This window comes from Mobula birostris, chromosome 13 (assembly GCF_030028105.1).
Source record: "Mobula birostris isolate sMobBir1 chromosome 13, sMobBir1.hap1, whole genome shotgun sequence".
NCBI classification, from domain to species: Eukaryota; Metazoa; Chordata; class Chondrichthyes; order Myliobatiformes; family Myliobatidae; genus Mobula; species Mobula birostris.
The window spans coordinates 8,746,820-8,868,715 of record NC_092382.1 but is presented as its reverse complement, the minus strand read 5'-3'; the positions used below and the strand labels follow the sequence as shown (position 1 = coordinate 8,868,715).

The following is a 121,896-nucleotide window of genomic DNA, read 5'->3' as shown; positions in this document are numbered from 1 at the left end:
TTTCGTTGCTGACGAGGTTTTGCTGATGGGCCGAGAGAACTCCTCGGTGATATTCATCCCCAAAAACTTGAACCTCTGAACGCTCCCCATTACTTCACCATGCAGGGATAGGGGGCTTTCGACACTTCTTGTAATTTTGAAGTCGATTACCATTTCTATTGTCTTCTTAGTGCTGGTCGAATATTGAGGTTCACCCTCTCTATATGCAGATTCATCAGTGTTTGTGATGAGGCCAATCACTGTTGTGACCTCTGCCACTATGATGACTGAGTTTGTAGCAGGAGCGGGAGTGCAGTCATGGGCGAAAAGAGAGAGTAGAGACGTGTCTCTGTACACGCCACTGCGGGACGCCTGTGCTGGAGTTTTGGGGGTTTGATGCGCACTTGCTTAGTTTCCCCGTTTGGGTACGATGACTGAGGAAGTCTAAGTTCCAATTACAGGCTGATGTGCCGAGACTTGTGGAGCTCCTGAACGTCATCTCCAGAAATTTTCGGCAAATTTGCCCGTCTCTGAAGTAAGAGTAATTGGTCTATCATTCCCAGGGTTAATCCAGGTACCTTTCTTGAACACAATAATGATATTTGTCAGAACCTCCCACCGTCTGATGCTTCGCACCTATTCCTGTGGCCACTGAGGACGCACATGTCATCACCAAAGCCGAGGAAATCTCTTCCCACGCATCCATTAGTATCATGTGCGATATTCCTTTCGGTCTCAGGGTCTTATCTATCCTCATGCTCTTCAAATTCTCCAATGCATCTTCCTTCGAAACCTTGACATATTCCAGCATATCAGGCTGTTCACGCTGCCCCCACATTCATCAAGTTCCCTCTGGGATTCCTACTCTGTGGTCTACGGAGTCCTGGCTGAATAGTGCTGGTCCGCAGCATCTGATCTGTCGGGAAGCTCTGCACTGGTGAATACTGAAGCAAAGCGTTCATTACCGACCTCCACTACCGCCCCCGACTCCAGGTGCATGTTTCGTTCCTCTTGTATCCTTCATCGCTTCTACCCTCTCATCCTCCTGTTCTCCTCCTCGCCAATGCACACTCCTAACACTTATGTCCACAGTTTGGCTCCTTCTTGGCGACCTCGTAACTCTCCAGAACCCTCTCTGATGATCTCTGCTTCTTAAGCCTTAAGCATGCTTCTTTCTTCCTCGGGAATGGATGCTCCACATCTCGTCACAGCCGTGACCCCTTCGAGTTAGCGTCCTTTCCCCACCTCAGCGGGACAAACCTGCCCAGAACGCCAAGCAAGGGCACCCGGAACAAGCTGCACATTTCTGTTGGGCATTTCCCTGAACACATCCGTTCCTGGTTTACATCCCCAGGTTCCTGCCTCATAGCGTCATGATGGGTACTCCCGCAAATTAAACACGTCCCAATACTTTCTGCTCATATCCTTGTCCATGGCTCTGTAAAAGTTCAGGGAGTTGTCGTCAGTATCACCAAAATACTCGCTAAGCCTCGCATATCTTAGTTGAGCTTATTCTCTTCAAGCATCGGCTTTCTAAATTATTTCTAAACTTTTCTAAATTAAACAATACTACGTCACTGTTTGCATTCTTTTAGCGCTGCCTCTCTTGTTTATTTATTTATTGTTTATTTCGGTGCTTTTGGACGTATTGCACTGTACACACATTTCACGACATTTACTGGAGACAGTAAACGTGATGCTGGTTGCGATTCTGATGATGGAAATGAGGAGCCAGTGGTGATCCATAATATGCGCCGCCATTTACTGAGACCTTATTCGGAGCCGGAAAAGCCGATGCACATTCGGTATCGGGAATATTGGTCACAGATGTGATTATAGAGATTTTTAACCTTCAATGTCAAAAAGCAGGGACTACTTAAATACATTTCGTGTTGCCCTTGTCAATCATGCCCGCACAACGGGCTGCTGAGTTCACTGTGAGTGAAGAGGAATGGACAAATTTGGAGTAAGGTGATGGAATCCGTGTGGTCTACAATGACATTGGGCAAATAACGCAGACTGTGCAGGCCCGCTGTAATGTTCATATAATGTGGGGTTGGTTTCAGGATAAATTGTGAGATCGCTCAGAGCTAACATTTGCTTTGAGAGCTATGGAGCGAGATATCATACAATTAATATCAAATAAAATGAATGTGAAGGCAACAATAGAAGTAGATACGAGAAAATCTGCAGATGCTGGAAATTCAAGCAACATACATAAAATGCTGGTGGAACGCAGCGTTTTGTGTGTGTTAATATAAGCAGGTGATAGGTCATGACTGGCATTTCAATCTGGAGTGCGTGGAACAGCTTTAAAAACTTTCTGATTGTCTACTTTACTAGACGGTGTTATGGACTGAGCTTTAAGTATTCCCCGCGGTGCCGAGAGAAACGGCGCCTTGTTTGTTAACTGACTGTAACTAACTCGAGTTATTGTGCAGCCTCTGTGTTTTATTCACCGGGGTATAGATTAATGTATAAAAGGGCAGCGAGGTCAGAACGCAGGCGAGTGGCTCTCAGTGCGAGCAGTGCGGTGCATTTTGTACAACACCCGAAAATGGCTCTACCAACAATCCGGCATGTGAGGATTGTATTTTACCCTATTCTCGCAGCTTTCGGTGTTCCGGGTAAGTCGACACATCCTCTGTCTGAAATGTTAGGGTCGGACTTCTGTTAACAGTCATTTCACTGGGTGTTGTTTCCCGGCGAAACCGACCCAGCGCACAGACACGGCAGACTACCGCTGCTGAACGGTTCGTCTCCGCTCCACACGCTGATGCAGGGTCAAGTTCACTGTCACCCCGACACCCCATCCCGCCCCCAGAGTTCATCGTAGACGATGCTGCTGAAATTCAGACAGATCAATCCTCTCCGCTGTTCACCACTGTCAGCGTAAATCTGATACCGGGATTGTTGCAGATTGAAATGTATTTTGTGACCTAACTTTTGGTGAAGGAGCAGTAGAACAGGACGATTTGTGGGAGCGTTGCGGATTGTACCAACTGCCACCGTAGCTGAATTTTCTCTCTCTCTCTCTCTCTCATCTCTCTCTCTCTCCCTCTCGCACAATCTCTCTTGTTCTGTCTCTCTGTGTCTCTCTCTTTCTCTCTTCCTCTCTCTCGCTCTCTCCTCTCTCTCTCTCTCTCTCTCTCGCTCGCTCACTCACTCTCTCCCTCTCCTTCCCTCCCCGCTTTGTGGATTTCCGATCAAACCTTTCATTAGATGTCTTACCCGAACCAGTTGGGAATTATAGTAAATATAGCTAGCACAAGAATGGGGTGCCCACCTGGAGATTTGAATTAATTTCTCCCTATCGCACCTTTAAGATGATAACGAATGTGATCAAAAATGGCGGATATATCCAAGTGGAAGAACTTATTTATTGATAGACGTTTCTGAAATTATTCGAGTTTAAGCTAGATTGCGTACAAGCGACACTAAACGAGTCAGTGAAGTCCAATTCTGTTCACCGGGCCCTGCGCTCATTCATTGACTAAACGGAGGGAACGAGTGCATCGGTTTCACCCTGGGGCTGATGACCGACAGCGGGCACGGCCCCACTTACTCCGGGCCAGGACCGGCTCAATAATAACGAGAGTTCCGTTGAGTGGAATCTGTCGACTGCACATCAGCCGATCCTCCTACAGCCACCGTGTTCAGCTCTATCACGGCTCTCATTCACTACGGCTGGTGTCTGAATGGGGCTTCGAGGGTAAGAGCCATTGAAATGACGATCCCACGGGTAGGGAGTGTAGGGCGCAAGGGAGGTATGGGAGAAGATGGTGATCTCCCCCATTTTTCTGGGTTGAGATGGCGAATGAGCAGCAGTGCTGCCCCCTCTCGGTTACATCGCCAAGGTGACATCGAGAGCACGTCACCAGCAACTTAACCGGGAGCAGTGCTGCCCCCTCTCGGTTACATCGCCAAGGTGACATCGAGAGCACGTCACCAGCAACTTAACCAGGAGCAGTGCTGCCCCCTCTCGGTTACATCGCCAAGGTGACATCGAGAGCACGTCACCAGCAACTTAACCAGGAGCACTGCTGCCCCCTGTCGGTTACATCGCCAAGGTGACATCGAGAGCACGTCACCAGCAACTTAACCGGGAGCAAATGCGCAGTTCGAATGCAAACTGTTTTAGTTCACTGAATGAGGAGTTTTTATTCTCTCTTGGAACATATTTACCCGGTAATTTTGCCGATCACAGTCGGATTAGTATTTTCACTTTCGATTCCGAGAACGTTTCTCCTCGCCCTGTTTGTAACTCACAATTTGTGACTCTTTCCCTAGCGAACCTATTGACAATGGTGGTCCTCTTCCGAGGGAATTGTGGCCTTTCCAAATGTATATCGCTCTACATGGCTTTCATGGCAATGGCAGATTTCCTGGTGATGATCGTCTCTGTAATTGTGTATCATATCGTCACGTACCAGTTTCCATTCTCCTTCCTGTCCTACACATCCGCCTGTAAGGTCGTCCTGTACTTCAATTCGACCTGCCTGCAAACCTCGGTCTGGTACACTGTCCTGTTCACAGCCGATCGGTTTGTAGCGATCTGTTGTCAGAAGCTTAAAACGAAATATTGCACGGCGAGGACAGCTGTTGCTGGCATTATAACCGTGCCGCTCCTGATGTATTTACAGAACGTCCCATATCTATTTGAGTATAAACCTGTGCGTGTAATTAACGGTATTCAATGGGGCTGTCAGCCGAGCTCATGGTTCATTACGTCTCTTGTGGGCGTCGCATTCTCCTTTCTGCAGACTATTTTAACGGTTATATTACCTTTTGCTCTGATAACCCTGTTTAACTGTCTGACGGTAAGGCGCATTTTATTAGCCAGTAAAGTGCGCCGCGGACTGCGCGGTCAAGGCAGTCAAACACAGAAGGATCCGGAGATGGAAGGCCGCCGGAAATCCATCATTTTACTCTTTAGTGTGTCCGGCAGTTTCATTCTGTTGTGGCTGTCGGTCACTGTGATCTTTCAGATCACCCGACTCACAGGAACCGCGCATTACGACGGCGATTACACCGACTCTGCCTATGTCGCCACTGAAGCCGGCTACATGATCATGTATCTGAGTTCCTGCACGAACGCCTGTATTTATACAGCGTCCCAGGCTAAGTTTAGAGAGGAAATGCGGCTGGTGTTAAAATACCCTTGGACTTTGTTTTTAATACTAGTTAAAAAACACAGGTAAAGCAAAGCACATGTTCCTAAAGTTCGAAAGTTCATTACCCACTAATTCTGCGCATCGGAAATCTGTCATTGGGTCGCGATGTACATCTGCGTTTTATGTGTTTAACTATAATGTGTCTCGCTATTAAATTGACTTGGAATCAAATATAAATCCATTTCTTTGCAGAAGCGTCCTTGATAGCCGTGACGGCATCAACAATCCTGGTATCCGATCGCTCAGTTGATTTCATTCACTCGTTGCGTTTGACAGCTGCGTTGACACTCAGGGCTCATTTGGCCGCTGGGTAACTCGGGTAAAGGTGGAGTCATCGGAATGACTTTTACACTGGCAGTGCAGATTCGCTGCGGTCAGCGCTGTGACAGAGCTACCTTCTTGTAGATTGCAGTGCGGAATCAATATTGCATAGATGCTGCCCCAGCTCGACTATGGCGACCTATGCCAATCCCCAGAGCCATAATGCAGCCCGTATCCCTCTCCACCTTTGTTAACCAAGGGTTCTCCAGACACGTTTCCATTATTTTATTATCACCTGCATTCAGCACGTCTGCTGCAGACATAACCACGCCGCACTGGGCGAGAAAAACAATGTCTTCAGATCTGTGTATGGACGTGCCACTGCTGACATAGGAGAAGACAAAGTTGTTGGCTATCTGTACAATATACACCTCCTCATAATTGTATAAACTTTTACAAGGACCATTCATTTTATTTTTTATTTCAGACAATCAAACTTTTCCTTATAGTTTATCCCCTTCCCCACAGTCCAGGAAACAATCTGGTGAATTTTGATCTACCATAGCTCAGTTCTTACAACATCCTTCCCATGGCGTGGCAATCAGAATTGCACCCATTGCTCTCAGTCTGTTATCACCAGTGCTCCGTATAGCTGTAAGACCGAGTCGGAATTCTTCCACTCAAAGCCTCGGTGAACAATGCAAGATTAACACAATCCACTTCTGCTGTACTGTCCTCCTCCATTCAGAAAGGTATGGCCTGGCATTGCAAGGTTACAACTAAAAACGACCCTCCAAAGGTCTATATTGTCTCCCAGATTTTTATTTCACAACGTGGATCAAGTCATATTTTGTTTCACATACTCTTTTACAAACAACAAAGGATACATCAGCAAATCTACAGCTCGCCGCTTATTGCCGGCGTCCGGGAGGAGAGACAAGCTGGCACATGACCATTCACATCCATTTACCAAGCTAATCCTGTGACTAGTTTGCCAATTCATCTCCGCATCCCTGTATCTGCCATGGGTGCTTTGTTAGGAACATTACTGAAGGACATCCAAACTCTATCTACCTTCCTGCTTCATTAAATCGTATCCTGCTGTTTTGATATTACCATACATTTGTTTTATTTTACAGTTGGTGGTTAGACCAAAATCTGCACTTGTTTGTACTACTTTGTTTAGGAGGATGCGTAGGTCTTCTGCAGCACTTGCTATTAGGGTGATATCGTCTGCATATCTTATATTGTTGATGTTAACACCTCCAATTTTTATCCCATCTAGGTCTTCTATTTCTCTGAGAATCATTTCACTATAGATATTAAATAATTCCAGTGAGGCAACGCATCCTTGTCTAACTCCTCTTTGAATTTTAGTCCAACTGCTTATTTTATCATACTTTTTTTAACTGTCGCTGTTTGATTCCAATATAAATTTTGAAGCAGTTGTTGGCCCCTTCCGTCAGTGTTTAGTTCAGCTAGAGTTGAAAGAATTTTTCATGTTTCACTTTGTCGAATGCTTTAGTGAAATCAATAAAACATAAAAAGACATCACTTTGATATTCAATGGCCTTTTCTGAAAGCATTCATAGTATGAAAAGTACGTTCCTAGTTCGTCTATCGTCAATAAACATATATTGCAGTTTAGAAGTTGCTAGACTTAACTTGTTTTTAATTCGACTCAGAACAAGTCTCAACAAAATCTTTATTATGTGATTCACCAGACTGATTGTTGTATAATTTTCGCAGTCAATAGTTTCAGGAATTTTTGGCAGAGTTATAAATACTGACTTCAAGAGATCGTCAGAGCATACACCAGACTCATATATGACATTAAACAGTTCAAAAAGAATATCTATGCCCAGATCCTCCAGGACTTGTATCATGTCCACTGAAATTTCATCAGGTCCAGTGGCTTTACCATGTTTTATGCTTTTCATTGCTTTAGTTATTTCTTCTTTGGTAATAGGTGGGCCAGGATTAGGGTGTTTAATATCTGGGAGTTCCCCTCTATTATCTTCAAAAAGCTGATCTATATACTGAATCCACCTCTCACATGCTTTATTTGGGTCTGTTAGCATGCATCTGTCTGCTGATCTTATGCATCCTGTAGAGGAGGTTTTGTTAATTAGATTAGATTATGAGGACACGCAGTCCTCTTTTTTGTCATTTAGTAATGCATGCATGAAGAAATGATACAATATCCCTCCGGCGTGATATCACAGAAACATAGGACAGACCAAGACTTAAAAATTAACAAAAAACACATAATTATAATATATAGTTACAACAGTGCAACAATACCATAACTTGATGAAGAACAGGCCATGAGCACAGTAAAAAAATTCAAAGTCTCTCGAAAGTCCCACATCTCACGCAGACGGGAGAAGGAAGAAAACTCTCCCTGCCATGCCCGACCACAATCCAACTTTCAGTCGTCCAAAAACTTCGAGCTCCGATCAGCCATCCGACGCCGAGTACCGAGCGCCATCTCTGCCGAATGCTTCGACCTCAGCCTCGGTCACCAGTGGCAGGCAAAGCCGGGGATTTTGGGGCCTTCCCTCCAGAGATTCTTGATACCACAGTAGCAGCGGCAGCGAACCGGGTATTTCAGAAATTTCCAGATGTTCCTCTGTGCCTTCTCACGTCTGTCTCCATCAAATCAGAATTGTGCACGGTACCCGATTTAACAAATATGATATCATTTCACTGGAGAGCTGTGCGCGCTGCATCACGTCGCCATCTTCTCCTTCTGCCTGAAATTAATTCCTCCCGAAATTAATTACAGTAATTTCCTTAATTTTCTTGTGCATTTCTTTGCTGTTGTTAATATGGCTTTCTACTTCATTGCATTTTTGAATCAGCCATTCATCCTTTGCAATATTGCACAATTGTCTGGTCTATCTGTCTCGCTCTCTGTGTTCCACTTCCTTATTCTTCACTAACCTCCTTTGTTCCATCAGATCCAGAATTTCTTGAGGTATCCTCCCCTTGTTGGTGTGTTGGATTTCTTGTACTGGGATTATCTCCTCTGCTGATTGCTGTATAGCATATTTAATTCCATCCCAAACTGTTTTGAATTGTTGCTTAGCTATGCTACCATTTTTAAGTTCTTCCAACATATACTTCTTTCTCTTTTTTCCAAGTTTGAGTTTCTTTAATTTTGTTTTAATGGTAGTTACTACTGGATGGTGATCTGAACTACAGTCTACTCCTGGGTAGGTTTTAGAATATGTGATATTATTTCTAAAGCCTTCATAAAACCTGTCGACATCTTCTTCATCTGCATCATTTGTTGGCACATTGGCTTGGATTATGCTAATATTAAAAGGGTTACCGCTAAATTTAACTAAAAGCAGCCCAATATCCCATAACACATTCTGATACTTGTTTGTTTAAAATAATTCCAACTCCATACATACGCTGTTGACCTCCAGAGTACATGATCAGAGAACTATTCTCAGTGAATTTGCCACTATTGGTCCACCTAATTTCTGACACGCCTAAGATATCAACTTCCAACCTTTACATTTCAGTTAAAGTGTTGTCCAACTTCCTTTCTGGTAAAGTATACGGATGTTCCATGTTGCTACCCTTAGCCTTTCCCTATTGCTTACAGTCTCTGGATGACGGTCTGGTGTCACCTGCAGCACGTGACTACCCCGGCCGAGCGAGGTGTTGTTCTGTTCATTAGCTTCAACCCCATTCACGCTGTTGTCCGGTTTCCTTCTTTTGTTTCTTTTCATGACTGAAGAGGCAGAAATTTCAACAGTGGGTTGCCGTTGCCTTCTCTTGCCGCAGTGCTCATCTAACTAGAGCATTTGACCTCTACTGGTGTTCCCGATTGGGAATCATACACTAGGCGTCGCCCTACCTTTGCTGTTGTTGTACAAAGACAATCCTCCACCACAGCTTGAAATCAATCGCCCTGCTGCCGAAGACTTCAGTGATTTTAGGTGACACCACCAGCGTCGGTCTGGTTATTTTTCTGGCGCTAAACACTCGCCATAGACAGAGCTCCTTCAGCGAGACAGGCTGCACCCGGACCTGAGCCCGACGTGAAGGCGGAGTTGTCTTGGGCGGCAGAAGCTATATAATCGCTATTGCAATTTCCTGATATTTAGTCAGGACCCAACCACCCCATACACTCCCATTGCTTAACAGGATAAAACTCAGAAGAAATACTGGCATGGATAGAGGAATGTCTGGCAGCCAAGAGGCAGTGAGTGAGAATAAAAAGAGCCTTTTCTGGCTGGCTAACAGTGACTCATGGTCTTCAGGGGTCAGTATTCGGTCCGCTATTTTTCACATTATTTGTCGATGATTTGGATAAAGGAATTGATGGCTTTGTGGGAAGGTTTGCGGATGATACAAGGATAGGTGGAGGTGTTTGTAGTGCTGAGGAAGCAATGCTGTTGCAGCAGGACACAGACAAATTTGGAGAATGGGCAACAAAGTGGCAGATGGAATACAATATTGTGAAATGTACGATAATGCATTTTGGCAAAAACAACATTAGTGAACTATTATCTGATTGGGCAAACGGTTCAAACAACAGAAGGAAATACAAGTAACACACATCAAAGTTGCTGGTGAACGCAGCAGGCCGGTCAGCATCTCTAGGAAAAGGAACAGTCAACGTTTCGGGCCGAGACCCTTCGTCAGGACGAACTGAAGGAAGAGCTAGTAAGAGATCTGAAAGTGGGAAGGGGAGGGGGAGATCCAAAATGATAGGAGAAGACAGGAGGGGGAGGAATGGAGCCAAGAGCTGGACAGTTGATTGACAAAAGGGATATGAGAGGATCATGGGACAGGAGGCTCAGGGAGAAAGAAAAGGGGGAGGGGGGAAAACCCAGAGGATGGGCAAGGAGTATATTGAGAGGGACCGAGGAAGAAAAAGGAGAGAGAGAAAAAAAGAATGTGTGTATATACATAAATATCAGATGGGGTACGAGAGGGAGGTGGGGCATTAGCGGAAGTTTGAGAAGTCAATGTTCATGCCATCAGGTTGGAGGCCACCCAGATGGAATAAGGTGTTGTTCCTCCAACCTGAGTGTGGCTTCATCTTTACAGTAGAGGAGGCCGTGGATAGACATATCAGAATGGGAATGGGATGTGGAATTAAAATGTGTGGCCACTGGGAGATCCTGCTTTCTCTGGCAGACAGAGCGTAGGTGTTCAGCGAAACAATCTCCCAGTCTGCGTCGGGTCTCGCCAATATATAGAAGGCCGCATCGGGAGCACCGGACACAGTATATCACCCCAGCCGACTCACAGGTGAAGTGTCGCCTCACCTGGAAGGACTGTCTGGGGCCCTGAATGGTGGTGAGGGAGGAAGTGTAAAGGCACGTGTAGCACTTGTTCTGCTTACAAGGATAAGTGCCAGGAGGGAGATCAGTGGGGAGGGATGGGATCGACGAATGGACAAGGGAGTTGCGTAGGGAGCGATCCCTGCGGAAAGCAGAGGGGGGAGAGAACGATGTGCTTATTGGTGGGATCCCGTTGGAGGTGGCGGAAGTTACGGAGAATAATATGTTGGACCCAGAGGGTGGTGGGGTGGTAGGTGAGGACCAGGGGAACCCTATTCCTAGTGGGGTGGTGGGAGGATGGAGTGAGAGCAGATGTGCGTGAAATGGGGGAGATGCGTTTGAGAGCCAAGTTGGTGGTGGAGGAAGGGAAGCCCCTTTCTTAAAAAAGGAGGACATCTCCCTTGTCCTGGAATGAAAAGCCTCATCCTGAGAGCAGATGCGGCGGAGATGGAGGCATTGCGAGAAGGGGATGGCATTTTTGCAAGAGACAGGGTGAGAAGAGGAACAGTCCAAATAGCTGTGAGAGGCAGTAAGCTTATAGTAAACTTCTGAGTCCTCGGAAATATGGAATATGAGTCCTCGGGCAAGACTCCCAGAAGGTTAATTTACAGGTTGGGTTTGTGGTAAAGGAGGCAAATGCAACGCTGGCATTTATTTAAAGTGAAGTAGCATATATAAGCAAGGAGATAATGCTGGTACTTTCTAAACTCTACTTAAGAGTATTTGGGACCCATATCTCAGAAAAGGTGTGTTGTCATTGGGGAGAGTCCAGAGGATGTTCAAGATGATTCCGGGAATGAAGGGGTTAAGATATGAGGAGTGTTTGCCAGCCTTGGTCCTGTACTCCTGCACTGACCTATGTTTAATAAACGCGGGTGGGGAGGGGGTGTTAAATCTCACTGAAACCCACCGAATGTGGAAAGGCCTCGATGGGGTGGATGAGGAGAGGACTTTTCGTATGGTGGGGGTAGCCATAACAGAGGGCACAGCCTCAAAACTGAGCAGCGACCTTTTAGAATAGTTAAGGAGGATTTTATTTAGTCAGAGAGCAGTGAATCCATGGAATTCACTGACACAGACGGCGGTGGGGGCCAACTCTGTGGGTAAATTTCAGGCAGAAGCTAATAGTTTGCCGATCAGTCAGGGCATTACAGGACATGTCGAGGAGGCAGGTGTATGGGGCTGAGTGAGAACCGGGATCAGCCATGATAGAATGGCGGAGCAGACTTGATGGGGCTGAATGGCCTAATTCTACTCCTATGTCTTATGGTCTTTTACTGCTAGTGTCTTACACAGTGAAGATTGACACAAAATACTTACTACATTCCACCACTATTTCTTTGCTCTGTTACTAACTCGCAGCATCATCTTCCAGCGGTACAATATCAACTCTTGCCTCTCTTTTACTCTTTATATATCTGAAAAACTTTTGATACTTGATATTATTGGCTCACTTACCTTAATGTTTCATCTTGTCTCTCCTGTGTTTTTTTTTTCAGTTGTCTCCTGTTGGTTATGTACGTTTGTAAAAGCTTTCCAATCCTCTCATTCCCACTGTTTTCTTGCTATATTATATGACCCTGCTTTTGCTTTTATCAAAAACAGGAGAAACTCTGTGGATGCTGGAAATCCAACTAACACATAGACAAAATGCTGGAGGAACCTAGGAGGCCAGGCAGCGTATATGGGAAATAGTAAACAGTCGACGTTTTGGGCCGAGACCCTTCATCAGAACTGGGGGAAAAAAGATGACACGTCAGAGTCTGGGGGTGAATTGGGTGGAAGAAGTGGTAGGTGATAGGTGAAACTGGGAGAGGGGGAGTAGTGAAGGAAAAAACTTCTTCAGACATAATTTCCTTAACAATTCTCGAAAGATCATTGCTAATGCATCCACATCTCTTCAGTCACCATTTCAGATCTCTGGGGTGTACACCATCTGGTCCAGGTGATCTATTTACCTCCAGACCATCTCTGTTTCCCAAGACCCTTCTCCCGATTAAGGTAACTTTACACATTCTGACCAGTGACATCTGCGAATTCCATATTCCTGCCAGTGTCTTTGAAAGATAAGAGTGATGTACAATACTTATTCAGTTCATCTGCCATCACCTTGCACCCCCACCCCATTACTACCTCTCCAGCATCATTTTCCAGTGGTTTGATATCCACTTCCGCCTCTCTTTTACACTATATGTAACTGAAGAAAAAAATTGGTATCCTCTTTAATATTACTGGCAAGCTCACCTATGTATTCCATCTTTTCCTTCTCAATTATTTTAGTTACATTCTGTTGGGTTTTAAAAGCTTCCCAGTCCTCTAACTTCCTAGTAATTTTTGCTCTGTGCCCTCTCTTATCAGCCATGGGTTTACCACCTTACTATTAGAATACTGCTTACTCTTTCTGATGTATATATCCTGTGCCTTCTGAATTGCTTCCAGAAATTACAGCCATTGCAAATGTTTTCATCGCTACCTGTGTTCTTTTCAAATCAATATTGACCAATTTTTCTCTCATGCCTCTCTAATTCTCTTTACTCCACATCTGACTTTAGCTTCTCCTTCTCCAATGTCAGGGTGAATCTGATCACATTAAGATGACTTGCCCCTGAGAGTTATTTGAACTAAAGTAACCATATTAATTCCGGTTCATTACAACACCCAATCCAGAATAGCTGAACCCAAAGTGGGATCAACCATGAGCTGCTCTAAAAAAGCATCTTGTAGGCATTCTAGGAATTCCTCCTCTTGACACCAACACCATCCTAATTTTCCTAATCACCTGCATGATAATCCTCCATGACTATTGTAACATTGCCCTTTTGGCAGGCATTTTCTATCTCCCATTGTCATTTGCGGACCACATACTACTGTTTGGGGTCTCTATACAATTCCCATCAGGGATTTTTTTTAAACATTTGCTGTTCCTTAATTCTACCCACAGATTCTACGCCTTACAACACTTGCCACGTCTAATGATTTTATTTAATATTTTACCATAAGCTACACAACCCCACTACCAGCTTGTTCTTTCAAGAAACATATAAGTATCTGGGAAACAAGAGGACCTGCCGATGCTCGAAATCTAGAGAAATACACACAACGTGCTGGAGGAGCTCAGCATGACGGGCAGCATCTATGGATGGGAATCAACATTTCGGGCCAAGACGCTTCATCGGGACTCTTGATACCCACGTATCTGGAATATCAACAAGCAAAGACAATAGAAAGTAGTGTGAAATAGGGAAAACCTTTGACAAAATTTAGTTCAAGGCAAAAAAAAACCCTGCCAAACAGAGCTCAATTGTTAACAAATACAACAACGGCAATAATCAATTTCATCAATACCGACATTGACTTTTTTTAAATAAAAAATATCACGGTCCGATTTCAATCAGTAAAATTTACAAAGATAAATAAGAACTTTAGAAAACTTTCGAAAAGACTATTTATACTCAAACCCACTTAGATTAACACTACCTTGGACAGAAGGAGGAAGAGAAATAACACACACGAAAGAGAAATCACACAACAGTCAGCTAAAACTTCTAAGTATATATTTTCATCAAAACTGAACAGGGTTCAGCACTCCATGTGTGTATAAGCAATCGTGATAAGAAATACAGACCAGAAAACTTAAATGAGTGGCCAACTCAGAAAAATGAATCGTCACTATGAAAATTTTACTGATTGAAATGGGACCAAGATATTTTTATTAAAAAAGTCAATGTCAGTATTAACCAGTGGAATGAGAATGATCCTCCATGGGAGACATCTCAACGATCTGAGTAGACTAGATGTTGACAAAGAAGCATCGAGCACCTGACTGAGAGTTGGAGAGCTCGTCCCAGAAACAGAGGGGTTTCTTGAAGAAATACAGGACAAGGTGGGTGACAAAAGGAAATAAAAAAAATGAAAATATATGAAATACAAACCAACAAGGCAGTAAGTGCAGAAAATGCCAAGAGAAACCAGACACAATCCAACACATTCCAGGATCCTGCAGCAGTTTAACTCAATCTGATTGCTTACACAGGTACAATCAAGTGGCAAATATCATTCACCAAAATCTTGCTTTGAAATACAAACTCATGAATGACCACCATCACTTCATTAAGGCACCATAAATTCAAGCCTGTTCCAGTTAGGGACAGAATCTCACAATTTATATGATAATCAATACATTATTACAGATAGGATAATCTAAAATAACCATCCAGATATAATATTACAGGATAAACAACAGGAACAACTCCCTCAGTAGACAAACCATTCTCAACACACACTTTTCTCGACCAGTGGAGCACCTCACCACAGGTATTGTTTGTGTCAGACAAAAGATTTTATCTGTCAATCAGCTTCCAAAGTTTCCACTCTGTCATTCGTTGCCACACCCCGCTGCTGATTCCCTTCTCATCATACGTTTTTAATCCGACCATCGTCCAGAGCCCCTAACACCGCCCTGTGCAAACCCGCCTCTGGTTTCTGACCCTACTCTGTTGAACATCCAACTAATGGTTTCCCATTCTGCTTTCAGTCTTCAGAGGACAGTGGTGTTTTCTAACAACCCTTTAGAAGCAGGGAAAATGACCCATAATGTGGAAATGAGCCCTGAATAAGGAGGTTAACTCCCAATGTCATTCTTCCTCAGCCCAGAGATTTGAGGGGCAAAGAACATCTCAGACAGAACTGCAGTCAGCTCGACTTCTTCAGTCTGCAGAGAATTCAAGGGAAACCTCTTCACCCACAGAGTGGTGACTGTTTGGAACCCATCACCACAGGGACAGCGAGAGGAGAACAACAGGGGAGGATTTAAAAGGACTGTTGTGGAACTGAATCACTGGCAGGGTCCAGCAGGCCTGAGTTGACTCTCTACTGTACACTAGGTGTGTTATAAATTCACTAAGTACCACAGACAGAGTTTAAAATAGAACTGATTTATTTGTCTCAGATCCAGAATATTAAACTCCAGTCCCATTAGAGGTGAATGTGCCACAGAAAAAACTCCTCCCATGCCCAGTGACCAGGGTGCAGATCTGGGTGTGGTGAGCAGCAGCAATAATTGCAGAGTTCAGCACCAACAGTTACTCTCAAAATTGCATTCAGCAACGATGATGGACAAATATCCAGCATTCAGCTTATTGAAAGTTTCTCACAGTGTGAACCCGGCAGTGTGTCACAAGGTTAGATGACTGAGTGAATCCCTTCCCACATTCACAGCAGGTGAATGGCTTCTCCCCAGTGTGAACTCTCTGGTGACTCTGTAGGTGGGATGACTGAGTGAATGTTTTCCCACAGACTGAGCAGGTGAACGGCTTATCCCCAGTGTGAACTCGCTGATGTCTCTGTAGGTTGGATGACTGAGTGAACGTTTTCCCACAGTCTGAGCAGGTGAACGGCTTCTCCCCAGTGTGAACTCGCTGATGACTCTGTAGGTCGGATGACTGAGTGAATGTCTTCCCACAGTCCGAGCAGGTGAACGGCCTCTCTCCAGTGTGAACTCGCTGGTGACTCCGTAGGTGATATAATAAAGTGAACATTTTCCCACAGACTGAGCAAGTGAACGGCTTCTTCCCAGTGTGAAATCGCTGGTGTCTGTGAAGGTCAGATGATCCATGGAATCCCTTCCCACAGTCTGAACAGGTGAATGGTCTCTCCCCTGTGTGAACTCGTTGGTGTGCCAGCAGATCGGATGACCGAGTGAATCCCTTCCCACAGTCTGAGCAGGTGAATGGTCTCTCCTCTGTGTGAACTCGCTGGTGTGCCAGTAGTCCGGATGACTGAGTGAATCCTTTCCCACATTCTGAGCAGGTAAATGGCTTCTCCCCAGTGTGAACTCGTTGGTGACTCTGTAGGTTGGATGACTGAGTGAATCCCTTCCCACAGACTGAGCAGGTGAACGGCTTCTCCCCAGTGTGAACTCGCTGGTGTCTCTGTAGGTGGGATGACTGAGTGAATTCCTTCCCGCATTCTGAGCAGGTGAACAGCTTCTCCCCACTGTGAACTCGCTGGTGTCTCTGTAGGGTGGAAGAGTGAGGGAATCTCTTCCCACAAGCTGAGCAGGTGAAATCCCTCTCTGCAGTGTGAACTGACTGATGTAACAGTAGGTGAGATGATTTAGTGAATCCCTTCCTACACACTGAGCATGTGAATGGCCTCTCCCCAGTGTGAACTGATTGGTGTGCCAATAAGGAGGATGACAGAGTGAATCCCTTCCCACAGTCTGAGCAGATGAATGGCTTCTCCCCTGTGTGAACTGACTGATGTCTCTGTAGGTGGGATGACTGAGTGAATGTCTTCCCACAGTCTAAGCAGGTGAATGGCCTCTCCCCAGTGTGAACTCGTTGGTGACTCTGTAGGTTGGATGACTGAGTGAATGTCTTTCCACAGATTGAGCAAGTGAATGGCTTCTCCCCAGTGTGAACTGACTGGTGTCTCTGTAGGTGAGATGATCTAGTGAATCCCTTCCCACAGTCCAAGCAGGTGAACGGCCTCTCCCCAGTGTGAACTTGCTGATGTACCTTCAGTTTAGATGAGAAAGTGAATCCCTTCCCACAGTCTGAGCAGGTGAACGGCCTCTCCCCAGTGTGAACTCGCTGGTGAGCCATTAGGTCAGATGACCATGTGAATCCTTCCCCACAAACTCAGCAGATGACCAGCCTTTGCCCTGTGAGAACTAACTGGTGTGTCCACAGGTGGGAAGTCTGAGTGAATCCCTTCTCACACACAGAACAGGTGAATGGCCTTGTCCCAGTGTGAACTTGCTGATGTACCTTCAGTTGAGATGACTGAGTGAATCCATTCCCACTGTCTGAGCAGGTGAACTGCCTTTCCCCTGTGTAAAATGACGGGCGTGCCAGTCGGCAAGATGATCAAGTGAATCCCTCCCCACAGTCTGAGCAGGAAGGATGGTTGACTGAATCCTTTGCTCCACTTCTTAAATATCTGGATAGAGACAGTGAAACTGGTATGTTGTGCTCGAGATTCCCAGAGACCAATTCCTTCTCATTTTTAACCTGTAAAAAGATTTACAAAATCCATCAATGGGGGTAGGACAACATTTCAGATGAGATCGGTTCAGTTGCCAAGGTGTGATCTGGCATCATACTGTTACAGTGAGATTCAACCCAAGTTGGAGAGAGAAATCATTTTCTAACCGGGCACAGTGCTGGTATCTGGAAATACCATCAAATTCTCTGATGCTCTTCCTGTCTTGATAAGAATGGGATATTTCTGCCATCTCCAATCTGTGACCTGGCTCAGGTTGACTCTCTCCATTAGTATTATTCCCTGTTCCCACTGAGCTGCATGGGTCCTGGCCCCACAGTAACTGAAACACTCTCAAGCAAATAGCCTTAGTTAACGTGCAGCTGGGATTTTCTTGTATGTACTGTTAGTTCAAAGTGCCACAGTTTTAACGCCATGTAAATATCTCCTACTCAGATGTATGGTTGGTCTGCACAGCTGTTAAAAGGAAGTAGAGTGAATATTAGTATTATTTCAGGTTCTTGTCACAGTCTTAGGCTATGTCCACACTACGCCAGATAATTTTAAAAATGCCAGTTTCGAGTAAAAACGATAGGCATCCACACCAAGCATATTTCAAAATATCTCTGTCCACATTAGAACGGATATTTGGGCGAATCTCCTCCCACTGGGTATGCGCAGGACACACAGAAAACAAGCGAAGAGGAAACAGTATACTTGGTGTGTGTTTGTCCAGTTACAGAGTAGAAAACTTTAAAAGGAATTGCTCTTGGCTCTTGCGCAGGAGGACTTAAAACTGAAATCAAGTACTGGAGCGTATGGAGGCAATGGACGGGGAGTTCATGGACAGCATGACCCGGCTGACGACAAACATCGAAAAACTGACTAACTCTGTTGCATTAATAAGGCACCTTGTTAAATGTATAAAACATATCTGCATCAGTGTTATCTTGTATTTCAATACAACGTTACATTAAGCTGTTACACATCTATTTGTCAGAGAAGTACTTGCATAAATAGGTAAACCACCTTCATACAAGCAAGGACAGAGAACAGGGCAAAGTGAGTATACTTATTTATTCAGTAAGCTATGGGTCAAGGTATTTGGTGAGTACATTTCTAACTCTTCTGGCTTCAGCCTCGTTGCCGTCTGTTCTGAAATTGTTAGGTTGGTGGGGGGTTGTGTTCAAGAAAACAACAAAATGCGGTGCTGCGGCGATCTGTTCCGGCACGTCATGACAGCATTTTTAAATAGTCAAAAAAGCTCACTTTACAATTTAACTCTCACGCTGTTCACACCGACTGCCCGTTATAACAGCCGTCCGGCAGTGCTTGCGCAGTACCAAGCAGCAGCAGAAAAAGCATTGTTGTTGTGGTGTTGTCATGACAGCGTTTTTAAATCTCTCCATTTACCCCGTACACACTACGATGGATATTAGGCGTTTTCAGATTTATTCACTCTGGAGACAGTTTCTGAAAATCTCCTTTTTCGGGGGATGAAAATGCCACTTTAGTGTGGACGGAGGGTCAAAACAAAGAGTAAAAGGTTTGTTTTCAAAATTATCCGGTGTAGTGTGGACGTAGAAAAGTACAACGCAGAAACAGGCCCTTTGGGCCATCTGGTTTGTGCTGAACTATTTAAACTGCCCACTCCCATACCCCTACCATCCAGGTACCTATGCAAACCTCTTAAATGTTGAAATTGAGCTCGCATGCACCACTTGTGCTGGCTGCTCATTCCACACCCGGATGACCATCTGTGTGAAGAAGTTTCCCCTCATGTTCCCCTTAACGTTTCACTTTTCACCCTTAACCCATGGCCTCTGGTTGTCGTCCCACCCAATCCCAGTGGAGAAAGCCAGCTTGCATTTACCGTATCTATAAACCCTCATAATAGTGGTATACCTCCATCAAACCTTCCCTCAATCTTCTACATTCCAAGGAATAAAGTCCTGACCTGTTCATTCTTTCCTTATAACCCAAGTCCTCCAGACCTGGCAACATCTTTGTGAATTTTCTCTAAACTCTTTCAACCTCTTTTACATCTTTCCTGCATGTTGGTGAGCAAAACTGCACACAACACTCCAAGTTAGGCCTCACCATTGTCTTGTATAATGTCAACATAACATCCGTCTCCTGTACTCAGTACTTTGGTTTACGAAGGCCAATTTGCCAAAATCATTCTTTTTGTCCCCCTCGAGCTGTGACACCACTTCCAGTGAAATATAGACCTGAATTCCCAGATCCTTTTCTTCTACAGCAATCCTCGTGCTACCTAGGTCCTATCAAAATGGAACACCTCACACTCATCTGCGTTAAATTCCATTTTCCGTTTCTCAAACCATTTTCCCAGCTGGTCCAGATCACACTGCAAGCCATGATAGTCTTCCTCGCTGACCACTACACCATCAATCTTGGTGTCAGCCACAAATTTGCTGATCCAGCTAACCATGTTATCATCCAGATTATTAACATAGATGACAAACAATAACAGATCCAGCACTGATCCCTGTGGCACACCACTAGTCACAGACCTCCAGTCAGAGAGGCAACCATCTGCTACCACACTCTGGCTTCTCACAAAGCCAGTGTCTCATCCAATTTACTATCTCATCTTGAATGCTGAGTGACTGAACCTTCTTGACCAACCTCCCATATGAGACTTTGTCAAGTGCCTTGCTAAAGTCCATGTCGACAACATCCACTGCCTTGCCTTCATCCACTTTCCTGATAACTTCCTCGAGAGGCTCTGTAAGATTGGTGAGACATGACCTACCGTGCACAAAGCCATGCTGTCTATCCTTAATCAGTCCACATCTATCCAAGTACTTACAGTATATATCCAGTTCCTGCACACACGTTCCAATAGCTTTCCCACTACTGATGTCAAGCTCACCAATGTACAATCTCTTAGTTTATTTTTAGAGCCTTTCTTGAACAGCGGAACAACATTGGTTGTCCTCCAATCCTCCAGTTCCTCACCTGTCACTAAGGGTGATTTAAATATCTGTGCTTGGGCCCCGACAATTTCTGCACTTGTCTGCCGCAGGGTCCCAGGGAACAACTTGTCAGGCCCTGGGGATTGATCCACGCTAATTTGCCTTGAAGACAGCAAGCACCTCCACCTCTGTAATCTGTACAGGGTCCATGAAGTTGATGCTGCTTTGCCTCACTTCTATAGACTCTGTGACCATCTCCTGTGTAAATACGGATGCAAAAAAAATCTCCCACATCTATTTTGTCTCCTCATATGGATTACCATTCTGATCTTGCAGAGGATTAATTTTTTCCCTTGCAATCTTTTCACTCATAATATATCTGCAGAATCCCTGAGGATTCTCCTTCACTTTGTCTGCTGGGGCAACCTCATGCCTTCTTTTATTTCTTTCATAAGTGTTCACTTGAATTTCCTGTACTTCATAAGTACCCCAATTGTTCCAATCTGCCTGTACCTGGTATGCACCTCCTTTTTATGAATCTGGGGGAGGAAAGCCAAAGGGGTGATAGAGCTGTACGGTGGGAGGTAGGGGTAAGGGGGGGGGGGCTAAGCTAAAGTTACAGGGGGATTGGGGGCCTGAATAACAGAACAGATAGTGGAGAGGTTGTGGAGACAGATGTTGTTCAGTCCTCAGACAAAGTCAGGAATGAAAAACATTGAGCATGGTGCAGTGAATATGCTGAGCCCTGTATATTTCAATACAAGGAGCAGCGTAGGAAAGGCAGATGTGTTCAGGGCATGGATCAACACCTGGAATTATGACACTAGGATCTGGCCACTGTGGCGTGGGACAGGCTGCCTTATGGCAAAGGTAAGCTTGGTAAATTGAGGACTTCAAAGCAAAATTTTGTAAGAACAAACTGGGCATGTGCTTGTCAGAATAAAAGGTAAAGATAGAAACTGTATCTCTTGGTTTTCAAGTGATATTGAGAACCTGGTGAAGCACAAAATGGAGTTGCATAACAGGGATAGGCAGGTAGGTTCTTATGGAGTATAAGAAATGCAAGAGGACACATAAGAAATAATTCAGGACGGTTGAAAGAAAGCATGAGATTCCCCTCACAGAAGAGATAAAGGATAATCCTCAGGGATTCTGGAGATAGATTAAAAGCAAAAGAATTGCAAGGCACAAAATTGGTCCTCTGGAAGACTGGAGTGGCAATCCACGTGTGGAACCAAAGCAGATGGGGGAGATCTTAAATATTTTTTCCATCTCATTTACTCAGGAGATGGACACAATGTCAATGAGAGTGTGGAAAAGTGGCATTAAAATTATGGACCCTGTACAGATTAAAGAAGAGGAAATGTTTGCTATCCTGAGGCAGATTAGGGTGGATAAATCTTCAGGGCATGATAAGGTGCTCCCTTGGACCCCATGGGAGGCAAGTGCAGAAATTGTTGGGGCCCCAGCAGAGATAATTAAATCATCCTTAGTGACAGGGGAGTTATCAGAGGATTGTAGGATAGCCAAAGTCATTTCGCTCTTCAACATAGAGCATAGAAATCTACAGCATATTCCAGGCCATTCAGCCCACAATGTTGTGCCAATCATGTAACTTACTCTAGAAGCTGCCTGGAATTTCCCTAGCACATAGACCTCTATGTTTCTAAGCTCCATGTACCTATCTAGGAGGCTGTTAAAAGACCCTATTGTATCTGCCTCGACCACCACCGCAGGCAGTGCATTCCACACACCCACCACTCTGTGTAAAAAACTTACCCCTGACATCCCCTCGGTATCTATTTCCAAGCAGCTTAAAGCTACGCCCCTCATGTTGGCCATTTCAGCCCTGGGAAAAGCCTCTGGCTATCCAAATGATCAATGCCCCTCATCATCCTATACACCTAAAAAAGGCTCTAAGCATAAACAAGGAAATCATACATTGCTTTGAGGATTTGTTGGAAGTGTACAAAAGTATGAGGGTATAGATAGGGTAAATGCAAGCAGCTTTTTCCACTGATGTTGGGTGGGACGACAACCAGAGGTCATGGGTAAGTGACTTCCCCATTTATACAGCACAACACAGGCCCTTCGGCCCACAATGCTGTGCTGAACATTATTTACTTCAGAAATTCCCTAGAGTTCCCCATAGCCCTGTATTTTTCTACATGCTGTGTACCTATCCAGGAGCCTCTTAAAAGACCCTGTTGTATCCGGCTTCATCACAGTTACCGGCAGCCCATTCCACGCACTCACCACCCTGTGTAAAAAAACTCACCTCTTGTGGTGATATCACGTGTCAGGACGTGACTGGACAGAGTTCTGAGCATGAGTAGAAATGAAGAATGATCTAGAAGCATGGCAGTGTAAACCGTGGTTTTGCTGCTGTTAAATACAAGTTCAATTCTGCAGAATATGGTTTGTTATCAGTAACCCACGGTACGTATAAAGAACACAACACCCCGACATCTCCTTCGTACCTACTTCCAAGCACCTTAAAACTGTGCCCTCTCTGCAGATTTTCTCTTGTTTGTGACTGGAGGCAGAACAAAGGTGATTTTCACAACAGCTGATGTAAAAGATTTTGTTCCCTTTCTCCGAGTTCCCGATCCTTGCATTTAGACAGCTGGAGCTCAGCTCTGTCTGAGAGACCCATCGGTTCCCATTCCCTCATCAGCCGGAAGCTCCCCGGGGCCCGTGTACGGATGGTGGGGCTGAGAGAGAGGGAAGAGAGCAGGACTGTCCCGGGATTTCGGGCCACGGTGTCCGGAATTAACAGCAATTGTCCCGGAGGCTCCCTCTTACCTGCAGCAGATCTACTTAGGCCCACTGTACTGCGCGCATGCGTGATATTCGACAACGTCACAACCTTTACGCCTGCGCATTTGATCGGTGCTTCGGCGAAATTTCTAATGCAGGGATTTATGGGTAATCACGGCGCCATTACAAGTTTCTGTAAGCACCTGTTCCATGTCCATACCTAAGTTTTTTTTGTTCAGCAGCTGTTTTAACGAAGAAAGCGGCTCCCATAAACAATATACTCAATATCAACGTGTATCAAATGCCAAAGTAAAATCCTCTTACAAACGTAGATATAAAACACAACAGATTCTGCAGTTGCTGGAAGTACAGAGACGGAAACACACAAAATGCAGGAGGAACTCTGCAGTTCAGGTAGCGACTAAGCAGAGGAGTACATAGTCTAGGCATGCTGAAAGGGTTCGGCCTGAATGTTATCTACTTATTCCTCTCCACATTTGTTGCCAGATCTGCTGATTTCTTCCAGTATTTTGCAGAAATTAACCAACATTTTTTTTTCAATCAATCAGTTTCCAAATGTTTCATTTGTAGACACAAATTGCTGGTCTGATTCCTCCTCCTCCTCATAAACTCTAGACCACATCTCTCTCTGGAGCCTCAAAGCCCTGACTCAGGCCGGCATCTCATTGGTTTCTGACTCTGCTCCATCAAAGAATCATTCGCTAGTCTGCTGTCAGACTTTAGAGGCGCTTTGCAACAGCCCAGCTGTCTGAGGCACAGTCCTTTGAAATTAGTGAAAATGACCAAAAACGTTGAAAAGATCAGCGAAGAAGGAGTTTAGCTAAATTACTTCTTAGCACTGAAGAACTTCAAATACACAGGGAGCTCATCGTCTTATTCAGCCTGGGGAAAATCATGCAGGAAATTCATGCAGGTGTATAAGTTGATGAGAGATATTGGTCGTGTGGATAGCCAGAGGCTTTTTCCCAGGGCTGAAATGCCTAACACAAGGGGCATAGTTTTAAGGTGCTTGGAAGCAGGCACACAGGAGATGTCAAAGAGTGGTGGGTGTGTGGAATGCACAGCCAGAGACATTGGTAGATGTGGATACAGTAGGGTCTTTTAAGACACTCTTAGACAATCGACAATAGGTGCAGGAGTAGGCCATTCAGCCCTTTGAGTCAGAACCACCATTCACTGTGATCATGGCTGATCATCCACAATCAGTATCCAGTTCCTGCCTTCTCCCCATATCCCTTCACTCCACTATCTTTAAGAGCTCTATCTAACTCTTTTTTGAAAGAATCCAGAGAATTGGTCTCCACTGCCTTCTGAGGCAGAGCATTCCACAGAACCACAACCCTCTGGGTGAAAAAGTTTTTCCTCAACTCCATTCTAAATTGTCCACCCCTTATTCTTAAACTGTGGCCTCTGGTTCTGGACTCCCCAAACATCGGGAACATGTTTCCTGCCTCCAGTGTGTCCAATCCCTTAACAACCTTATACATTTCAATCAGATCCCCTCTCATCCTTCTAAATTCCAGTGTATATAACCCCAGTTGCTCCAATCTTTCAACATATGACAGTCCCACCATCCCGGGAATTAACCTTGTGAAACTATGCTACACTCCCTCAATAGCTGGAATGTCCTTCCTCAAATTTGGAGACCAAAACTGTACACAATATTCCAGGTGTGGTCTCACCAGGGCCCTGTACAACTGCAGAAGGACCTCTTTGCTCTTATACTCAATTCCCCTTGTTATGAAGGCCAGCATGCCATTAGCTTCCTTCACTGCCTGCTGTACCTGCATGCTCACTTTCAGTGACTGATGAACAAGAGCACCGAGATCTCGTTGTACTTCCCCTTTTCCTAACTTAACACCATTTAGAAAGTAATCTGCCTTCCTGTTCTTGCCACCAAAGTGGATAACCTCACATTTATTCACATTAAACTGCATCTGCCCACTCATCCAACCTGTCCAAGTCACCCTGCATTCTCATAACGTCCTGCTCACATTTCACACTGCCACCCAGCTTTGTGTCATCTGCAAATTTGCTAATGTTACTTTTAATCCCTTCATCTAAATCATTAATGTATATTGTAAATAGCTGTGTTCCCAGCACCGAGCCTTGCGGTACCCCACTAGTCACTGCCTGAAAAGGACACATTAATCCCTACTCTTTGTTTCCTGTCTGCCAACCAATTTTCTATCCATGTCAGTACCCTACCCCCAATACCATTTGCTCTAATTTTGCACACTAACCTCCTATGTGGGACCTTATCAAAGGCTTTCCGAAAGTCCAGGTACACTACATCCACTGGCTTTCCCATGTCCATTTTCATAGTTACATTCTCAAAAAATTCCAGAAGATCAGTCAAGCATGATTTCCCCTATGTAAATCCATGCTGACTGGGACCTATCCTGCCACTGCTATCCAAATGTGCCACTATTACATCTTTTACAATTGATTCCAGCATCTTCCCCACCACTGATGTCAGACTAACTGGTCCATAATTGCCTGTTTTCTCTCTCCCTCCTTTCTTCAAAAGTGGGATAACATTAGCTACCCTCCAATCTGCAGGAACTGATCCTGAATCTATAGAACATTGGAAAATGATTACCAATAGACAGGTACATGGAGCTTAGGAAAATAGAGGGCAATGCGGTCGGGAAATTCCAGGCAGTTTCTGGAGTAGGTTACATGATTGGCACAACATTGTGAGCTGAGGGGCCTGTAATCTGCTCTAGATTTCTGATTCTATGAAGTTCAAGGGAAATCTCTTCTCCTGCAGAGTAGTGACGAGTTGCAACCTGTCATCATGGGGAGAGTGAGAGGTGAAGTGAACAACAGGGCTAGACTGTAAAATACTGATATGGAACAGAAACATGAGCAGGGACCAGACGGACTGAGTGGCCTCTCTAGTGTACAGAGTGAGTGTGGTAGAGACAGTAAGTATCTGTGACATGAGATTTGAAACAGAACTGATTTATCTTTTACAGATCCACAATATTAAACACCAGTCTAGTTTAAGGCTAACATCAGAAGAACGTTGGATTTGATAAGGTACACCATGCAAGGCTTATTGAGAAAGTAAGGAGGCCTGGGATCCAAGGGGAGATTGCTTTGTGGATCAAGAGCTGGCTTGCCCACAGAAGGCAAAGAGTGGTTGTAGACAGGTCATATTCTGCATGGAGGTCGGTGACCAGTGGTGTGCCTCAGGGATCTGTTCTGGGACCCTTACTCTTCGTGATTTTTATAAATGACCTGGATGAGGAGGTGGACAGATGGGTTAGTAAATTTGCTGATGACACAAAGGTTGGAGGTGTTGTGGATAGTGTGGAGGGCTGTCAGAGATTACAGCAGACATTGATAGGATGCAAAACTGGGCTGAGAAGTAGAAGATGGAATTCAACACAGACAAGTGTGAGGTGGTTCACTTTGGTAGGTCAAATATGATGGCAGAATATAGTATTAATGGTAAGACTCTTGGCAGTGTGGAGGATCAGAGGGATCTTGTGGTCCGAGTCCATAAGTCACTCAAAGCTGCTACGCAGGTTGACTCTGTGGTTAAGAAGGCGTACGGTGCATTGGCCTTAATCAACCCTCAGATTGAGTTTAGGAGCTGAGAGGTAGCGTTACAGCTAAATAGGACCCTGGTCAACCCCACTTGGAGTACGGTGCTCAGTTCTGTTCACATCACGACAGGAAGGACGTGGAAACCATAGAAAGAGTGCAGAAGAGATTTACAAGGATGTTGCCTGGATTGGGAGCATGCTTTATGAGAATAGGTTGAGTGAACATGGCCTTTTCTCCTTGGGGCGACAGAGGATGAGCGGTGACCTGATAGAGGTGTATAAGATGATGAGAGGCATTGATCTTGTGGATAGTCAGAGGCTTTTTCCCAGGGCTGAAATGGTTGCCACAAGAGGACACAGGTTTAAGGTGCTGGGGAGTAGGTGCAGAGGAGATGTCAGGGGTAAGTTAAGTTTTTTTTTGCACAGAGAGTGGTGAGTGTCTGGAATGGGCTGCTGGCGATGGAGGTGGAGGTGGATATGATAGGGTCTTTGAAGAGACTCCTGGACATGGAAGTTAGAAAAATAGGGGGCTATGGGTAACCCGAGGTAATTTCTGAGGTAAGGATATATATGAGGTAAGGCACAGCATTGTGGCTGAGGGGCCTATGTTCTGCTGTAGTTTTTCGATGTTTCTAATTTCTATTCACATTCCTCCAGCCTCACTGGACAGGAACACTGAAACATCAAGTGAGAAACAGCAGGAGGTGGCCATTCGGCCCCTCTAACCATCAAGAAGATGACAGCTGCTCTCCCATCTCAGCCACATGTTTCTGCCCAATCCTCATTTCCTCGATCCCTTCGGTCTCCACACATCTGCTGGCCTCTGTTTTATGTGAGGATGATCACTGAGTCTTCACTGGCCTCTGTGGTGGGGATTTACAAACATTCACCACCCTCAGAATGGAGACATTTCCCCTCATCTCAGTCCCAGACAGTCCACCCCCTTTTTCAGAGACTGGGATCCCTGGTTCAGCCGGTAATGATGTTGTGCATTTCAATGTGTTCACCTCTCAGTCCTCGATTCTCTAAATGAAAGGGTTATCGCATTTGATCTTTCTTCATATGATGACCCCACCACTCCAGGGATCAGTCTGGTGAATCTTCATTGCACTCTCTATAACAAATACTCTCTAACCTCTTTGTTAATCCTCTATGGAATTAATTTCCATCTTCTGCAGCCCCGTGTTGCCCCAACCACTCACCTCCCACCCCCGTCACTATTTCCACCTTCCCACCTCCCCCTCACCTGGACCCACCTCTCACTCCCCAGCTCTTGCCCCATCCCCACCCCTCACCTCTTTTCTCGGACTATTTCCCGTCCACTCTCAGTCCAGAGGGAGGGTCTCGGCCCGAAATGTTGACGGTCCATTTCCCTCCACAGATGCTGCCCGACCCACTGAGTTCCTCCGGCAGTTTGTTCTTTGGTCTGTGTGACCCGTGTTAGTGTGGGGAGCGGGATTTTACACCATATTCCCGGTACAGTCTCAACAAAACACAAATAATTGTCACTTTGCCCGGACCATTGGCCCCGCTTGCAGGGCAACAGTCTGCCGGTGTTTGCCCCCCAATGTGGTGAATCGCCACCACCGTGGGCTCAGACATTTCCACAGATGAGCCCCTCCTGTCCCCACCGGGACAAACATCCTGTCCGCCCCCTCTCTCCCCGTCTTCATCCTCTCCCTCCCCGGGGAACCGGCATCAAACCGACGGGCCGAGCGGTCTCCTCCTACCTCTCAGCGACACATCAGACTCCGGCCGCAGGAGACGCTTCACAAACGCCCCAACTTCCCTCGGAGGGAAATGGAAATAAATCAGAAAGCGGACATTTACTTTGACGGTTGTCCCGCCGTGACGGAAAGTTCGGGAGACGGTGTCGGCGGAGGTAACGCCCTCTCGGTTGGTCCACCTCCGCTATTGGCTGGAAGCAGTGATTGACATCGCTTCGCACCAATGAGAATAGAGCAGCGCATGAATGCTCTGTTGACAGCGGTGGGGGAGGGGCTGGTCACGTGATCAGTAGCCCAGCCGTTAAACCGACCAAGCTCGAGCTCACCAGCGCGCGGGGCACAAAAGGCCCCGGATGATCGGTTGAGGTGAGAAGGGATCTCCGGGTTGGGGGTCTCACCGGGCGGCGTTTTCAACACCGACTTCGGGTAGTTGCTGTGACTCCGGACTCCGTGACCCGCAATCCCGGGACAGTCCTGCTCTCTTCCCTCTCTCTCAGCCCCACCATCCGTACACGGGCCCCGGGGAGCTTCCGGCTGATGAGGGAATGGGAACCGATGGGTCTCTCAGACAGAGCTGAGCTCCAGCTGTCTAAATGCAAGGATCGGGAACTCGGAGAAAGGGAACAAAATCTTTTACATCAGCTGTTGTGAAAATCACCTTTGTTCTGCCTCCAGTCACAAACAAGAGAAAATCTGCAGATGCTGGAAATCCGAGCAACACACACAAATTGCTGGAGGAACTCAGCATTAGTACTCTTTTCCATAGATGCTGCCTGGCCTGCTGAGTTCCCCCAGCATTTTGTGTCTGTTGCTTGTTCCACCTCCTCTTGTTCTGGACTTTTCTACCCGTGAGAACATGTTTTGTCCCACTCTCTCTGGGTACATAATGATATCAAACACCTTTGTCCTGGGCAACAAGTAGCTTTCACATCACAAATGTGCCAGACTCCAATGAGACAGACTACTGCCCTTCCCTTCATATTCATTGGCATTGCCATCACTGAGTTCACCACCGTCAGTCACCTCGGGGAGGGTTCAGGGGAAATATTTATGTACAATACAGAAACTGGTGTTACCTGTGTGTATTGTGGTGATGCAAAAGTTGCTAGAGAATTTGAAAGTGGTAAGAAGTGGAGTGATAGTTTGAATCTGACTTTTTAAAGCGTCATTTAGCAAGCAAATCAGATATGGACAATGTGCAAAAGCTCTGGCGAGAAATTCCTACATTACCCGTTACAGGCCTGCGACATTGGTTGTGTGAGAGTGCAGATGAACTCCATCAAACCCAGAGGAGATCAAAGTTCTTATTAACAGTGATTTGCTAGCTGTTAAAATGAATAGCTCAAAATTTTAGTGCCCACACGTTGTCACTGGGCAAAAAATTGCACAGCACAAGATTTTTCCGCACACTGGTCATTACAAATTACAGGGGAGACCTCCAGTGTCCCCGATGCCCTCACCTACAAGATGTGCATCCAGCTGCAGCTTGTAACCCTGCACTTTAAGGAGTTGAAATGGATGAATTCTGGATCATCCAGGAGATGGAGGCGGTGATTGATATGACATGAAGAGAGGTGAGTTACACCCAAGGTTCAGGACATAAGAAACTGGGTGAGAGTCAGGAAGGGGAATGAGGTTAAATAGCCATCGCAGAGTACTCTTGTGTCCATCCCACACAACAACAGGTGGACCACTTTAGAAACTGTTGAGGGGATTACTGACAGAGGAAAATCAAAGGGGTGAGAGGGGATTCGTTAGTTAGAGGAACAGAACAAGAGGGGACTAATATCCCAGTGGTGAGGCTCGCTAGTGCTAGTGTGGGTGGAGGGGTGATGTGGTTAAAATAAGTTGTAGGGGATTTGGGAGATAGAATGACAGAACAGATAGTGGGGAGGGTGAATTCAATTGAATTGACTTTATTACATATATCCTTCCTATACATGAGGAGTAGAAATCTTTACATTACATCTCCGTCTGAATGTGCAATATATAATTTATGGTCATTTATAATAAATAGTTTGTACATACAGCAGTCAATATAACATGGAAATGCACTTGTATCAGCATGAATTAATCAGTCTGATGGCCTGGTAGAAGATGATGTCCCGGAGCCTGTTGGTCCTTTTGCTGTGGTACCATTTCCTGGATGGTAGCAGCAGGAACAGGTTGTGGTGAGTTGGGTCGCCAATATGCTTTGGGCCCTTTCTCACACAGAGGGTTGTGGTTCTGTGGAATGCTCTGCCTCAGAAGGCAGCGGAGGCCAATTCTCTGGATTCTTTCAAAAATGAGTTAGATAGAGCTCTTAAAGATAACGGAGTGAAGGGATATGGGGAGAAGGCAGGAAAAGGGTACTGATTGTGGATGATCAGCCATAATCACAGTGAATGGTGGTGCTGGCTCGAAGGGCTGAATGGCCTACTCCTGTACCTATTGTCTATTGTCTACACACCTGTCTCTGTAAATGTCCTGAATAGTGGGAAGTTCACATCTACAGATGTGCTGGGCTGTCTGCACCACTCTCTGCAGGTTCCTGCGATTAAGGGAAGTACAGTTCCCATACCAGGCAGTGATGCAGCCAGTCAGGATGCTCTCAATTGTGTCCCTGTAGAAAGTTCTTAGGATTTGGGGCCCATCCCGAACTTCTTCAGCCGTCTGAGGTGAAAGAGGTGCTGGTGTGCTTTTTTCACAACACAGCCGGTATGTACAGATCATGTGAGATCCTCGGTGATGTTTATGCCAAGGACTTAAAGCTGTTCACCCTCTCAACCCCAGATCCATTGATGTCAATCGGGATTAGCCTGTCTCCATTCCTCCTGCCGTCCACAATTTGTTTTTTTTAGATCAGATTGGATTCAACTTTATTGTCATTGTGCCAAGTACAGATACAAAGCCAATGAAATGCAGTTAGCATCTGACCAGAAATGCAAAGAATAGTGTTATTTACAAAATAACTGAGAGTAAAAAGTAAGTACTACAGCACACAAATATAAAAGTACTGAGACAGTAATACTGTCCCGAGTAGTACTGAGACGGGTGCAATACTGCTTAGCGCTGTGATGAGAGGTTCAGCAGGGTCACAGCCTCAGGGAAGAAGCTCTTCCTGTGCCTGCTGGTGTGGGAGCGGAGGCTCCTGTAGCACCTACCAGATGGGAGGAGAGTAAAAAGTCCATGGTTAGGGTGAGATGCATCCTTGATAATGCTTTTCGCCCTGCCCAGGCAGCATTTATGGTAGATGTTCTCAATGGTGGACAATTAGGTGCCGATAATCCGCTGGGCAGTTTTCACCACATGCTGGAGTGCTTTGCAGTCCGATACAGGACAATTGCCATACCACACTGAGATGCAGTTGGTGAGTATGCTCTCAATGGTACAGCGGTAAAAGTCCGTCATATCCTGGGACAGAGGAGAGCTTTATTGATGCTCCGCAGGAAGTAAAGGCGCTGTTGCACCTTTTTGATCAGGATGGAGGAGTTCAGGGACCAGGTGAGATCATCGAAAATGTGGACACCAAGGAGTTTGAAGCTTGATACACGCTCCATTACAGATCCGTTGATGTAGATGGGGACGTGAGTGTGGCTCCTAGCATGCCTGAAGTCCACAATGATCTCCTTGGTCTTCTGGGTGTTAAGAGGCAGATTGTTATCAGCACACTACACAGCCAGGTGCTGGACCTCATCCCTGTAGGCCATTTCGTCATCCCCTCTGATCAAGCCAACCACCATGGTGTCATCTGCGAACTTGATTATGGAGTTAGAACCATGTACAGGAACACAGTCATAGGTGAAAAGGGAGTACAGAAGAGGGTTCAGCCCACAGCCTTGAAGCACGCCGGTGTTCAGGGTGAGAGTGGAGGAGGAGAGGTTGTCTAACTTAACTGATTGGGGTCTGTTTGTCAGAAAGTCCAAGGTCCAATTGCAGAGGGATGAGCTGATACCAAGCTGGCCAAGTTTGGTGATCAGCTTGAAGGGGCTTACAGAATTGAATGCTGAACTAAAGTCAATGAACAGCATTCTGACGTAAGAGTTGGGGCTGTCCAGGTGGGTCAGGGCAGAGTGAAGTGCCGTGGAGATGGTGTCCTCTGTTGACCTGTTGGTGTGATAGGCAAATTGATGGGGGTCCAGGATAGTGGGCAGACAGGATTTCAGATGTGACAGAACCAGTCTCTCAAAGCACTTTGCAATGATGGGGGTGAGTGCAACTGGGCGGAAATCATTCAGGCTCGTGGCAGTGGAATGCTTCGGCACTGGCACGATGGTGGTGATCTTGAAGCTTATGGGGACAAATCCCTGGGCCAGTGACAAATTAAAAATGTCCATGAAGACCCCGGTCAACTGCCCTGCACAGAGTCTCACCACACGGCCAGGTATTGCATCCAGACCAGCTGCCTTCCGTACATTCACCCTGCTCAGGGTGACACAAACATCGGAGGTGGAAAGTGAGAGAGACAGTTCACCAGGTGGGAGATCCGCTTTGAGGGTGACCTCCTTGTTCCCTCGATCAGAGCGAACGTAGAAGTAATTGAGCTCATCAGGGAGGGTAGCAGAGCTGGAAGGGGGCACAGTACTAGGAGGTTTGAAGTCTGTAATGACCTGTATGCCATGTGCATGGACCGGGGGTCTGAGGAGTTGAAATGCTCCTCGATTCTCTGTTTGTATATGTGTTTAGCCTGAGAGATTCCCCTCCTCAGGTTGGCCCTGGCTGAGCTGTGAACCTCCCAGTCTCCAGACCTGAAGGCTGAATCTCTGGCTTTGAGCAGGAGGTGAACCTCTCTGTTCATCCATGGTTTCTGATTGGGGAAAACTCTTATTTGTTTTAGTAATGTCTCTCTATCTACACACTTGTTGATGTGCTCAAGGACAGAGTTGGTGTATAAATCAATGTTAATCTGAGAGTCTGTGGTGGTATGGGCAGCAAACGTGCTCCAGTCTGTGTGCTGGAATTGGTGCTGAAGAGCAGAGTCAGCCCCCTCCAGCCAGATCTTAATAGTCTTCATTGTGGGTTTCACACGTTTAGTGACCGGGCTATACTTGGGAAGCAGAAACAATGAAAGATGGTCGGACTGTCCCAGATGGGGGAGGGTAGTTAGTTTGTGAGTGTCAGCCACATTTGTGTACACATGATCTGAGATTTTATTACACCTGGTGGTGCATAATACATTTTGGTAAAATCTTGGAAGCACGGTACGTAGGTTACAATGATTAAAGTCTCCAGCGACAGTCAAAGCTCCGTCTGGATGCAATGTCTGCAGCTTGCTAATAGCAGCACTGAGGTCTTTCATGGCTACTTTAGCATTAGCATCCAGTGGAACATAAACTGCGACAGCAATGATGCATGTTTTGTGACAATGAGGGAGAGGTTGTTTTCTTTACACCAGTCGGATGTTGTTCAGACCTCAGGTACAGTCAGCAATCAAATGGTTGAGCATGGAGCGATGAATGTGCTGAGCTGTGTATATCACAATGCAAGAAGCATTGTAGGAAAACCAGATGAGCTCAGGACAGGGAATTCTGATATTGTAGCCATTATTGGGGACTTGGTTGCACCCAACAATCCGAGGGATTTAGAGGAACAAATTTGTAGAGAGATCGCAGACCATGCCAAGAAACAAAGGTTGATTCAGTAAGTGATTTTAACTTTCAATGTATTGACTGGGACTCCCATACTGTAAGAGGACTAGATGGGGTATAGTTTGTCAAATGTGCCCTTAATCAGTACATAGAATTCCTGATGTAAAAGTGTGCAATAGGTTGATAATCCAGGGCTGGTGACCGAAATTAGTGACCATAATGCCATGAGATTCAAAGTAAATATGGAAAAAAGAGAGGTCTGGACCGTGGGTTGAGATTCTAAATTGGAGAAAGGTCAGAAAGGATCTGACAAGTGTGGTTTGGGACAGGCTGTTTTCTGGCAAAGGAATACTTGGTAAGTGGGGGGCCTTCAGAAGTGAAATTTTGAAGGTGTAGAGTTTGTATGTGCCTGCATAATAAAAGTTGAAAGTTAACTGGTGCAGGGAACCTTGGTTTTCAAGAGATATTGAGGCCCCGGATATTTTGTTCCTCTAAATGCCTCAGACTGTTGAGCGCTACCAAGACTCACTAATGACTACAATATCATAATTCCACGCCCTGAGCTCTGACTTTTTTTTTAGTCGTCTTCTGTTGGTTTCTAAAAGCTTCCCAATCGTTTTCACTCTTTTGTTTACCCTCTCTTTGGCTTTTATGTTGGCTTTGGCTTCTCATTTCAACCACGGTTGTGTCCTCCTGCCTTTCCAATGTTTCCACATCTTTCGGATGTATCGATCACTGAGCTCCCAAATTGCTCCCAGAAACTCCAGCCATCGCTGCTCCGTTGTCACTCCCAACTTTTCCCTTCCAAACAAGTTTGGCCAGCTTCTGTGTCATAGAAACATGGAGAAGTTCCGTATGGAAACAGGCTATTTAGCCCATCTGGTCAATGCTGAAAAAACATTTAAGCTGTCTAATGCAAGGGTCCCCAACCTTTTTTGCACTGCGGACCGGTTTAATATTGACAATATTCTTGTGGACCGGCCAACCCGGTGGGGTGGGGGGGGGTGTTGGTGGGTAGGGTTGCCAACGGACAAGAGTAGCAGTCAAATATGTTGCGTTTACCCAGAGAAAGACTAGAATGACCATGAACCCTTGCGCGGGCACCAGTGCGCATGCGCGTTGTGGCCTACCGATTTTTCCTGCAAATCCTTTTTCGTGATTCTGTTTGGAGTGGCGAAGGGGGGGGGGGGCGGTGTTAATCACGACTGGAATATAGGTGATAAATGGCTAATACACCCAATTTCGTTTCTAAAAGTGTTTATCTAACGACTTTAATATTAAACACACAGCACATATTTTCCTTGCATGAATATAGTGATAAGTCAATTATTAGAGGAGCTTGAAGTAAGTGATGAATGAACTTCCAGTAGAAGTGGCAGAAGCAGGTTCGATATTATCATTTAAAGAAAAATTGGATAGGTATATGGACAGGAAAGGAATGGAGGGTTATGGGCTGAGTGCAGGTCGGTGGGACTAGGTGAGGGTAGCGTTCAGCACGGACTAGAAGGGCAGAGATGGCCTGTTTCCGTGCTGTAATTGTTATATGGTTATATAAGTAAGTCAATAGCATCATGACATTTTAAGTAACATTTGGATTTTAAACACACAGCACATATTTTCCCCGTATGAATATATAAGATCATTGGAACACACCAATATCGCTGAATCAGTGGGAGCCCTGGGCTTGTTTCCCTCCAACAACACGGTCTTATCGAGGGATAATGGGAGACAGCGATACTCGAAGTGAGTTCCTGTCCAGTCTATTCCGCAATTTAGTTTTCATTGCATTCATTCCGCTTCGCAGAAAAATGTTGGAAATGGAAGCAACGTTTTCAGTGCTTTCGTGGCTATCTCAGGATATTTAGCCTTGACTTTGATCCAGAATGCCGACAGGGATGTTATGTCAAACATACTTCTCAGCCCGCCGTCATTTGCAAGCTCGAGGAGTTGATCTCCTTCCCGCGCTGACACAGATGACGCGCGGGTCATGACCTCACATGTGTAATAGCTGATCAGTGGCCGTGACGGGGAATGAGAAAAGGTGCAGCTGACTCATATCGCCAAATCATATCGTTTCCTCGCGGCCCGGGAGCACATGCTTTGCGACCCGGTGGTTGGAGACCCCTGGTCTAATGCAACTACCTGCACCGAGACCATCGCCCTCCATACCCCTATCATCCAGGCTCCCATCCAAACTTCTTTGAAATGGTGAAACCGAGTTCATATTCACCACCTGTGCTGACATCTCAATCCACACTCTCACAACCACTGCAGGAAAGAGCTTTTCCAAATATTCCCATTAAATTTTCACCTTCCCCACTTACCCATGACCTCTGGTTGTCATCCCACCCAACCTCAGTGAAAAAAGCTGCTTGCATTTACCCTATCTATACCCTCATAATTTTATATACTTCTAACAAATCCTCAAAGCAATGTATAATTTCCTTGTTTATGTTTGGAGCCTTTTTTAGATGTATAAGATGATGAGGGGCATTAATCGTGTGGATAGCCAGAGGTTTTTTTCCCAGGGCTGAAATGGCTAACACGAGGGACATAGTTTTAAGGTGCTTTGAAATAGATACTGAGGGGATGTCAGGGGTAAGTTTTTTACACAGAGAGTGGTGGGTGCGTGGAATGCACTGCCGGCTATTTGTGTGAGAGTGTTTCAGTTCCTGTGGGGACAGGAGCCCATGCAGCTCAGTGGGAACATGGAATAATATCAATGGACAGAGTCAAACTGAGCCAGGTCACAGATTGGAGATGGCAGAAATGCCCCATTCTAAGAGAAACAGGAAGAGCATCAGAGAATTTAATGGTCATTCCAGATACCAGCACTGTGCCCAGTTAGAAGATGATTTCTCTCTCCAACTTGGGTTGAACCTCACTGTAACAGTGTGATGCCAGATCACACCTTGGCAACTCAAGTGATCTCATCTGAAATGTTGTCCGTCACTCATTGATCGATTTTGTAAATCTTTTTACAGATTAAAAATGACAAGGAATTTGTCTACGGGAATCTCGAACACAACACGCCAGTTTTGCTGTCTTTGTCCAGATATTTAAGAAGTGGAGCAAGGGATTCACTCAATTCTCCTTCCTGCTCAGACTGTGGGGAGAGATTCATTTGATCATCTGACCGACTGGCGCGCCTGTCATCTTACACAGGGGAGAGGCCGTTCACCTGCTCAGACAGTAGGAGTGGATTCACTCCGTCATCTCAACTGAAGGTACATCAGCAAGTTTACACTGAGACAAGGCCATTCACCTGTTCTATGTGTGAGACAGGATTCAGTCGGTCTTCCCACCTGGACACACAGGTCAGTTCACTTCGAACAGAGGCTGGTCATCTGCTGAATTTTTGGGGAAGGATTCACGCGGTCATTCGACCTAATGGCTCACCAGCGAGTTCACACCAGGGAGCGGCCGTTCACCTGCTCAGACTGCGGGAAGGGATTCACTCAGTCATCTAACCTGAAGGTACATCAGAGAGTTCACACTGGGGAGAGGCCATTCACCTGCTCAGACTGTGGGAAGGGATTCACACAGTTAGCTAACCTACAAGCACATCAGCGAGTTCACACTGGGGAGAGGCCGTTCACCTGCACAGACTGTGGGAAGGGATTTGCTCGATCATCTGATCTACAGATACATCAGCGAGTTCACACTGGGGAGAGGCCGTTCACCTGCTCAGACTGTGGGAAGGGATTCACTTCGTCATCTCAACTGAAGGAACATCAGAGAGTTCACACTGGGGAGAGGCCGTTCACCTGCTCAGACTGTGGGAAGGGATTCACTCGATCACCTGATCTGCAGATGCATCAGCGAGTTCACACTGGGGAGAGGCCATTCACCTGCTCAGTCTGTAGGAAGGGATTCACTCAGTCATCTCATCTGCAGATACATCAGCGAGTTCACACAGGGCAGAGGCCGTTCACCTGCTCAGACTGTGGGAAGGGATTCACACAGTCAACTCACCTACAAGAACACCAGTCAGTTCACACTGGGGAGTGGCCATTCACCTGCTCAGACTGTGGGAAGGGATTCACTTGCTCATCTACACTGGGGAGAGGCCATTCACTTGCTCAGTCTGTGGGAAGGGATTTAATTTATCATCTCATCTGAAGGTACATCAGCGAGTTCACACTGGAGAGAGGCCGTTCACATGTACAGACTGTGGGAAGGGATTCACTCAGTCATCCGACCTACTGAAACACCAGCGATTTCACACTGGGGAGAGGCCGTTCACCTGCTCAGTCTGTGGGAAGGGATTCACTCGATCACCTGATCTACAGAGACACCAGCAAGTTCACACTGGGGAGAGGCCGTTCACCTGCTCAGACTGTGGGAAGGGATTCACTCAGTCATCCCAACTGAAGGTGCATCAGAGAGTTCACACTGGGGAGAGGCCGTTCACCTGCTCAGACTGTGGGAAGGGATTCACTCAGGCATCTCACCTACTGAGACACCAGTCAGTTCACACTGCGTAGCGGCCATTCGCCTGCTCAGTCTGTGGGAAGGGATTCACTGGATCACCTGATCTACAGATACATCAGTGAGTTCACACTGGGGAGAGGCCATTCGCCTGCTCAGTCTGTGGGAAGGGATTCACACAGTTAGCTAACCTACAAGCACACCAGTCAGTTCACACTGGGGAGAGGCCATTCACCTGCTCGGTCTGAGAAGGAAGTCACTCAGTTGTCCAACCTACAGAGACACCCGCAAGTTCATATAACCATATAACAATTACAGCACGGAAATAAGCCAACTTGGCCCTTCTAGTCCATGCTGAACGCTTACTCTCATTTAGTCACATCTACCTGCCTCTACCCTCCATTCCTTTCCTGTCCAAATACCGATCGAATTTTTTTTAAATGACAAAATCGAACCTGCCTCTACCACTTCAACTGGAAGCTCGTTCCACACAGCTACCATTCTCTGAGTAAAGAAGTTCCCCCTCGTGTTACCCCTCAACTTTTGCCCCTTAACTCTCAACTAATGTCCAGTTGTTTGAATCTCCCCTACTCTCAATGGAAAAAGCCTATCCACGTCAAGTCTATCTTTCCCCCTCATAATTTTAAATACCTCTATCAAGTCCCCCCTCAACCTTCTACGCTCCAAAGAATAAAGATCTAACTTGTTCAACCTTTCTCTGTAACTCAGGTGCTGAAACCCAGGGAACATTCTAGTAAATCTCCTCTGTACTCTATTTTGTTGACATCTTTCCTGTAACTCGGTGACCAGAACTGTACACAATACTCCAAATTTGGCCTTACCAATGCCTTGTACAATTTTAACATTACATCCCAACTCCTATACTCAATGCTCTGATTTACAAAGGCCAGCAAACCAAAAGCTTTCTTCACCACCCTATCCACATGAGATTCCACCTTCAGAGAACTATGCACCATTTTCCTAAACATGAGGAATTCTGCAGATGCTGGAAATTCAAGCAACACACATCAAAGTTGCTGGTGAACGCAGCAGGCCAGGCAGCATCTCTAGGAAGAAGTACAGTCGACGTTTCATGGGTATGGTGGATTTCTACCACTGTTTCCTCCCCTCAGCAGTCCGAATCATGCACCCCCTGTTCACCCTGATGTCGGGTAAGGGCAAGGACATTACCTGGGATAAAGAGGCCGCAGCCGCTTTTGTTAAAACCAAAGAACCCTTAGCAAACGCCGCGATGCTAGTGCACCGCAGAATGGGCGTTCCTACTGCCCTCACGGTGGACGCATCCAACACAGCAGTTGGTGGAGTGCTGGAACAACTCATCGAGGGTCGCTGGCAACCCCTGGCATTCTTCAGCAAACACCTACGACCACCCGAACTCAAATACAGTGCTTTCAACCGGGAGCTATTGGCACTATACCTGGCAATCCGGCATTTCAGATATTTCTTAGAAGGTAGGCCCTTCACTGCGTTCACAGGCCACAAACCGCTTACCTTTGCGTTCACTAAGGTGTCCGACCCCTGGTCTTCCCACCAGCAGCAACATCTGTCCTACATCTCCGAATATACGACGGACATCCGGCATGTCCGGGAAAGGACAACGTCGTGGCGGACGCACTATCCAGACCTACCATACAGGCCCTGTCCCAGGGGGTGGACTATGCAGCGCTGGCAGAGGCACAGCAGACAGACGCTGAGATCCCCAGTTACAGGACTGCAGTCTCCGGTTTACAGCTCCAAGACCTCCCCGTAGGCCCAGGTGAGAGGACCCTACTGTGTTACGTAGCTACCGGCCAACCCCGCCCCATCGTCCCAGCAGCCTGGCGCCGGCAGGTTTCCGAATCCATTCACAACTTAGCGCACCCCTCCATCAGGACAACCGTCCGGCTGGTCGCCAACAGGTTCGTGTGGCATGGACTGCGTAAACAGGTCTGTGAATGGGCCAAAATGTGCATGCAGTGCCAAACGGCCAAGGTGCAGCGGCACACCAAGGCTCCGCCGCAGCGGTTCGAACCCACCCGCTGGAGGTTCCACCACATTCATGTGGATATCGTGGGGCCCCTGCCAGTATCACGAGGAGCGCGGTACCTCCTAATTATGATAGACTGGTTCACGAGATGGCCAGAGGCAGTCCCGCTCACCGACACCACCTCCGAATCCTGCGCCCGAGCACTGATCGCAACCTGGGTAGCCCGCTTCGGGGTACCTGCCCACATTACCTCCGACAGGGGAGCCCAGTTCACCTCCAGCCTGTGGTCGGCTATGGCCAGCCTTTTAGGATCGCAGCTACACCACACAAATACCTTCCACCATCACCTGAAGTCGGCTCTCATGGCCGTCTTGGAGGGGCCTAACTGGGTGGACGAACTTCCCTGGGTCCTGCTCGGAATCCGCACGGCGCCCAAGGAGGATCTGCACACCTCGTCGGCCAAGTTGGTGTACGGCGCACCCCTGGTCGTCCCAGGAGAGTTCATACCAGCCCCAAGGGGGCAAGAGGAAGAACCCACAGCAGTCCTGGTCTGACTACGGGAGCGTCTCAGTAACCTGGCCCCCATCCCCATTTCACAGCACGGACAGAGCCCGACCTGCGTACCCAAAGACCTGCAGAACTGTAAGTTTCTTTTTGTACGACGGGGCGGACTCCGGGCACCGCTACAGCGGCCCTACGAGGGGCCGTTTAAGGTGATCAGGAACAACGGGTCCACGTTCGTGCTGGACATTTGGGGGAGAGAGGAGGTTTTCACGGTGGACCGACTCAAACCGGCCCATGTGGACTTGGCGCAGCTGGTCCAGGCTCAGGCACCGCGGCGCAGGGGCAGACCTCCCAAACAGAGGCCGATCCAGACTGTGGACATTGGGGGAGGTATCGCCAGTTCTGGGGGCGGGGGGTGGTTACGTGGTGACCCACTTTCTAGCACACACGAACCGGCACGCGCTGGCAGAGAGGCCGGCCCCAAAAAGGGCACCAGGCCATCTTCAGCAGCAGGGGGGAAATCCCGTGCGCGGAAAGGGTCTGTGATTATGCATTCCCCACAGCAGTCCCACCCAGGGAGGGCGGGAACAGGAAGGCTTTAAAGCAGGCCGCGAAGTTTGAATAAATCTCTTTTATCACAACTCTAACTCACCGACTACGTGTGGTTATTGTTAGCGCTGTGTGTAGCACACAGCTACAATATAATATTTTCAAGTCTGCGAGCCAATACTTTGGATAAAATTTTAGTATCGAAATTGAGTAAAGAGATTGGTCTATACAAAGAACATACAGTAAGATTCTTATTCTTTTTGAGAATGAGCGAAATGGAAGCTTCGTAAGAAGACTGCGGTAGTCTCCCTGCCTTAAAGGAATCTGTAAGGGTAGAACATAAGTGTGGTATAAGCAAGGAGGAAAAAGCCTTATAAAACTCTCCAGAGAATCCAGCGGATCCTGGGGATTTCCCAGAATGCAATTCTCAAATAGCCTGAGCACTTTCCTCCTGGGAAATAGGTTGATCCAATTGCCTACAATCATCTAATGAAAGATTTGGGATATTTAATTGATCTAAAAATTATTCATTGCAATATTATCATTAACAGAGTCAGAACTATACAATTTAGAATAAAATTCCCTAAAAGTGTCATTAATTTCAAGGTGGTCAGTTGTCATGTCCCCATTAATTTTATGTATTTCTTTAATTTGCCGATTGGCTGAAAATGGCTTCAATTGATTAGCCAGTAGCTTACCAGTTTTATCTTCGTAAATATAAAGTTGACTGAGAGAAGGCGGTGGCGTGACGAAGCGCACAGCGGCCACTCCAGCGATGAATATTGTTATTTGTCAAGTAGGATGCTGTGCACAATACTGATTTGACGGAGACAGATGTGAGAAGCACGGAGGAACATCTGGTGAAACTTCTGAAATGCCTGTTTCGCTGCTGCTGCTACTGTGCGATCCAGAATCTCCGCAGGGGAAGGCCCCGAATCCTTGGCTTTGCCTGTTGCTTGGCGGCCGGGACCAGGGTCAAAGCACTCAGCAGAGATGGTGCTGGATGTCGGAGGGCTGGTCGGAGGCTCGACCTTTTCGGATGGACTCAGAGTCGGCTGTGGTCGGGTGCTTCCAGGGTGCTACATCGGCAAGTTTGCGGCGCTGGAAGTTCATGGCAGGGAGAGTTTCTTCCTTCTACCGTCTGTGTGAAATGATGGGGCTATCGGGACTTTGAGACTTTTTTTTTTACCGTGCCCATGGTCTGCTCTTTATCAAATACAGTATTGTTTTGCAGGGTTGTAACTATGTTATAATTATGTGGTTTTTGTCAGTTTTAGTCTTGGTCTGTCTTGTGTTTCCGTAATATACTGGAGGAACATTGTATCATTTCTTAATGCATGCATTACTAAATGACAAACGAGGACTGAGTGTCCTCATAATCTGATCTTATCTTTTAAAAGTTGGCTTTCAATTGGATACATTAAAAGATCATATTTAGTTTTAGTTTCAGTACGTCTCTTATATGTTTCAGGATCAGGAACTGAAGCATATTTATGGTCCAGTTGCTTTAACTGATTGGCTAATTCATTTCTTTCTTTGTTAGCTTTTTTAATGATGTTTGTGATATAAGAAATAATTTGACCCCAGATGTATGCTTTAAAAGTATTCCATATGATAAGGCTAGATGTCTTTTCCAACATATTTTCTTCAACAATAAAGAGTAATTTGATTCTCCATAAATGTTTAAAAAATCTTCATCGGATAACAGAGTTAAATTAAATCGCCAAAATCTACTCATGGGGATAGGAACAGGAAGCTTTAAAAAATAGAATTACAGGAGAGTGGTCAGAGATAGCAATCTCTTTATATTCAACCGATTGAACTAACAGAATCATTTGACTACCAATAAAAAAGTCAATCCCAGTATAAGTATGATGGACATGAGAGAAAAAAAAGAATACTCCCTGTCCGTCAGATGAAGAAATCGCCAAGCATCAACTCTACCACATATGGTTAGAAAAGATTGGATAAACAAAGCTGATTTATTAAGTGTGGCTGGTTTAATAGATGAGCGATCTAATACTGGATCTAACCAGCAGTTAAAATTTCCTCCCATCACAAGGGAGTACGTACACAAATCTGGCAAAAATGAAAATAGACTTTCAAACAATCATAGATCATCTACATTGGGGGCATAAACATTAGCAAAAACAATCAATTTACTGTCTGAACTCCGATACAATAACAAATCGACCATTAGGGTCCGAAACAACTTTATGCTGAATAAAGGAAATTGTATTGCCTACAAAAATCGAAACTCCACATGATTTTGCATTAAACGAAGAGTGGAATTGCATATCCTTCCACCGAGTAAAAAAAACGTAAGCTATCACAGCTGCGTATGTGTGTTTCTTGTAAAAAAAAAAGGTGCTTTTAATTTTTGAATATAAGCAAACACTTTGTTCCTTTTGGTGGGGTGATTCAGCCCTTTCACATTCAAATTAAATAGGTTACTATTTCAAACCATTTTAAATACTAATCAACATGTAACTAAAAATATCTGGCCATAACTTATTAAAACTAGAAAGCAAACCATAAAGTAAGATATTCAAACAAACAATCATATATATTTTTTTTCTCTTTTTCAATCTTTATTAGTATCATAATAATAAACATACCACAGTATTGATACAAATTTATTGGGAATACAGCATTGTAATTTTCATAGTTAAATATAAGCCCAGTTGACACATGAGTATTAAGTCTCCCTATCATACATGATACAGATGAACAATATAAAACAAAAAAATCTATATAAAAAAATCATGAAAAAGAAAAAAAAAACAAAAATATATCCCGGAAAAAAAAACTAACATAAACAATGTTAATCAACTAAACTAAAAAAAGGCACGGGCTGTTTTGTAACATTGTTAAAAAAAGGGAACCATTAGTGTTGTTGACTCCGTTCCTCTCACCATGTATTACAAAGAAATAAAATAAGTTTGGAAAAGGTCAAGTTACATCATATGAAAATGTTTAATAAATGGCCTCCAAGTCTTCTTCGAATTTAATAGAGGGATCATAAACAACACTTCTAATTTTTTTTTTCAAATTTAAACACAACATAGTTTGAGAAAATCAATGAAATGTGGTGGGAGGATTAATCTCTTTCCAATTCAGCAAAATGGATCTTCTAGCCATTAATGTAAGAAATACAATCATCCGACGAGCTGAAGGGGTTAAATGACTTGATTCTATCATTGGTAACCCAAAAATGGCAGTAATAGAGTGAGGTTGTAGGTCAATATTCAAAACAGTTGAGATAATATCAAAAATATATTTCCAATATTTTTTTCAACAAAGGACATGACCAAAACATTTGAGTTAGAGAAGCTATCTCAGAGTGACATCTATCACAGATAGAATTTATATGAGAATAATAACGAGATAATTTATCCCTAGACATATGAGCCCTATCTACTACTTTAAACTGTATCAACGCATGTTTCGCACATATAGATGAATTAACTAATTGAAGATGTTTTTCCCATTTTTCAATTGGTACAATAATCTTAAGTTCCCTTTCCCAATCACTCTGATTTTTATTAGACATATTTTCATAATTATATCATAAATAATTGCTATTACACCATTCTGAAGAGGCTTTAAATCTAATTTTGTTTTTCCAAAATATCCATTGATTATACAAACGTTTGTAAATTCGGGAAGGTAGGAAAAACAGTATTTTAGAAAAATTTCTAACTTGTAAATATCTAAAAAAGTGAGATCTAGGCAAATTATATTTATTAGTTGTTCAAAAGACATGAAACAATTATCTGAAAATAAATCACAAAATCGTACTCTACTTTTAATTTTCCAAGCCAAATATTCTTAATCTATAGTAGTGGGTTGAAAAAAGAAATTAGATACAATAGGACTTGCTAAAGTAAATTGATTCAACCCAAAAAGAATTCCAAATTGAAACCATATATGTCAAGTATATTTAACTATTGGGTTATCCATTTGTTTATACAATTTAGAAAGAGTAAAGGGAAGCGAAGACCCTAAAATAGAACCCAATGAAGACCCTTGTAAAGAATTACATTCAAGATTCACCCAACGTGGACTTGAAGTTGCGTCCAAGTCTCATAACCAAAAATTTAAATATCAAATGTTAATTGCCCAATAGTAAAATCTAAAATTCAGCAAAGCTAAACCTCACCTCCTTTTTAGATTTCTGTAAACGTCCTTTGCCTAACCTAGGATTTTTGTTCTGCCATATATATGAGGAGATTTTGGAATCAACATTATCAAAAAATAATTTTGGAATGAAAATTGGCACCACTTGAAATACGTATAAAAACTTAGGCAAAATAATCATCTTGATAACATTGATCTGACCGATCAATGATAAAGACATTGGTGACCATTTAGTAAACAAAAGTTTAATCTGATCGATTAAAGGTAGAAAAATTAGCTTTAAATAAATCTTTATGCTTTTTCGTAATTTTAACCCCTAAATATATAAAAGAGTCAGTAACCAATTTAAATGGTAAACATCCATCAATAGAAACCTGCATATTTAAGGGAAATAGTTCATTCTTATTAAGCTTAAATTTGTAACCAGAAAAATTACTAAACTGAGCCAACAAGAATAAAGTAACAGGAATAGATTTTCCAGGATTAGAGATACATAATAACAAATCATCTGCATATAATGATAACTCCTGCATTTCATTTCCATGGGTAATACCAAAAATGTTAGGTGAGTCTGGGATGGCAATTGCTAAAGGTTCAGGGGCAATATCAAATAATAATGAACATCCCTGCCTAGTACCCCGAGATAAACAAAAAAAGGAAGATCTTTGATTGTTACTACAAACAGAAGCTACAGGGGAATGATATATCAATTTAATCCAAGATATAAATATCGGACTAAAATTACATTTCTCAAACACAGTAACTAAATATGGCCATTCAACTCTGTCGAAAGCCTTCTCAGCAGCTAATGAAATAATACATTCCAGAGTGTTAAATGAAGGAGTATAAGCAATATTCATTAACCTCCTAATATTAAGAAAATGAATAATGATTTTGAATAAATCCTGTTTGGTCCACAGAGATAATTTGAGGTAGTACCTTTTCTAACCTAGTCACTAATATTTTAGAAAAAAAATTGGAGTCTACATTCAAAAGCGATATCGGTCTGTATGATGCACAATCAGTAGGATCTTTATTCTTTTTAAGAATTAAAGAAATAGAAGCTTCATAAAATGATTGTGGTAATTTACCTAATCTGATTGCTTCTTTAAATATTCTAGATGACCAAGGAGAGAGAATAGAGGAAAAAAAACTTTAAAAATTCCACTGTAAAACCATCAGGACCAGGTATTTTGCCAGAATTCATTGTTATTTCTTCATCTGTCATCGGAGTTTCTAATGTTGAACATTCTTTGTGTGATAATTTTGGAAAGTTCAATTTCCTTAAAATATCATGCATAGTGTTAGAGTCATGAGGAAAATCAGAATTGTATAAAGAAATATAAAATTCTTCAAAAGTTTTGTTTATCTCGTCATGATCAACTGTCAAAGTGTCATCATGTTTACGAATCTGGATAATTTGACATTTAACTGAAGTAGTTTTCAATTGATTAGCTAATAATTTACCCAATTTATCACTATGAATATAGAACTTATTTCTAGTTTTCATTAATTGATTTTCAATTGAGGATGTTAATAATAAGTTATGTTCCATTTGAAGTTCGACTCTCTGTTTGTAGAGCTCCTTACTAGGAGCAATAGAATATTTCTTATCAATTTCTTTAATTTTATCAACCAACAAAAATGTTTCATTCTTAATATGTTTGTTTAAACCAACAGAAAAAGAAATAATCTGTCCGCAGATATAAGCTTTAAAAGCATCCCAAACTGTGCCTTTGGAAATTTCTTCCGTAATGTTAGTTGGAAAAAAAGAAATCAATCTGTTCCTTCATAAATTTAACAAAGTACAGGTCTTGAAGCAAATTGGAATTAAATCACCATTGCCTATTAGTACAAGTGGTATCCATTAACTTGATAGAAAGTTTCACTGGAGCATGATCTGAAATGGCGATAATGTCATATTTGCAGTCGATTACAGATGGAATTAGACGAGTCAATAAAAAAGTAATCAATTCGAGAATAAGAATGATAAACATGTGAGAAGAATGAAAACTCTTTGTCCTTAGGGCGCAGGAATCTCAAACAATTATATATTCAACCCAACACAGCTCCCAGAGAGAAATAGGCCCTACGCCCTCCCCCATCCAAAGCGAGAAAGCTGACCAATAGACAGTCAGTGAGCTAAGAACTAAGTACCGGCCCCAAAAAAATCCTGTTGACAGAAAAAACTCCAGTCTTGCAAGGTCATTATGTCCCTATCAATACACAACATAAAAAGCAAAAGAACTCAGTATTCGAAAATATGAAAAGGTCACTTTAAACAAATCCAAAAAAGCTGTATTAAAATAAAGCCTCAAAAAGGGATAAAATAAAGTAGTATCAAAAAAACAAAAGACAATATATGAACAGCCAAATGTAAGCTTAATGAAACCTTATTTTAAATTCATATTAACAGAAGAAAAAACTTGATCAAATAAGAAGTATAACAGTTTTAGACTTCATCCTTCAGAAAATCTTTTGCATCTTCAACTGACTTTATTCTTTTTCACAATCCGTTCTTCAAAACAATACTCAGATGAGCGGGGAACCGAAGGGATGGTTTATATCCTTCATTATAAAATTCCAACATAACTTCTTTGTATTTCATGCAATCAGTCAAAATTTCAGGTGAATAGTCTTCCACAAATCTAACCATGTAACTTTGGAAATCAATCATTCCTTGTCGCCGGGTATGGCAAATTAAAAGGCCCTTAATATGAAACTCCTGAAAGGTTAGTCCGACCGATCTGGGTTTCGCCGCTGAGGACAACGGCTTCAAAGTCGGAGAGCGAAAAGCTCGATTGAGCTTCGGCTCAGAAGTGAATAAAGCTGGGAAAATCTGCTTCAGAAAGTTTGCAAAGACTTCGAACGGTCAGCGCCTTCAACTGATTCTTCAAGACCCAGGATTTGCAAGTTATTTCTCCTGTTCCTGTTTTCGAGACTGATGATCCTTTTCAGCATTTTATCACTGGATAAAGATAACTCTTTGCAGAGTTTAATTGTATCTTCAATGTCCTCTTCAAGTGTCATTAGCTTCGCAGTATTCTCCTGAATTTGGTTCTCATGCTCAAATAAAGTTTGTTGAATTGTATCCAATTTGCTGTTAAGCCATTGAAACTCCTCAGAGAATTCCTATTTCTGCGATTTAAGGAAGTCACTGATTGAATCCAAAGTGACTGGGGATTCATCTTCTGTTTCTCTTTCTTTTGCAAATGCTCTGGTTCTTTTCCCAGCCATAGTAAAGCAGTATTGAAGTATTATAATAAGGTTTCAAAAAAAAAGACTGGTAGAGACAATTAAGTAAACAGGGTAGGAGCAATCGAAAAGCGACCAACAGGGCTCTGACTGCTTCTTATATCTAACATATGCTTCCTTCTTCCGCTTGACGAGTTGCCTCACGTGTTTTGTCAGCCACGGTTCCCTTTTCCTACCATTTTTTCCTTACCTCAGTGGGACAAACCTATCCTGAACCCAGCACAAGTGGTTCCTAAACTTCCTCCACATTACTCCTGTGCTTGCACCTTTGAACACCTGTTTCCAATTTACTCTCGCTAGTTCCTGCCTCATCCATTCATAGTTAGCCCTTCCCCAGTTAAGCACTTTCCCATTTTGTCTGTTTTTATCCTTTTCCATAGCTATGCTGAAGCTAAGGGAGTTGTGGTCACTCTCACCAAAATGCTCCCCCACCAAGATGTCTGCCACCTGACCAGGTTCATTACTGAGAACTGGATCCAGAATGGCCTGTCCTCTCATCGGCCAGTCCACATACTGTGTCAGGAATCCTTCTTGAATACACCTGACAAATTCAGCCCCATCTATCCCCCTTGCAGTCAAGAGGTGCCAGTCAATATGAGGGAAGTTGAAATCACCCATAACTACAACCCTGTATTTCCTGCACCATTCAAAAATCTGCCTGCTTATCTGTTCCTCGGTGTCCCGAGGGCTATTTGGGGGCCTATAGACCACTCCCAGCACAGTGATTGATCCCTTCCTATTTCTGACTTCCACCCACACCGACTCAGTGGACACTCCCTCTGCAGCGTCCTCCCTTTCTACAGGTGTGATACTATCCCCGACCAGTAATGCTACTCCCCCCTTTTCTACCTCCCATCCTAATCCTTGTAAAACACCTAAACCCCAGTACCTGCATCAGCCAATCCTGCCCTTCCTCCAGCCAAGTTTCAGTAATGGCCACAACGTCATAGTTCCACGTACTGATCCATTCTCTAAGTTCATCCCCTTTATTCCTAATACTCCTAGCGTTGAAATAGACACATTTCAACCCCTTGAACTGGCTACATGTATGTTTTGTCCCTGCCTGTCCTTCCTCAGCAACTCAGAACACACAGCATCATGCCCTTGTCCTTCTACCCTCATCTCTGCACTCACATTCTGATTCCCACCCCCCCTGACAATCTAGTTTAAACCCTCCCCAACAGCTCTAACAAACCTGCCCACCAAGGTATTGGTCCCTTTCCAGTTCAGGTGCAGCCCGTCCTTGTTGTACAGGTCAGACCTTCCCCAGAGAAGATCCCAATGCTCCAGAAATCTGAACCCCTGCCCCCAGCACCAACTCTTCAGCCACACATTCAACTGCCACGACTTCCTGTTCCCACCCTCTCTGTCTCGCGGCACAGGAAGCAATCCTGAGATTACCACCCTTGAGGTCCTGCTTTTTCACTTTTTTTCCCTAACTCCCCATATTCCTTCTTCAGGACCTCATCCCTACTCCCATCTATGTCATTGGTCCCCACGTGGACCAGGACATCTGGCTGCTCACCCTCTCTCCTGAGAATACCGAGAACTCCATCCGAGATATCGCGGACCCTGGCACCAGGGAGGCAACAGACTGGGATTCTATATCTTTCCCACAAAACCTCTTAACTGTCCCCTTAACTATCGAATCCCCTATCACTACTGCTCTCCTCTTTTCACTCCTTCCTTTCTGAGCTGAGGGTCCAGTCTCGGTGCCAGAGACGTGACCACTACAATTTGTCCCTGGTAGGTGTAGGTCGTCCCCACCAACAGTATCCAAAACAGTATACTTATTGTTGATGGGAACGGCCACAGGGGTGCTCTGCTCTTTCTGTCTATTCCCCTTCCCTCTCCTGACAGTCACCCAGCTACCTGTCTCCTGACTTTTAGGGGTGACTGTCTCCCTGAAACTCTGATCTATTACTGCCTCTGCCCCCCGAATGATCCGATTTGACAGGAGCTGCAGCTGGATGCACCTCTTGCAGGTGTAGATATCGGAGACAATTGTCCTGTCCCTGACTTCCCACATCCTACAATCGGAGCACTGGACTGCCCTATCTACTGCCTCCATTACTAACTCCTAAGTTAATTAATTAAATAAACTTTCCCGGCCTTACCTTACTGGGAGCAAGCTCATCCTCTGCCTCTGCTCGCTGAAATCTCTCGAGCCAAAGCCTCAAAGCTCCACTCCTTCACTGGCCGCTCTCCACTCCAGTCCACGTTAAACTCCAGTCCCAATAAAGGTGAATATGCAGCAGAAGAACCTCCTCCCATGCTCAGTGACCAGGGTGCAGAACTGGGTGTGGTGAGCATCAGCAATAATTGTAGAGTTCAGCACCGACAGTCACTCTCAAAATTGCATTCAGCAACGGTGATGGACAAATATCCAGCATGCAGCTTATTGAAACTTTCTCCCCAGTGCAGAAATCGTGCTTGACTAATCTTCTGGAATTTTTTGAGGATGTAAGTATGAAAATGGACGAGGGAGAGCCAGTGGATATAGTGTACCTGGAGCTTCAGAAAGCCTTTGATGAAGTCCCACATAGGAGATTAGTGGGCAAAATTAGGGCACATGGTATTGGGGGCAGAGTACTGACATGGATTGAAAATTGGCTGGCTGATAGAAAACAAAGAGTAGCGATTAACGGGTCCCTTTCGGAATGGCAGGCGGTGACCAGTGGGGTTCCACAACGTTCAGAGCTGGGACCGCAGCTGTTTACAATGTATATTAATGATTTAGATGAACGGATTAAAAGTAACATTAGCAAATTTGCCGATGACACAAAGCTGGGTGGCAGTGTGAAATGTGAGGAGGATGTTATGAGAATGCAGGGTGACTTTGACAGGCTGGGTGAGTGGGCGGATGCATGGCAGATGCAGTTTAATATGGACAAATGTGAGGTTATCCACTTTTGTGGTGAGAACAGGAAGGCAGATTATTATCTAAATGGAATCAATTTAAGAAAAAGGGAAGTACAACGAAATCCAGGTGTTCTTGTACATCAGTCACTGAAAGCAAGCATGCAAGTACAGCAGGCTGTGAAGAAAGCTAATGGCATGCTGGCCTTCATAACAAGGGGAATTGAGTATAGGAGCAAAGAAGTCCTTCTGCAGCTGTACAGGGTACTGGTGAGACCACACCTGGAGTACTGTGTGCAATTTTTGTCTCCAAATTTGAGGAAGGACATTCTTGCTATTGAAGGAGTGCAGCGCAAGTTCGCAAGGTTAATTCCCGGGATGGCGGGACTGTCATATGTCGAAAGATTGGAGCGACTGGGCTTGTATACACTGGAATTTAGAAGGCTGAGAGGGGATCTTATTGAAACATATAAGATTATTAAGGGATTGGACACACTGGAGGCAGGAAGCATGTTCCCGCTGATGGGTGAGTCCAGAACCAGAGGCCACAGTTTAAGAATAAGGGGTAAGCCATTTAGAACGGGAACGGAGTTGAGGAAACATTTTTTCACCCAGAGAGTGGTGGATATATGGAATGCACTGCACCAGAAGGCTGTGGAGGCCAAGTCTCTGGATGCTTTCAAGAAAGAGATGGATAGAGCTCTTAAAGATAGCGGAGTCAAAGATTATGGGGATAAGGCAGGAACGGGGTACTGATTGTGGATGATCAGCCATGATCACAGTGAATGGCAGTGCTGGCTCGAAGAGCCAAATGGCCTATTCCTGCACCTATTGTCTATTGTGAACCCAGTAATGTGTCACAACTGTAACATGCTGTGAGGTTTCAGTGTTAATGTAATGGCCTCTCTGTAATGTATCACTGCTGAGGTTACTGTTTCTCTGTAGCAGCAATGTTTACGTTACGACTAGAGACAACAGGGTTTTGAAGTGCAGGGCTATCCAATGGGAGAAATGTTGTTCTTTCTTGTGAGTCTGGAAGAGAGATTTTTGCGGTCTTTTGCTGGGGAGAGGTGAGAAGACATGAATGGAGAGAGTGGGCCATTTTCCTTTATTTTTTCTTTACTAACTCTATAGTCAAAGTAATAACTACAAAGCCCAATTGTTTAATCGTATATTATGTACCGTTTGTTATTTCAGGGTACTGATTTGTAATGGGGGTCACATCGTGCAGCATCCACCCAAACGAGATTTCTTAAGTTTGGCCGGGCTGGGGGCTATCACCCCCTATATTAAGCTGCTAGCTGAAGTGAGAGTTAAATATGGTTAGATGACTGAGCGAATTGCTTCACACATTCACAGCAGGTGAACGGCCTCTCCCCATTGTGAACTCAATGATGGACATTTGGTGGCGATGGCTGAGAGAATCTCTTCCCAAAGTCTGAGCAGCAGATCAGCCTCTACCCAGTGTGAACTCGCTGGTGTCTCTGCAGGTTGGATGACCGAATGAAACTCTTCCCACACACTGAGCAGGTGAACTACCTCTCCCCTGTGTGAACATGCTGGTGTCTCTGAAGATGAGACAACCAAGTGAATCCCTTCCCACACACTGAGCAGGTGAATGGCCTCTCTCCAGTGTGAACTTGCTGGTGACTCAGTAGTTGAGAGGACAAAGTGAATCCCTTCCCACAGTCTGAGCAGGTGAATGGCCTCTCTCCAGTGTGAACTCGCTGGTGTACCTTCAGTTGAGATGAACGAGTGAATCCCTTCCCACAGTCTGAGCAGGTGAACGGCCTCTCTCCAGTGTGAACTCGCTGATGTATGTTCAGTTGAGATGAGCAAGTGAATCCCTTCCCACAGTCTGAGCAGGTGAATGGCCTCTCCCCAGTGTGAACTCGCTGATGTACCTTCAGTTGAGATGAGCAAGTGAATCCCTTCCCACAGTCTGAGCAGGTGAACGGCCTCTCTCCAGTGTGAACTCGCTGATGTACCTTCAGTTCAGATGACTGAATGAATCCCTTCCCACAGTCTGAACAGATGAATGGCCTCTCTCCAGTGTGAACTCGCTGATGTACCTTCAGATTAAATGACTGAGTGAATCCCTTCCCACAGTCTGAGCAGGTGAACGGCCTCTCTCCAGTGTGAACTTGCTGATGTACCTTCAGTTGAGATGAACGAGTGAATCCCTTCCCACAGTCTGAGCAGGTGAACGGCCTCTCTCCAGTGTGAACTCGCTGATGTATGTTCAGTTGAGATGAGCAAGTGAATCCCTTCCCACAGTCCGAGCAGGTGAACGGCCTCTCTCCAGTGTGAACTTGCTGATGTACGTTCAGTTGAGATGAGCAAGTGAATCCCTTCCCACAGTCTGAGCAGGTGAACGGCTTCTCTCCAGTGTGAACTCGCCGATGTACCTTCAGTTGAGATGAACGAGTGAAACCCCTCCCACAGTCTGAGCAGGTGAATGGCCTCTCTCCAGTGTGAACTCGCTGATGTATGTTCAGTTGAGATGAGTAAGTGAAACCCTTCCCACAGTCTGAGCAGGTGAACGGCTTCTCTCCAGTGTGAACTCGCTGATGTACCTTCAGTTCAGATGACTGAATGAATCCCTTCCCACAGTCTGAGCAGGTGAACGGCCTCTCCCCAGTGTGAACTCGCCGATGTACCTTCAGTTGAGATGAACGAGTGAATCCCCTCCCACAGTCTGAGCAGGTGAACGGCCACTCCCCAGTGTGAACTCGCTGATGTATGTTCAGTTGAGATGAGTAAGTGAAACCCTTCCCACAGTCTGAGCAAGTGAACGGCCTCTCTCCAGTGTGAACTCGCTGATGTACCTTCAGATTAAATGACGAAGTGAATCCCTTCCCACAGTCTGAGCAGGTGAATCGCCTCTCTCCAGTGTGAACTCGCTGATGTACCTTCAGTGCAGATGACAGAGTGAATCCCTTCCCACAGTCTGAGCAGGTGAACGGCCACTCCCAGGTGTGAACTGACTGGTGTCTCAGTAACCGAGATGACAGAGTAAATCCCTTCCCACAGACTGAGCAGGTGAATGGCCTCTCCCCAGTGTGAACTCGCTGATGCACCTTCAGTTGGGATGAGCGAGTGAATCCCTTCCTGCAGTCTGAGCACGTGAACGCCCTCCCGCCAGTGTGAACTGACCAGTGTATCCGTAGGTTAAATGATTCAGTGAATCCCTTCCCACAGTCTGAGCACGTGAACGGCTGCTCTCCAGTGTGAACTGACTGGTGTCTCAGTAGCTTATATGATTCAGTGAATCCCTTCCCACAGTCCAAGCAGGTGAACAGCCGCTCCCCAGTGTGAACTTGCTGATGTACCTTCAGTTTAGAGAAACAAGGGAATCCCTTCCCACAGTCTGAGCACGTGAACGGCTGCTCCCCAGTGTGAACTGACCAGTGTCTCAGTAGCTTATATGATTCAGTGAATCCCTTCCCACAGTCCAAGCAGGTGAACAGCCGGTCTCCAGTGTGAACTCGCTGGTGAGCCATTAGGTCAGATGAACAAGTGAATCCTTCCCTACAAATTCAGCAGATGACTAGCAATTTGCCCAACTAACTGGTGTGTCCACAGGTGGGAAGACCGACTGAATCCCTTCTCACACACAGAACAGTTGAATGACCTTGTCCCAGTGTAAACTTGCTGATGTACCTTCAGTTGAGATGACCAAGTGAATCCCTCCCCACAGTTGGAGCAGGAAGGATGATCGAGTGAATCCCTTGCTCCACTTCTTAAATATCTGTACAGAGACAGCAAAACTGTCGTGTTGTGTTCGAGATTCCCGTAGACAAATTCCTTGTCATTTTTAACCTGTAAAAATATTTACAAAATCCATCAATGGGTGTAGGACAACATTTCAGATGAGATCCCTTGAGTTGTCAAGCTGTGAACTGACTTCACACTGTTACAGTGAAGTTCAACCCAAGGTGGAGAGAGAAATCATCTTCTAACTGGGCACAGTGCTGGTATCTGGAATGACCACCAAATTCTCTGATGCTCTTCCTGTCTCTCTAAGAATGTGGCATTTCTGCCATCTCCAATCTGTGACCTGGCTCAGTTTGACTCTCTCCATTGGCATTATTCCGTTCCCACTGAGCTGCATGGGTGCCTGGCCCCACAGTAACTGAAACCCTCTCACACAAATAGCTGGCAGTGCATTCCACGCACCCACCACTCTCTGTGTAAAGAACTTACCCCTGACATACCCTCGGTATCTATTTCAAAGCACCTTAAAACTATGCCCAATTGTGTTAGCCATTTCAGCCCTGGGAAAGAATCCTCTGGCTATCCACATGATCAATGCCCCTCATTAGCTTATACACCTAAAAAAGGCTCTAAACATAAAGAAGGAAATTATACATTGCTTTGAGGATTTGTTGGAAGTATACAAAATTATGAGGGTATAGATAGGGTAAATGCAAGCAGCTTTTTCCACTGAGGTTGGGTGGGATGACAACCAGAGGTCATGGGTAAGTGGAGAAGGTGAAAATTTAACAGGAACATTTGGAAAAGCTCTTTACTGAAATGGTCGTGAGAGTGTGGAATGAGATGTCAACTCAAGTGGTGAATATGAGCTCGGTTTCACCATTTAAAAGAAGTTTGGATGGGAGCCTGGATGGCAGGCATCTGAAGGCGAAAGTCCCAGTGCAGGTATTTGCAGTAGAGACCTTAAATGTTTTTTTCGGCATTGACTAGATGGGCCAAATACCCTGTTTCCGTACTGAACCTCTCCATATTTCTATGACAGAGAAGCTGGCTAAACTTGTTTGGAAGGGAAAAGGTAGGAGTGACAATGGAGCAGCAATGGCTGGAGCTTCTGGGAGCAATTCAGGAGCTGAGTGATAGATACATCCCAAAGAAGTGGAAGCATTGGAAATGCAGGAAGACACAACTGTGGATGAAATGAGAAGCCAAAGCCAACATAAAAGCCAAAGAGAGGGCAAACAAAAGAGCAAAAACGACTGGGAAGCTTTTAGAAACCAACAGATGATGACTAAAAAAAAAAGTCAGATGGGCTCAGGCGGTGGAATTATGATAATGTAGTCATTAGTGAGTCTTGGTATCACCCAACAGTCTGAGGCATTTAGGGGAACAAAATATCCAGGGCCTCAATATCTCTTGAAAACCAAGGTACCCTGCACCAGTTACCTTTCAACTTTTATTTTGGTAGGCACATACAATCCCTACACCCTCAAAATTTCACTTCTGAAGGCCTCCCACTTACCAAGTACTCCTTTGCCAGGAAACAGCCTGTCCCAAACCACACTTGTTAGATCCTTTCTGATACCATTAAAATTGACCTTTCTCCAATTTAGAATCTCAACCCATGGTCCAGACCTCTCTTTTCCCATATTTATCCTGAATTTCATGGCATTATGGTCACTAATTTCTGTCACCAGCCCCGTATCATTTCCTAACAGATCATTGCACACTTCTGCATCGGGAATTCTACGTACTGATTAAGGGCACATTTGACAACCTACACCCCATCTTGTCCTTTTACAGTATGGGATTCACAGTCAATACATGGAAAGTTAAAATCATTTACTGAATCAACTTTTGTTCCTTGGCATGGTCTGCGATCTCTCTACAAATTTGTCCCTCTAAATCCCTCAGATGTTGGGTGCAACCAAATCCCAGTAATGGCTACAATATCATAATTCCCTGTCCTGAGCTCATCTGGCTTTCCTGCGATGCTTCTTGCATTGTGATATACACAGCTCAGCACATTCATTGCACCATTCACAACACGCTGGAGGTACTCAGCAGGTCGGGCAGCATCCGTGGAAATGATCAGTTAACATTTCGGGCCATAACCCTTCGTCAGGACTGAAGAGGGTAGGGGCAGAGGCCCAATAAAGAAGGTGGCGGGAGGGTGGGGAGGAGAAGGCTCCAGGCTCAACCATTTGATTGCTGACTGTATCTGGTGTCTGAACAACATCTGACTGGTGTCAAGAAAACAACCTCCCCTCATTGTCACAAAACATGCATCATTGCTGTCGCAGTTTATGTTCCACTGGATGCTAATGCTAAAGTAGCCATGAAAGACCTCAGTGCTGCTATTAGCAAGCTGCAGACATTGCATCCAGATGGAGCTTTGACTGTCGCTGGGGACTTTAATCATTGTAACCTACGTACCGTGCTTCCAAGATTTTACCAAAATGTATTATGTACCACCACGTGGAATAAAACCTCAGATCATGTGTACACAAATGTGGCTGATGCTTGCAAACTCACTACCCTCCCCCACCTGGGAAAGTCCGACCGTCTTTCATTGTTTCTGCTTCCCAAGTATAGCCCGGTCACTAAACGTGTGAAACCCACAATGAAGACTATTAAGATCTGGCTGGAGGATGCTGACTCTGCTCTTCAGCACCAATTCCAGCACACAGACTGGAGCATGTTTGCTGCCCATGCCACCACAGACTCTCAGATTAACATTGATTTATAAACCAACTCTGTCCTTGAGCACATCAACAAGTGTGTAGATAGAGAGACATCACTAAAACAAATAAAAGTTTTCCCCAGTCAGAAACCATGGATGAACAGAGAGGTTCACCTCCTGCTCAAAGCCAGAGATTCAGCCTTCAGGTCTGGAGACCAGGAGGCTTACAGCTCAGCCAGGGCCAACCTGAGGAGGGGAATCTCTCAGGCTAAACACATTTACAAACAGAGAATCGAGGAGCATTTCAACTCCTCTGACCCCCAGCCCATGTGGCATAGCATACAGGTCATTACAGACTTCAAACCTCCTAGTACTGTGCCCCCTTCCAGCTCTGCTACCCTCCCTGATGAGCTCAATTACTTCTACGCTCGCTTTGATCGAGGGAACAAGGAGGTCACCCTCAAAGCGGATCTCCCACCTGGTGAACTGTCTCTCTCACTTTCCACCTCCGATGTTTGTGGACCCTGAGCAGGGTGAATGTACGGAAGGCAGCTGGTCCGGATGCAATACCTGGCCGTGTGGTCAGAGTCTGTGCAGGACAGTTGGCCGGGGTCTTCACAGACATTTTTAATCTGTCCCTGGCCCAGGGTGTTGTCCCCCACAAGCTTCAAGATCACCACCATCGTGCCAGTGCCGAAGCATTCCACTGCCACGAGCCTGAATGATTTCCGCCCAGTTGCACTCACCCCCATCATTGCAAAGTGCTTTGAGAGACTGGTTCTGTCACATCTGAAATCCTGTCTGCCCACTATCCTGGACCCCCATCAATCTGCCTATCGCACCAACATGTCAACAGAGGACACCATCTCCACGGCACTTCACTCTGCCCTGACCCACCTGGACAGCCCCAACTCTTACGTCAGAATGCTGTTCATTGACTTTAGTTCGGCATTCAATTCTGTAAGCCCCTTCAAGCTGATCACCAAACTTCGCCAGCTTGCTATCAGCTCATCCATCTACAATTGGACCTTGGACTTTCTGACTAACAGACCCCAATCAGTTAGATAACCTCTCCTCCTCCACTCTCACCCTGAACACCGGCGTGCCTCAAGGCTGTGTGCTGAGCCCTCTTCTGTACTCCCTCTTCACCTATGACTGCGTTCCTGTACATGGTTCTAACTCCATAATCAAGTTCGCAGAGGCCACCATGGTGGTTGGCCAGATCAGAGGGGATGACGAGACAGCCTACAGGGATGAGGTCCAGCACTTGGCTGCGTGGTGTGCCAACAATGATCTGGCCTTTAACACCCAGAAGACCAAGATCATTGTGGACTTCAGGCATGCTAGGAGCCACACTCCCAATCTACATCAACGGAACTGTAGTGGATCGTGTATCAAGCTTCAAATTCCTTGGTGTCCACATTTTCGAGGATCTCACCTGGTCCCTGAACTCCTCCATCTTGATCAAAAAGGCGCAACAGCGTCTTTACTTCCTGCGGAGCATCAATAAAGCTCACCTCTGTCCCAGGATATGACAGACTTTTACCACTGTACCATTGAGAGCATACTCACCAACTGCATCTCAGTGTTAAACCATAGAAACCACAGAAAGTACAGCACAGAAACAGGCCCTTTGGCCCCTCTTGGCTGTGCCAAACCATTTTCTGCCTAGTCCCACTGACCTGCGCACGGACCATATCCCTCCATACACCTCCCATCCATGTATCTGTCCAATTTATTCATAAATGTTAAAAAAAGAACCCACATTTACCACCTCGTCCGGCAGCTCATTCCATACACCCACCAATCTCTGTGTGAAGAAGCCCCCCCTAATGTTCTCTTTAAACTTTCACCCCTCACCCTTAACCCATGTCCTCTGGTTTTTTTCTTCCCTTGCCTCAATGGAAAAAGCCTGCTTGCATTCACTCTATCTTATACCCATCATAATTTTATATACCTCTATCAAATCTCCCCTCATTCTTCTACGCTCCAGGGAATAAAGTCCTAACCTATTCAACCTTTCTCTGTAACTGAGTTTCTCAAGTCCCGACTACATCCTTGTAAACCTTCTCTGCACTCTTTCAACCTTATTTATATCCTTCCTGTAATTTGGTGACCAAAACTGAACACAATACTCCAGATTCAGCCTCACCAATGCCTTATACAACCTCATCATAACATTCCAGTTCTTATACTCAATACTTTGATTAATAGGCCAATGTACCAAAAGCTCTCTTTACGACCCTATCTACCTGTGACGACACTTTTAGGGAATTTTGTATCTGTATTCCCAGATCCCTCTGTTCCACTGCACTCCTCAGTGCCTTACCATTAACCCTGTATGTTCTACGTTGGTTTGTCCTTCCAACATGCAATACCTCACACTTGTCAGTATTAAACTCCATCTGCCATTTTTCAGTCCATTTTTCCAGCTGGTCCAAGTCCCTCTGCAGGCTCTGAAAACCTTCCTCACTGTCTATTACACCTCCAGTCTTTGTATCATCAGCAAACTTGCTGATCCAATTTACCACATTATCATCCAGATCATTGATATAGATGACAAATAACAATGGACCCAGCACTGATCCCTGTGGCACACCAGTAGTCACAGGCCTCCACTCAGAGAAGCAACTCTCTACCACCACTCTCTGGCTTCTTCCATCGAGCCAATGTCTAATCCAATTTACCACCTCTCCATGTATACCTAGTGACTGAATTTTCCTAACTAACCTCCCATGCGGGACCTTGTCAAAGGCCTTACTGAAGTTCATGTAGACAATATCCACTGCCTTCCCTTCATCCACTTTCCTGGTAACCTCCTCGAAAAACTCCAACAGATTGGTCAAACATGACTTACCATGCACAAAGCCATGTTGACTCTCCCTAATAAGCCCCTGTCTATCCAAATGCTTGTAGATTCTGTCTCTTAGTACTCCCTCCAATAACTTACCTACTACTGACGTTAAACTCACCGGCCTATAATTTCCCGGATAACTTTTCGATCCTTTTTTAAACAACGGAACAACATGAGCCACTCTCCAATCCTCCAGCACCTCACCTGCAGACAGCGACATTTTAAATATTTCTGCCAGGGCCCCCGCAATTTCAACACTAGTCTCCTTCAAGGTCCGAGGGAACACCCTGTCAGGTCCTGGGGATTTATCCACTTTAATTTTCCTCAAGACAGCAAGCACCTCCTCCTTTTCAATCTGTACAGTTTCCATGGTCTCACTACTTGATTCCCTCAATTCCATAGATTTCATGCCAGTTTCCTTAGTAAATACAGACGCAAAAAACCTATTTAAGATCTCCCCCATTTCCTTTGGTTCCGCACAAAGCCAACCACTCTGATCTTCAAGAGGACCAATTTTATCCCTTACAATCCTTTTGCTCTTAATATACTTGTAAAAGCTCTTTGGATTATCCTTCACTTTGACTGCCAAGGCAATCTCATGTCTCCTTTTAGCCCTCCTGATTTCTTTCTTAAGTATTTTCTTGCACTTCTTATACTCCTCAAGCACCTGATTTACCCCCTGTTTCCTATACATTTCATACAACTCCTTCTTCTTCTTTATCAGAGTTGCAATATCCCTTGAGAACCAAGGTTCCTTATTCCTATTCAATTTGCCTTTAATCCTGACAGGAACAGACAAACTCTGCACTCTCAAAATTTCCCCTTTGAAGGCGTCCCACCTACCAATCACATCTTTGCCAGAGAACAACCTGTCCCAATCCACACTTTTTAGATCCTTTCTCATTTCTTCAAATTTGGCCTTCATTCAGTTCAGAACCTCAACCCTAGGACCAGATCTATTCTTGTCCATGATCAAATTGAAACTAATGGTGTTATGATCACTGGAACCAAAGTGCTCCCCTACACAGACTTCTGTCACTTGCCGTAATTCGTTTCCTAACAGGAGATCCAATATTGCATCCCCTCTAGTTGGTCCCTCTATATATTGATTTAGAAAACTTTCCTGAACACATTTTACAAACTCTAAACCATCTAGACCCCTAACAGTATGGGAGTCCCAATCAATGTATGGAAAATTAAAATCCCCTACCACCACAACTTTATGTTTCCTGCAGTTGCCTGCTATCTCTCTGCAGATTTGCTCTTCCAAGTCTCGTTGACTATTGGGTGGTCAGTAATACAATCCCACTAATGTGGCTATACCTTTCCTGTTTCTCAGCTCCACCCATAAGGACTCAGTAGACAAGCCCTCTAATTTGTCCTGCCTGGGCACTGCTGTAATATTTTCCCTAACAAGCAATGCTACTCCCCCACCTTTCATTCCTCTGCCTCGATCAGATTTGAAATATCGGAACCCTGGAATATTAAGCTGCCAGTCCTGCCCCTCCTGCAGCCAAGTTTCACTAATTGCTACAACGACATAATTCCACGTGTCAATCCACGCCCTCAACTTATCCGCCTTCCCCACAATACTCCTAGCATTGAAATATATACACCTCAGAAGATTTTTACCACCACTCACAACCTCTTTATATCAGCAGATTTGCTTAAACTTTCAACATCATTTATTTTCACCCCAGCCACACTGTCAGCTCTGGCACTCTGGTTCCCACCCCCCTGCAAATCTAGTTTTAAAGCCTCCCCAATAGCACTAACAAACCTCCCTGAAAAGGATATTGGTCCCCCTGTGGTTCAAGTGTAACCCGTCTCTCTTGTACAGGTCCCACCTGCCCCAGAAGAGGTCCCAATGATCCTGAAATCTGAAACCCTGCCCCCCTACACCAGTTCCTCAGCCACTTGTTCCTCCTCCAGAGCATCCTATTCCTACCCTCACTGGCACCTAGCACAGGTAGCAATCCTGAGATGTATGGCAATTGTCCCATTTCGGACTACAAAGCACTCCACTGTGTGGTGAAAACTGCCCAGCGGATTATCAGCACCTAATTGTCCACCATTGAGAACATCTACCATAAACACTGCCTGGGAAGGGCGAAACGCATTATCAAGGATGCATCTCACCCTAACCATGGACTTTTTACTCTCCTCCCATCTGCTAGGCACTACAGGAAGCCTCCGCTCCCGCACCAGCAGGCACAGGAAGAGCTTCTTCCCTGAGGCTGTGATGCTGCTGAACCTCACATCACAGCACTAAGCAGTATTGCATCCGTATTGTACTGTCTCCGTACTTTTATATTTGTGTGCTGTAGTACTTACTTTTTATTCTCAGTTATTTTGTAAATAACACTATTCTTTGCATTTCTGGTCAGATGCTAACTGCATTTCATTGGCTTTGTATCTGTACTTGGCACACTGACAATAAAGTTGAATCTAATCTAATCTAAAAAAAACAAAGGAGCTGATTGTGGACGACAGGAGGAATGGAGACAGGCTCACCCCTATTTGGCATCAGTGGATCTGGGGTTGAGACGGTGAACAGCTTCAAGATCCTTGGCATAAACATCACCGAGGATCTCACATGGTCTGTACATACCGGCTGTGTTGTGAAAAGAGCACACAGCACCTTGCTCACCTCAGACGGCTGAAGAAGCTTGGGATGGGGTCCCAAATCCTAAGAACTTTGTACAGGAACACAATTGAGAGCATCCTGACTGGCTGCATCACTGCCTGGTATGGGAACTGTACTTCCCTTAATCGCAGGAACCTGCAGAGAGTGGTGCGGACAGCCCAGCACATCTGTAGATGTGAACTTCCCACTATTCAGGACATTTACAGAGACAGGTGTGTAAAAGGGGCCCAAAGGATATTGGGGACCCAATTCACACCACAACCACAAACTGTTCCTGCTGCTCCCATCCAGGAAACGGTACCAAAGAGCAAAAGGACCAACAGGCTCCGGGACATCATCTTCCACCAGGCCATCAGACTGATTAATTCATGCTGATACAATTGCATTTCTATGTTATATTGACTGCCGTATGTACAAACTATTTATTATAAACAACTATAAATTACACATTGCACATTCAGACGGAGATGTAAAGATTTCTACTCCTCACGTACAGGAAGGATGTATGTAATAAAGTCAATTCAATTCAATTCACCCTCCCCACTATCTGTTCTGTCATTCTGGTTCCCATTTCCCCCTACAACTTATTTTAACCACATCACCCTCTCTCCCCACACTAGCACTAGCGAGCCTCACCACTGGGATATTAGTCCCCTCTTGTTCTGTTCCCCTCACTAACAAATCCCCTATCACCCCTTTGACTTTCCTCTGCCAGGTAATCCCCCCAACAGTTTCTAAAGTGGATCCACCTGTTGTTGTGTGGGATGGACACAAGATTACTCTGCGATGGCGATTTAACCTCATTCCCCTTCCTGACTCTCACCCAGTTTCTTGTGTCCTACACCTTGGGTGTAACTCACCTCTCTTCATGTCATATCTATGACTTTAGATAGAGAGGTATTCATTTTAACAGCCAGCAAATCACTGTCAGTAAGAACTTTGATCTCCTCTGGGCTCGATCGACTTCATCTGCACTCTCACACAACCTATGTAGCAGGCCTGTAACGGGGAATGAAGTATTTTCTCACCAGAGCTTTTGCACATTGTCCATATCTGATTTGCTTGCTAAATGACGCTTTAAAAAGTCAGATTTCAAACTATCACTCCACTTCCTCCCACTTTCAAATTCTCCAGCAACTTTTTGCATCACCACAATACACACAGGTAACACCAGTTTCTGTATTGTATATAAATATTTCCCCCTGAACCCTCCCCCAGGTGACTGACGGTGGTGAACTCAGTGATGGCAATGCCAATGAATATGAAGGGAAGAGCAGGAGTCTGTCTCATTGGAGTCTGGCACATTTGTGATGTGAAAGCTACTTGTTGCCCAGGACAAAGGTGTTTGCTATCATTATGTACCCAGAGAGAGTGGGACAAAACATGTTCTCACGGGTAGAAAGTCCAGAACAAGAGGGGGTGGAACAAGCAACAGACACAAAATGCTGGAGGAACTCAGCAGGCCAGGCAGCATCTATGGAAAAGAGTACTAATGCTGAGTTCCTCCAGCAATTTGTGTGTGTTGCTCGGATTTCCAGCATCTGCAGATTTTCTCTTGTTTGTGACTGGAAGCAGAACAAAGGTGATTTTCACAACAGCTGATGTAAAAGATTTTGTTCCCTTTCTCCGAGTTCCCGATCCTTGCATTTAGACAGCTGGAGCTCAGCTCTGTCTGAGAGACCCATCGGTTCCCATTCCTCTCATCAGCCGAAGCTCCCCGGGGCCCGTGTACGGATGGTGGGGCTGAGAGAGAGGGAAGAGAGCAGGACTGTCCCGGGATTGCGGGTCACGGAGTCCGGAGTCACAGCAACTACCCGAAGTCGGTGTTGGAAACGCCGCCCGGTGAGACCCCCAACCCGGAGACCCCTTCTCACCTCAACCGATCATCCGGGGCCTTTTGTGCCCCGCGCGCTGATGAGCTCGAGCCTTGGTCGGTTTAACGGCTGGGCTACTAATCACGTGACCAGACCCTCCCCCACCGCTGTCAAACAGAGGAGTCACGCGATGCGCTGTTCCCATTGGTCCGAAGTGATGTCAATCACTACTTCCAGCCAATAGCGGAGGCGGACCAGCCGAGAGGGCGTTACCCCCGCTGACTCCGTCTCCCGAACTTTCCGTCACGGCGGGACAACCGTCAAAGTAAATGTCCGCTTTCTGATTTATTTCCATTTCCCTCCGAGGGAAGTTGGGGCGTTTGTGAAGCGTCTCCTGCGGCCGGAGTCTGATGTGTCGCTGAGAGGTAGGAGGAGACCGCTCGGCCCGTCGGTTTGATGCCGGTTCCCCGGGGAGGGAGAGGATGAAGACGGTGAGAGAGGGGGGCGGACAGGATGTTTGTCCCGGTGGGGGACAGGAGGGGCTCATCTTGTGGAAATGTCTGAGCCCACGGTGGTGGCGATTCACCACATTGGGGGGCAAACAGCGGCAGACTGTTGCCCTGCAAAGCGGGGCCAATGGTCCGGGCAAAGTGACAATTATTTGTGTTTTGTTGAGACTGTACCGGGAATATGGTGTAAAAATCCCGCTCCCCACACTAACAACGGGTCACACAGACCAAAGAACAAACTGCCGGAGGAACTCAGTGGGTCGGGCAGCATCTGTGGAGGGAAATGGACCGTCAACATTTCGGGCCGAGACCCTCCCTCTGGACTGAGAGTGGACGGGAAATAGTCCGAGAAAAGAGGTGAGGGGTGGGGATGGGGCAAGAGCTGGGGAGTGAGAGGTGGATCCAGGTGAGGGGGAGGTGGGAAGGTGGAAATAGTGACGGGGTGGGAGGTGAGTGGTTGGGGCAACACGGGGCTGCAGGAGATGGAAATTAATTCCATAGAGGATTAACAAAGAGGTTAGAGAGTATTTGTTATAGAGAGTGCAATGAAGATTCACCAGACTAATCCCTGGAGTGGTGGGGGTCATCATATGAAGAAAGATCAAATGCAATAACCCTTTCATTTATAGAATTGAGGACTGAGAGGTGAACACATTGAAATGCACAACATCATTACTGGCTGAACCAGGGATCCCAGTCTCTGAAAAAGGGGGTGGACTGTCCGGGACTGAGATGAGGGGAAATGTCTCCACTCTGAGGGTGGTGAATGTCTGTAAATCCCCACCACAGAGAGGTGGTGAAGACTCAGTGATCGTCCTCACATAAAACAGAGGCTGGTAGATGTGTGGAGACCGGAGGGATCGAGGAAATGAGGATCGGGCAGAAACATGTGGCTGAGATGGGAGAGCAGCCACCATTCTGTTGATGGTTAGAGGGGCTGAATGGCCACTTCCTGCTGTTTCTCACTTGATGTTTCAGTGTTCCTGTCCAGTGAGGCAGGAGGAATGTGAATAGAAATTAGAAACATAGAAAAACTACAGCAGAACATAGGACCTTCAGCCACAATGCTGTGCCGAATATATCCTTACCTCAGAAATTACCTAGGGTTACCCATAGCCCCCTATTTTTCTAACTTCCATGTCCAGGAGACTCTTCAAAGTCCCTATCATATCCGTCTCCACCACCATCGCTGGCAGCCCATTCCACGCACTCACCACTCTCTGTGCAAAAAAAAAAACTTACCCCTGACATCTCCTCTGCACCTACTCCTCAGAACCTTAAACCTGTGTCCTCTTGTGGCAAATATTTCAGCCCTGGTAAAAAGCCTCTGACTATCCACAAGATCAATGCCTCTCATCATCTTATACACCTCTATCAGGTCACCGCTCATCCTCTGTCACTCCAAGGAGAAAAGGCCATGTTCACTCAACCTATTCTCATAAGGCATGCTCCCCAATCAGGCAACATCCTTGTAAATCTCCTCTGCACTCCTTTCTACGGTTTCCACGTCCTTCCTGTAGTGAGGCGAACAGAACTGAGCGCAGTACTCCAAGTGGGGTTGACCAGGGTCCTATTTAGCTGTAACACTACCTCTCGGCTCCTAAACTCAATCCCAGGGTTGATTTAGGCCAATGCACCGTACCGCCTTCTTAACCACAGAGTCAACCTGCGTAGCAGCTTTGAGTGACTTATGGACTCGGACCACAAGATGCCTCTGATCCTCCACACTGCCAAGAGTCTTACCATTAATACTATATTCTGCCATCATATTTGACCTACCAAAGTGAGCCACTGATCTGGGTTGAATTCCATCTTCTACTTGTCAAGCCCAGTTTTGCATCCTATCAATGTCCGCTGTAGCCTCTGACAGCCCTCCACACTATCCGCAACACCTCCAACCTTTGTGTCATCAGCAAATTTACTAACCCATCCCTCTACTTCCTCATCCAGGTCATTTATAAAAATCACCAAGAGTAGGGGTCCCAGAACAGATCCCTGAGGCACACCACTGGTCACTGAGCTCCATGCAGAATATGACCTGTCTACAAGCACTCTTTGCCTTCTGTGGGCAAGCCAGATCTGGATCCAGAAAGCAATCTCCCCTTGGATCCCAGGCCTCCTTACTTTCTCAATAAGCCTTGCATGGTGTACCTTATCAAATCAAATGTTCTTCTGATGTTCGCCTTAAACTAGACTGGTGTTTAATATTGTGGATCTGTAAAAGATAAATCAGTTCTGTTTCAAATCTCATGTCACAGATACTTACTGTCTCTGCCACACTCACTCTGTACACTAGAGAGGCCACTCAATCCGTCTGCTCCCTGCCCATGTTTCTGTTCCATATCAGTATTTTACAGTCTAGCCCTGTTGTTCACTTCACCTCTCACTCTCCCCATGATGACAGGTTGCAACTCGTCACTACTCTGCAGGAGAAGAGATTTCCCTTGAACTTCATAGAATCAGAAATCTAGAGCAGATTACAGGCCCCTCAGCTCACAATGTTGTGCCAATCATGTAACCTACTCCAGAAACTGCCTGGAATTTCCTGACCGCATTGCCCTCTATTTTCCTAAGCTCCATATACCTGTCTATTGGTAATCATTTTCCAATGTCTATAGATTCAGGATCAGTTCCTGTGGATTGGAGGGTAGCTAATGTTATCCCACTTTTGAAGAAAGGAGGGAGAGAGAAAACAGGCAATTATAGACCAGTTAGTCTGACAACAGTGGTGGGGAAGATGCTGGAATCAAGTATAAAAGATGTAATAGCAGCACATTTGGATAGCAGCGGCAGGATAGGTCCCAGTCAGCATGGATTTACGATGGGGAAATCATGCTTGACTAATCTTCTGGAATTTTTTGAGAACATAACTATGAAAATGGATATGGGAAAGCCAGTGGATGTAGTGTACCTGGACTTTCAGAAAGCCTTTGATAAAGTCCCACATAGGAGGTTAGTGTGCAAAATTAGAGCAAATGGTATTGGGGGTAGGGTACTGACATGGATAGAAAATTGGTTAGTAGACAGGAAACAAACAGTAGCGATTAATGGCAGAATGGCAGGCGATGACCAGTGGGGTACCGCAGGGTTCAGTGCTGGGACCACAGCTGTTTACAATATATATTAATGATTTGGATGAAGGGATTAAAACATCAAGTTTTCTGATGACACAAAGCTGGGTGACAGTGTGAAATGTGAGCAGGACGTATGAGAATGCAGGGTGACTTGGACAGGCTGGGTGAGTGGGCGGATGCATAGCAGATGCAGTTTAATGTGGATAAATGTGAGGTTATCCACTTTGCTGGCAAGAACAGGAAGGCAGATTATGATCTAAATGGTGTCAAGTTAGGAAAAGGGGAAGTACAACGAGATCTAGGTGTTCTTGTACATCAGTCACTGAAAGCAAGCATGCAGGTACAGCAGACAGTGAAGCAAGCTAATGGCATGCTGGCCTTCATAACAAGAGGAATTGAGTATTAGAGCAAAGAAGTCCTTCTGCAGTTGTACAGGGCCCTGGTGAGACCACACCTGGAGTAGTGTGTGCAATTTTGGTCTCCAAATTTGAGGAAGGACATTCATGCTATTGAGGGAGTGCAGCGTAGGTTCACAAGATTAATTCCCGGGATGGCGGGACTGTCATATGTTGAAAGATTTGAGCGATTGGGCTTGTATACTCTGGAATTTAGAGGGATGAGAGGGGATCTTATTAAAACATAAGATTATTAAGGGATTGGACACGCTGGAGGCAGGAAGCATGTTCCCACTGATGGGTGAGTCCAGAACCAGAGGCCACAGTTTAAGAATAAGGGGTAGGCCATTTAGAACGGAGTTGAGGAAAAACTTTTTCACCCAGAGAGTGGTGGATATATGGAATGTTCTGCCCCAGAAGGCTGTGGAGGCCAAGTCTCTGGATGCTCTCAAGAAAGAGATGGATAGAGTTCTTAAAGATAGAGGAATCAAAGGTTATGGGGAGAAGGCAGGAACTGGATACTGATTGTGGGCGATCAGCCATGATCACAGTGAAAGGTGGTTCTGACTCTAAGGGCTGAATGGCCTACTCCTGCACCTATTGTCGATTGTCCAAGTGTCTTAAAAGACCCTATTGTATCCACGTCTACCGATGTCTCTGGCTGTGCATTCCACACACCCACCACTTTTTGACATCTCCTGTGCGCCTGGGTCCAAGCACCTTAAAACTATGCCCCTCGTGTTAGGCATTTCAGCCCTGGGAAAAAGCCTCTGGCTATTCACACGACCAATATCTCTCATCATCTTATACACCTGCATGATTTTCTCCAGGCTGAATAAGACGATGAGCTCCCTGTGTATTTGAAGTTCTTCAGTGCTGTGAAATAATTTAGCTAAACTCCTTCTTCGCTGCTCTTTTCAACGTTTTCGGTCATTTTCACTCATTTCAAAGGACTGTGCCTCAGACAGCTGGGTTGTTGCAATGCGCCTCTAAAGTCTTACAGCAGACTAGCGAATGATTCTTCGATGGAGCAGATTCAGAAACCAATGAGATGCCGGCCTGAGTCAGGGCTTTGAGGCTCCAGAGAGCGATGGGGTCTAGAGTTTATGGGGAGGAGGAGGAATCTGACCAGCAGGATGTGCCTATAAATCAAAGATGAGAAACATTTAGAAACATTGATTGAAAAAAAAAGTGGGTTCTGCAAAATACTGGAATAAATCAGCAGATCAGGCAACGAATGTGGAGAGGAATAAATAGACAACATTCAGGCCGAACCCCTTCAGCATGCCCAGGCTGTGTACTCCTCTGCTTAGTCGCTGCCTGAACTGCAAAGTTCCTCCAGCATTTTGTGTGTGTACGTCTCTGTATTTCCAGCAACTGCAGAATCTCTTGTGTTTTATATCTACATCTGTAAGAGGATTGTACTTTGGCATTAGATACACATTGATATTGAGTATATTGTTTATGGGAGCCACTTTCTGCGTTAAAACAGCTGCTGAATTTTCTACACACACAAAAAAAAGCTATGGACGTGGAACTGGTGCTTGCAGAAACTTTTAATGGCACCGTGATTACCAATAAAGCCCTGCGATATAAAGTTCGCCGTCGCCGAAGCACCGATCAAATGCGCAAGCGTCAGGGCTGTTCCGTTGCCGAATATCACGCATGCGCGCAGTACACGCTAAGCTTAAGGAGATCGGCTGTAGGGAGACTGTTGCGGGGTGGGGAGAAGGGAGGTTGGTGGGGTTTCAACACCGACTTCGGGACAGTTGCTGTGAGCTCCGGACTCCGTGACCCGAAATCCTGGGACAGTCCTGCTCTCTTCCCTCTCTCTCAGCCCCACCATCCGTACACGGGCTCCGGGGAGCTTCCGGTTGAGAGGGAATGGGAACCGATGGATCTCTCAGACAGAGCTGAGCTCCAGCTGTCTAAATGCAAGGATTGGGAACTCGGAGAAAGGGAACAAAATCTTTTACATCAGCTGTTGTGAAAATCACCTTCATTCTGCCTCCAATCACAACCAAGAGAAAATCTGCAGAGAGGGCACAGTTTTAAGGTGCTTGGAAGTAGGTACGAAGGAGATGTCAGGGGTGTTGTGTTCTTTATACGTACCGTGGGTTACTAATAACAAACCATATTCTGCAGAATTGAACTTCTACTTAACAGCAGCAAAACCACGTCTTACACTGCCATGCTTCTCTATCATTCTTCATTTCTGCTCATGTTAGTAACTCTGTCCAGTCACGTCATGACACGTGATATCACCACAAGGGGTAAGTTTTTTTACACAGAGTGGTGAGTGCGTGGAATGGGCTGCGGCAGCTGTGATGAAGCCGGATACAATAGGGTCTTTTAAGAGGATCCTGGATAGGTACATGGCACGTAGAAGAATACAGGGCTATGGGGAACTCTAGGGAATTTCTGAAGTAAGTAATGTCTGGCACAGCATTGTGGGCCAAAGGGCCTGTATTGTGTTGTATAAATGGGGAAGTCACTTACCCATGACCTCTGGTTGTCGTCCCACCCAACATCAGTGGAAAAAGCTGCTTGCATTTACCCTATCTATACCCTCATAATTATGCCTACTTCCAACAAAGCCTTTTTTTAGGTGAATATGATGATGAGGGGCATTGATCATGTGGATAGCCAGAGGCTTTTCCCAGGGCTGAAATGGCTAACACGAGGGGCATAGTTTTAAGCTGCTTGGAAATAGATACCGAGGGGATGTCAGGGGTAAGTTTTTTTTACACAGAGAGTGGTGGGTGTGTGGAATGCACTGCCAGCAGTGGTGGCCGAGGCAGATAAAATAGGGTCTTTTAACAGCCTCTTAGATAGGTACATGGTGCTTAGAAACATAGAGGTCTATGTGCTAGGGAAATTCCAGGCAGTTTCTAGAGTAAGTTTCATGGTTGGAACAACATTGTGGGCTGAATGGCCTGGAATATGCTGTAGATTTCTATGTTCTATGTTGAACAGTGAAATAACTTTGGCTATCCTACAATCCTCTGATAACTCTCCCATTACTAAGGATGATTTAATTATCTCTGCTGGGGCCCCGACGATTTCTGCACTTGCCTCCCATGGGGACCGAGGGCGCACCTTGTCATGCCCTGGAGATTTATCCACCCTCTTCTTTAATCTGTACAGGGTCCACGATTTTAATGCTGCTTTTCCACACTCTCATTGACACTGTGTCCATCTGAGTAAATAGAAATGAAAAAAATATTTAAGATCTCCCCCATCTGCTTTGGTTCCAGCCATGGATTGCCATTCCGGTCTTCCAGAGGACCAACTTTGTGCCTTGCAATCCTTTTGCTTTTAATCTATCTCCAGAATCCCTGAGGATTATCCTTCATCTTTTCTGCGAGGGGAATCTCATGCCGCCTTTTAGCCCTCCTGATTTATTTCTTATACTCCATTTCAACCTGCCTGCCTATCCCTGTTCTGCAACTCCATTTTGTGCTTCATCAGGGTCTCAATATCTCTTGAAATCTAAGGTTCCCTACAGTTTCTATCTTTACCTTTTATTCTGACAAGCACATACCCGCTTTGTACTTTCAAAATTTCGCTTTGAAGGCCTCAATTTACCAAGCACACCTTTGCCATAAAGCAGCCTGTCCCAGGCCACAGTTGCCAGATCCTAGTGTCATAATTCCAGGTGTTGATCCATGCCCTGAACACATCCGCCTTTCCTACGCTGCTCCTTGTATTGAAATATACAGGGCTCAGCATATTCACTGCACCATGCTCAACTTTTTCATTCCTGACTTTGTCTGAGGACTGAACAACAACTGTCTCCGCAAACCCTGCACTATCTGTTCTGTTATTCAGGCTCCCATTCCCCCTGCAACTTCAGTTTGACCCTCCCCCACCACCACCTCCCATAGCAGCTCTATCACCCCTTTGGCTTTCATCTCCCAGATCAATAAAAAGGAGGTGCATACCTGGTACAGGCAGATTGGAACAAATGGGGTACTTGTGAGATACAGGAAATTCAAGTGAACACTTATGAAAGACAAAGAAGGCATGAGGTTACCCCAGCAGGCAAGATGAAGGAGAATCCTCATGGATTCTGCAGATATGTTAAGAGTGAAAAGATTGCAAGGGAAAAAATTAATCCTCTGCAAGATCAGAATGGTAATCCATATGAGGAGACAAAATAGATGTGGGAGATTTTTTTTTACTCACGAGATGAACACAGAGTCTATAGAAGTGAGGCAAAGCAGCATCAAATTCCTAGACCCTGTACAAATTACAGAGGTGGAATATGGGAGGTGGATCAAGAAGGTTTGGTCACTCAGCACCCAAGATGAGATACTAAATTGGATGAGACACTGTCTTTGGGAGAAGCCAGTGTGTGGTAGCAGATGGCTGCCTCTTGACCGCATCCTGTGACTAGCGGTGTGCCACAGGGATCAGTGCTGTATCTGTTATTGTTTGTCATCTATATCAGTAATCTGGATGATAGGGTGGTTAACTGGATCAGAAAATTTGTAGCTGACACCAAGATTGGTGGTGTAGTCGTCAGCGAGGAAGAGTATCATGGTTTGCAGTATGATCTGGACCAGCTGGGAAAATGGTTTGGGAAATGGAAAATGTAATTTAATGCAGACAAGTGTGAGGTGTTGCACTTTGGTATGACCTACCAAGGGAGGTCTTTCACAGTGACTGGTCAGGCATGGAGGAGTATTGTAGTAAGAAAGGGTCCTGGGAATACAAGTCTTTAATTCACTGATAGTGGTATCACAGTTAGATAGAGACAGAAAGAAAGATTTCAGCCCATTGGCCTTCATGAACTAGAGTACTGACAACAATAGACGGATGTTATGTTGACTTGTAGAAGGCACTGGTGAAGCCTAATTTGGAGTATTGTGTGCGGTTTTGGTTACCAACCTACAGGAAAGATGTGAAAGAGGTTCAGAGAAAATTCACAAGGATGTTGCCAGGTCTGTAGGACTTGAGTTATAAGGAAAGATCGAACAGGTCAGGACTTTATTCCTTGGAACATAAAAGACTGAGGGGAGATTTGATTGGGGTATACCACTATTATGAGGGACATAGATAGGGATTTTACCACTGAGATGGTGTGGGACTACAACCAGAGGCCATGGGTTAAGGGGGAAAGGTAAAACGTTAAGGGGAACATGAGGGGAAACTTCTTCACACCGACGATCATCCGGGTGTGGAATGAGCAAAGAGCACAAGTGGTGCATGCAAGCACGATTTCAACATTTAAGAGGTTTGAGTAGGTGCCTGGATGGTAGGGGTATGGGAGTGGGCAGTTTAAATAGTTCAGCACAAACCAGATGGCCCAAGAACCTGAAATAATACAAAAATTCACTTTAAGTCCTTTTCACAGCTGTGCAGACCAACCATTCATCTCAGCAGGAATTTTTTTATATGGCGTTAACACTGTGGCACTTTAAGTTAATCATACGTAAAAGAAAATCCCAAATGCATGTCAAGGAAGACTATTTGTGTGATACTGTTTCAGTTACTGTGGGGCCAGGCACCCATGCTGCTCAGCAGGAGCAGGGAATAATACCAATGGAGAGAGTCAGACTGAGCCAAGTCACAGATTGGAGATGGCAGAAATGCTCCATTCTTATAGAGACAGGAAGAGCATCAGGGAATTGATGGCCATTCCAGATACCAGCACTGTGCCCATGCAGAAGATGATTTCTCTGTCCATCTTGGGTTGAATCTCACTGTTACAGTGTGATACCAGATCAAACCTTGGCAACTCAAGTAATCTCATCTGAAATGTTGTCCTACACACACTAATGGATTTTGTTATTCTTTTTACAGATTAAAAATGAGAAGGAATTTGTCCCCAGGAATCTCAAACACGACTCGCCAGTTTTGCTGTCTCTGTCTAGACATTTAAGAAAAGGAGCAAGGGATTCAATCAGCCATCCTTCCTGCTCAGAAGGTGGGGAGGGATTCACTCGTTCATTTGACCAATTGGTACACCCATTATTTTACACAGGGGAGAGGCCGATCACGTGCTCGGACAGTGGGAATGGATTTACTCGGTCATCACAACTGAAGTTACATCAGCAAGTTCACACTGGACAAGGCCATTCATCTATTCTGTGTGTGAGGAAGGATTCAGTCGGTCTTCCCACCTGTCGACACACCAGCATCTGCTGAATTTGTGGGAAAGGATTCACTCAGTCATCTGACACAATGGCTCACCAGCGTGTTTACACTGGCGAGCGGCCGTTCACCTGCTCAGACTGTGGGAAGGAATTCACTGAGTCATCCAACCTAATGGCACATCAGCGAGTTCACACTGGGGAGAAGCCGTTCACGTGCTCAGTCTGTGGGAAGAGATTCACTTGGTTATCCACACTACAGAGTCATCAGCGAGTTCACACTGGGGAGAAGCCATTCACCTGCTCAGTCTGTGGGAAGAGATTCACTGATTCATCCAACCTACAGAGACATCAGCGAGTTCACACTGGGGAGAAGCCGTTCACCTGCTCAGTCTGTGGGAAGAGATTCACTGATTCATCCACCGTACAGAGTCATCAGCGAGTTCACACTGGGGAGAAGCCGTTCACCTGTTCAGGATGTGGGAAGGGATTCACTCAGTTATCCAAACTACAGATTCATCAGCGAGTTCACACTGGGGAGAAGCCATTCACCTGCTCAGAATGTGGGAAGGGATTCACTCAGTTATCCGCCCTGCAGAGACATCAGCGAGTTCACACTGGGGAGAAGCCGTTCACCTGCTCAGTCTGTGGGAAGAGATTCACTGATTCATCCAACCTACAGAGACACCAATTAGTTCACACAGGGGAGAAGCCGTTCACCTGCTCAGTCTGTGGGAAGAGATTCACTGATTCATCCACCCTACAGAGTCATCAGCGAGTTCACACTGGGGAGAAGCCATTCACCTGCTCAGAATGTGGGAATGTATTCACTTGGTCATCCCAACTACTGGCACACCAGTCAGTTCACACTGGGGAGTGGCCGTTTACCTGCTCAGAATGTGGGAAAGGATTCCCTCAATCGTCCACCCTACTGACACATCTGCGAGTTCACACTGGGGAAAAACCGTTCACCTGCTCAGTCTGTGGGAAGAGATTCACTCAGTCATCCAACCTACAGAGACATCAGCGAGTTCACACTGGGGAGAAGCCATTCACCAGCTCAGAACGTGGGAAAGGATTCACTCAGTCATCCAACCTACTGGCACACCAGTCAGTTCACAATGGGGAGTGGCCATTGTTATGAATCCCTAGATTTCGTTTCCTGTGGACTGTCATTTTGAGAGAGAGAGAGAGAGAGAGAGAGAGAGATTAAGAATGGAAATCAGTCTGACTTGCAGCTTGTTTACATCACTCACAGCTTGTTTAGTTTTAACCGAGGACACGGACACTCAAGAGTCAGACGGAGATGAAGGAGGATAAATGGAAGGATCAAAACAAGGGAACTGGTGGCCAAGGGTCACTGTTTCGAACTTTCCTGTGCCCACAAGGGTGGGTTAATTATCGATTCAGCGAACATCGAATGTGTGGTTGTCACCTCGTTTGATCCATAGAAGTGGATCGGATTTGGGGTATCCTGTGAAGACCACTTATGTGTTAACCCTTTCCTGGGTGTGGTGTGGGAATTCACTTGAAGACGATACCTCTTGTGACAAGTCACCTTCAGTGATAATTTGTATGTGGATTTGGAACGACGATGGATAAAATCTACAGTGACTGTTCTTTCGTTTTACCACTGTGGAATTCGACAGAATTGCCTTCTCTTGACATTTACCCTGCACTACAAATATCTCTCTCTCATCACCTATTCTGTGGTTGAACTGAACTTTCATAGTTCACCATCTCAAGACTCCAAGCCTTGTTTCCCCTGAGCTCAATAGTTTGGGAGTTATATTTACACACAAGTACACATAACACTGTTAACTTTTGTTTATCTTGCTAATTACTATATTGTTAGTAGATACGAATAAAGGTAGTGGATGTAACATCAAAAACAGACTCTAAGGGTAGTCTATTGCGTCTGGCTCATTTCTAAAGCGTTACGGTTCATAACAAAATTTGGGCTTGCATCCGGGATATGAACAGATTTGAGGGCGTATTGATTAATTATCGATTTCATTGGAGAAATCCCTTTTGATTTATTTGTGTGTGGAAAATCAGCAGGAATGGATGTTGATAGATTTCTGGAAGCACCAGCCTCTGAGGCGTTAGAGGACACCTGAAGGATTGAGTTGTTGAGTATTGCTAAAAGGTTAAAACTTGCTAAGGTGAAATCGACAATGAGGAGGTCACAGATGCAGAGGATAATAGCTGAACATTATGTATCTGAGGGTGTGTTTAAAGTGGAGGAGTTGGAGGTGTTTCCTGGAAGTAAACCAAGTGAGCTTAGGCTCCCGTACAAGTTAGAAAAATTAAAGATGGAGGCTGTGGAAAGGCAGAGGCAGGTTGAGGCTGGACAGGCAGGAAAACAGCCATTACTATTCTGCCATCATCCATGCTAGTGTCCCTTTGCAATCAACTTTGGTGAGCTCTTCTCCCATGCCTTCGTAGTTCCCCTCACTCCACTAATAATGATGCATCTTCTTGTACCTTTCCCCTCTCAAAGTGCAGAGTGAATTCTAACATGTTATGATCACCAAGTCCACGTTTCCTTTACCATAAGCTTCGTAATCAAACCTGGTTCATTACACAACACCCAATCCAAAATTAACTTTTCCCTAATGGGCACAATTACAAGCTGTTCAAAAAGGCATCTCATTGGTATTTTCCAAATTCCCTCTCTTGAGATCAAACACCAACCTGATTTTCATAATCAACCTCCACCCATCCCACTCGTGGACTGTTTGTTCCACTCCCATCTGGGTAGACTACGCAGCATCCTCACCAGGACTACCAGCCTCTGGGACAGCTACTTTCCCCAAGCAGTAAGGCTGATAAATATCTCTACCCACCAACCCACCCTTCCACACCACCAAACACCTCGACTTTATCATTTCCTGTCTGTCATCTTATATGCAGGCATACTTTTATTTATTATTTTATCATTTATTATTATATTGTAATTTGTCCTCTACTGTGCCTATTTTCTTGTTTATTATTTATTGTAGTGCCCTGCACTGTTTTGTGCACCTCATGCAGTCCTGTGTAGGTCTGTAGTCAAGTGTAGTTTTTGTGTTATTTTACGTAGTCTAGTGTAGCTTTGCGTTGTGTCACTTAGCCTAGTGTAGTTTTGTGTTGTTTCATGTAGCACCATGGTCCTGGAGGTATGTTGTTTTTACTGTGCACAGCAGTTTATGATCGAAATCACAATAAAAAGTGACTTGACTTGACTATACCGAGCGTCACTTTATGGACATACAATCAATCCGTGCACAGTTTACAAGCTGTGGATATATGTTTTTACTATTGTGTTTTTGTGCTGCATTGAAGCCGGAGTAATAATTATTTTGATCCCATTCATATTTGTCTGCTGGAAATGGAATTAAACTACCTTGAATCTTGAACAAACATTTCAGCAGACTGCAGCGTCACATTTCTGTCTCTCAGTGTTCCTGCGGCAGAGCGTCACCCGGTGACAATGGAGTCCACAAATCAGGGGCTCCTGTTATTGTGGCAAATCACCACCAAGTGGCGGTGTTGTCCACAAGAGGGAGAGGTTTGCAGTGATATGGAGGGGTGTAGGGGGCTGGAAGCCAACTCTGCAAGTGGATGAAGTGCCAGACCTGCCCCAAACCACCCTCCCCACCACCAGTCAGGGCCCCAAACAGTCCTTCCACATGAGGCAACTTTTCAACATCATCACTGTTGGGGTCATCTCCTGTTTCCAGTTTTCCAGGTGTGGCCTCCTCGACATTAGTGAGACCCGATGTAGTCTCTGCATTCTGCACTCTGTCCCAATGGGATTCTGCAGATATTGGAGATGCAAAGTCACATACACAAAATGTTGGAGGAAGTCAGGAGGTCAGGTAGCTTCTACAGAGGGGGATAAATCAAAACAGAGATTTCCTGCTGAGACCCTTCATCAGGACTGGAAGTGGGGAGAAGCCGGAATAAGATGGTGCAGGGAGTGGAAAGAGTCCAAGCTGGTAGATAATAGGTGAAGTCAGGTAAGAGTGAAGGTGAGTGGGTGGGGGAGGTGGGAGATGAAGTGAGACGCTGTGAGGTGGAAGCTGGAAAATGCAAAGGGCTGAAAAGAAGGAATCTGATAGGATCAGAGAGCGGACCATGGGGAGAAAAGGAAGTAAAAGCGGAACCAGAGGGAGACGATCCGCAGTGAAGAGAGAAGTTGGGAGACAGAATGGAGGAGACGGGCGTGTAGATTGATGAAAGGAAAAGGTGGAGGTGGAAGTTAAAGATATCGATGTTCATGCCATCGAGTTGTAAACTACCCAGATGTAGTATGTGTTGTTGCTCCTTTAACCTGAGAGTGGACTCATCGTGTTAGTGAAACCGGAAGGGAGAGTGGATTAATAACTTTCCCCTGCGATCCCTATTAAATCGATCCTCTCTCACCTTAAAGTGGTGCCCACTGGTTGTTGATTCCACAAAAGTGGGGAAAAAGGGAAAAAAAACCATCGAAAACCTACATCACAATACAGGCACTTTGGCCCACAAAGTTGTGCCGAGCATGTCCCTACCTAAGAAATTACTAGGCTTACCCATAGCTCTCTATTTTTCTAAGATCCATGTACCTATCCAAAGGTCTCTTAAAATACCATATCGTGTCTGCTTCCACCACCGTTGCCGGCAGCACATTCCACACACTCACCAATCTTTGCGTTAAAAAAAAACTTACCCCTGACATCTCCTCTGTACCTACTCCCCAGCACCTTAAACCTGTGCCCTCTTGTAGCAGCCATTTCAGCCCTGGGAAAAAAACCTCTGACTATCCACACGATCAATACCTCTCATCAACTTATACACCTCTATCAGGTCACCTCTCATCCTCCGTTGCTCCAAGGAGAAAAGGCCGAGTTCACTCATCTGCTCACGTTCCCCATTTCTGTACCCTCAGGGTTTGGAACACCTGCATCATGTCAGCCTCAATCTCCTGCACTTCAAGGTGTGAAGTCCCAACCTGCCCAGCCTCTCTCCAGAACTCAGTCCCTCGAGTACCGGCACCATTCTCGTAAATCTCTCCTGCACTCATTCCTGCTTGATGTCCTCTCTCCTACAGCAGAATGACCAAAACTGGATACAATAATCCAGGCACGGATACCGTAACAATACCCTAACCCTAATGCAACCTCACTAGCCTCTTCTTCAGAACATGAGCCACGAGATATGAGACAGAGGCTGCTCAGCCAATCGAGTCTGTTCCACCATTCCTTTGTGTCCAATTGATTATCTCTCTCAACCCCATTCTCCTGCCTTCTCCCCTTAATCCGTGAACATCCATTGAAAACACACTCAGTGACTTGGCCTCTGCTCCATCTGTGGCAATGAATTCCAAAGATTTACCACTCCCTGACTACAGAAATTCCTCCTCATCTCTGCTGTCAGTGGATGCTCTATACATTGAGGCCGTGGCCTCTGGTCCCAGACCCACACAGCGTAGGGTGCATCTTCTTCATAGCCACTCTGTCCAGGCCTTTCAATATTTGATAGGTTTCAATGAGATCCCCTCTCTTTCTTCTGGACCAGTGAGTACAGGGTCAAAGCCGTCTAACGCTCCTCATACGTTAACCCTGTCATTCCTGGAATCATTCTTGTGAACCTTCTCCGGACGCGCTCCAATACGAGCACATCTTTTTCTCAGATAAGGGGTCGGAAACTGGTCACAATACACCAACAGCAATCTGACCGATGTGTTATAAAGCTACAGTGTCACATCCTTGCTCTTATATGCGAACATTACAGCTGTCATCCTTAATCAACTCAATCTGCAAGCAAACCTTCAGGGGCTCCTGCTCACCGACTCCCAAGTACCTATTTCTGATTTTTGTATTTTCTCCCATTTATTTTTTTTCTCTCTGTCTTTATTCTTTCTACCAATTGTACATGACCGTACACTTGCATACACTGTATTTCATCTGCTACTTCATTGTCTGTTCTCCAAACCTATCAAAGTCCTTCTGCAGACTCCGGCTCTGCTCTAAACTACCTGTCCCGTACCTATCTTTGTATCAACTGCAAAGTTCATCACCCAGGTATCAATTCTGTCATCCATATCATTCAGATTTAATATGAAAACATGTGGTCTCAATACTGCCCCCTACGGAACACCATTAGTTACTGACAGCAAAACAGAATTGCCCACATTATTCTGACTCTTTCTCCCTTGTCAGTCAGGCAATCTTCAACCCATACAAGTATCTTTCCTGTAATTCCATGAGCTGTGATCTTGTTAAGCAGCCTCACATTTATTCCACATCTGACTTGAGCTTCTCCTTCTCTAATGTCAGGGTGAATTTGATCATATTTAGTCACTTGCCCCTAAGGGTTCTTTGAACGTAAGTGACCTAATTAATTCCAGTTCATTACAACACCCAATCCAGAATAGCTGATCCCCAAGTGGGCTCAACCACGAGCTGCTCTAAAAAAGCATCTTGTAGGCATTCTAGGAATTCCTCCTCTTGAGAACAACACACTTAATTTTCCTTATCACCTGCATGACAATCCTCCATGACTATTGTAACATTGCCCTTTTGGCACGCATTTTTAATCTCCCATTGTCATTTGTGGACCACATACTTACAACTGATTGGAGGTCTCTATAAAATTCCCATCAGGGATCTTTGTTTTCACATTTGCTGTTCCTTAATTCTACCCACAGATTCTACACCTTCCAACCCAATGCCACCTCTTTCTAATGATTTTAATTAATATTTTACCAACAGAGCCACACAACCCCACTATTAGATTGTTCTTTCAACAAACATACAAGTATCTGGGAAACAAGAGGACCTGCAGATGCTAGGAATCTAGAGAACTACACACAAAGTGCTGGAGGAGCTCAGCATGTCAGGCAGCATCTATGGATGGGAATCAACATTTCGGGCCAAGACCCTTCATCGGGACTCTTGATACCCACCTATCTGGAATATCAACAAGCAAAGAAAATAAAAAGTAGTGTGAAATAGGGAAAACCTTTGTCAAAATTTAGTTCAAGGCTTAAAAAAAACCTGCCAAACAGAGATCAATTGTTAACAAATACAACAAAGGCAATAAACACTTTCATCAATACCGACATTGACTTTTTTTTAAAATAAAAATATCTTGGTCCCATTTCAATCAGCAAAATTTACAAAGATAACTAAGAACTGAAATGATAACTTTAGAAAAGGCTATTTACACTCAAACCCACTTAGATTGGACAGAATGAGGAAGAGAAATAACACACATGAAAAAGAAATCACACAACAGTCAGATACAACTTGAAAGTAAATATTTTCATCAAAAATGAACACAATTCAGCACTCCAGGTGTGTATATGCAATTGTGATAAGTAATACAGACCAGAAACTTAAATGAGAGGCCAACTCAGAAAAATGAATAATCACTATGGAAGAAAACATTAACCAGTGGAATGAGTACGACCCTCCATGGGAGACATCCCAACGATCTGAGCAGATGAGATGTTGACAAGGAAGCATCGAGCACCTGACTGAGAGTTGGAGACCTCTTCCCAGAAACAGAGGGGTTCCTTGCAGAAATACGGGACAAGGTGGGTAACAAAAGGAAACAAACAAATGAAAATATATGAAATACAAACCAACAATGCAGCAAGTGCAGAAAATGCCAAGAGAAACCAGACACCATCCAACACATTCCAGGATCCTGCAGCAGTTTAACTCAATCTGATTACTTACACAGGTACAATCAAGTGGCAAATATCATTCACCAAAATCTTACTTCAAAATATAATCTCATGAATGACCACCATAATTTCATTGAGGCACCATAGATTCACGCCTGATTCAGTTTCAGAGTCAAAATCTTACAAATTATATAATAATCACTACATTACTACTAACAGGACAATCAATAACCATCCAGATATAATATTACAGGATAAACAAGCAGGAACAACTCCCTCAATAGATAAAACCATTCCAAACACACAGGTTCCTCGACCAGTGGAGCACCTCACCACAGGCATTGTTTGTATCATCAGTCAGACAATGGAAAGATTTTCTCTGTCAATCAGCTTCCAAATGTTGCCACTCTGTCATTCGTTGCCACATCCCGCTGCTGATTCCCTTCTCCTCATCATACATTCTTATACCGACCATCGTCCAGAGCCCCAAACTCTGCCCTGTGCGGACCAACCTCTGGTTTCTGACCCTGAGTCCATTGAACATCCAACTAATGGTTTCCCATTCTGCTTTCAGTCTTTAGAGGAGAGTAGTGTTTTCAACAACACTGTAGAAGCAGTGAAAATGGCCCATAATGTGGAAATGAGCCCTGAATAAGGAGATTAACTCCCAATGTCATTCTTTCTCAGTCCAGAGATTTGAGGGGTGAAGAACATCTCAGACAGAACTGCAGTCAGCTCAACTTCTTCAGTCTGCAGAAAATTCAAGGGAAACCTCTTCACCCACACAGTGGTGACTGGGGCCCATCCCACAGGGAGAGTGAGAGATGAACAACAGGGGAGGATTCAAAAGGGCTGTCGTGGAACTGAATCACTGGCTGGGTCCAGCAGGCCTGAGTACACTGGTTGTGTTATAAACACGCTAAGTACCAAAGACAGAGTTTAAAATAGAACTGATTAATTTGTCACAGATGCAGAATGTTAAACTCCAGTCCCATTAAAGGTGAATATGTAGCAGAAGAAACTCCTCCCATGCCCAGTGACCAGGGTGCAGACTGGGTGTGGTGAGCAGCAGCAATAATTGCAGAGTTCAGCACCGACAGTCACTCTCGAAATTGCATTCAGCAACAGTGATGGACAAATATCCAGCATGCAGCTTATTGAAACTTTCTCCCCAGTGTGAACCTGGCAGTATGTCACAAGTGTAACATGCTGTAAGGTTTCACTGCTAATGTAATGGCCTCTCTGCAATGGTTCACTGCTGAGGTAGTGGTTTCTCTGTAGCAGTAACATTTAGGTTATGACTAGAGATAACAGGGTTTTGGAGTACGGGGCTATCCAATGGGAGAAATGTTCTTTCTTGAGAGTCTGGAAGAGAGATTTTCATGGTCTTTTGCCAAGGAGGGATGAGAAGACGTGAATGGAGAGAGTGGGCCCTTTTTCTTTATTTTGTTTTCTTTACTAACCCTGTAGTCAAAATAAGAATTATAATTCTCAATTATTTAATCACATATTGTGTACTGCTTGTTATTTTGGGGTACTGATTTGTAACAGGGGACACATCGTGCAGCATCCACCCAAACGAGATTTCTTAAGATTGGCCGGGCCGGGAGCTATCGACCCCCACATTAAACTGCTAGTCGAAGTGAGAGTTACAAGGTTAGATGACTGAGTGAATCGCTTCCCACATTCACAGCGGTTGAACGGGTTTCCCCAGTGTGAACTCAATGATGCAAACCTGATTGATTTGGCTGAGAGATTCTCTGCCCAAAGTCCGAGCAGGAGATCTGCCTCTCCCCAGTGTGAACACACTGATGTCTCTGTAGTTGAGATGACCGAGTGAATCCCTTCCCACAGTCTGAGCAGGTGAACGGCCTCTACCCAGTGTGAGCTTGCTGGTATCTCTGTAGTTGAGATGACCGAGTGAATCCCTTCCCACAACCAAAGCAGGTGAACAGCCTCTACCCAGTGTGAGCTTGCTGGTGTCTCTGTAGGTGGATTAACTGAGTGAATCCTTTCCCACACTCTGAGCAGGTGAATGGTCTTTCCCCAGTGTGAACTCGCTGATGTACCTTTAGTTGTGATGACAGAATGAATCCCTTCCCACACACTGAGCAGGAGAACGGCCTCTCACCAGTGTGAACTGACTGGTGTCTCAGTAACTGAGATGACGAAGTGAATCCCTTCCCACAGTCTGAGCAGGTGAATGGCCTCTCCCCAGTGTGAACTCGCTGATGTACCTTCAGTTGAGATGACGAAGTGAATCCCTTCCCACAGTCCGAGCAGGTGAACAGCCACTCTCCAGTGTGAACTGACTGGTGTCTCAGTAACTGAGATGACGAAGTGAATCCCTTCCCACAATCTGAGCAGGTGAATGGCCTCTCTCCATTGTAAACTCTCTGATGCGCCTTCAAATTCGATGACAAAGTAAATCCCTTCCCACAGACTGAGCAGGTGAACGGCCTCTCCCCAGTGTGAACTCGCTGATGTACCTTCAGTTGAGATGATGTAGTGAATCCCTTCCCACATTCCGAGCAGGTGAACGGCCTCTCCCCAGTGTGAACTCGCTGGTGAGCCATTAGGTCAGATGACCAAGTGAATCCCTTCCCACAGTCTGAGCAGGTGAATGGCCTCTCCCCAGTGTGAACTCGCTGGTGTGCCATTAGGGGGGATGACTGAGTGAATCCCTTCCCACAGTCTGTGCAGGTGAATGGCCACTCTCCAGTGTGAACTGACTGGTGTCTCAGTAGGTGAGATCCCTGAGTGAATCCCTTCCCACAGTTTGAGCAGGTGAATGGCCTCTCTCCAGTGTGAACTTGCTGATGTACCTTCAGTTGAGATGACTGAGTGAATTCCTTCCCACACACTGAACAAGTGAACGGCCTCTCCCCAGTGTGAACTCGCTGATGTACCTTCAGTTGAGATGACGAAGTGAATCCCTTCCCACAGTCTGAGCAGGTGAACGGCCTCTCCCCGGTGTGAACTCGCTGGTGAGCCATTAGGTTAGATGACCGAGTGAATCCCTTCCCACAGTCTGTGCAGGTGAATGGCCTCTCTCCTGTGTAAAATGACGAGCGTGCCAGTCGGTCAGATGACCAAGTGAATCCCTCCCCACAGTCTGAGCAGGAAGGATAGTTGATTGAATCCCTTGCTCCACTTCTTAAATTTCTGGACAGAGACAGCAAAACCAGCGTATTGTGTTCGAGGTTCCCATAGACAAATTCCTTGTCATTTTTAACCTGTAAAAAGATTTACAAAATCCATCAATGGGTGAAGGACAACATTTCAGATGAGATCACGAGTTGTCACGGTTGGTCTGGCATCACTCTGTTTCAGCGAAATTCAACCCTAGTTGGAGACAGAAGTCATCTTCTAACTGGGCACAGTGCTGGTATCTGGAATGACCATCAAATTCTCTGATGCTCTTCCTGTCTCTATGAGAATGGGGCATTTCTGTCATCTCCAATCTGTGACCTGGCTCAGTTTGACTCTCTCCATTGGTATTATTCCCTGTTCCCATTGAATTCCATGGGTTCCTGGTCCCACAGTAACTGAAACACGAATAGCCGGCAGTGCATTCCACCATTCTCTGTGTGAAAAACCTACCCCTGTCATCCGCTCGTTATCTATTTACAAGCACCTTAAAACTATGTCCCCTCGTGTTAGCCATTTAGCCCTGGGAATAAACCTCTGGCTATCCACACAATCAATGTCCCTCATCATCTTATACATCTAAGAAAGGCTCTAAACATGAACAAGGAAATTATACACTGCTTTGAGGATTTGTTAGAAATATACAAAATTATGAGGGTATAGATAAGGTAAATGCTAGTAGCTTTTTCCACTGAGGCTGGGTGGGATGACAACCAGAGGTCATGGGTAAGTGGGGAAGGTGAAAATTTAACGGGAACATTTGGAAAAGCTCTTTACTGAAATGGTCGTGAGCGTGTGGAATAAGATGCCAGCACGTGGTGAATATGAGCTCGGTTTCACCATTTAAAGAAGTTTGGATGGGAGCCTTGATGGTTTGGGTATGGAGAGCGATGGTCCCAGTGCTGGTAGTTGCATTAGACAGATTAAATGATTTTTCGTCATTGACTAGATGGGCCAAATAGCCTGTTTCTGCACTGAACCTCTCCATGTTACTATGACAGAGAGGCTGGTCAAACTTGTTTGGAAGGGAAAAGGTGGGAGTGACAATGGAGCAGCAATGGCTGGAGTTTCTGGGAGCAATTCAGGAGCTGAGTGATAGATACATCCCAAAGAAGTGGAAGCATTGGAAACGCAGGAGGACACAACTGTGGATGAAATGAGAAGCCAAAGCCAACATAAAAGCCAAAGAGAGGGCAAACAGAAGAGCAAAAACTATTGGGAAGCTTTCAGAAACCAACAGAAGACAACAAAAAAAAAGTCGGATGAGCTTGGGGGTGGAATTATGATATTGTAGTCATTAATGAGTCTTGGTAGCACCCAACAGTCTGAGGCATTTGGAGGAACAAAATATCCCGGGCCTCAATATCTCTTGAAAACCGAGGTTCCCTGCACCAGTTACCTTTCAACTTTTATTTTGGCAGGCACGTACAAACTCTACACCCTCAGAATTTCACTTCTGAAGGCCTCCCACTTACCAAGTACTCCTTTGTCAGAAAACGCCTGTCCCAAACCACACTTGCCAGATCCTGTCTGATACCATCAAGATTGACCTTTCTCCAATTTAGAATCTCAACCCGTGGTCCAGACCTATCTTTTCCCATATTTACTTTGAATCTTATGGCATTATGATCACTAATTTCTGTCACCAGCCCTGGATCATCAGCTCATTGCACACTTCTACGTCAGGAATTCTACGTACTGATTAAGGGCACATTTGACAAACTCTACCCCATCTAGTCCTTTTACAGTATGGAGGTCCCAGTCAATATATGGAAAGTTAAAATCACTCACTGAATCAATCTTTGTTTCTTGGCATGGTCTGCGATCTCTCTACAAATTTGTTCCTCTAAATCCCTCAGACTGTTGGTTGCAACCAATTCCCAATAATGGCTACAATATCATAATTCCCTGTCCTGAGCTCATCTGGCTTTCCTATGATGCTTCTTGCATTGTGATATACACAGCTCAGCACATTCATCGCACCATGCTCAACCATTTGATTGCCGACTCTATCTGAGGTCTGAACAACATCTGACTGGTGTCAAGAGGACAAACTCTCCCTCATTGTCACAAAAACAAAGGAGCTGATTGTGGATGACAGGAGGAATGGAGACAGGCTAACCCCTATTGACATCAGTGGATCTGGGGTTGAGAGGGTGAACAGCTTTAAGTTCCTCAGCATAAACATCACCGAGGATCTCACATGGTCTGTTCATACCGGCTGTGTTGTGAAAAGAGCACAACAGCACCTCCTTCACCTCAGACGGTTGAAGAAGGCTGGGATGGTGCCCCAAATCCTAAGAACTTTCTACAGGAACAGAATTGAGAACATCCTGACTGGCTGCATCACTGCCTGGTATGGGAACTGTACTTCCCTTAATCACAGGAACCTGCAGAGAGTGGTGCGGACAGCCCAGCGCATCTGTAGATGTGAACTTCCCACTATTCAGGACATTTACAGAGAAAGGTGTGCAAAAAGAGCCCAAAGGATATTGGGGACCCAATTCACAACCACAAATCACAACCATTGGATGTTCCTGCGGCTACCATCCAGGAAACGGTACCACAGCAAAAGGACCAACAGGCTCCGGGACATCATCTTCCACCAGGCCATCAGACTGATTAATTCATGCTGATACAATTGCATAACTATGTTATATTGACTGACCTATGTACAAATTATTTATTATAATTTACTATAAATTACACATTGCTGATTTAGCTGGAGACATAACATAAAGATTTCTACTCCTCATGTATATGAAGGATGTATGTAATAAAAGTCAATTCAATTCAATTCACCCTCTCCACTATCTGTTCTGTCATTCTGGCTCCCATTCCCCCAACAACTTATTTTAACCACATCACCCCCTCCCCCCACACTAGCACTAGCAAGCCTTACCACTGGGATATTAGTCCCCTCTTGTTCTGTTCCCCTAACAAACGAATCCCCTATCACCCCTTTGACTTTCCTCTGCCAGGTAAATCCCCCCAACAGTTTCTAAAGTGGATCCACCTGTTGTTGTGTGGGATGGCCACAAGAGTACTCTGCGATGGCTATTTAACCTCATTCCCCTTCCCGACTCTCACCAAGTTTCCTGTGTCCTGCACTTCAGGTGTAACTCACCTCTCTTCATGTCATATCTATCACCCCCTCCAGCTCCTGGATGATCCGGAATTCATCCGTTTCAAGTTCCAACTCCTTAAAGTGCAGGGTTACAAGCTGCAGCTGGATGCACATCTTGTAGGTGAGGGCATCAGGGACACTGGAGGTCTCCCCACCTTCCCACCAATGTCCTCCCTAATTTGCAATGACCAGTGTGCACATAAATCTTGTATTGTGCTTTTTTTTACCCAGTGTGCACAGTGAATTTTATATAGAGTGGTATTCATTTTAACAGCTATCAAATCATTGTCAATAAGAACTTTGATTTCCTCTGGGTTTGATCGAGTCCCATCTGCATTCTCACACAACCTATGTAACAGGCCTGTAACGGGTAATGAAGGATTTTCTCACCAGAGCTTTTGCACATTGTCCATATTTGGTTTGCTTGCTGAATTACGCTTCAAAAAGTCAGATTTCCAAATATCACTCCACTTCTTCCCACTTGTAAATTCTCCAGCAACTTTTGCATGGCCACAATATACACAGGTAACACCAGTTTCTGTATTGTACATAAATATTTCCCCTGAACCCTCCTGAGGAATTGAGGATATTAAAAAAATCATTTTGATCCTATGTAACCTCTGGCTGCAAGGATAACTGGGACTGTATAGGAATTTTTGAACAAGTAAACTCTGTCTTCTGCGGTTAGCTAAGACAGGCTCATTACTGGTTCTCTGCGGCTTGCAGAGAGATGCACTGAGAGCTGATAACATTATACCTTGCACCCTCTTTAGCTGATAATATTATACATTGTATCCTCATTTGAGTAAAGAGAGGAGGACTCGCCGATAAGGACAGGAATGAACATCTCTCTGTAATTAAATCAGGGCCTTGCAAAGGGAATACCTGATAAGGACTGGACAATTTATCAATCTGTAATTAAAACCTTGATTTAGTGAACTCTCTTATCTAAGTAATTAAGAATGCTGACCAATTAAATTAGCCAACATGATTAAAACTAATAATAAGGATTGGCCTGACAATGACCAAAATCAAATGCAACAAGCTTTGACATATTATTGGGACCCGGTTTTCCAAACCATATCAACCCCAACAGGAACTAATATTAAAGGTGAACATCTTAATTAACGAGAGCTGTATAACTCATCTCCTTCTACCTTAGGCTACAAATTTATCAATCACCCCTGCTGTGGACACTTTCTGGAGGTCCAAGATCCGTATGCAGCACGACCGCTGGACTAAGTGTGTAAATGTAGGACCGGGCTATGTTGAAAAATAAATATGTGAGGTTTTCTAAAATTGACTCCTTCTACCTTAGGCCAAGAACTTATCAATCACCCCTCGTGCTCACCGCTCTACAGCTACCCCGAGTTCTGGCTATTACTAAATGTGCGGCCCACAGCCACATGTCTGACCGGGTCACTAAAGGCAACGCTTTAGCAGATTAGACAGTGAAAAGTGCAGCACAATCCTCGGTAGTTGTAGTTCCCTCGGGTTCCCGTCAAGCAACCCTCTGTGACTGAAGCAGAACGGGTTTGCCAGACATGCGGGAGGTACGTACTTTTCAGGGGGACGCCTCTGAGGAGGAGCTCAAACTGTGGTCCCAGATGGGGTGTCGGAAAGACCCCGACCCAGGTTTTCAGATCACCCCAGTGGGACAGGTTTGTGTTCCTACACAGTTTTTACCAATATTGGTCGATTATATACATAATTGTACACACCTGGAAAAGGAGGGAATGGTCGGTAACCTGTACCCTGCACACCGGGTACGACTCCCTTGACAGGTGAATCTTTCTCGTGTCTACAAGTTGATTTTATTGTATTGCCTAGAGTATATTGCTATAGATACTCCTTAGTTATTATAGATGTGTTTAGTAGATGGATTGAAGCTATTCCAACTACCAATAATACTGGTATGACTGTTGTGAAGGTATTATTATGGGAAATAATTCCCAGGTACTGAGAAACTGAGAGATACTGAGCTCTGACAATGGCCCACGCTTTGTGGTGAAAGTAGATAAAGAGACATGTAACAACATGTAACAACTTGGCTATCCAGCAACAACTCTACTGTGTACACAACCCACGGCCCACTGGCATTGTGGAAAGAGCCAATGGCACTCTGAAGAGTAAATTGGCCAAACTAACGGTGGAGACTGGACTCACTTGGTTGAAGGTTCTACCGTTAGCCCTGTTCCACATGAGGGTTACCCCACAGGGGAAAACAGGGTTGTCACCAGCTGAAATCATTTATGGACCGCCCATGAGGACACCCTGGGGACCAAGACCTTGGGTACCATTGTTCCCAGTAAGTCTACCAGCAAAATTCAATATGCATACCCTAGGGGAAGAGATGGGGAAATATACATGCAAACTAACCAAAATTTTCCAAGCATTACATTCACAGGTACGACAGGCTTACAAGGAAGAGAACTACCCCGCAGAGAGGAGTTACTATCTCACCCTAGAACCTGGGGATTTTGTCCTGATTAAGAACTGGGATCGAGGGAAACTCGAACCTCGGTGGAGAGGACCATATCAGGAGTTACTGACCACTCCCACGGCTGTGAAACTGAAGGGGCAATCTCGGTGGATACATCGAACAGACTACAAACATGTTACTAAAGGAACTGAGCAGAAGGACTCTCTCGGACTAAAGGAAGATGTATTGGTTGATAGTGGCATTTGTGTTTATGTCTTTCAGAGGGCTCACCCCAGCATCCGGGAGCCCCCATGTTAACACCTTTCTGTCTCTCTGTCACACCTATGCCAAACAGGTAGAACTAGGTGTCTGCTGGGTTTGTGCCGAAACTCCACAGCATGGTAAAACTATGATTACAATGTCAGAAATCCCGCTCAACCAGAGTGAGGAACTCTCAGCCTGGGCTTTCTCAAATAACACCCGGGGAAGAGAGGTGAGGAACTGTGGTCTAGTCAGAGATTACTGTGGCTGTCAGTGTTTTGAGGGATGGTATCTCAGGCCTCCACCAAACAGAAGTTCCTATACTGGGAAACATGCATCCTGGCCATACTTGCAGGTGGCCAGCAGCAGAGAAGAATAACTAAGACTGAACAACTTTGGATGATCACTTTTCTCTCCTATGGAGTAGCCAGGAATTCACGAGAGATAATCAATTTGGCTACAGCACTTGAGGAGCTGGCCACAATACTGCAGGGGCCCTCACAGAAACACAGGCCCAAGGAACAAAAATATCCACTGAAATTATTGCAATTTGGCAAACAGTCCTACAGAATCGTATGGCTTTAGATTTTATCCCAGCTGAGAAAGGGGGAACCTGTGCTATTATTGACGCAGAATGCTACACCTATTTCCCTAATGAGCCTACTAACATTACATCCCTCTCTGGCCAAGGAGACTGCAGCATTAAGTAGGGCAGGATTTACATGGGGTCAGCGAAGGGTCGAAATGGGGGTCTTCAAAGGCCTGATCAGTAATATGTGGGGCATGATATTGCATTATGGCCTAATAGTTGTACATATCATTGTTATAATTACTGTTGTACACTGTTTTTACCCACTGATAAGTCAATGTTGTATTCGGTTGCTTTCTCTGTAAAACATTACTGCTTTGATCATCATGTAATGGTCAAAAGGAGATCATTGTGGACTTCAGGCATGGCGGGAGTCACACTCACGTCCCCATCTACAACAACGGATCTGTAATGGAGTGTGTATCAAGCTTCAAATTCCTTGGTGTCCACATTTCCGCGGATCTCACCTGGTCCCTGAACTCCTCCATCCTGATCAAAAAGGCGCAACACGCCTTTATTTCCTACGGAGCATGAAGAAAGCTCACCTCTGTCCCAGGATATTGACGGACTTTTACCGCTGTACCATTGAGAGCATACTCAACAACTGCATCTCAGTGTGGTATGGCAGTTGTCCCATATCGGACTGCAAAGCACTCCAGCGTGTGATGAAAACTGCACAGCGGATTATCGGCACCCACTTGCCCACCATTGAGAACATCTACCATAAACGCTGCCTGGGCAGGGCGAAACACATTATCAAGGATGCATCTCACCCTAACCATGGACTTTTTACTCTCCTCCCATCCGGTAGGCACTACAGGAGCCTCCACTCCCACACCAGCAGGCACAGAAAGAGCTTCTTCCCTGAGGCTGTGACCCTGCTGAACCTCACATCACAGCACTAAGCAGTACTGCATCCATATTGTACTGTCTCAGTACTTTTATATTTGTGTGCTGTAGCACTTTTTTAATTCAGTTATTTTGTAAGTAACACTATTCTTTGCATTTCTGGTGGGATGCTAAATGCATTTCATTGGCTTTGTATTTGTACTCAGCACAATGACAATAAAGTTGAATCTAATGATAAATTATGTAAAAGGATTAACTCTTTGTTAAACAATAGCAGCCTGTTTTTCTGAAAGAAACTGCTGATGGTCAACAGATGTGCTGAGCCACGCTGAGCCATATTTCTTCTTGAGGGTGGCTAGCTGGGGTTTCAGGATGCTTATCTCCCTGTGCACTCATGTGTAGAGATAGGACAGCTTCAGTCTGTTCTGTGTGTAAGCCATTATGACTATTTTGTAAACTGACTTTAGGGGCTGTCATGGAGTAAATAACTTTGGCTCCAGCCTGTCTTGTGTTGGGACACCTGGACGGATATATCTGTGGTGTAAGAGGAATTGTTAGTCAGTTAGTGGATTGGGCAGAACAGTCATACACTGCTCCTGTTTGAGCGGCTAAGTGAGTAAGGCCAAAGTGCGTGGAATAAAGAGTTTGTACTTACACGGTCTCTGAGAGACTTTATCTGGATTCGACTTCCACAGAATGGGAGTGGTTTTAAAGGGCTGGGCTGCTGGAAGCACATTACCAGACCTGGAGTGATTGCAACTGGGTCTGACAGAGGCATAACAGGTTCTTCTGGGCACATTCAGTCTCACACCAACTATTTCCTGCCTTCCTTTGTACAGGTACGCAATGTCTAAAGGACCAGTGTTTAAGTAAATGAGACTCACCAAACTTTCTCCTGACTGAATCACTGGATTCTCCGAGTCAGATGGGTGCTCTCCAGTTGATGCTCTCAATCCTCGGGCTGGTTCACTTGTTGCTGTTCCCTCATCTTCAGTCGTGGTTCGCTTCCAGTTGGGGTTTTTCTTCCAATAAATCTCTCAGCGCAGGTCTAACTTTAACATGAAAGACAATGAAGCACATTAACAATAAAAAGGAAAAACAAACATTTCTGCTTAACGTTACGAAGAACAAAACTCACTGAAACTTGCCCCTCACATCTCCTCTGACCTTAAATGTATTCCACTTTTCAACCTCTTTGAATCGTCTGTCCACTCCATCTGTTCCTCTCATAATCTTATAAACGTCCATCCAGTCTCAGGCCAGCCTGTTCCGCTCTGGAGAAAACAACCCAAGTTTGTCCAGCCTCTCATTACAGCTCATGCCCTCTAACCCAGGCTAACCTCTTCTGCGCCCTCTCCAAAGCCCCGTCATCCTTCCCAGAGTGGGGTGATCAGAACTGTATGAAACACTCCGGATGTGGCCTGACTGGAGTTTTATAAAGCTGCAACACAACTTCCTGACGTTTGAACTCAATGCATCAACTAATGAAGACAACCACGCCATTTGCCTTCTTAACCACCTGATCAATCTGTGCAGTCTCTCTCAGGGAGCAATGAACTTGGAGTCTAAGATCCCTCTGATCATCAACACTGTTCAGGGTTTTGCATTTAACAGCGTACTGTCTCAGACATTCAACCTACCTGCCAAGGTGATCGTCACTAATCACATCTCACTGAGTTGTCTCAGGTCCTGTTGAGTTTATTGCCAAGTGCACAAGTACGGGAAGGTACAGGAACAGAGAAACACTGACTTGCAGCAGCATCACAGGCAAGTACATTCAGATAACACACAGAACACAAATTATACGATTCTGTGTCAGTAACCATCTATAAATATGTGTTATGCCATTAACAATAAATAAAACACATTGTGCCTTGATCAGTATTGAAATATGCATTTTGTGTCAATAACAGACTTGGAAATGTTGAATTTGGCCCCTATCTCCATTCCTCCTGTCGCCCACAACCAGCTCCGTTGTTTCTGTCACCGGGAGGCAGAGGTTGTTTCCTTGAGTCGGGGTGATGACTCCTTCTCTGCCGGCTGACCTATTATTATTGGAGATGAGGCCGGTCAGTCAGCGGATTTAACCTGCAGATTGGAGCTGTGGGTGGCGACACGGTCATGGGTGAACACACGGAGAGTGAAGGGGACAGGGTGTGTGTGTGTGTGTGTGTGTGTGTGTGTGTGTGTGTGTGTGTCACGGGTGAACACACGGAGAGTGAAGGGGACAGGGTGTGTGTGTGTCACGGGTGAACACACGGAGAGTGAAGGGGACAGGGTGTGTGTGTGTGTGTGTGTGTCACGGGTGAACACACGGAGAGTGAAGGGGACAGGGTGTGTGTGTGTGTCACGGGTGAACACACGGAGAGTGAAGGGGACAGGGTGTGTGTGTGTGTCACGGGTGAACACACGGAGAGTGAAGGGGACAGGGTGTGTGTGTGTGTGTGTGTCACGGGTGAACACACGGAGAGTGAAGGGGACAGGGTGTGTGTGTGTGTGTCACGGGTGAACACACGGAGAGTGAAGGGGACAGGGTGTGTGTGTGTGTCACAGGTGAACACACGGAGAGTGAAGGGGACAGGGTGTGTGTGTGTGTGTGTGTGTCACGGGTGAACACACGGAGAGTGAAGGGGGCAGGGTGTGTGTGTGTGTGTGTGTGTCACGGGTGAACACATGGAGAGTGAAGAGGACAGGGTGTGTGTGTGTGTCACGGGTGAACACACGGAGAGTGAAGGGGACAGAGTGTGTGTGTCACGGGTGAACACACGGAGAGTGAAGGGGACAGGGTGTGTGTGTGTGTGTCACGGGTGAACACACGGAGAGTGAAGGGGACAGGGTGTGTGTGTGTGTGTGTCACGGGTGAACACACGGAGAGTGAAGGGGACAGGGTGTGTGTGTGTGTCACGGGTGAACACACGGAGAGTGAAGGGGACAGGGTGTGTGTGTGTGTGTCACGGGTGAACACACGGAGAGTGAAGGGGACAGGGTGTGTGTGTGTGTGTGAGACGGGTGAAAACACGGAGAGTGAAGGGGACAAGGGTGTGTGTGTGTGTGTGTGTGTGTCTCACGGGTGAACACACGGAGAGTGAAGGGGACAGGGTGTGTGTGTGTGTCACGGGTGAACACACAGAGAGTGAAGGGGACAGGGTGTGTGTGTGTGTCACGGGTGAACACACGGAGAGTGAAGGGGACAGAGTGTGTGTGTGTGTGTCACGGGTGAACACACGGAGAGTGAAGGGGACAGGGTGTGTGTGTGTCACGGGTGAACACACGGAGACTGAAGGGGACAGGGTGTGTGTGTGTGTGTGTGTCACGGGTGAACACACGGAGAGTGAAGGGGACCGGGTGTGTGTGTGTGTCATGGGTGAACACACGGACAGTGAAGGGGACAGGGTGTGTGTGTGTGTCACGGGTGAACACACGGAGAGTGAAGGGGACAGGGTAGGTGTGTGTGTGTCACGGGTGAACACACGGAGAGTGAAGGGGACGGGTGTGTGTGTGTGTGTGTTACGGGTGAACACACGGAGAGTGAAGGGGACAGGGTGTGTGTGTCTCACGGGTGAACACACGGAGAGTGAAGGGGACGGGGTGTGTGTGTCACGGGTGAACACACGGAGAGTGAAGGGGACAGGGTGTGTGTGTGTGTGTGAGACGGGTGAAAACACGGAGAGTGAAGGGGACAAGGGTGTGTGTGTGTGTGTGTGTCTCACGGGTGAACACACGGAGAGTGAAGGGGACAGGGTGTGTGTGTGTGTCACGGGTGAACACACGGAGAGTGAAGGGGACAGGGTGTGTGTGTGTGTCACGGGTGAACACACAGAGAGTGAAGGGGACAGGGTGTGTGTGTGTGTCACGGGTGAACACACGGAGACTGAAGGGGACAGAGTGTGTGTGTGTGTGTCACGGGTGAACACACGGAGAGTGAAGGGGACAGGGTGTGTGTGTGTCACGGGTGAACACACGGAGACTGAAGGGGACAGGGTGTGTGTGTGTGTGTGTGTCACGGGTGAACACACGGAGAGTGAAGGGGACCGGGTGTGTGTGTGTGTCATGGGTGAACACACGGAGAGTGAAGGGGACAGGGTGTGTGTGTGTGTCACGGGTGAACACACGGAGAGTGAAGGGGACAGGGTAGGTGTGTGTGTGTCACGGGTGAACACACGGAGAGTGAAGGGGACGGGTGTGTGTGTGTGTGTGTTACGGGTGAACACACGGAGAGTGAAGGGGACAGGGTGTGTGTGTGTCACGGGTGAACACACGGAGAGTGAAGGGGACAGGGTGTGTGTGTGTGTCACGGGTGAACACACGGAGAGTGAAGGGGACAGGGTGTGTGTGTGTCACGGGTGAACACACGGAGAGTGAAGGGGACAGGGTGTGTGTGTGTGTCACGGGTGAACACACGGAGAGTGAAGGGGACAGGGTGTGTGTGTGTGTGTCACGGGTGAACACACGGAGAGTGAAGAGGACCGGGTGTGTGTGTGTGTCATGGGTGAACACACGGAGAGTGAAGGGGACAGGGTGTGTGTGTGTGTGTGTCACGGGTGAACACACGGAGAGTGAAGGGGACAGGGTGTGTGTGTGTGTGTCACGGGTGAACACACGGAGAGTGAAGGGGACAGGGTGTGTGTGTGTGTGTCACGGGTGAACACACGGAGAGTGAAGGGGACAGGGTGTGTGTGTGTGTGTCACGGGTGAACACACGGAGAGTGAAGGGGACAGGGTGTGTGTGTGTGTGTCACGGGTGAACACACGGAGAGTGAAGGCGACAGGGGGTGTGTGTGTGGGTCACGGGTGAACACACGGAGAGTGAAGGGGACAGGGTGTGTGTGTGTGTGTCACGGGTGAACACACGGAGAGTGAAGGGGACAGGGTGTGTGTGTGTGTGTCACGGGTGAACACACGGAGAGTGAAGGCGACAGGGGGTGTGTCACGGTCACGGGTGAACACACGGAGAGTGAAGGGGACAGGGTGTGTGTGTGTGTCACGGGTGAACACACGGAGAGTGAAGGGGACAGGGTGTGTGTGTGTGTGTCACGGGTGAACACACGGAGAGTGAAGGGGACAGGGTGTGTGTGTGTGTCACGGGTGAACACACGGAGAGTGAAGGGGACAGGGTGTGTGTGTGTCACGGGTGAACACACGGAGAGTGAAGGGGACAGGGTGTGTGTGTGTCACCGGTGAACACACGGAGAGTGAAGGGGACAGTGTGTGTGTGTGTGTCACGGGTGAACACACGGAGAGTGAAGGGGACAGGGTGTGTGTGTGTGTGTGTCACGGGTGAACACACGGAGAATGAAGGGGACAGGGTGTGTGTGTGTGTGTCACGGGTGAACACACGGAGAGTGAAGGGGACAGGGTGTGTGTGTGTGTGTCACGGGTGAACACACGGAGAGTGAAGGGGACAGGGGGTGTGTGTGTGGGTCACGGGTGAACACACGGAGAGTGAAGGGGACAGGGTGTGTGTGTGTGTGTCACGGGTGAACACACGGAGAGTGAAGGGGACAGGGTGTGTGTGTGTGTCACGGGTGAACACACGGAGAGTGAAGGGGACAGGGTGTGTGTGTGTGTCACGGGTGAACACACAGAGAGTGAAGGGGACAGGGTGTGTGTGTGTGTCACGGGTGAACACACGGAGAGTGAAGGGGACAGAGTGTGTGTGTGTGTGTCACGGGTGAACACACGGAGAGTGAAGGGGACAGGGTGTGTGTGTGTCACGGGTGAACACACGGAGACTGAAGGGGACAGGGTGTGTGTGTGTGTGTGTGTGTCACGGGTGAACACACGGAGAGTGAAGGGGACCGGGTGTGTGTGTGTGTCATGGGTGAACACACGGAGAGTGAAGGGGACAGGGTGTGTGTGTGTGTCACGGGTGAACACACGGAGAGTGAAGGGGACAGGGTAGGTGTGTGTGTGTCACGGGTGAACACACGGAGAGTGAAGGGGACGGGTGTGTGTGTGTGTGTGTTACTGGTGAACACACGGAGAGTGAAGGGGACAGGGTGTGTGTGTGTCACGGGTGAACACACGGAGAGTGAAGGGGACGGGGTGTGTGTGTCACGGGTGAACACACGGAGAGTGAAGGGGACAGGGTGTGTGTGTGTGTGTGAGACGGGTGAACACACGGAGAGTGAAGGGGACAAGGGTGTGTGTGTGTGTGTGTGTCTCACGGGTGAACACACGGAGAGTGAAGGGGACAGGGTGTGTGTGTGTGTCACGGGTGAACACACGGAGAGTGAAGGGGACAGGGTGTGTGTGTGTGTCACGGGTGAACACACAGAGAGTGAAGGGGACAGGGTGTGTGTGTGTGTCACGGGTGAACACACGGAGAGTGAAGGGGACAGAGTGTGTGTGTGCGTGTCACGGGTGAACACACGGAGAGTGAAGGGGACAGGGTGTGTGTGTGTCACGGGTGAACACACGGAGACTGAAGGGGACAGGGTGTGTGTGTGTGTGTGTGTCACGGGTGAACACACGGAGAGTGAAGGGGACCGGGTGTGTGTGTGTGTCATGGGTGAACACACGGAGAGTGAAGGGGACAGGGTGTGTGTGTGTGTCACGGGTGAACACACGGAGAGTGAAGGGGACAGGGTAGGTGTGTGTGTGTCACGGGTGAACACACGGAGAGTGAAGGGGACGGGTGTGTGTGTGTGTGTGTTACGGGTGAACACACGGAGAGTGAAGGGGACAGGGTGTGTGTGTGTCACGGGTGAACACACGGAGAGTGAAGGGGACAGGGTGTGTGTGTGTGTCACGGGTGAACACACGGAGAGTGAAGGGGACAGGGTGTGTGTGTGTCACGGGTGAACACACGGAGAGTGAAGGGGACAGGGTGTGTGTGTGTGTCACGGGTGAACACACGGAGAGTGAAGGGGACAGGGTGTGTGTGTGTGTGTCACGGGTGAACACACGGAGAGTGAAGGGGACCGGGTGTGTGTGTGTGTCATGGGTGAACACACGGAGAGTGAAGGGGACAGGGTGTGTGTGTGTGTGTGTCACGGGTGAACACACGGAGAGTGAAGGGGACAGGGTGTGTGTGTGTGTGTCACGGGTGAACACACGGAGAGTGAAGGGGACAGGGTGTGTGTGTGTGTGTCACGGGTGAACACACGGAGAGTGAAGGGGACAGGGTGTGTGTGTGTGTGTCACGGGTGAACACACGGAGAGTGAAGGGGACAGGGTGTGTGTGTGTGTCACGGGTGAACACACGGAGAGTGAAGGCGACAGGGGGTGTGTCACGGTCACGGGTGAACACACGGAGAGTGAAGGGGACAGGGTGTGTGTGTGTGTCACGGGTGAACACACGGAGAGTAAAGGGGACAGGGTGTGTGTGTGTGTCACGGGTGAACAAACGGAGAGTGAAGGGGACAGGGTGTGTGTGTGTGTCACGGGTGAACACACGGAGAGTGAAGGGGACAGGGTGTGTGTGTGTCACGGGTGAACACACGGAGAGTGAAGGGGACAGTGTGTGTGTGTGTGTCACGGGTGAACACACGGAGAGTGAAGGGGACAGGGTGTGTGTGTGTGTGTCACGGGTGAACACACGGAGAGTGAAGGGGACAGGGTGTGTGTGTGTCACGGGTGAACACACGGAGAGTGAAGGGGACAGGGGGTGTGTGTGTGTCACGGGTGAACACACGGAGAGTGAAGGGGACAGGGTGTGTGTGTGTGTCACGGGTGAACACACGGAGAGTGAAGGGGACAGGGTGTGTGTGTGTGTGTCACGGGTGAACACACGGAGAGTGAAGGGGACAGGGTGTGTGTGTGTGTGTGTCACGGGTGAACACACGGAGAGTGAAGGGGACAGGGTGTGTGTGTGTGTGTCACGGGTGAACACACGGAGAGTGAAGGGGACAGGGTGTGTGTGTGTGTGTCACGGGTGAACACACGGAGAGTGAAGGGGACAGGGGGTGTGTGTGTGGGTCACGGGTGAACACACGGAGAGTGAAGGGGACAGGGTGTGTGTGTGTGTGTCACGGGTGAACACACGGAGAGTGAAGGGGACAGGGTGTGTGTGTGTGTGTCACGGGTGAACACACGGAGAGTGAAGGCGACAGGGGGTGTGTCACGGTCACGGGCGAACACACGGAGAGTGAAGGGGACAGGGTGTGTGTGTGTGTCACGGGTGAACACACGGAGAGTAAAGGGGACAGCGTGTGTGTGTGGGTCACGGGTGAACACACGGAGAGTGAAGGGGACAGGGTGTGTGTGTGTGTCACGGGTGAACACACGGAGAGTGAAGGGGACAGGGTGTGTGTGTGTCACGGGTGAACACACGGAGAGTGAAGGGGACAGGGTGTGTGTGTGTCACGGGTGAACACACGGAGAGTGAAGGGGACAGTGTGTGTGTGTGTGTCACGGGTGAACACACGGAGAGTGAAGGGGACAGGGTGTGTGTGTGTGTGTGTCACGGGTGAACACACGGAGAGTGAAGGGGACAGGGTGTGTGTGTGTGTGTGACGGGTGAACACACGGAGAGTGAAGGGGACAGGGTGTGTGTGTGTGTCACGGGTGAACACACGGAGAGTGAAGGGGACAGGGTGTGTGTGTGTCACGGGTGAACACACGGAGAGTGAAGGGGACAGGGTGTGTGTGTGTCACGGGTGAACACACGGAGAGTGAAGGGGACAGTGTGTGTGTGTGTGTCACGGGTGAACACACGGAGAGTGAAGGGGACAGGGTGTGTGTGTGTGTGTGTCACGGGTGAACACACGGAGAGTGAAGGGGACAGGGTGTGTGTGTGTGTCACGGGTGAACACACGGAGAGTGAAGGGGACAGGGTGTGTGTGTGTGTGTGTCACGGGTGAACACACGGAGAGTGAAGGGGACAGGGTGTGTGTGTGTGTGTCACGGGTGAACACACGGAGAGTGAAGGGGACAGGGTGTGTGTGTGTGTGTCACGGGTGAACACACGGAGAGTGAAGGGGACAGGGGGTGTGTGTGTGGGTCACGGGTGAACACACGGAGAGTGAAGGGGACAGGGTGTGTGTGTGTGTGTCACGGGTGAACACACGGAGAGTGAAGGGGACAGGGTGTGTGTGTGTGTGTCACGGGTGAACACACGGAGAGTGAAGGCGACAGGGGGTGTGTCACGGTCACGGGCGAACACACGGAGAGTGAAGGGGACAGGGTGTGTGTGTGTGTCACGGGTGAACACACGGAGAGTAAAGGGGACAGCGTGTGTGTGTGGGTCACGGGTGAACACACGGAGAGTGAAGGGGACAGGGTGTGTGTGTGTGTCACGGGTGAACACACGGAGAGTGAAGGGGACAGGGTGTGTGTGTGTCACGGGTGAACACACGGAGAGTGAAGGGGACAGGGTGTGTGTGTGTCACGGGTGAACACACGGAGAGTGAAGGGGACAGTGTGTGTGTGTGTGTCACGGGTGAACACACGGAGAGTGAAGGGGACAGGGTGTGTGTGTGTGTGTGTCACGGGTGAACACACGGAGAGTGAAGGGGACAGGGTGTGTGTGTGTGTGTGACGGGTGAACACACGGAGAGTGAAGGGGACAGGGTGTGTGTGTGTGTCACGGGTGAACACACGGAGAGTGAAGGGGACAGGGTGTGTGTGTGTCACGGGTGAACACACGGAGAGTGAAGGGGACAGGGTGTGTGTGTGTCACGGGTGAACACACGGAGAGTGAAGGGGACAGTGTGTGTGTGTGTGTCACGGGTGAACACACGGAGAGTGAAGGGGACAGGGTGTGTGTGTGTGTGTGTCACGGGTGAACACACGGAGAGTGAAGGGGACAGGGTGTGTGTGTGTGTCACGGGTGAACACACGGAGAGTGAAGGGGACAGGGGGTGTGTGTGTGGGTCACGGGTGAACACACGGAGAGTGAAGGGGACAGGGTGTGTGTGTGTGTGTCACGGGTGAACACACGGAGAGTGAAGGGGACAGGGTGTGTGTGTGTGTGTCACGGGTGAACACACGGAGAGTGAAGGCGACAGGGGGTGTGTCACGGTCACGGGCGAACACACGGAGAGTGAAGGGGACAGGGTGTGTGTGTGTGTCACGGGTGAACACACGGAGAGTAAAGGGGACAGCGTGTGTGTGTGGGTCACGGGTGAACACACGGAGAGTGAAGGGGACAGGGTGTGTGTGTGTGTCACGGGTGAACACACGGAGAGTGAAGGGGACAGGGTGTGTGTGTGTCACGGGTGAACACACGGAGAGTGAAGGGGACAGGGTGTGTGTGTGTCACGGGTGAACACACGGAGAGTGAAGGGGACAGTGTGTGTGTGTGTGTCACGGGTGAACACACGGAGAGTGAAGGGGACAGGGTGTGTGTGTGTGTGTGTCACGGGTGAACACACGGAGAGTGAAGGGGACAGGGTGTGTGTGTGTGTGTGACGGGTGAACACACGGAGAGTGAAGGGGACAGGGTGTGTGTGTGTGTCACGGGTGAACACACGGAGAGTGAAGGGGACAGGGTGTGTGTGTGTCACGGGTGAACACACGGAGAGTGAAGGGGACAGGGTGTGTGTGTGTCACGGGTGAACACACGGAGAGTGAAGGGGACAGTGTGTGTGTGTGTGTCACGGGTGAACACACGGAGAGTGAAGGGGACAGGGTGTGTGTGTGTGTGTGTCACGGGTGAACACACGGAGAGTGAAGGGGACAGGGTGTGTGTGTGTGTCACGGGTGAACACACGGAGAGTGAAGGGGACAGGGTGTGTGTGTGTGTGTGTGTCACGGGTGAACACACGGAGAGTGAAGGGGACAGGGTGTGTGTGTGTGTGTCACGGGTGAACACACGGAGAGTGAAGGGGACAGGGTGTGTGTGTGTGTGTCACGGGTGAACACACGGAGAGTGAAGGGGACAGGGGGTGTGTGTGTGGGTCACGGGTGAACACACGGAGAGTGAAGGGGACAGGGTGTGTGTGTGTGTGTCACGGGTGAACACACGGAGAGTGAAGGGGACAGGGTGTGTGTGTGTGTGTCACGGGTGAACACACGGAGAGTGAAGGCGACAGGGGGTGTGTCACGGTCACGGGCGAACACACGGAGAGTGAAGGGGACAGGGTGTGTGTGTGTGTCACGGGTGAACACACGGAGAGTAAAGGGGACAGCGTGTGTGTGTGGGTCACGGGTGAACACACGGAGAGTGAAGGGGACAGGGTGTGTGTGTGTGTCACGGGTGAACACACGGAGAGTGAAGGGGACAGGGTGTGTGTGTGTCACGGGTGAACACACGGAGAGTGAAGGGGACAGGGTGTGTGTGTGTCACGGGTGAACACACGGAGAGTGAAGGGGACAGTGTGTGTGTGTGTGTCACGGGTGAACACACGGAGAGTGAAGGGGACAGGGTGTGTGTGTGTGTGTGTCACGGGTGAACACACGGAGAGTGAAGGGGACAGGGTGTGTGTGTGTGTGTGACGGGTGAACACACGGAGAGTGAAGGGGACAGGGTGTGTGTGTGTGTCACGGGTGAACACACGGAGAGTGAAGGGGACAGGGTGTGTGTGTGTCACGGGTGAACACACGGAGAGTGAAGGGGACAGGGTGTGTGTGTGTCACGGGTGAACACACGGAGAGTGAAGGGGACAGTGTGTGTGTGTGTGTCACGGGTGAACACACGGAGAGTGAAGGGGACAGGGTGTGTGTGTGTGTGTGTCACGGGTGAACACACGGAGAGTGAAGGGGACAGGGTGTGTGTGTGTGTCACGGGTGAACACACGGAGAGTGAAGGCGACAGGGGGTGTGTCACGGTCACGGGTGAACACACGGAGAGTGAAGGGGACAGGGTGTGTGTGTGTGTCACGGGTGAACACACGGAGAGTAAAGGGGACAGGGTGTGTGTGTGTGTCACGGGTGAACAAACGGAGAGTGAAGGGGACAGGGTGTGTGTGTGTGTCACGGGTGAACACACGGAGAGTGAAGGGGACAGGGTGTGTGTGTGTCACGGGTGAACACACGGAGAGTGAAGGGGACAGTGTGTGTGTGTGTGTCACGGGTGAACACACGGAGAGTGAAGGGGACAGGGTGTGTGTGTGTGTGTCACGGGTGAACACACGGAGAGTGAAGGGGACAGGGTGTGTGTGTGTCACGGGTGAACACACGGAGAGTGAAGGGGACAGGGGGTGTGTGTGTGTCACGGGTGAACACACGGAGAGTGAAGGGGACAGGGTGTGTGTGTGTGTCACGGGTGAACACACGGAGAGTGAAGGGGACAGGGTGTGTGTGTGTGTGTCACGGGTGAACACACGGAGAGTGAAGGGGACAGGGTGTGTGTGTGTGTGTGTCACGGGTGAACACACGGAGAGTGAAGGGGACAGGGTGTGTGTGTGTGTGTCACGGGTGAACACACGGAGAGTGAAGGGGACAGGGTGTGTGTGTGTGTGTCACGGGTGAACACATGGAGAGTGAAGAGGACAGGGTGTGTGTGTGTGTCACGGGTGAACACACGGAGAGTGAAGGGGACAGAGTGTGTGTGTCACGGGTGAACACACGGAGAGTGAAGGGGACAGGGTGTGTGTGTGTGTGTCACGGGTGAACACACGGAGAGTGAAGGGGACAGGGTGTGTGTGTGTGTGTGTCACGGGTGAACACACGGAGAGTGAAGGGGACAGGGTGTGTGTGTGTGTCACGGGTGAACACACGGAGAGTGAAGGGGACAGGGTGTGTGTGTGTGTGTCACGGGTGAACACACGGAGAGTGAAGGGGACAGGGTGTGTGTGTGTGTGTGAGACGGGTGAAAACACGGAGAGTGAAGGGGACAAGGGTGTGTGTGTGTGTGTGTGTCTCACGGGTGAACACACGGAGAGTGAAGGGGACAGGGTGTGTGTGTGTGTCACGGGTGAACACACAGAGAGTGAAGGGGACAGGGTGTGTGTGTGTGTCACGGGTGAACACACGGAGAGTGAAGGGGACAGAGTGTGTGTGTGTGTGTCACGGGTGAACACACGGAGAGTGAAGGGGACAGGGTGTGTGTGTGTCACGGGTGAACACACGGAGACTGAAGGGGACAGGGTGTGTGTGTGTGTGTGTGTCACGGGTGAACACACGGAGAGTGAAGGGGACCGGGTGTGTGTGTGTGTCATGGGTGAACACACGGAGAGTGAAGGGGACAGGGTGTGTGTGTGTGTCACGGGTGAACACACGGAGAGTGAAGGGGACAGGGTAGGTGTGTGTGTGTCACGGGTGAACACACGGAGAGTGAAGGGGACGGGTGTGTGTGTGTGTGTGTTACGGGTGAACACACGGAGAGTGAAGGGGACAGGGTGTGTGTGTCTCACGGGTGAACACACGGAGAGTGAAGGGGACGGGGTGTGTGTGTCACGGGTGAACACACGGAGAGTGAAGGGGACAGGGTGTGTGTGTGTGTGTGAGACGGGTGAAAACACGGAGAGTGAAGGGGACAAGGGTGTGTGTGTGTGTGTGTGTCTCACGGGTGAACACACGGAGAGTGAAGGGGACAGGGTGTGTGTGTGTGTCACGGGTGAACACACGGAGAGTGAAGGGGACAGGGTGTGTGTGTGTGTCACGGGTGAACACACAGAGAGTGAAGGGGACAGGGTGTGTGTGTGTGTCACGGGTGAACACACGGAGAGTGAAGGGGACAGAGTGTGTGTGTGTGTGTCACGGGTGAACACACGGAGAGTGAAGGGGACAGGGTGTGTGTGTGTCACGGGTGAACACACGGAGACTGAAGGGGACAGGGTGTGTGTGTGTGTGTGTGTCACGGGTGAACACACGGAGAGTGAAGGGGACCGGGTGTGTGTGTGTGTCATGGGTGAACACACGGAGAGTGAAGGGGACAGGGTGTGTGTGTGTGTCACGGGTGAACACACGGAGAGTGAAGGGGACAGGGTAGGTGTGTGTGTGTCACGGGTGAACACACGGAGAGTGAAGGGGACGGGTGTGTGTGTGTGTGTGTTACGGGTGAACACACGGAGAGTGAAGGGGACAGGGTGTGTGTGTGTCACGGGTGAACACACGGAGAGTGAAGGGGACAGGGTGTGTGTGTGTGTCACGGGTGAACACACGGAGAGTGAAGGGGACAGGGTGTGTGTGTGTCACGGGTGAACACACGGAGAGTGAAGGGGACAGGGTGTGTGTGTGTGTCACGGGTGAACACACGGAGAGTGAAGGGGACAGGGTGTGTGTGTGTGTGTCACGGGTGAACACACGGAGAGTGAAGAGGACCGGGTGTGTGTGTGTGTCATGGGTGAACACACGGAGAGTGAAGGGGACAGGGTGTGTGTGTGTGTGTGTCACGGGTGAACACACGGAGAGTGAAGGGGACAGGGTGTGTGTGTGTGTGTCACGGGTGAACACACGGAGAGTGAAGGGGACAGGGTGTGTGTGTGTGTGTCACGGGTGAACACACGGAGAGTGAAGGGGACAGGGTGTGTGTGTGTGTGTCACGGGTGAACACACGGAGAGTGAAGGGGACAGGGTGTGTGTGTGTGTGTCACGGGTGAACACACGGAGAGTGAAGGCGACAGGGGGTGTGTGTGTGGGTCACGGGTGAACACACGGAGAGTGAAGGGGACAGGGTGTGTGTGTGTGTGTCACGGGTGAACACACGGAGAGTGAAGGGGACAGGGTGTGTGTGTGTGTGTCACGGGTGAACACACGGAGAGTGAAGGCGACAGGGGGTGTGTCACGGTCACGGGTGAACACACGGAGAGTGAAGGGGACAGGGTGTGTGTGTGTGTCACGGGTGAACACACGGAGAGTGAAGGGGACAGGGTGTGTGTGTGTGTGTCACGGGTGAACACACGGAGAGTGAAGGGGACAGGGTGTGTGTGTGTGTCACGGGTGAACACACGGAGAGTGAAGGGGACAGGGTGTGTGTGTGTCACGGGTGAACACACGGAGAGTGAAGGGGACAGGGTGTGTGTGTGTCACCGGTGAACACACGGAGAGTGAAGGGGACAGTGTGTGTGTGTGTGTCACGGGTGAACACACGGAGAGTGAAGGGGACAGGGTGTGTGTGTGTGTGTGTCACGGGTGAACACACGGAGAATGAAGGGGACAGGGTGTGTGTGTGTGTGTCACGGGTGAACACACGGAGAGTGAAGGGGACAGGGTGTGTGTGTGTGTGTCACGGGTGAACACACGGAGAGTGAAGGGGACAGGGGGTGTGTGTGTGGGTCACGGGTGAACACACGGAGAGTGAAGGGGACAGGGTGTGTGTGTGTGTGTCACGGGTGAACACACGGAGAGTGAAGGGGACAGGGTGTGTGTGTGTGTCACGGGTGAACACACGGAGAGTGAAGGGGACAGGGTGTGTGTGTGTGTCACGGGTGAACACACAGAGAGTGAAGGGGACAGGGTGTGTGTGTGTGTCACGGGTGAACACACGGAGAGTGAAGGGGACAGAGTGTGTGTGTGTGTGTCACGGGTGAACACACGGAGAGTGAAGGGGACAGGGTGTGTGTGTGTCACGGGTGAACACACGGAGACTGAAGGGGACAGGGTGTGTGTGTGTGTGTGTGTCACGGGTGAACACACGGAGAGTGAAGGGGACCGGGTGTGTGTGTGTGTCATGGGTGAACACACGGAGAGTGAAGGGGACAGGGTGTGTGTGTGTGTCACGGGTGAACACACGGAGAGTGAAGGGGACAGGGTAGGTGTGTGTGTGTCACGGGTGAACACACGGAGAGTGAAGGGGACGGGTGTGTGTGTGTGTGTGTTACGGGTGAACACACGGAGAGTGAAGGGGACAGGGTGTGTGTGTGTCACGGGTGAACACACGGAGAGTGAAGGGGACGGGGTGTGTGTGTCACGGGTGAACACACGGAGAGTGAAGGGGACAGGGTGTGTGTGTGTGTGTGAGACGGGTGAACACACGGAGAGTGAAGGGGACAAGGGTGTGTGTGTGTGTGTGTGTCTCACGGGTGAACACACGGAGAGTGAAGGGGACAGGGTGTGTGTGTGTGTCACGGGTGAACACACGGAGAGTGAAGGGGACAGGGTGTGTGTGTGTGTCACGGGTGAACACACAGAGAGTGAAGGGGACAGGGTGTGTGTGTGTGTCACGGGTGAACACACGGAGAGTGAAGGGGACAGAGTGTGTGTGTGCGTGTCACGGGTGAACACACGGAGAGTGAAGGGGACAGGGTGTGTGTGTGTCACGGGTGAACACACGGAGACTGAAGGGGACAGGGTGTGTGTGTGTGTGTGTGTCACGGGTGAACACACGGAGAGTGAAGGGGACCGGGTGTGTGTGTGTGTCATGGGTGAACACACGGAGAGTGAAGGGGACAGGGTGTGTGTGTGTGTCACGGGTGAACACACGGAGAGTGAAGGGGACAGGGTAGGTGTGTGTGTGTCACGGGTGAACACACGGAGAGTGAAGGGGACGGGTGTGTGTGTGTGTGTGTTACGGGTGAACACACGGAGAGTGAAGGGGACAGGGTGTGTGTGTGTCACGGGTGAACACACGGAGAGTGAAGGGGACAGGGTGTGTGTGTGTGTCACGGGTGAACACACGGAGAGTGAAGGGGACAGGGTGTGTGTGTGTCACGGGTGAACACACGGAGAGTGAAGGGGACAGGGGACAGGGTGTGTGTGTGTGTCACGGGTGAACACACGGAGAGTGAAGGGGACAGGGTGTGTGTGTGTGTGTCACGGGTGAACACACGGAGAGTGAAGGGGACCGGGTGTGTGTGTGTGTCATGGGTGAACACACGGAGAGTGAAGGGGACAGGGTGTGTGTGTGTGTGTGTCACGGGTGAACACACGGAGAGTGAAGGGGACAGGGTGTGTGTGTGTGTGTCACGGGTGAACACACGGAGAGTGAAGGGGACAGGGTGTGTGTGTGTGTGTCACGGGTGAACACACGGAGAGTGAAGGGGACAGGGTGTGTGTGTGTGTGTCACGGGTGAACACACGGAGAGTGAAGGGGACAGGGTGTGTGTGTGTGTCACGGGTGAACACACGGAGAGTGAAGGCGACAGGGGGTGTGTCACGGTCACGGGTGAACACACGGAGAGTGAAGGGGACAGGGTGTGTGTGTGTGTCACGGGTGAACACACGGAGAGTAAAGGGGACAGGGTGTGTGTGTGTGTCACGGGTGAACAAACGGAGAGTGAAGGGGACAGGGTGTGTGTGTGTGTCACGGGTGAACACACGGAGAGTGAAGGGGACAGGGTGTGTGTGTGTCACGGGTGAACACACGGAGAGTGAAGGGGACAGTGTGTGTGTGTGTGTCACGGGTGAACACACGGAGAGTGAAGGGGACAGGGTGTGTGTGTGTGTGTCACGGGTGAACACACGGAGAGTGAAGGGGACAGGGTGTGTGTGTGTCACGGGTGAACACACGGAGAGTGAAGGGGACAGGGGGTGTGTGTGTGTCACGGGTGAACACACGGAGAGTGAAGGGGACAGGGTGTGTGTGTGTGTCACGGGTGAACACACGGAGAGTGAAGGGGACAGGGTGTGTGTGTGTGTGTCACGGGTGAACACACGGAGAGTGAAGGGGACAGGGTGTGTGTGTGTGTGTGTCACGGGTGAACACACGGAGAGTGAAGGGGACAGGGTGTGTGTGTGTGTGTCACGGGTGAACACACGGAGAGTGAAGGGGACAGGGTGTGTGTGTGTGTGTCACGGGTGAACACACGGAGAGTGAAGGGGACAGGGGGTGTGTGTGTGGGTCACGGGTGAACACACGGAGAGTGAAGGGGACAGGGTGTGTGTGTGTGTGTCACGGGTGAACACACGGAGAGTGAAGGGGACAGGGTGTGTGTGTGTGTGTCACGGGTGAACACACGGAGAGTGAAGGCGACAGGGGGTGTGTCACGGTCACAGGCGAACACACGGAGAGTGAAGGGGACAGGGTGTGTGTGTGTGTCACGGGTGAACACACGGAGAGTAAAGGGGACAGCGTGTGTGTGTGGGTCACGGGTGAACACACGGAGAGTGAAGGGGACAGGGTGTGTGTGTGTGTCACGGGTGAACACACGGAGAGTGAAGGGGACAGGGTGTGTGTGTGTCACGGGTGAACACACGGAGAGTGAAGGGGACAGGGTGTGTGTGTGTCACGGGTGAACACACGGAGAGTGAAGGGGACAGTGTGTGTGTGTGTGTCACGGGTGAACACACGGAGAGTGAAGGGGACAGGGTGTGTGTGTGTGTGTGTCACGGGTGAACACACGGAGAGTGAAGGGGACAGGGTGTGTGTGTGTGTGTGACGGGTGAACACACAGAGAGTGAAGGGGACAGGGTGTGTGTGTGTGTCACGGGTGAACACACGGAGAGTGAAGGGGACAGGGTGTGTGTGTGTCACGGGTGAACACACGGAGAGTGAAGGGGACAGGGTGTGTGTGTGTCACGGGTGAACACACGGAGAGTGAAGGGGACAGTGTGTGTGTGTGTGTCACGGGTGAACACACGGAGAGTGAAGGGGACAGGGTGTGTGTGTGTGTGTGTGTCACGGGTGAACACACGGAGAGTGAAGGGGACAGGGTGTGTGTGTGTGTCACGGGTGAACACACGGAGAGTGAAGGGGACAGGGTGTGTGTGTGTGTGTGTGTCACGGGTGAACACACGGAGAGTGAAGGGGACAGGGTGTGTGTGTGTGTGTCACGGGTGAACACACGGAGAGTGAAGGGGACAGGGTGTGTGTGTGTGTGTCACGGGTGAACACACGGAGAGTGAAGGGGACAGGGGGTGTGTGTGTGGGTCACGGGTGAACACACGGAGAGTGAAGGGGACAGGGTGTGTGTGTGTGTGTCACGGGTGAACACACGGAGAGTGAAGGGGACAGGGTGTGTGTGTGTGTGTCACGGGTGAACACACGGAGAGTGAAGGCGACAGGGGGTGTGTCACGGTCACGGGCGAACACACGGAGAGTGAAGGGGACAGGGTGTGTGTGTGTGTCACGGGTGAACACACGGAGAGTAAAGGGGACAGCGTGTGTGTGTGGGTCACGGGTGAACACACGGAGAGTGAAGGGGACAGGGTGTGTGTGTGTGTCACGGGTGAACACACGGAGAGTGAAGGGGACAGGGTGTGTGTGTGTCACGGGTGAACACACGGAGAGTGAAGGGGACAGGGTGTGTGTGTGTCACGGGTGAACACACGGAGAGTGAAGGGGACAGTGTGTGTGTGTGTGTCACGGGTGAACACACGGAGAGTGAAGGGGACAGGGTGTGTGTGTGTGTGTGTCACGGGTGAACACACGGAGAGTGAAGGGGACAGGGTGTGTGTGTGTGTGTGACGGGTGAACACACGGAGAGTGAAGGGGACAGGGTGTGTGTGTGTGTCACGGGTGAACACACGGAGAGTGAAGGGGACAGGGTGTGTGTGTGTCACGGGTGAACACACGGAGAGTGAAGGGGACAGGGTGTGTGTGTGTCACGGGTGAACACACGGAGAGTGAAGGGGACAGTGTGTGTGTGTGTGTCACGGGTGAACACACGGAGAGTGAAGGGGACAGGGTGTGTGTGTGTGTGTGTCACGGGTGAACACACGGAGAGTGAAGGGGACAGGGTGTGTGTGTGTGTCACGGGTGAACACACGGAGAGTGAAGGCGACAGGGGGTGTGTCACGGTCACGGGTGAACACACGGAGAGTGAAGGGGACAGGGTGTGTGTGTGTGTCACGGGTGAACACACAGAGAGTAAAGGGGACAGGGTGTGTGTGTGTGTCACGGGTGAACAAACGGAGAGTGAAGGGGACAGGGTGTGTGTGTGTGTCACGGGTGAACACACGGAGAGTGAAGGGGACAGGGTGTGTGTGTGTCACGGGTGAACACACGGAGAGTGAAGGGGACAGTGTGTGTGTGTGTGTCACGGGTGAACACACGGAGAGTGAAGGGGACAGGGTGTGTGTGTGTGTGTCACGGGTGAACACACGGAGAGTGAAGGGGACAGGGTGTGTGTGTGTCACGGGTGAACACACGGAGAGTGAAGGGGACAGGGGGTGTGTGTGTGTCACGGGTGAACACACGGAGAGTGAAGGGGACAGGGTGTGTGTGTGTGTCACGGGTGAACACACGGAGAGTGAAGGGGACAGGGTGTGTGTGTGTGTGTCACGGGTGAACACACGGAGAGTGAAGGGGACAGGGTGTGTGTGTGTGTGTGTCACGGGTGAACACACGGAGAGTGAAGGGGACAGGGTGTGTGTGTGTGTGTCACGGGTGAACACACGGAGAGTGAAGGGGACAGGGTGTGTGTGTGTGTGTCACGGGTGAACACACGGAGAGTGAAGGGGACAGGGGGTGTGTGTGTGGGTCACGGGTGAACACACGGAGAGTGAAGGGGACAGGGTGTGTGTGTGTGTGTCACGGGTGAACACACGGAGAGTGAAGGGGACAGGGTGTGTGTGTGTGTGTCACGGGTGAACACACGGAGAGTGAAGGCGACAGGGGGTGTGTCACGGTCACGGGCGAACACACGGAGAGTGAAGGGGACAGGGTGTGTGTGTGTGTCACTGGTGAACACACGGAGAGTAAAGGGGACAGCGTGTGTGTGTGGGTCACGGGTGAACACACGGAGAGTGAAGGGGACAGGGTGTGTGTGTGTGTCACGGGTGAACACACGGAGAGTGAAGGGGACAGGGTGTGTGTGTGTCACGGGTGAACACACGGAGAGTGAAGGGGACAGGGTGTGTGTGTGTCACGGGTGAACACACGGAGAGTGAAGGGGACAGTGTGTGTGTGTGTGTCACGGGTGAACACACGGAGAGTGAAGGGGACAGGGTGTGTGTGTGTGTGTGTCACGGGTGAACACACGGAGAGTGAAGGGGACAGGGTGTGTGTGTGTGTGTGACGGGTGAACACACGGAGAGTGAAGGGGACAGGGTGTGTGTGTGTGTCACGGGTGAACACACGGAGAGTGAAGGGGACAGGGTGTGTGTGTGTCACGGGTGAACACACGGAGAGTGAAGGGGACAGGGTGTGTGTGTGTCACGGGTGAACACACGGAGAGTGAAGGGGACAGTGTGTGTGTGTGTGTCACGGGTGAACACACGGAGAGTGAAGGGGACAGGGTGTGTGTGTGTGTGTGTCACGGGTGAACACACGGAGAGTGAAGGGGACAGGGTGTGTGTGTGTGTGTCACGGGTGAACACACGGAGAGTGAAGGGGACAGGGTGTGTGTGTGTGTGTCACGGGTGAACACACGGAGAGTGAAGGGGACAGGGGGTGTGTGTGTGGGTCACGGGTGAACACACGGAGAGTGAAGGGGACAGGGTGTGTGTGTGTGTGTCACGGGTGAACACACGGAGAGTGAAGGGGACAGGGTGTGTGTGTGTGTGTCACGGGTGAACACAGGGAGAGTGAAGGCGACAGGGGGTGTGTCACGGTCACGGGTGAACACACGGAGAGTGAAGGGGACAGGGTGTGTGTGTGTGTCACGGGTGAACACACGGAGAGTAAAGGGGACAGGGTGTGTGTGTGTGTCACGGGTGAACAAACGGAGAGTGAAGGGGACAGGGTGTGTGTGTGTGTCACGGGTGAACACACGGAGAGTGAAGGGGACAGGGTGTGTGTGTGTCACGGGTGAACACACGGAGAGTGAAGGGGACAGTGTGTGTGTGTGTGTCACGGGTGAACACACGGAGAGTGAAGGGGACAGGGTGTGTGTGTGTGTGTGTCACGGGTGAACACACGGAGAGTGAAGGGGACAGGGTGTGTGTGTGTGTGTCACGGGTGAACACACGGAGAGTGAAGGGGACAGGGTGTGTGTGTGTGTGTGTCACGGGTGAACACACGGAGAGTGAAGGGGACAGGGGGTGTGTGTGTGGGTCACGGGTGAACACACGGAGAGTGAAGGGGACAGGGTGTGTGTGTGTGTGTCACGGGTGAACACACGGAGAGTGAAGGGGACAGGGTGTGTGTGTGTGTGTCACGGGTGAACACACGGAGAGTGAAGGCGACAGGGGGTGTGTCACGGTCACGGGTGAACACACGGAGAGTGAAGGGGACAGGGTGTGTGTGTGTGTCACGGGTGAACACACGGAGAGTGAAGGGGACAGGGTGTGTGTGTGTGTCACGGGTGAACACACGGAGAGTGAAGGGGACAGGGTGTGTGTGTGTGTCACGGGTGAACACACGGAGAGTAAAGGGGACAGCGTGTGTGTGTGTGTCACGGGTGAACACACGGAGAGTGAAGGGGACAGGGTGTGTGTGTGTGTCACGGGTGAACACACGGAGGGTGAAGGGGACAGGGTGTGTGTGTGTGTCACGGGTGAACACACGGAGAGTGAAGGGGACAGGGTGTGTGTGTGTGTCACGGGTGAACACACGGAGAGTGAAGGGGACAGGGTGTGTGTGTGTGTCACGGGTGAACACACGGAGAGTAAAGGGGACAGCGTGTGTGTGTGTGTCACGGGTGAACACACGGAGAGTGAAGGGGACAGCGTGTGTGTGTGTGTCACGGGTGAACACACGGAGAGTGAAGGGGACAGGGTGTGTGTGTGTGTCACGGGTGAACACACGGAGAGTGAAGGGGACAGGGTGTGTGTGTGTCACGGGTGAACACGGAGAGTGAAGGGGACAGGGTGTGTGTGTGTGTCACGGGTGAACACACGGAGAGTGAAGGGGACAGGGTGTGTGTGTGTGTCACGGGTGAACACACGGAGAGTGAAGGGGACAGGGTGTGTGTGTGTGTGTCACGGGTGAACACACGGAGGGTGAAGGGGACAGGGTGTGTGTGTGTGTCACGGGTGAACACACGGAGAGTGAAGGGGACAGGGTGTGTGTGTGTGTCACGGGTGAACACACGGAGAGTGAAGGGGACAGGGTGTGTGTGTGTGTCACGGGTGAACACACGGAGAGTGAAGGGGACAGGGTGTGTGTGTGTGTCACGGGTGAACACACGGAGAGTGAAGGGGACAGGGTGTGTGTGTGTGTGTCACGGGTGAACACACGGAGAGTGAAGGGGACAGGGTGTGTGTGTGTGTCACGGGTGAACACACGGAGAGTGAAGGGGACAGGGTGTGTGTGAGTGTGTGTCACGGGTGAACACACGGAGAGTGAAGGGGACAGGGTGTGTGTGTCTCACGGGTGAACACACGGAGAGTGAAGGGGACAGCGTGTGTGTGTGTGTCACGGGTGAACACACGGAGAGTGAAGGGGACAGCGTGTGTGTGTGTGTCACGGGTGAACACACGGAGAGTGAAGGGGACAGGGTGTGTGTGTGTCACGGGTGAACACACGGAGAGTGAAGGGGACAGGGTGTGTGTGTGTGTCACGGGTGAACACACGGAGAGTGAAGGGGACAGGGTGTGTGTGTCACGGGTGAACACACGGAGAGTGAAGGGGACAGGGTGTGTGTGTGTGTCACGGGTGAACACACGGAGAGTGAAGGGGACAGGGTGTGTGTGTGTCACGGGTGAACACACGGAGAGTGAAGGGGACAGGGTGTGTGTGTGTGTCACGGGTGAACACACGGAGAGTGAAGGGGACAGGGTGTGTGTGTGTGTCACGGGTGAACACACGGAGAGTGAAGGGGACAGGGTGTGTGTGTGTGTCACGGGTGAACACACGGAGAGTGAAGGGGACAGGGTGTGTGTGTGTGTGTCACGGGTGAACACACGGAGGGTGAAGGGGACAGGGTGTGTGTGTGTGTGTCACGGGTGAACACACGGAGAGTGAAGGGGACAGGGTGTGTGTGTGTGTGTCACGGGTGAACACACGGAGAGTGAAGGGGACAGGGTGTGTGTGTGTGTGTCACGGGTGAACACACGGAGAGTGAAGGGGACAGGGTGTGTGTGTGTGTGTCACGGGTGAACACACGGAGAGTGAAGGGGACAGGGTGTGTGTGTGTGTGTCATGGGTGAACACACGGAGAGTGAAGGGGACAGGGGTGTGTGTGTGTGCCGGGGGTCGGAGAGACAGAGGTGCGGGAGCCACTCTGACCACCTGCCGGACATCTGACAGGATCCAGACACGCAAGGCCGGGTGAAGGCCCAGGTCTCCGAGTTCACGCCTTCGTCCGTCTCCTCCTACCTCTCGGCGATACATCAGACTCCGGCCGCAGGAGACGCTTCACAAACGCCCCCGGCTTCCCTCGGATGGAAATGGAAATAAATCAGAAAGCGGACATTTACTTTGGGATTTGTTCCGCTTTCACGGAGAAATCAGAGCCGAAGCGGAAGACGGAACCAGCGGGGTTACCGCCCTCTCCGCTGGTCCGCTTCTGCTATTGGGTCTAACCAGTGATTGACATTCCTTTTCACCAATGGCAATAGCGCAGCTCCTGGAGCGTTGTTTTTCAGCGGTGGGGAGCTCCTACGCCGGTGGCGCTGAGGGGAGCTCCGACCACTGGAGGCGCTGTGGGGAGCTCCGACACTGGTGGCGCTGAGGGGAGCTCCGACCACTGGAGGCGCTGTGGGGAGCTCCGACCACTGGAGGCGCTGTGGGGAGCTCCGATCACTGGAGGCGCTGTGGGGAGCTCCGACACTGGAGGCGCTGTGGGGAGCTCCGACACTGGTGGCGCTGTGGGGAGCTCCGACACTGGTGGCGCTGTGGGGAGCTCCGACCACTGGTGGCGCCGTGGGGAGCTCCGACACCGGTGGTGCTGTGGAGGAGCTCCGACACCGGTGGCGCTGTGGGGAGCTCCGACACCGGAGGCGCTGAGGAGGAGCTCCGACACCGGAGGCGCCGTGGGGAGCTCCGACCCCGGTGGCGCCGTGGGGAGCTCCGACCCCGGTGGCGCTGTGGGGAGCTCCGACCACGGGTGGTGCTGTGAGGAGCTCCGACCCCGGTGGCGCTGTGGGGAGCTCCGACCCCGGTGGCGCTGTGGGGAGCTCCGACCCCGGTGGCGCTGTGGAGGAGCTCCGACCCCGGTGGCGCTGTGGAGGAGCTCCGCCACCGGAGGCGCTGTGGGGAGCTCCGACACTGGAGGCGCTGTGAGGAGCTCCGACCACTGGTGGCGCTGTGGGGAGCTCCGACCACTGGTGGCGCCGTGGGGAGCTCCGACACTGGAGGCGCTGTGGGGAGCTCCGACACCGGAGGCGCTGTGGGGAGCTCCAGCCACTGGTGGCGCTGTGGGGAGCTCCGACCCCGGTGGCGCTGAGGAGGAGCTCCGACACCGGAGGCGCTGTGGGGAGCTCCGACACCGGTAGCGCTGTGGGGAGCTCCGACACCGGTGGCGCTGTGGGGAGCTCCGACCCCGGAGGCGCTGTGGAGGAGCTCCGACACCAGTGGCGCTGTGGAGGAGCTCCGACACCGGTGGCGCTGTGGAGGAGCTCCGACACCGGTGGCGCTGTGGAGGAGCTCCGACACCGGTGGCGCTGTGGAGGAGCTCCGACCCCGGTGGCGCTGTGGAGGAGCTCCGACCCCGGTGGCGCTGTGGAGGAGCTCCGACCCCGGTGGCGCTGTGGAGGAGCTCCGACCCCGGTGGCGCTGTGGAGGAGCTCCGACCCCGGTGGCGCTGTGGAGGAGCTCCGACCCCGGTGGCGCTGTGGAGGAGCTCCGACACCGGAGGCGCAGTGGGGAGCTCCGACCACGGGTGGTGCTGTGGAGGAGCTCCGACCCCGGTGGCGCTGTGGGGAGCTCCGACCCCGGTGGCGCTGTGGGGAGCTCCGACCACGGGTGGTGCTGCGGCGAACCTCCCGCTAAACGCAGTCGCTGTGCCGACCGCAGCCGTCGCCGGCGGTTCTCCTGTTCAGGCGGCGGTGAGGAAGGACCGATCCCGCTTTTGTGTAAGTTGGGGGCTGACTGCAGTGCGAAAGGGCCGGGACCGAGTTCTGCTGGACGGCTGGAGGCTCCGGGCTCTCCGGTCCCGCGGCCCCGATTTTAGCTTTGCACCCGAGCCCGGGTGGTGGGATCAGTTGTTGTTCCCAGGCTGGGAGAGGGTTTGGGGCGAAGGGTATCTGTCTGTGTGTGGGTAGAGGTTATGGGTGGACTGTGGGTGTGGGGTGAGTGGAGGGAAGGGTGTGGGACCGTAGTCGGGTGGGGTTGCTGTTGTGAGGAACTGGGATGATCGGACGTTCCGTGACCCGGGTCGGTCAAATAAAGTTGTAAACGGGAGGATGTGCTCCGTTGTATCGGACGCTCGGGCATCCTTTCAATGAGCAACAATCTCTTTTCAAATTCATCACTGTCTAATCTTGCTGTTAACATCGTGTTTGTTACAAAGCCCCAGAGTCTGGGAACAGCTGTCACAGTTATGGGCTGTTGGTGCAGACTGGGATGGCGGTGGGGTGTCAGTGACCTCTGTATCAGAGAAAAACACGGGTTTGTACAGCCGCTTGTGAGATAAATGTCCTTACAGTGGATTCGGATCTGGTGGGATATCTGGAGTTTGGAAGGGGAAAGGGAGAAAGGAAGGGGCTGAAGTGGGAGAGTTTTAAGCAGTGAAACATAGTCCGGGGTGGAGGAGTACAGGAGCTGTCTGAGAGATCGTTTTAATTGTTTTTTATATAATCTCACAGATGGTGACCGAGGAAGAAGCTTTTTGAGGGAGGATACCCAGAGATCAGCAGGTCACACAAGGTATCAAGAGAATGACAGTGATGTGATGTCCTGTGTCATGAGTATAGACAGTCATCTCAAGTGAGGAGTGTGTGTGGAGATGCAGTTCCACTGGGATCAGTGAAGTGTCCATCTATCTGGCTGAGTGTACAATCTTTGGGATTCACTGCCCCGAGGGCGTGAAGGCTGGGTGCATCTGAGGTGGAGAGAGATAAGTATTTAAGGGAGTGAGGGGGATGGCCACAAAAGTACAGGTCAGAAACGGCAGTGTTAAACAATCATAAGATCATGAGATACAGCAGGAGAATTCTTCCTCATTTCTGGTCTAAATTGATTTCCGTCTCATCTGAAAGTCTGCCCCCTGGCCCTGGGCTCTGCACTATGGGAAACACCCTCTCACATCCTCTCTATCTCGGGTTTTACAGTATTCAGGAACTTACAAACTCCAGCGGGAACAGGCACAGAAACATCAAACACCATGAGCTGTGATCTTGTTAGGTAGCCTCATGTGCAGCACCTTGTTAAAGACCATCTGAAAATCTGAACAAACAGCATCCACTGCCTCTCCTTTGTCTGTCCTGCCTGTTGTTTCATCAGAGAATTCCAACAGATCTGTCAGGCAAGATTTCTCCTGAAGAAAACCATGCCTACTTTGGCCGTACTGTATTATGCACCTCCAAGTACCCTGAATCCTCATCGTTAATGGACTCCAACATCTCCCCACCTACTGAGGTCAGACTAACTGTCCTATAATTTCCTTTCTTATCCCTCCCTCCCCTCTTAAAGAACGGAGTGGCATTTGCAACTTTCTAGTTCGCCATAACCATTCCCAAATCTAGTGATTCTTGAAAGATCATTACTCATTCCTTAAGAGAAACATGAGGGGGAATTTCTTCACTCAGAGGCGGTGAGGTTGTGGAATGGGGTGCCAGAGCAAGTGGCAGGTTCGATTTCAACATCTCAGAGAAGATTGGATGGGTTCATGGATGGGAGGGGGGAATATGGTCCCAGTGGAAGTTGCTGGAACTCAGCAGATTGATAGGTTGGCACAGACTAGATTGGCCAAATGGCATTATTCCATGCTGTCGTGCTCTATGTCTTTAATGTCTGCACAAACTCTTCAGCTCCCTCTTCCTGAACCCTTGGGTTTACACCATTTGGCTGGGAGTCTTATCTACCTTCAGACCTTCCAGCTTCCAAAGCACATTTTCTCCTCTGTAATAGCACCTATTCTCACTTCTGCCCCGATATTCTTGAGGTCTTGGCATTTTTGGGGGAAAAAAAGATGCAAAGTCAGGGTAAGGGATGTAGAGGGGACAGGGGAGGAAGAAGTCCAAGGTGGGAGGTCATAGGTGAAACTGGAGATGGGGAGGGGTGAAGTAATATACCCAAGGATAAAGTTTTCCTCAACGAAACCAGGATTGAGCACTCCATGCCGCCGTGTGTAAGACTAATAAGAAGTACACAATACTAAAGTTAAATGAAAGCACTATCCAGAAAAATGAAGAAATGGTCACTATGGAAGATGAAGTTATCCATTCATGTCCCTCCATAGAGACATCCCGCGATCTGAGCAGACAGATTCCGCGCAAACTGAGAAATGATTATGCTTTGCGATGCCTGCACCTCAAGTTTTACCAGCTGGAGCTGAGAAACAATAATTATTATACGTTGAC

The 121,896-nt window shown here is 47.9% G+C and overlaps 5 protein-coding genes across 7 annotated transcripts; 3 read left to right on the top strand and 2 right to left on the bottom strand.

The window, feature by feature from the left end:
- Window positions 1–15,670: 15,670 nt before the first annotated feature.
- LOC140207445 (uncharacterized) lies at window positions 15,671–67,411 on the bottom strand. Its single transcript, XM_072275967.1, has 4 exons — window positions 67,358–67,411; window positions 53,543–54,915; window positions 51,069–51,174; window positions 15,671–17,343 (listed from the first exon to the last, which is right to left on the bottom strand). Exons 1-4 carry the CDS (start codon window positions 67,409–67,411, stop codon window positions 15,859–15,861), a joined length of 3,018 nt encoding a protein of 1,005 aa, XP_072132068.1. The 3' UTR covers window positions 15,671–15,858.
- LOC140208353 (uncharacterized) lies at window positions 29,012–38,434 on the top strand. The gene is made up of 2 exons (XM_072276956.1): window positions 29,012–29,077; window positions 37,263–38,434. The coding sequence occupies exon 2, from the start codon at window positions 37,669–37,671 to the stop codon at window positions 38,398–38,400; it is 732 nt and encodes a 243-aa protein (XP_072133057.1). The 5' UTR covers window positions 29,012–29,077; window positions 37,263–37,668; the 3' UTR covers window positions 38,401–38,434.
- LOC140208354 (protein NYNRIN-like) lies at window positions 39,611–47,077 on the top strand. Of its 2 annotated transcripts, none has more exons than XR_011888741.1 (2): window positions 39,611–41,338; window positions 42,550–44,094. XR_011888741.1 is itself a non-coding variant. In XM_072276957.1 (2 exons), the coding sequence occupies exon 1, from the start codon at window positions 40,675–40,677 to the stop codon at window positions 41,248–41,250; it is 576 nt and encodes a 191-aa protein (XP_072133058.1). In that variant the 5' UTR covers window positions 39,614–40,674; the 3' UTR covers window positions 41,251–41,338; window positions 47,011–47,077. The 2 variants fall into 2 exon arrangements, 1 of the variants encoding a protein (XP_072133058.1); XM_072276957.1 differs by lacking the exon at window positions 42,550–44,094 and adding an exon at window positions 47,011–47,077 and having other exon boundaries at window positions 39,614–41,338.
- Window positions 66,035–77,759, top strand: LOC140208348 (uncharacterized). 2 transcript variants are annotated; one of them, XM_072276949.1, is made up of 2 exons: window positions 66,035–66,140; window positions 75,502–77,759. In XM_072276949.1, the coding sequence occupies exon 2, from the start codon at window positions 75,883–75,885 to the stop codon at window positions 76,933–76,935; it is 1,053 nt and encodes a 350-aa protein (XP_072133050.1). In that variant the 5' UTR covers window positions 66,035–66,140; window positions 75,502–75,882; the 3' UTR covers window positions 76,936–77,759. The 2 variants fall into 2 exon arrangements, with proteins under 2 accessions (XP_072133050.1, XP_072133051.1); XM_072276950.1 differs by lacking the exon at window positions 66,035–66,140 and adding an exon at window positions 66,143–66,206.
- Window positions 77,760–83,061: 5,302 nt separating this feature from the next.
- Window positions 83,062–95,094, bottom strand: LOC140207444 (uncharacterized). Its single transcript, XM_072275966.1, has 3 exons — window positions 95,014–95,094; window positions 94,731–94,868; window positions 83,062–86,684 (listed from the first exon to the last, which is right to left on the bottom strand). Exons 1-3 carry the CDS (start codon window positions 95,092–95,094, stop codon window positions 85,407–85,409), a joined length of 1,497 nt encoding a protein of 498 aa, XP_072132067.1. The 3' UTR covers window positions 83,062–85,406.
- Window positions 95,095–121,896: the final 26,802 nt, after the last annotated feature.

What these genes read in the sequence shown, in the direction of transcription:
- LOC140208353 (XM_072276956.1), top strand. Translation starts at nt 37,669, where the DNA reads ATGGCTCACCAGCGAGTTCACACCAGGGAGCGGCCGTTCACCTGCTCA.
- LOC140207444 (XM_072275966.1), bottom strand. Translation starts at nt 95,094, where the DNA reads ATGGACGTTTATAAGATTATGAGAGGAACAGATGGAGTGGACAGACGA. An exon ending in AAAAGTGGAATACATTTAAG is followed by an intron (nt 94,869 to 95,013) that starts GTCAGAGGAGAT and finishes ATTTATTGGAAG; the next exon opens with AAAAACCCCAACTGGAAGCG. An exon ending in TTCAGTCAGGAGAAAGTTTG is followed by an intron (nt 86,685 to 94,730) that starts GTGAGTCTCATT and finishes ATCTTTTTACAG; the next exon opens with GTTAAAAATGACAAGGAATT.
- LOC140208348 (XM_072276949.1), top strand. Translation starts at nt 75,883, where the DNA reads ATGGCTCACCAGCGTGTTTACACTGGCGAGCGGCCGTTCACCTGCTCA.
- LOC140207445 (XM_072275967.1), bottom strand. Translation starts at nt 67,411, where the DNA reads ATGGTGGTGGAGACGGATATGATAGGGACTTTGAAGAGTCTCCTGGAC. An exon ending in AGAGTCTCCTGGACATGGAA is followed by an intron (nt 54,916 to 67,357) that starts GTTAGAAAAATA and finishes TCTGCACTGAAG; the next exon opens with GTACATCAGCGAGTTCACAC. An exon ending in CATGTTCACACAGGGGAGAG is followed by an intron (nt 51,175 to 53,542) that starts GTAGTTCACCTG and finishes CTCCGATTGTAG; the next exon opens with GATGTGGGAAGTCAGGGACA.
- LOC140208354 (XM_072276957.1), top strand. Translation starts at nt 40,675, where the DNA reads ATGTGCATGCAGTGCCAAACGGCCAAGGTGCAGCGGCACACCAAGGCT.